This window comes from Dysidea avara, chromosome 3 (genome assembly GCF_963678975.1).
Source record: "Dysidea avara chromosome 3, odDysAvar1.4, whole genome shotgun sequence".
Lineage (NCBI taxonomy): Eukaryota > Metazoa > Porifera > Demospongiae > Dictyoceratida > Dysideidae > Dysidea > Dysidea avara.
This window is the reverse complement of record NC_089274.1, coordinates 22527692-22659482: the sequence shown is the minus strand read 5'-3', so window position 1 is coordinate 22659482 and position 131791 is coordinate 22527692. Positions and strand designations below refer to the sequence as shown.

At 37.9% G+C, this 131791-nt stretch overlaps 10 protein-coding genes and 4 long non-coding RNA genes across 23 annotated transcripts; 5 read left to right on the top strand and 9 right to left on the bottom strand.

Annotated features, from left to right (window-relative positions):
- Positions 1 to 331: 331 nt before the first annotated feature.
- Positions 332 to 2934, bottom strand: LOC136251833 (tyrosine-protein kinase Fgr-like). Its single transcript, XM_066044240.1, has 5 exons — positions 2767 to 2934; positions 2410 to 2538; positions 1219 to 1303; positions 1053 to 1155; positions 332 to 601 (listed from the first exon to the last, which is right to left on the bottom strand). Exons 1-5 carry the CDS (start codon positions 2850 to 2852, stop codon positions 552 to 554), a joined length of 453 nt encoding a protein of 150 aa, XP_065900312.1. The 5' UTR covers positions 2853 to 2934; the 3' UTR covers positions 332 to 551.
- A 2728-nt stretch (positions 2935 to 5662) lies between these two features.
- LOC136250285 (uncharacterized) lies at positions 5663 to 18665 on the bottom strand. Of its 4 annotated transcripts, XR_010698480.1 has the most exons (10): positions 18545 to 18665; positions 18371 to 18499; positions 18224 to 18314; positions 18075 to 18174; positions 16050 to 16144; positions 15254 to 15314; positions 9416 to 9514; positions 7633 to 7965; positions 6294 to 6382; positions 6010 to 6149 (listed from the first exon to the last, which is right to left on the bottom strand). XR_010698480.1 is itself a non-coding variant. In XM_066042469.1 (9 exons), exons 1-9 carry the CDS (start codon positions 18595 to 18597, stop codon positions 5776 to 5778), a joined length of 1335 nt encoding a protein of 444 aa, XP_065898541.1. In that variant the 5' UTR covers positions 18598 to 18665; the 3' UTR covers positions 5663 to 5775. The 4 variants fall into 4 exon arrangements, 3 of the variants coding, with proteins under 3 accessions (XP_065898541.1, XP_065898542.1, XP_065898543.1); XM_066042469.1 differs by lacking the exon at positions 6294 to 6382 and having other exon boundaries at positions 5663 to 6149; XM_066042470.1 differs by lacking the exons at positions 6294 to 6382; positions 9416 to 9514 and having other exon boundaries at positions 5663 to 6149.
- A 117-nt stretch (positions 18666 to 18782) lies between these two features.
- Positions 18783 to 20122, bottom strand: LOC136250287 (sperm axonemal maintenance protein CFAP97D1-like). Its single transcript, XM_066042472.1, has 8 exons — positions 19927 to 20122; positions 19786 to 19866; positions 19455 to 19573; positions 19353 to 19407; positions 19254 to 19307; positions 19059 to 19193; positions 18950 to 19009; positions 18783 to 18898 (listed from the first exon to the last, which is right to left on the bottom strand). Exons 1-8 carry the CDS (start codon positions 20017 to 20019, stop codon positions 18863 to 18865), a joined length of 633 nt encoding a protein of 210 aa, XP_065898544.1. The 5' UTR covers positions 20020 to 20122; the 3' UTR covers positions 18783 to 18862.
- A 5-nt stretch (positions 20123 to 20127) lies between these two features.
- LOC136250284 (uncharacterized) lies at positions 20128 to 29364 on the top strand. The gene is made up of 14 exons (XM_066042468.1): positions 20128 to 20279; positions 20448 to 20827; positions 21765 to 21930; positions 23269 to 23609; positions 23658 to 23799; positions 23870 to 24172; positions 24537 to 24934; positions 24983 to 25181; positions 25602 to 25927; positions 25974 to 26115; positions 26165 to 26399; positions 26637 to 26690; positions 26768 to 26827; positions 29073 to 29364. Exons 1-14 carry the CDS (start codon positions 20210 to 20212, stop codon positions 29308 to 29310), a joined length of 3054 nt encoding a protein of 1017 aa, XP_065898540.1. The 5' UTR covers positions 20128 to 20209; the 3' UTR covers positions 29311 to 29364.
- A 359-nt stretch (positions 29365 to 29723) lies between these two features.
- On the top strand, positions 29724 to 47747 carry LOC136248411 (uncharacterized). Its single transcript, XM_066040194.1, has 14 exons — positions 29724 to 29864; positions 35972 to 36354; positions 36407 to 36563; positions 36708 to 37036; positions 37085 to 37226; positions 37303 to 37515; positions 39505 to 39905; positions 39957 to 40155; positions 46053 to 46378; positions 46430 to 46571; positions 46618 to 46852; positions 46954 to 47019; positions 47074 to 47124; positions 47177 to 47747. The coding sequence occupies exons 1-14, from the start codon at positions 29792 to 29794 to the stop codon at positions 47436 to 47438; spliced, it is 2979 nt and encodes a 992-aa protein (XP_065896266.1). The 5' UTR covers positions 29724 to 29791; the 3' UTR covers positions 47439 to 47747.
- Positions 47748 to 50394: 2647 nt separating this feature from the next.
- LOC136249288 (uncharacterized) lies at positions 50395 to 52174 on the bottom strand. The gene is made up of 4 exons (XR_010698141.1): positions 52090 to 52174; positions 51904 to 52038; positions 51504 to 51852; positions 50395 to 50615 (listed from the first exon to the last, which is right to left on the bottom strand). It is a non-coding gene; the product is annotated as an uncharacterized lncRNA (long non-coding RNA).
- Positions 52175 to 52189: 15 nt separating this feature from the next.
- On the bottom strand, positions 52190 to 61286 carry LOC136248410 (uncharacterized). The gene is made up of 4 exons (XM_066040193.1): positions 61050 to 61286; positions 55184 to 55539; positions 54973 to 55132; positions 52190 to 52392 (listed from the first exon to the last, which is right to left on the bottom strand). The coding sequence occupies exons 2-4, from the start codon at positions 55211 to 55213 to the stop codon at positions 52190 to 52192; spliced, it is 393 nt and encodes a 130-aa protein (XP_065896265.1). The 5' UTR covers positions 55214 to 55539; positions 61050 to 61286.
- Positions 57169 to 59824, top strand: LOC136250283 (uncharacterized). The gene is made up of 3 exons (XR_010698479.1): positions 57169 to 57658; positions 58935 to 59006; positions 59521 to 59824. It is a non-coding gene; the product is annotated as an uncharacterized lncRNA (long non-coding RNA).
- Positions 61287 to 66561: 5275 nt separating the features above from the next.
- Positions 66562 to 69218, top strand: LOC136251832 (uncharacterized). Its single transcript, XR_010699217.1, has 3 exons — positions 66562 to 66685; positions 68575 to 68643; positions 69024 to 69218. It is a non-coding gene; the product is annotated as an uncharacterized lncRNA (long non-coding RNA).
- A 665-nt stretch (positions 69219 to 69883) lies between these two features.
- On the bottom strand, positions 69884 to 72995 carry LOC136250282 (uncharacterized). Its single transcript, XR_010698478.1, has 2 exons — positions 72498 to 72995; positions 69884 to 70204 (listed from the first exon to the last, which is right to left on the bottom strand). It is a non-coding gene; the product is annotated as an uncharacterized lncRNA (long non-coding RNA).
- A 651-nt stretch (positions 72996 to 73646) lies between these two features.
- Positions 73647 to 79215, bottom strand: LOC136250281 (uncharacterized). 2 transcript variants are annotated; one of them, XM_066042466.1, is made up of 7 exons: positions 79050 to 79215; positions 78642 to 78994; positions 78430 to 78589; positions 77819 to 78117; positions 77631 to 77772; positions 77103 to 77580; positions 73647 to 74000 (listed from the first exon to the last, which is right to left on the bottom strand). In XM_066042466.1, exons 1-7 carry the CDS (start codon positions 79108 to 79110, stop codon positions 73835 to 73837), a joined length of 1659 nt encoding a protein of 552 aa, XP_065898538.1. In that variant the 5' UTR covers positions 79111 to 79215; the 3' UTR covers positions 73647 to 73834. The 2 variants fall into 2 exon arrangements, with proteins under 2 accessions (XP_065898538.1, XP_065898539.1); XM_066042467.1 differs by having other exon boundaries at positions 78819 to 78994; positions 79050 to 79214.
- Positions 79216 to 81468: 2253 nt separating this feature from the next.
- On the bottom strand, positions 81469 to 92169 carry LOC136250278 (mucin-3B-like). Its single transcript, XM_066042462.1, has 7 exons — positions 90129 to 92169; positions 89714 to 90060; positions 89509 to 89665; positions 88830 to 89131; positions 88634 to 88775; positions 82650 to 83145; positions 81469 to 81730 (listed from the first exon to the last, which is right to left on the bottom strand). The coding sequence occupies exons 1-7, from the start codon at positions 90187 to 90189 to the stop codon at positions 81562 to 81564; spliced, it is 1674 nt and encodes a 557-aa protein (XP_065898534.1). The 5' UTR covers positions 90190 to 92169; the 3' UTR covers positions 81469 to 81561.
- A 137-nt stretch (positions 92170 to 92306) lies between these two features.
- LOC136250280 (LYR motif-containing protein 1-like) lies at positions 92307 to 100755 on the bottom strand. Of its 6 annotated transcripts, none has more exons than XR_010698474.1 (13): positions 99830 to 100386; positions 99360 to 99775; positions 98721 to 99168; positions 98543 to 98674; positions 98306 to 98492; positions 98154 to 98258; positions 97804 to 98098; positions 97652 to 97754; positions 97303 to 97602; positions 96366 to 97260; positions 94510 to 94570; positions 92502 to 92533; positions 92307 to 92455 (listed from the first exon to the last, which is right to left on the bottom strand). XR_010698474.1 is itself a non-coding variant. In XM_066042465.1 (5 exons), coding segments are annotated over exons 1-5 (351 nt in total). In that variant the 5' UTR covers positions 100603 to 100755; the 3' UTR covers positions 92307 to 92350. The 6 variants fall into 6 exon arrangements, 1 of the variants encoding a protein (XP_065898537.1); XR_010698475.1 differs by having other exon boundaries at positions 98543 to 98656; XR_010698473.1 differs by having other exon boundaries at positions 98154 to 98492.
- On the top strand, positions 100438 to 124728 carry LOC136250279 (TGF-beta-activated kinase 1 and MAP3K7-binding protein 1-like). Its single transcript, XM_066042463.1, has 3 exons — positions 100438 to 101479; positions 108815 to 109182; positions 124244 to 124728. Exons 1-3 carry the CDS (start codon positions 100820 to 100822, stop codon positions 124593 to 124595), a joined length of 1380 nt encoding a protein of 459 aa, XP_065898535.1. The 5' UTR covers positions 100438 to 100819; the 3' UTR covers positions 124596 to 124728.
- Positions 124729 to 131791: the final 7063 nt, after the last annotated feature.

The window sequence follows — 131791 nt, the reverse complement described above, 5'->3', positions numbered from 1 at the left end:
TACACAAAAATAGTATTGTTTAGGAGGGTAATAAGCTGATCTCAGTTTAATGCAGTGGATCATCATTGTTCTGTGTACACAATACGTACATGACAAGTCTGGTGAAGTTGTATATACCAACCGCAACTTATTAAATTCAGGGATTTTTACAAACAAAATACATTGCCCTGAAGCTATATGTGAAGTATGTTCTGAATACCCCCCCCCCCCCCCCCCCACACCCAGTGAACACCTTCGTTTTTCAGTTTGTATTGTAACTATTTGCCGAGGGTCACATGAAATACCAAGTAACTAAAGAGTAATTATTAGGTAGAATTTAGAGCGCATCCAACCTCCTCCGATAAGAATATTTTGGAAAGTGTGTGTGATAAATACAATTGAACTGAGAAGTAAAATAATACACAGTAGTTACTCTAACATTTATTTTTAGTGTTTGTCTGTAAGCTACCATGACAGTTTGATGACAAGTTATAAAGGATACATGTATAGTATTGTAGTCCTTTTTCAATCTTTGACTCATACCTACCGATTCTATGATGTGTGTACCAGGGTTAGAAGGTAGTGTGAAATAGGATGTTGGATGCCAGTGTAGTACGTATTCCTTTATTCAAAGCAAACATTTACAGTATCAAATTTATCACTCCATACCTCACACAACAACAACACACACACAACTTGCATCTTTAGCCGATACACATGAAAAATGGATTTGGATACAAAAGTATTTAGGAGAATACAATTATAACCTATGCAACGTATGCCCATGTACTATCTCCATGGTGTGTAATAAATATGTATACTCCATAAACAAGTTGAGTCAACTTGCTGAAGTCATAACAAATGGCCAACTTGTAACGTGCCATATAAAGACAGTTTGAGGAAATGTAAGTTAAACACTTGCCAATTGTTGAGCACCGAGAGTAAACTACAAATTTTGCAAGTACAAATTGCATAATTAGTGCTCAGCAAAAAATGTGGCACAATATATGCACATGCAATTGGTCATAATATAGTACATGCAATATTTGCTGCAGTATAAATCCAGCTCTTACTTTCATTGGTCACCTCATCTAATGATCCAGACAATGGTTTTAAGATGTGATCATATGATTCCACATAACTTCTCACTACATCTATAACTGAGTTATATCTACTCTACAGATGGAAAAGTCATTTGTCACACATCAATGACACTGTATAACTGTGTAGCTATAATACCTTCCCATCTATTCCATAGCTATGATCATCTTCATTGTGTGATATAACGACATGCTCTACATCATCAGCATTTGAATTAGCTCTCCTGTTATAGAACAACATGCATAGACTAAGCTTATTAAGCCTTTCATTGAAGGAGTTCACAGACATATAAGTATCTTAGTATATACCCTATAAGTAATATAGTTTCAATGTATAAGTTCAGTATAAAAGCAACTACAATTTCAAAACAGTTTATACAAGGCTGCCAAATACAGTAGTTCCATATAAATTCAAAAATCCCAGAAAGTACTTGCATGCATGTTTTCTGTACTAACCAATTCCAAATTAAAACTTGATAAAATATTTCTGAGATTGGCAATTAATACCAATATTATATTGAGTGCATAAAAGTCTGGCTATTGGTAGGTATCGATCCAGTGTATATACAAGATTCTTTTAATAAAAAAAATTCTCTCCAATAGAAAGAACCCTGGTACAAAATAACAACGTACATTTAAGTTGTGTCATCTGAGCTCCAATGAGGATGAAAATCACTATGGGGTTTGTCCACATGCTGACCATCATGCAGATCTTAATTTTATCATGTGCATTACATCTAACTAAGTTTTATAGCCTTAAAATGTATACAGAACAGTGATACTTTGAAACATTAAAAAAATGTACTGTTGGACTCACTGCATGCATGGTGCTTAGTGTAAAGTGCATAGTTACGTAGTTTGCTTGGGTTAGCAATTTTCAGCTATACAACAATTTTCTGATGGTTGTGTCACCATGCAACTCAAAAGTATAAGCCACTTCATAACAATACCATAATTGAAACCACATACAACTCCGCCTATTGTTGCATCATTGTGACACCTCCACTTGAGTTGTTCACCTTAAAGTTGTTAACTTAATCCTTTTACTTACTTGAGATAGCCACTTACCTATGGGTATACACCATTGTATTGAACATATTTGCTCATCACAAAGCATACAAAGATCACTGAAATCCAACAATAAACCATGAAGTTACTTTCATTACATATTTATAAACTTGTAGCTAGAAAGTAACTGCAGTTTCAAGACGGTCAGGTTGCTAACTAGATGGCTTCCTAATTCTATCATGCCATTCGTGTTGAATTCATAATCATTGAGAATCCATGCATGTTACCATAAGTTATAGTATTATTTTGACTATATACATACCTTACTGACAAATAGTAGTCCCTAGATGAGGATTCATTAGAAACGATAAAGTAACCAAATTCATCTTCAGTGCTCAGTTTTCTTAATATGACCTCCGCTTGACATTTGGACAGTAAAGGGAAGAACCATCTACAACACAGGGAACAACAAAGCTACTATATATAGGTATAGTTATATATTATTATAGCCATGATAAAAACCCTGCCATGCTCTACAAATGTATAGCTACTATAGCTATATCTTATGACAGCCCAAGTATATAGTCAGAGCTACATCATTCATGTGGCCGGTTATAGCTATCATAAATTATACATGCGTATATAGCTAAGCTACGTGTATGCCTGGTACTGAAGCTACCTTTGTTCTTTTAAATCATCGACTGATTTCTCTGACTGATCACTGATGCGGGCATCATTGGCAACCATTTGTATTGTTATTTCCATCCAGAAAAAAGTGATAACATTAATATTTTCTTCTGTCTGAACTGCATGTACAGCTAGATAGCTATATAGCGGTTTTTTACGAGCGGACGGATGTGGCTTTGGTTCAGAGTGAGGCCCGAAAGCGGAATTACGGAAACGGAAACGACCAGCGGAAAATCCGTGACTGATCATGGGATTATTGCAGATTACATAATTAAAAACCCCTTAGCAGAGTATAATATTAAAAGGCATATAATAACCAGGTAAAAATTAAGGTGAGATTACAAGGTTATAAATCTAGTCCTCTCTTAAACTGATTCAAGGCTGGTTGCATCATGCATGTGGATGAGATGACTGGCTATATCATCAGGTATCATATACACTTCAGAACTTATATTAATTGTAGGGGGGAAATGAGTGTAAGAGTTGATATATGGTTGCTGAATGCCTAGTTGGATTAAAGTATTTGTCAGGTCAGTATATCAATAAGATCGTGAATTATTTTAAGCATGGTGATGGCTTTTAGCTGCATGCATGGTCTCGGCAGTGGATTGGCCTGTTTAATCTTTGCAGTATTTCTGTAACACTTGAATGGTAGGAATATGTATGCATGTAAAAGTTGAAGAGGCGATCCAACATCTTTTATATGCTTTTACATCCTTACGCATACTATATGTACACAGTATATGAAGTGATGTGTACTGTTTTATGATTACAGCCAAGTAATATCTGCATGGTTGTTGAATTGGCTTGGGAAACAAGCTACATGCAGTTTTGATTTTTGATTGCTCAAGTATTTTTAGCATCTGTATTTCAATCATCTTAATGCTATACAAAGCATTTAGGTGCAAAATTCTACGGGTACCTTCATTGAGGTGATGCATGATCTTTATAGCCTTTATATTGGTGGATCAAGTTAACATCTGATTTGCACGCATGAGAAAGCTTTAAATTTGTAGCCATGGCGCATAACTGCTACATGAAAACCATTTTCAGTTTTCCATTTCCACTGTTTCCTGTTCTTCAAGGAACATTTACCTACATGTCACTCCATATAGGACTTAATTACATAATCTGTGCATTAATTAACAGTTTAGTTATAATTTTCTTCTAGAGTTTCTATTACAACTGCATGGGTGCTATATATAGTTTATTTGCATGTAGACTCTATATACTATATGAGTGTTCAATGTTTAGCTATAGATAACACGTAATATAAGGTTAAAATATCCAAAGGCCAGAAAGTAGCTGCTACTGATGTGTTAATTATCATATCTTCTTCACAGTAATGAAAATCACTGTCCTCATCATAGCAATGCCAGTATATAGTTACAAATTTTAGAGGACAAGTAGCAAAAAGTCATGCACCATCCACATACCAACAGCAATGCACACACCAGGATGACCAGTAAGATAATCATACAAATCTGCTGCAACCAACCAGCATGCATGCACTTTAGAATTCCCCAGCTCCTTCACAGACACAGTTCAAAATTGTGTGGGTGCATTAATTATTTCCTGCTTTCCTGTAATCAGTTTGGCTACAAAAATAAATACCCACGCAGTATGTGAATTAAATCTATACATCTTTCTGCACTGATGTGTAATTCCACATACAGAGCACATGTAAGATGTAAAAACATATGTTGTGAGAATATATACATATACGAGTCATTTGGGGTTGTATCATTGTTTACTATTATATAGCTGCATGGAATTTGGCTTAGCTATAGCTGGGCACACAAACCATTTCAAACGGAGTTTCCTGCATATAGAGGAAACACAAATACAGTAAAATTTGCTTTCTGGCTATATATGATACATGCATTTGTGAAAGAACAGCCATACAATTAACGCACAGCTTTGCCTGTATCATACATATTCACTGCAACTGAGTTTGAAATTGTCTACTGCTAGCACCAATATAGTGTATATAGATATTGTATATAGCTTGACTGTACACTATAAGATTAGCAGTCATCTTGATTGTTCAGTGTACAGTGAATGCTACACAACTGTTACATAGTAGCTAGACACTGAAAATACTAAACTATCAGATTTATTTTCACTATATATATGAATCAACAGTTATTCACAAGATAGATTACAATGTAATGGACACCCTCACTGGATTTGATGCTTTTAGTGCATATTTTCAACATTAAACTGTTAATTGTTAACATTAAACTGTTAATTCCCCCCTAAACTGTTAATTATTACTGTTGTCCCAAAGCGTATGTATAGATTTTCACAATTCAGAAAACACCATCGATGGTGTCAACGGAACATATAATATTATGTACGTTCCCCTCCATTACTGTTGTCCCAAAATGAATGTTCCAGTATGGCTGTGTAACATACAGGAGCATGTTAATGCATGTGGTGAAGTGATACGTTCAGATAATATGTATGGTCTTTAATATTACCACCTATGTAAGTTGAGCATTGATATTGAACCAACTGAAGAGATAACATATAGCGCAAAAGTTTAAAGGGGGTAAATTTGAACAGTTCACTTGAAGTTTGTCAAAAATTCCCCCCTTAAATTTTTGGTATTCTGTAACATAAATATTGAAGTGTTTCATCAGTGTCAAATTATTCAATCGTTAAACCAGATGAAAAAGTATTGGTGTGGATATATAACACCCCTCCCCCCACTGTCTACACTTGTGGCAATGGTATTGGACCAATTCAAAACAACTACACTATATACTAGTATACCTACATCAATAGTATTATAATTTTACCTACTCGGGAGTCAGTACCCACATAACTAAAGCACATACAGGTAGAAAAATAGTAGAATCTCAGAAAAAATGTCTTAAACAGTATATATTTCAGCATGAATATTACCTAATATTCATGCAATTTACATCAAAAATACAAAATCAATACAATGTAAACATTGAACAAAAATAAACAAACAAACATAATAGATTATTATTCAATCTTCATCCCAACATTCATCACAACCGCAGCATGAACAACAAACACTATCTTCACAGCAGTCCCAGTCCTCATCACAATCACAGTAAGGTAAAAATTTACTACTCTTTGCACATAGGTAGCAGCAAGTTATACAACAGCCACACCAGCAGCCACACACTCCAATGAAGAACAACAATAGGAAAATCAAACATATCTGTCGCAGCCATCCAGCTCCTCTGATACTATAAAACTCATCTCCTTTGTCCCATGCACTGTCACAATTCAGAAAACAGCATCGACGATGTCTATGATTCCACTGGAACATGTTTCTCCCACCACCACCACCACCACCACTAGTACTGCTGTCCCGAAATGAACCTTCCAGTTTGGCTGTGTAACATACAACCATTGTCAGTGTATGTATGTGGTGCAAATAGATGTAAACATCACACACACATTGTTTAACATCTACTGGTCAGTGCAGCTACACTTGTAGCAATGACTGAGGAATTACAGACAGTAACTATAGTTTACCATATTCCAATCCAATCCATACATGCTTACTTCATGTGGTTGTACAGATTAGTTGGAATTGGAAATGTGTTTACTCACTTAATAACCACCTGTAGATGACATAATACAATGGGATATTTAAATAAAATGCCACAGACAACACTACCAAACTAAAGAAGTTGAACCTAATATACATATTATACTGTAATACAATAATATGCTGATTACAGTATAGAGGAAAACTTCAGCAGGGATAAACTTCGGTGAATAGCCAGCTAAAATTGTATTTGGCAAAATAAACTCTTTTTTTCTTTAGCTATTAAAATGCTAATCTCAGGTGCTACGATTGAATGGAGGGTTGAACTTTGGTGATTTTGTATTATAGCAAATCGCCAAATTCGGCAAACTTTTATTCTATATGGTATATGACCTTGCAGTTTGAGATCACGGTTCATTTACCAATTTTTCTGATATAGTTTTGCTATCTGAGTGGTCCCGACTATGATATGAGTAAAATGTTTATACTTGTATTTAAAGATTCATCACAACACACATCGTAGATGATGACATACAATAAGCTACATTCTCAACATCAGGGTTGCATGTATTAGAATGATGATGAGCAGTTTGACTATACATATAAACCAAGTAACCAAAAGCTTATCCAGTCATTGTCATAGCATGCATTATATAAACCATCATCCCTCAGCAATTAATTCACAAGTATATGGCAGCCAGTCACACAACAGCCACACCAACAAGCAGGCATCACGATGAAGAAAAGCTAAAATATCTTAGTCATATAATGGCCATCCAGCTCGTCTGGTATTCTCATGCTCAAGGCATTGTCACCAGAAAACATTGTGGACAATTCCACTGAAACATATCATGTGTGCTCTCCTCCACCACCAATACTACTATGGTTATGTTACACAGTCAGAGTGTAAGGTTTTTTACTGCAAATCCGTCATACAAAGTGATACTACAATAAGATGGCACATATTTCTATTGTATCTACACCTGTAGTACTGGTATTGGATAATTTAAAAAGTTAACCAGTACACCAATCCATCTACGTGTTTGTACTCATGATATACTTTCACAGCTAAAACCCTGTTTAAAACATAAAACTACATTTACAGATTAACATATTACAATTCTGGATACCAAAGTTGGAAATGTATTGTATTCACATCTTGTAAATACTGAATAAGCACCACTCCCTAATTTAAGTTTACAATTAATAGATTTAAATAAGATATAAAAATATGAAAACCACTGAAAATAAATATACACATTTCAAAGAAAATTATGAAAAAGATATCTGTTCAGTCCTCACACTAAAAACAATAACAACAACCTTCATCTAAATCATACAAGACACACGCAGATTCATCACTGTAATAGCACCAGTCACATGTTACGCACTTATAGCAAATGTAACCACAAGTCACGAAAGTGCCGCACACAGTACCAAACAGCATAATGATGAGCAGTAATATAATAAACCAACAACATTGCCGTAACCATCCAGCATCTCTGATGCTATACCAGTTCTCTCCAGATTCACAGCCAATATACACAATTGCAATACAAACTGTTGCCCAATTCCATTTAAACGGACGAGGTCGCCTGCGGCGATCATTTGGGTCTTCCTCACTGAAGTAGCTTTCCCCAAATGAGTATTCCATAGCTGTGTATAGAGCATGTGTACTGTAACCTACCATGTTAGCACTAAAGGTGTCAATCTAGCATTGTTATATTGCTGGCAATTATTGATTGTACACTCATAGACATACTTGACTGTTTTATTACAGGATATGACTGCTCTATTAGAGTATCTTGATCTTGAATGGTGTAAGGTCTACATGCACCCTGTAACACAATAGTGGAATCCTTAGTTATTTTTCTGCTACATTTATTTGCACAGCTAATGCATTTCCTCTCAGTCACTCATTCAGTCACTTGATCATTCATTCTAAGTCTCTATCATATAAAAAGTGCGTTCATATGATCTGTAACAAATAATTAAAATTGATGGGGGCAGTGACGAGAGATCAAGGAATAAAATGACAATGGTTGGCAGCTACTTGAGTTACTACTGATCATAAGGCTGTTAGACCCAAGCACGTTTGCCTCTTTTAACTGGTGTCTTGTGATCAAGTTGGTGAACAAAAAATACCATAATGGGACTGGGACCCCCCATTATCTGAATATCTGTGTGCACCAGTTCAATCACAAGACCATGCAGATACTGTGAATGAAGTAGTTTGGATACCTGAAGCCCATTCATATTCTGTTCAATTACTCTAATAAAACAGACACATATTTCAAACAGTTGACAAAACACTTTAATAGAACAGTCACTTTAAGCACTCTAGGGGTTTGGTTAATGAAGACTCACATTATCAAGATCATACTGGACTACTCAAGGGAACTTTCTCAAGTGTCACACCCCCTAGCTAATTTGCTGATTTATGGCATCTTTTTGATGCATAACTCAGAACTTTACAGGACATACATGCATGCCTAGGTACTAAAGAGGCAAGTACATAATTTAATAAGCCACTGACTATATAGTTACAGGTATGGGACCCTTCTACTTGTATGTAAAATTTGAAAGTGTGCATTTGTAAGTATTAGATAAACAATTTACCAACAGTGAATGCATGTATGTGTATACTTTAAGTGTTATTTCATACTGAACCTAGGTACTCCATTACTTCATCAGGTTATTAAGTGCTTACTTGTACTGGGCTATTGTGTATGCACCATGACCCAGTTTATGGTGACTAACAGAACAACACAAGATCAAGGGCCAAGCATGATGCTTAATTTCAAGAGGAGCAGTTGTGTCAAAATTTTCACTATTTCTCTACAGTGGAACCTTCTTTATCTGAACACTTGTGTACCAGTTCAATCACAAAAGTGCTCAGAAAGTGAATTAATGAAGCCCATTCATTTACATACAGAGATGCATTCAAATACTCTAATAGAACATACACCTGTTGACAAAATACTCTAATAGAACAGTCATCACTACTGTTTGTATAATCACGGTTCTGCTGTACCAAATGTATGTGCTCTAAATTGAATCTACTAACCCAACAGTTAACTACAACAACAACTATGTACAAGTTAACCCGTATCACTAAATATCTCCTTCATGAGTGTTTTGTAGTGTAGTGTCCACATATGGACCTGAGAAATGTCCAGTTCAATGAATGGTTGTCCCAGTTGCCCTACAGTTGGTTCAATACAGTGCTTATGATGAGGAATTTGAATTCTCTATGACAGCTTTCTTTTACAGGTATTTATTGTTAGGCTAGAAGTTATTGAATGTTTTCTTCATCATACATAAAACACTGCATGTCACCGACGTAGTGGGTGCAATAAATAGCAACAGAAACATACAGCAGTACCTACATACGTGTATTATATGCTTCAAAATAGAGTTGCTAAACAGTACATACTGTATGTGACTAGATTTTACAACAAAAAATGATCCAAATCACACAATGGGTAACCATACCATTGAGTAGCTAAGTCTCAGCATTCCTCAACTACCTACACAAGGCTTTGTGTCTCCTGGATGGTGTGACAAGCCTCAACTAGCCTTAGTAAGGACCTAGCTTTATGGGTAGTGCAGGGATGGATTGCCTTCTACAGCTAGCTAGATGATTTCTGTGTTAATTTTGCTACATTATAGCTGCCAAAATGCCATTACAGCTGTACAACTTCATCTCTAGCATTCCATTTTGAAGCCTGGAAGGTGCCACTCCTCCACCCTCTTGTAAGCACACATGACACTACTATACTTTTCAAGAAAACAAGCAGACAATTTCCAGTATAGAGAATGCTCTGAAAGGTGAATAATATTTTATATTATGCTATATCCTTGGTGAGTTGTTTGAAAACATTTATCATGAAACTACTGAATAGTTTTCCAAAATTCAAATACACAGATTTTCATAAAAGCAGTTGTTAAAGTTTTCAAGTATCTTACACATAGTACAGCATGGACTGAAATAGTGACAGTCCCCTCCTATCCTCAAAGGTGTCAATATTAGAAAGATGTCCTATTTCAGGGGTCTAAATGTGTGTAAGGTGTCCATTTTGAGGGATGTCATTGGGATAACAGGGGTGGGGTACACACTAAGACACCCATTACAGTTATGTCATACAGTGTAAAGCTATACATTACATCCTCAGAAAAGTACACTCTGGTAAACTCCTTTATTACACCAACTAACTACAGCTACTTCTTCCCTTCTGAAGCCACTGCTTCCCTTCCGTACCCCTCTTGTTGCACACATTGCCATTAAAAATTTACAAATTTAATGTTAAATCGAACTGTGTATAAATTTCATATTTACAAATGAATTAAATAAAGGCATGCAGTTGTGCAGCCTAGTCATCGTCACTAAATTCCTCCATCCATTCACATGTACAGTGACAGCAGAAGATTGTTGCTGCACAACAGCCACACTGCCAACCACACGTGGCCACCAGCAGGAGCAAAATGAGGATTAGACAAAGTTGACGCAGACATCCTGCTCGTGAGATGCTGTACCACTCACGTCCCGAGTGGCAAGGATGACAGCACCAGTGGTAGCAGCTAGGGTCCTCGTACTCGTCAAAACTTTCTGCTAGATTCCCAACTGGGGTGTACATTCGAAACGACCGTTGCAATGTTGCTAAAGCAGAAGATGGAGTAATGGAAAGGAAGCAGCTTCAATATTGTATGATAATACAGCTGTATGCAAAGGGGTTATAAATGATTGCAATAAGTAACATGGATACTGCATCTCTATAAAAACATTTGAAATCCACTATCAATAACAGAATAGCAATGGGTCTTTGCCCACCAGTTTCGACATTACAGTCAGCCTATGAATGGCATGAGCAATCCAGCCTGTTTGAGAGCACTGTTCATAAACACATTACCAATAGGATCTGCTAGCCAATGCCAACTTTAATCGTAGCAGCCACGAACAGTATTGTACCACAGCATACAACACAATTATGTAGCAACCAGAATTAGAAATGCCATATCACTTTAAGCAATCATTTATCCCCAAAACAGTTTGGCTACTACATCAAGACACATGGTATTGTATCATACAACTAAGGGAAGTGCAATGGACAAGTGTGATATATGGAACTCTGGTTTTATATACCCATAAAAAGGCCATAACAAGTTATGTGATATACTCATTGTCGTGTCTACCACTTTTGAAAACCACATGAGGTTTGTTTATACATGAACTAGCTATCAATGCCAGGGAGCAAAATAAAAATGCCAATATAATCAAGATTTCTAACAAACAATTGACTACTCTAATAGAGCATTCAGCAAATGAGTTGAGAATACAAGAGACTTGACGGTACACTGTGCCATAGCTATATATGAGGGAAAATCCCTACTTTGGCATGTGATTATACAATTCATTCAATGCCGATGTAGGGATTTTCCCACATAGCAAAGTTATCAAACAGTATGGTACTACTGTTTAGTAGGGTTCCCCCCTAAAGTGATGGGTGCCACTTAAAATTAATACCATGTGTAAAAACTATCATAGAAATATCATACGTTACGACAATCACCCGAACAAGATAGTCTTGCATCAAAGAAGACAACACTTACAAGTGGCTGAATATAGAACTTTCTTTGAAAATCACCAAAACCAGCATTTTGGTCTGCCTGCCTGATTACAGTCACAAAGCTAGAGGTCAAACGAACCAGCACACAACCACCATTTTATGCCACAACAACAAATTTGCAGTGCCTTTTATGGTACCAACGAACGTCTGCCTTCTGTGCTTTGCCATTTCTTTCATCTTTAACTAAATAGTCTTCTTCTTTTTCAAGCCAGGAAACCATACCACAGCTTTAATTTCCATATCAACACGTTCCTTGAAGGAGCACATTTAGATGCCACAAAACTATTAGTGGTGCTTAACGCACTGTAGTATCCTTTGTAGTATCAGGTAGCAGCTAAGCTGGGTTTATAAACAATCGCAATAGGCCACACACCCTTAAACAATCAGAACATACCACCACACCTCTAATAATCAGGGCTGATGCCACACCCATAAATGGTCTAGCTCCGTATAAACAAAATATTGTAACACACCCCCAAGCTTACGCAGTACTGTAGCAAGATCGAGATACTCTAATACAGCAGTCACAACCACACGTGTATTTTATATGCTCTAGCAAGTAGTTACGAGGGAAAATCTTCTAGTTGGCATTGTAGCAATGTGGGAGAATTTCTACTTTGGCATAGAAAAGATGGTAAAAACATGCCAATTTAGGGATTTTCCCACATTGCTACAATGCCAAGTAGGGATTTTCCCTCAAAGCTACCATCATTTCTTGTTTCACAACTTTTTACACTGGGACTCTATACTTCATTTTAAAATTAACAATCTTTTATTACACTAGTACAACTATGTGTCTTGCATTCAGCACATGTGGACTACTACATTTAAAAAATATTTAAGGGGATATTGCTTTCTGTAGGAGTTTATAACCAATCACTCCAAAAGTAGCTATCCGCTTCCTTTTACAGTAGTACAGTCAAACCTCTCTAATCCGACACCTGCATAATCCAGAATCCTCTCTAATCCAACCATAATGTCATTTACTAACACTTCTGTATAGAAAACAACCTATGTAATCTGATACCTTTGTACTCTGTAATCCGACACAAAGTTTGATTCCCTAGACTTGAAAATACACTGTTTTCGACCTTGGTAATCCGACAGAGAATAATAGCGGCATTAAAACAATCATAAAAATAATTATTAAGCAACCAAAGTATTTAATTGGTTAACAATAATAGAAAAAAGCTGCAATACTTGCAAATTCTAAAATTAGTTCATCTTAAAAAACATTGTGTGATCCGTTATTTACTGCATAATCTTAGATATTGTACAATGTCGGATTACAGAGGTGACTTGATAATCCAACAACCTCCTTAAGGGTGCTCGCTGATATTTGAAGCCGTTTAAGTGCCAGCCCAGAAACCACATGCGGCTGTTGCATCATAATTGGCATTGCTATGCATACTTGTAGTATCAGAACATGAGGAAGAGCAGCATGTTTTTTACTTTAAAATCGTTGCTGAAGTGTTAACAAATGATTGTCTGATGGATCAAGAGTTACACTAGCGTGAATTAGTCTAAAAGTAAGTGTTATTATAAGGCGACAAGTACGAATGCATGTTTTGCTTGCAGCCAACATACGTTCGTGCCTTGTTTTCTTGAGTGATAGGGTATGCTGGTAGTTTGTATTGTAATTGTAGCTGCTTATGTAGGGGACTGTGTTACCAGCTGGGATCACAAGGCATTACAAGCTGGCATGCCTAGTGTTACCTAACGAGAAAACAGAGCTTCTTTGTGTTTTGACAGCATTTATGAATGTTATTTTGAAAAGTTGGTGATTGCGGTTAATAGGAGAATTTGTGTGGCTATTATATCAATAATGTTGGGCGCACGCAATCTTTGCACATGTTTACTAAAAATAAAACTAGTTTTTGAGTCATAGCCGTAAAAGCTTCAAATTTTGCACGGAGATAGGCAGATAAATTCTCTACAGGACTATGAAAAGATTTAGTCCGTAGCACTATGGCTTCACGAGTAATGGCAATGGGAATGTGAGGGTTTGGTTAGTGAAACACACTTTCAGCGCTTACTTATTATCAATGTAAGCTATGGATTAATACTTTTCATAGATATGTGAGTTTTAACCTTAAGTATATTTCCAGCACTCTAGTGGTAAAGATGAAGGACTAGTTTCGATTTAAGTGCTCTGGAAAGAATTTCATGTAGCTATAGAATGGTAAAGGCTAGCGAAATTCTGTTTGGTTTGTGTTGAAGAGAAGGGGAACCACTACCAATATAAGTACCATATGGATTCATTTTACACATTGTCTGGTTATAAGAGAGAGTACAAATCACGCATTGTATGGCTTCAAATATCCGCAAGCACCCTTAATCTAGCAAAATTTATGGCTCCCATAGAGCGTCGGATTAGAGAGGTTGACTGTATAAGCAGTACTGCAGCACATCAACAGGTCATCTAACAACGAATACCCAGGTCCATAGCATTGGCCATTATTGAGTTACACTCCTCTGAAGGCAACAGTCAGTTAATTGGTCAGTCAGTAGAAAATTCCACTGAAAAGGAAATTTAAAATTTCATAGAAACTTATCGGAAGTGTTTTAGGTTGCTCTGAAGGCCAATACTGCCAAGTTGTGAAGGAAAGTTGATGTTGGTATAGTTGACATTTTATAGTATAGTGTAGGAAAACAATGAAAAACTTTATGCATACACGTTGGACACGTTGCATCCCAGACATAAACAGAGGCACATACGATTTGGACACATCCATACCATATAGCAATACTGTGTAGCATGTTAATCAAGTACAACCATCCTTTTCTACTGGAGTACACATGCACAATACACAACAAGCAGTAACAACAAATCACACCTGTAATTCCTAACTTTCCAATTTTAATGCAGCTTAACATGTAACCTTCCAAATTTGAAATAAATTGGATAAAGCATGTACAAGTTATTTGAAAACAAAGTTAGAATTTGAAGGTATATGTCTCAAGGATAGTTTGGCAGATTGGGCTCAAGTATATACTTGTACTACGCTGAGGTAATTTTCACCACTAAAATGGCCTGTTTACATCCTGGAAAAACCAACACATTCTTTACACACTTGTCTATTGTCTGCCTTTCCTTGGGCACAAAACACAATACCATGTGTCACTTCCCAAAATTAGAGGAATTCAATAAAACTTCAACCATACCTCTTTCATGCAAATATCATTCTTACTAAATTATTTGTGACACAATAAACATACAAATCCCCCAATAGTATTCTTATATTATCATAGAACAAACACATAAGATGTATACAAGTGTGTGGTATGCAGATCTGGTGGTAAGTAAACATGCTCACCTTCCTGAGCTTTGTTAGGGTCTAATCTAGTTTTAATTTGAGGTAATGGTCGTTTATCAGTCTATAGCAGGGAGATATGCACTGACTAACAACACATGATTTTGAACTGTGCATGGCCTGTACATATGTGTGCATGTATATGTGTGCACACATGCACACAAACCACACACACACACAGCATACACATATGCCCATCCACACAAACATGCACACACACACACACACACACACACACACACAACACACACACACACACACACACACACACACACACACCCATGCATGCATTCACGCACACAACAATGAAATATAGAAAAGACATTTATAACATCTTCAAGAATTCTTCTCAACTGATGAAACAAGAATAATTGTATCATATTTTACAGATGACATGGACATTCATATTTTTTCCCAATTTTAATGAACATAGATAGTTAGTATTTTCATTATAGGGTAGGACCAGGTCCTCTGTGTGTGCAGGCAGGCAGGCAGGCAGGCAGGCAGGCAGGCAGGCAGGCAGGCAGGCAGGCAGGCAGGCAGGCAGGCAGGCAGGCAGGCAGGCAGGCAGGCAGGCAGGCAGGCAGGCAGGCAGGCAGGCAGGCAGGCAGGCAGGCAGGCAGGCAGGCAGGCAGGCAGGCAGGCATACACACACAAGCTCACGCATGCATATGTACTCTAGGCATGCACATTATTAATTCACGCATGCAATCACACATATACACCTACACTACACATACTACTCATGCTCACAAACATTGAACACCACACACAGGCACACGTACACACACTCACTCACTGGGTATTGTACAGCAGTGGTATAAGCGGGTGGTTCTTCCATTTGACTAGACTCTATGCTAGTAAGACTCATTAGCATCGGTCTAGTGCCAGAGCCTACATGCATATGCACAATTATACATGTAAAATTATATTAACAAAACCATAAATCAAATACCTGAACATTACCTTTGTACTGATATAGTTTATACATTATTATAGTTAATGGGTGATTAAGTTTAAGGCAGAAATATTTGCACAAGAGAAAGTGTGAAGTTAAAAATATGAAGAATGTGGTAGTAGTCCAGGATTTCCAGGTTCAAAAATAGAACATCTTATCAGAAACAATGGATATATATATATGTGCATGCTCAACATTGTATAGTAATCTCAATGTACTACAAATTAAAGCCAGCTTTCATGAGGAACCTCAAAAGCATCAAACATGTTGAAGTTGCCAGCATGTAACAGATACCCTAGATGAAAGCATCAAGTTGTTACTGCTATTACAGAACTGCATCAAGGAGACATACAAAAGATAAACAATATACCAGAGCCTGAAATTATGACTTTACAATGTCCTAATAAAATGTCAGAACAAATTCAAAAATGGTCAGACATATTTCTTCAAATTGGTCTGACATAATCAAAAATCTGCACAGATTGTACAGTGCTGTCATTTATGAAATGCAAAGTGTTAATAATAACTGTAACATACAAAAGATTTTGCTACATGCAATTGAAACTGATCAAAGTTGATCATGATATACTAGTCACACTGCTGTGACGTGATCTGAAGCCAGCAGCTACTCTACTATACCCTCTTCAATGTGCACAAATCTGTATAGCCACACAGAGTCAACCTGAAGACCAGCGGAGGCTGTATTTCATTTTCATATTTATGTACGAACACCCTATTGCAAGCCTTCTTCTATACATGTGGGACCCATCCTTTCAGACTACATCCTATGTACCTACGAGCACCACACTCAGTCAAATACAACTGCCCAATGGGACTGAGTCAAGAGGTAACGCCAAGATCTTATTCACAGTGACAGTTATTAGAATCACTTGAGAAATCCATGGATCAAAAAATCACATACGTTTCTGTCTGCCACAATCAAAACTCCTTGTGTCTTGTAAACATAAGCACGTCCATCACACTGGATTGGACAAAAGTATCCATACTTTGTGGACTTGTTGATGTAAAATGTACAAAGAGAAAGTGCTTTCCCTTGCTGAGATGGTAACAGGTGTTATTGTGTTATTTATGACCAGACCACCACAACAACAAACATGAACCACTTGGCAGCTGTATTGTATGACTGTACCCTCAGTCCCTTATAAGGATTCACAATACTTTAGGCTTAGTACTACTAACTGATACTTTTAAAACTTCAAAAGATATACATATATAGTAATGCTTAGTACAAAAACATCTACTATGATGACTACCTTATTATTATTATCAATTTTAGTCAAATGACAAGGGTTGCACAAAAGGCTGAGCCTGCAAACGTGCTCCCCAAAGGACAAAACAGTACAAGATACAAGGACAATACACAAATACAAAACAACAAATAAAACAGTACAATAGCAGATAAATACAAAGCAACATTTAGTTAAAAAGAAAGCACCGGGAGGGCAACCCTAAATGATATTTATAAGAAGGAACGTGGCGTACTGATATACCGATACATATTGTATTGGTAGCTGATACATAACAATATAGATGTATGTTCAACAGGGAAAATTGTGGGAAATTCCTAGAAAATATACTTTATCTATGAATAACATTCCCAGAAAAATCAAACTGCTGACACCACATACACGAAACTCAGCACTGGTTTATCGTAGCTAATCATCAGCAAGAGAGTATGTTGTCTCTCAATAACAGGGGTGAATTTTTTTTTTTTACTATTGTCAATTTGACTAAGAGTACATAGTAGATCAATGCTATGGCAATCACTTGGTCATTCAAATGACTCAAATAAAAGGACCCACACAATACAAACAGATCACCATTCAAGAGCACACAATGACTCACTTTCACTACTTATCTCCAGTGAGCCTGACAGTGGTTTTAGTGGAAAATCCTGTGACACCACATAATTCCGTACCACTTCAACAACAGATTGATATCGATTCTGCTGAGTTATCTTACAGGATAACATCACTATAAACTTGTACACAAACTTGTTCATCTATTCCGTAAGTTTGATCTTCTGCATTGTATGAAATAGTGATATGTTCCACATCGTTAGGTAGGGATTTACGCCCAGCTCTTCTGTACGACAGCGAGGGAGCAGTCAACATTTTACATACACAAATATAAAAGCATACCTCACTGACAAGCGATAGTCCTTGGAAGGTGGTATATTGGAAACGACAAATCTGCTAATGCGACCTCCAGTGCTTTCTTGGCTCAGTATCGTCTCCGCTTGTGATGCAGATATTAGCGAGAAGAACCATCTATTATTAATATATCCATTACGTGCTTAGTGAGTGACGAATCACCTTTGTTTCTCTACTAGACTTCCTTCACCCTTCTCCGCATCACTCAGGGACATTATATCAGCATTTCTGATTACTGCGCACCGCCGGATACTCTTGGACTTCCAAAATACCGGCTTCTAGTCAACAATTAAGGGGTGGGGCAGAATGTTCACTTGTAGACATGCCATCAGATACATGCTCGTACTGGTACCTCGCACTGTTCAACCATAGGTAGGGTGGTAGAAGACCAGCCAGCCAATGAATTTAATGTAGTTATTCATGTATTATTGATCTGATGCATGAAATTTGTATACAATGAAATAAGTGCAATTGCTGTAGCTACGTAACTTCAATTTCCTCTTGTTCATCTGATGCCTACAGAAAACAGCACTCAATTTTGCCAGCCATTTCAGCTAGCTGAAATACCTGTTTAGTTTCAGTGGTATCCATTTCAACTGGTGCAGTTGTAAGTTGAGGTGAATCAGTCTGACATTCAACAGAAATAGTAACAAACATGTATACAATTATCCCTTACAATGGCAGGTAATCGAACTCTCTTTTCAGATTCTTTGACTTTCTCAGGGGATGTCTTAGGTGAAACATTCGGCTTGATGACTGGGAACAAACCAATTCTTTTCTGAGCTCCTTCATGAAACTTATACTCATTCTCCTAAAGAAGTACAGAAAGTGTGAAACGTCACACGCTGTGCCAAGTCATTGTAATAATTACCCATTTGGCAGTGTCATAAAGTGGCTTGACTTTCTCCAAACGTTCGGCTATTTCCTACAGTAGAGGTATCACCACTGCAATTTACTGCTCACTAGTCACCTTATTTCTCTTCGAGATAAAGTCAAGTTCTCTCTGTCTCCTTGAATGGTTCAGGCTAAACAGGAACTATTACACTAGTAGGAGTTACACTGAAAGTCACACCTGTGGTGTCTATAACTGTTTCTGTGGTCCACACGTCCTGTGGTCGTCATGATGTGTTGCATGCGTCCAGCAAGTTCCTTGTTATGCTTTTGTATCAAGGCTAGCTTCTCTTCTTCAATCTGTAGACAAGAAACAGTTCAGTATTTTAACTGAGTACAGGGTCACACAAACTGACTAACAGCTTCCACCAACATCTGCATTGCATAGTTTTACACTTGCAGGAAATATGAAAAGTAATCACCATGCTCTAGCTACCCATAAACGACTGCATATGTGCTTATGCGCATGCCAAAAATTGGGCGTGTCCGAGTTTGCTTTGCGAAGGTCTAACCTGTCTTTGCTTCACTCTATTTCTGATGTGCTTGTACTCGTGGGGAGCCTTTGTATCCACTGTCGCTCGGACTTGCTTCAACTAGTGAGTATCAACAGGCTCACAGCATGCGGCTGTCAGCGCAACGTGTTGTTTCTTTACCTTCAACTTGTGTTGCTGTAGCGATTTCTCCTCCCACTTCTTCTGGAGGAGTCTGTTACAAGCGGGTAGCGTCGTACTGTTCTTACTCGCCATTATCACTTCGCTGTAATATTGTTAACACAATCTAACACCATTAGCAATAATAAACTACAATCAATATTAACCTCACGTTGCTAGGGAAACCATATGGGGAAACTAAATTCCATGAAACGTCACGATCAATTATCTCGTGACCTCTTAGGGCTGGGCTTAACTCGTCATAAAAGGAATCGCAGACGTGGGAATGGAAGCAAGGGAGATTTTGTTGACGATCTATGGTTTGGTAATGGTACTGGGACGGCTTGTATCTTCAGGTATAAAACCAGAATTGCAAGCCGGCCGTGCATGACAGCTTGTTTATATAGCAAGGCACACGTACACTAAGTCAAAGGCTGCTCATAGTATTGCCGTATTTAAATAAACCATGTGTGTATTGTTATATACTGTCAGACTATGTTACTGAGTTTAATACTACTTGTTAGAATGTACAGGTAACTATCCTCTTATGAGTGGGCTCCACTTCTCAGTGTTGGATTATCAGATAACATCTAATAGTCGTGACACTACCTGCTATATGCCTACTGATCAGTTTGGGGAGAACTCAGATTGTGAGGAGTTGAGGAGTTACGAAGGTCGTATCGGAGCTGACCACTATCGTGGCTGGTGTTCTGAACATAATTCTAGTGTTAGATCATATCTACAAGTGGATTTTGGGAGAGAAGTGGTCATACGGCAAGTTGAGACACAGGGATTGTTGATCAATACTCAAGCTAGGTACATTACCAGTTTCTGGCTAGCTTATAGCACCAGTGCAGCAGAAGTGTTTATCAATGTGACAGAAGTAAATTCAACCACTACTAAGGTAGGCTGAACATTACACGTCAGTACCATATAAGTTAAGTGAACTCTTAATGATCAATATTTTCAATATAATAGAAATGCTGAATCATGGATTTTCAGTATCTTAAGTACTCTGTAGTATTCAAGTACCATACCTCTACTGAGAGTCAATTAGAAATAGCTACTCATGAATACTAGCCAGTATATATGGCAGTGGCAGCGGAAGAGGGGGGCACAGGGGCCAAAGCCCCTTAAACTTTCGAAAAACAGGGGAGAGCCCCCACCCCCAACAAATGTGTTTTATGACATCATAAGACTTATCACATGATCAACACCGTATACACTTGTAAGCATGACTAATAGCTCAAGTATTAATGCTGAATTATAGCAATGCTTACTTGCTATATGTAGCATTACTGTGATTAAGATTATTGGCTAAAACTGCCTCCAGATTTAATATCATAGCACTTATTTTTTCAAAAAATGTTAGGGGGAGCATGCAAGTGCGCTTCATGCACTGTGCATGTATAGCTACAATAGCTATGCTCAGCCCCCCAACTTTTCATACCTTCCTCCACCACTGCTAGCTATACTTGTAGTACAGCTGTAATTCCCCCTTTCAACTTTTTCTCAAGTATAAGCAATAATACAATCACCATATAGTACTGCATGATGTTAGTGGTCCTAACTAGTATAATAATTATAATGTACGTTAAGTAAAGTAGCTACGCCAAACAAACTCTACAGTCTTCATGATGTTGTTTCATGGTGACAAATGCATCATGTGAGCTGTGCCATAGGTATTTCATGCACTTATACATAAAGTTAAGTGTGTCACATTTTAAGGATTTTGGTTCTCGGATTGGTGCTCAAGGAATACTTATGTGACCATTAGAATGTAAACCTTATTATTGTATATCCACTTGTACTGTTTTGCAGATACATATGTTAATTTGCAGGTATTTCCTGGCCAAGATGTGAACAACTATAGAGCATCTATGCTGCAAGATCTCCCATATTCTATTAGTGCTAGAATAGTGCGTCTCTACTCCATTGCTATGATTCCTCCACCACAAACTTGTACTAAGCTAGAGTTTCATGGCTGCGTTCCACAAAGAGCAGAAGGTTATAAGTGTACTAGTATATATAGAATAGTTTATTTATACACATTGAAATACACACAAATAGCCATATAGTGACTGTAATCACTTGCTGCATGTTTTCCTTTTTTTGTACTTGCGATGCTATAAATGGGACTTGTGTCTCCAAAGTGTACCATACCTCCAAGAGAATAGATTGTAGGTGTGCTTTGTATCTTGCTGGCTATATTACTAAAACTATGTGAATGGTTACTTTACTTGCTAATAATAAGTAGTGCTTCATTATCGTGCCCTGATGTCCATTCTTTTACTTTGTATTTTACATTTTTTTAAATAAGCTAGTAGCTAGGTATCATTATATTCTGAAACATAAGGCATTGATCATCACCTTATGTGCAAGTTTATTGGTTTGTATGGAATATGGTATAGAAATTAAATTTGCATATTAGCCTTATCAGGTGATGATCTCCCTTGCTTTTATTGTACCAGTAAACTAGTAGTTTTAAAACATCTTAGGCCAACAATTGTAAATTGTTTGTTTCCCGTCCTAGTCAGGCAAAATATACCATGCAGGCGGGCAGTTATTATTTATTATATTGTTAAAATCTATTATTTAATATCAAAGATATTAAAGGGAGCCCATTAACTCCTAATTGCCTTTTCTCTCAGATTTAGCAGAGATGTAACATTTGTTGTGATTTCACTGGGACTCATCAAGATTCAAATCTCATAGTTTAGATTCGAAGTGTTGCAGACCCCTCACTTTCTCTGAGCATGCAGCCACCAAATTTTAAAAGCTTTTATAGAGTTTGCTGGCTGGGTGTATCTGCTTGTGGTCATAATGCTAATTTAGCCATCAACTGCAACAGTATGAATTTTCCATATGTTCCACACACATTAATAACGTATTGTCAGATGAGTTAGACTCCTGCTCATCTATGTATCTTGTTCACCAATGGCTACTTGAAGAGATCTGCTGCTTGTAATCCGGCCTGAGGCTGGAATGGATTCAAACTATGTAATTATCCATGTTTTTTGGCACTAAACAACATCAGAAACTCACTACTTTTCCAATATAATACATCATGTGCTCACACTAGTACTTATAAACAAAAATCATATGACTATCAAATGCAATAATAAATTTGTATGCGGCTCTAAAATTACCATGCGGGTAGGTGACAGGAAACAAGGAATCTACAATTGGTGGCCTTAGGTTTAATAAGAGTGCTTCACTAAAGTGCTTGGATGTTTACTCTAATTGAAGATACCTGGACATTAATATAATTTTTGATCAAGGCTATTGCCATAACAATTGGTCTGCTGATATCATAGAATTGAATTTTGTCATTATATATTTCAGAGTGTCAGTCAGTCTACCAGTTAAGTTGTTGTGCTTATGGTGAGCCGGGAGACTTGATCAGTAATGTAGAAGTATCATCAGAAGAACGTACTGGTGACAAGCCCGGTGAAAAGGAGAATATTCTTACCTACAATGATGTCACTAAATACTGGTGTGCTGACAGATATGAACCTTTCCCAAATAATGCAACATTTTATTTTACTGAAGAAATTTTGTTAACATCAGTAGCATATCACGGATTTGATGGAGAGAATGCAGATGACTATGTCACACTATACTCTTGGGAATATTCAGTTGGTAATTCATCATTTAGGACATATGCTGATCTGAACAACATGACCGTAAGTATTAAGTAATTTTCTTGTGTGAGTTTCACCAAATATGGTTAGGAGTTCGTGAATAACAGAGAAGACAAGTTTCAGCAAACATTTTGGAACCCAATTCGTGTACAGACTTTAAGATTTGTCATTCACGACAAGAACATTCGACCGTGTATTGCATTTCAGTTCTTTGGCTGTAAACTTAGCGAAGGTATGAAAATAATAGTAGTGTAATGTTAATGCTTGTACAATCACTGTGCTTGTCTTTTCATTTTATGTAGTCATATCAAGACCACAAATTTCTAGTGTAGCTCCATCATCTACTACAGTCAGTTCATTTAGTGATGCCACCACAACTACTGATAGTGTTATGACATCCACCACCTCAACAAGTGCCCCTAATAGTACAACAAAAAGGACTACATCAGTCATTCCGACTATGTCATGTCCACCACTAGAACCTGCTACCGTCACTGTTGTCAGTACCATGGTAGTGATGTCATCTCTGCTGGTGTCATCTTCACCTGTAATGACTACATCATCATCAGTGATGGTGGAACCCTTTCCAACACCTTCATCACTAGGTGAATACATCACACATCCACATTATATGTTGTGTGACATATTATAGTAGTTTGGTAGAATCAATTTGTTGGTCGATACATAGTGAATACCACATAGCATGTTTACAATCATACCTATGCTGCAAAGCCTGAGGAAACAAGCAGTTAGTCCTTACAGAGAACTCTTCTTCAAGGACTTAAAGTTGTTGTAATTAAGTTGCATTTGTTCCTGCCAGTTATCTTCATGAATCAATTATATAGCACTACACTGATATGGTTTGGTAGCAAAATTAGTGTTTGTACAGTAGCTAGTTTTATTGTTGTAGCTTTGATAATATTGTTGTAATTGATATACCTGTGTGTATACTTCTTTGTTTCAATCCAGCCTCAAAATGTTACGGTGATGAAGAGGCACTGATATCAGGAACACGTTACTATGTTAGTGATGACCAGTTATCAGCTAGTGGATATGATCCACTACACTACACTTATGATAACATGAATGAGAGGGTACTACTGAGACCAGAGGAGTGTAGAATTGGTAACATGTACTCTAGTTTTCTGGGATGGTGTTCACAAATTGTGACTAATTTGGTGAACAATGCACCTTATATTCAGGTGGAGTTTGGTACTGACGTAGTTGTATCTGCTGGAGCTATACAAGGTATTGAGATTAATGGAGATGAAAGACAACCTCGATATGTCAGCAGATTTCGGCTAGCATACATGGATTTAGAATCAGAAGAATTCTGTGTTGTGAATGATGAGGATGGAAATCCAATGGTGAGTTCACAGTTGATTAGTGGAGTGCCATTGCAAATATTATTCTAGACAATTCAAGGCAATAATGGTGATGATTATCGTGATGATATAAAGTTCACCATACCAACTGAAATCAGAGGCAGAATATTTAGACTTTATCCACTAAATTGGACATCATCAGCTGTGGTAGATGGAACTAACACAATTGATACTGGTAGAGCTTGTCTGAAGTGGGAGTTGTTTGGTTGTGCTGAACTGGAGAGTGAAGGTAATGTGTATGGAGTTCATATGTAAGGGCATGTGTATGTATAGGCATGTACATAAGGTTATATACACGTGGTTAGAAGCTTGTTATCTCCTAGGTTATTAACGTATTATCAGGAGCACATCATCAGTGACCTTGCGACACATATGGATTCTTGTACTTTTGTTAATAGCTTCTCAATTTGGCATAAAATTACTTGTTAGACTTTAGATGCATTTAGCTGCCCTTTTGTGTAGTTGAATTAGCTATACACAACAAACACAAACAAATTGTGCAGTAGAGCCAACTTGCCAGACCAAAATTTTCACAATCTAACAATCTAATATAACAATCAGCTATTCTAATGTAAAGGTAACCATTGGAATCTAATAGTAATCTGTCTGATTCACCACACTCATTTTAATTATTAACACTGGTTCACAGAATTACATCACTGTCAACCTGATCAAGCAGAGGAGTTTAATGATATGATCACAAACATCACTAGTAATTCTAATGATGATGTGGTAAAGACGAGCTTTTTACGTTACAAGGATGATGATGATCATTGGTGTCCATCTGTTGAAGGAGTGGATCTTCCTTTGGTCATTAGTTTTAGTTTTGATAAGGAAGTGATCATCACATCAATGGTGATAGCAGGGAGGGAGACCAGAAATGCTGACTACTTTATAACATCATATTCTTTGTCTTATGCTACTAATGATGATTTGTGTAACCTAACTCAGTACAAGGATCTGTTTGGAAGATCAGTTAGTTTGTCTCCCTATATATAACACATTTGATACTTTTTTCCAGGTATTTCACAACAATCATGTACGGCCATTCTTTCATTCATTTTGGGAGCCCATTCGTGTCCGGCAATTTCAACTACTCATAGCAGACTGGCATATCACTCCATGTCTTTCAGTTGGACTGTTTGGCTGCAGGAACAGTGAAGGTATTGTTGTGTTATGTACAACCAGTCAGGTTAACTAATACATCCTTAGGTGATACCGATACCACTTCAGTGGAAACCCCATCTCCATCAGATGGTGTTTGTACTGCACCATCAAATAATGTATTATTGTCCTGTGTTGGTGTGGAGGAGGTTGTATCTAATAATGATAATAATGTCTCAACTGTCGTAATAATTGTGTTGTCGGTTTGTTTGCTATCCTTACTTGTGATTATTGCAACAATTTATCTGTGGAGAATAGCGAAAAAGAAATTTTCAAGGAAAAGGTAAGCTTGTTTTGTAATAACCATGTAGAGTCGTGTTTACTGTCACTGTGTGGGTGCATGTTCTTGTAGTGTACATAATTGTTGATTGCACCGGTATATATGTAAATGATGCTGCCTACATATGTGCCATATAACTATGTATATGTATTAAAATTGTTTCAGCTATATACGTACTGCTATGCTAAGAAGAGTTTTGGGAACAATAGCAAGCAACATATCTCTTATAATATTATGTAGGTATAAGACTGGTTCTCCATTGTCAATGATATCAGATAACCCCATGTATGAGAGGTAAGCACTCAGTAATTACCTCTAAATAGTCACATTTATAGCAATACTTCACTGAGATTTTGTATCCATGAATATAGGAACAGCAGTTTGCTGCTGAAAGTGCCAAATGACCAATATGATCAGATTCAATTTAATAGGTATATGCACTGTGTGTGTTGTATTTGGGTATGTAGTACGTGTTTGTCTGTCTGTTTGTGCATGTGTGTCAGTCTGTGTGTGTATGGGGCAGCACTACCTAGTGATTGGTGCACTTGATGGTTCAGTGCTTGTTACTGATGTTTCATTGAGCAAGATAACTGATTGCTTGTCATTCTCAGTATAACACCAGAGTAAAAGATTATTTTGCTAACTGTGAAAGATTTCACCTCAAAAGTACTTTAGTGCTAGAGCTTCCCATTAGTGAAATGCTATACCATCCACTGTCATCAAGGACCCTTATTATTATCAGCATGATTACCATTCTTATTTACTTAATGATTTGTGATTTGACTTGTAATTGATTACCTAGTTTTGTGTACTTGTCAAATGTTTTGTTTATCATGCTGACCATATTATTCTGGTTCTTTATGAATTTAATCGTGACATGGCAGATTAAAACACCAAATTTGGTACAGTGATTCCTTAAGATGTATAAAGTGATTTCAGAAGTGGTGGCACCATGAACTCACCCTGCACCCCTTTGTCTGAACAGCTAATTTTGACAGTCTGCGAAATTAAAACTTAGTGCATTTACTATTTTGAAAAACTTATTTTCCTAACCACTTTTCCAAAAGTTAATAGTTCCTGTTTGTGAATGAGTTGTCCATGACATCCCATAACAGTTTTATTAAAATATTATGTCTCCGTGTGAAAGATACATGGCCTAAACAAAACTATAAGTTTAGCAAAAATCAGTAAAATTTATTTAAACATGTCTATTCATGAAGGTTTTTCACAATAATAACTAGTTACTAATTTTCTGTCAAAAGTAATGTCCATGTTTCCACTACTCTAGCTGAGTACTGTACACAGAACACCAGTTTTCTAGATACTTGACCCCCTGAGGTTGTAAACGGGTTCAACCTCATGCATGCATAGCTAACTACAGCATTGTATAAACTATACATTTGCAATTTTGCACAGTTTTATTTGCTAATGAAATGTACATACATTAGCTAATTGCTAAAGAGATAACAGATAACAAATTCAGATGGTCTCTATCTGATTTTATCATCACTTTGAAGAATTTCAACAACAGAACAGCAATGTATGAACATTCATTAGTAAATAGAACTGTGCAAATGTATAGCTAGCTATAGCAAAATTCTGGCTGTAGTTATGTATGTATAAAGTTGAACCTGTTCACAACCTCAGGAGGTCAAGTATCCAGGAAATTGATGTTCTGTGTACAGTACTCAGCTAGTGTAGTGGAAACATGGACATCGACAAAAAATAAGTACTGTAAGCAAGGAAATTTTGACATAAGAAAAATTCGACGAATTGACGAATCGGTTTAATTTGTCAAATTTAAATTCATCAAATGCTTGTAAGCTCTTTTAAAAGTACAAATTTTATCTGCAATTTCTTGATTTTCGTCAATATTTAATTCGTCAAATCTGATGAAGTGTGGATTCGTTCTTTTCTTACATCAAAATTTCTTATTATTGTGAAAAACCTTCACGAATAGCCATGTTTAAATTTTACTGATTTTATTTTCGCTATACTTATAGTTTTGTTTAGGCCATGCATGTATCTTTCACACAGAGGCAATAAAACTATTATGGGATATCATGGACTACTCACTCACAAACAGGAACTATCAAACTTTGGGAATGTAGTTACGAAACCAAGTTATTCAAAATAGTAAATGCGATGAGTTTTAATTTTGCAGACTGACAAAATTAGCTGTTCGTACGAAGGGGTGCAGGGTGAGTTCATGGTGGCACCCCTTCTGAAATCACTTTACATATCCTAAGGAATCACTGTACCAGACTTGGTGCTTGAATCTACCGTGTCACGATTTTGGCAAAATTTTGCCGTAACAGACCCTGCTATATTTACTGGCTAAACGCCATAGCGTTTATTACCTTAGTTCCAAAAATCAATGCAGTGACTAATCAAATATGTAGAGCGAACTGTCAAAGGAACATGTTACTGTTGCAACACCACAATAGAACTAACTCCATAAGGTCAAAGTCTTATATCTACAATGTTATCACCATAATGTGACAGAGTTAATATCTATACAAAGAATAATAGTTAACTGTGTTGTGCATATGACCCTGAACTACTACATGTGATGTACATGCATGTATCTATAGATCTGTACATGCTTGTAAACATGTATGCACGATATGCATTTAAGTGCAGCAAACATATTGTGTGTTCATTGTTTTGTTTTAGTCAGCAAGAAAGACAAGCCAGTGTTCTTAAATGTAACGCACTCTACTCTAAGTTACAGCCAACTGGTGTTGATGACGAAGAAGAGAAATACCAAAAGCTGGAGCATCACAAAAGGGACTCTACATTAAGCATCAACCAATATGATAGAGTACAAGATTATGCTAAAGATGGACCTTTAGAATCCGATACAACCTATGAAGACTTACCTTATTTCGAAGTCAATTCAAAATCTAATTAAATGTATATATCACATAATATTGTTTTACAGTCTGTAAATGTGTTCATACCTAAACTAAGCAATATGGGCATGCTAGGATACTTCAATAGATAGCTGTTTTGATCATATGCATGTAGCTAGGGTATATTATTTCCCATAATGATTCACACAATCAAAACGACTTAGCAACCATCACTACTTCTGAATGGCAAATCCCAGTGAAAATCAGTGACCTTCACTGGAATTTGACTTTCATTGGGATTTGCCACCAAAAAAAAGTAGTAACGGTTTTACTTATGTAGCTATTTCAGTGGTGTTACTGTATATAGCTACATAAATGTTTAAACTATTATGATCATGAGTTAACACTCCCAAATTATGATAAATGTTCACGTGGTAGGTGACGTGATATATCCCATACATGTAAGAGCATGTGACCAGACCATTATCTATAAAGAGCTTGTATGTGTAGGAGAGTTGGGGGACGTCACAGTACAAGAGAATGATGTTATCAGTCGTCTTCGAGATCCTTTTACTAGTGCTAATGATTTCAAGACGATTGGAGATCTCAGCAGGTACGCATGGTCGTTTGCTGTAGATCAACACGCGCTACACGTGGGCTATGTCGGCCGAGGCCCGGGTGCCAACTGGGCTCTTGTACAGCTGTAGTAACCAGTTTGTAGGAAAATTCGCAACCTCACTTAGGGTTACACATACCGGTGTAGTTGACCTGACCGTTCTATTTATTACTGTGCAAGCTAGACCTCAAATGAATAGAGTATAAAAGCACACGTGTATAGTTATAAATTAAATAGCTAGCTAGTAGAGATTTACAATGTTCTATATTTGATGCATTAATTACAGATTCCGGAAGATTGTCGAATTGTTGAAGGGAAACATAGGAGTAGTGGTAGCTATTAGTAGCGATTTCCAACCAACCAATTTTTCACACATATTTTTGCTACTTAAATTACACCCCTTCAATAAATGTTTCACAATCTGCCATTCCAGTTACTAGTAGTCAGTACGTTGTGCGTCGTAATGTACTTTACTGGATTAAAATCCATGCGGTATTTATTGAAATATGTCAAATCAAAGTTTGAGAAATAAAAATCCCCATAGGAATCCCATACAAATAATTGCGTACATAATTCTAATTGGAAGAATACGGCACCGGTGATAGCCGAAGTTTCCGAGTGTTTCCGCGTGAATCTGTGGCAGATGAGGGCGAAGAAAGTGGTCCTGGGCAAACTGTATATGCTGATTTCGATTATGCCATGTGTTTTTTGATTGGAGGACGACTGACGTTGGATTGTGACGAAAATATGGCCCTTTTAAAGGTAAATGGCCATCTAACACTGTTCAGAATTCAGCATTACAGTCACCCTGGGCTTCAAAGCATCCCTCTACATTGATGCAAGTATAGTTTGAAGGTGAGCAGTTTGTTGTCTTGCGCGGAATTGCAATATAAGGTTCAAGGTTGAGCATAATCTTTTCAAAAGTGGAGACTGGCATGTGATACCAACCTTACATGGCTTCACACTTACCTAATGTTATACTCTGGTGTATTTACTGCTGTTTTGATCCATTTTATAGCAGCTTCAGTGATTGTAATTTTGTTCAGAAACTTTTCATAATTTCTCTTTGTAGTATATAGTGATGCCATTGCGTTATACAATAAGTATTATCCTTAGTGCTTACAATGTGATAAATAAAGCTAAACAGTGTCCAAACAAATCTATTTTAATAATAATATTGTAGTAGAGCTGCTAAGCACTTTCTTTGTGCACTTTGTGATAAAAGTATGAAACTTGGTATATAGTTTGCATGTACCATAAAGGTCACTTTAAGATCGGGAGCCATCTCAGATTTGACCTTTTGTGACCTCTAGAGGTCAATTAAGTATTAAACATGCCTAATTTCTACCTTTGACCATTTCTACAATGAATAAATATAAAGTGTTGGGTATCAAATGAAAGCTGAATATCCAAGGAGTAAAATGAGACTGGAATTATGTCTGTACTATATTCTATTACAAAGATATAAAGTTTTATGCATGCCCATGTATCTTAACTCAATGTGCAGATCTAAGCAAACTGGCTTGAAGGGAGTGGATGGATCAGTGCTCTAGTACAAGCAGACATTGCTAGTGCAGGTACAGTAGATTCCTTCATTAAAGTAAGCCATGTGACCAAGACAAGGCATGCACACCAAGTCACAGCCGCATGTATCCATGCGCTCTTGAAACTAGCATATGACAAATACATGTCTGAGTCAGGGATTAATTTGCCTCTTGATCATCAATGGTGCTTATCACAAGCACAGCAGAGTTTAATGTTCAGCTACTGGTTTAAAACATTGTCCCTGGAGATTCTTTTACTGCTGTACGTTAGGTCTATTCAGGAGGGAAATTTTCAGCTTTACATTGAATCCCTTGCAAAGATCTCTCCCTGGATGTTTGCACTAGATCACATTCATTACTCCAGGTGGCTACCTGTACATATTCGTGACATGATGGCACTTTCTGAAAAGCATCCAGATATTGTGGCAGAATTTCATACAGGAAAATTCGTCATCCACAAAACTAGCAACAAGTTTTCAGCAATGGCTATTGACCAATGCCATGAGCAAAATAATGCTACAGTCAAAGAGTCAGGAGGAGCAATTGGATTGACAACTGATCCCTTAGCTTTGAGGCGTTGGATGATGGCTGGACCTGAAGTTGCAAGAATTGTAGTAGAATTTGAGGAGTATGCGAACATAGCACAGGAAGATGGCAAACACTTATATCATGAACAGTATTGTAGTGTCCAGTGCACATTTCAGAAAGATGTAAATTCTTTAATTGCAATATTCGAAGTGTTTGGAAATCCATTTCTTGATAAAGGTCAAGATTTATTGGTCCTTGATACAAGAGATATTATGGATAATTCTGTTGGAAAAACAGTCCAGGGAATTGAAGTGATTGGTGAGGATCAGTACAGAAGGTTTATTAAAGAACGACTTGAGAAATGTGAAAAAACCCATCACAGAGCCAATCATCAAAAATAAGTTATCTTCATTCAGCAAACCAACAGTCATACATCATCCTACAAGACAGCAGAATCAAATCACAGCACTAAAGAATGACTGTAGTCTTTTTTCTAGACTCTATATATATCTTGTCAAATCAGAGATGGGGATTTGGATACATTCTTTGCCCATGAAAATCAGGCCACTCCACCATCATTGTCATTGGGAGGAAAAATTAGACCTAATGCAAAGTCAGATCTCCTCCATTGTCTTGAATTGTGTGAAAAACAGTTGTTACATGCACCTAACGTTGATGCCATAATTCTTGATGGTGCTGCTGTTGTTCACATGCTTCATCCTGGAACGGCAAGAACTTTTCAAGATTATGCAGACACAGTATTTGGTTCATATATATTGTCTCAGTTACAGAATGCCAATAGAGTTGACATTGTTTGGGATGTGTATATGGAAAATAGTTTGAAAGCGACAACGAGGGAGAAGAGAGGAAAAGGCATACGAAGAAGAGCTGCTTCTACTACAGTCCTTCCACCTAAATGGAAAGATTTCTTACACTTGGATGAAAATAAAACTAAACTTTTCAGGTTTCTTTCTCACCAGGCAATAAAGAGATGGTAGATGGTAAGAATATATATGCAACTGACAGAACCAATGTATTATGCTCACTGGTTGATGCTGATCTAGATAATGTGGTTCCCTGTTCCCAAGAAGAAGCAGACACATGTATATTCCTCCATGCATCTGATGCTGTAAATAAAGGATATAGAAAGTTATCTGTGAGGACTGTAGACACTGACATAGTAATACTAGCGATTTCTATGCTTAATGAGATAAACTTTGAGGAGTTGTGGCTGGCCTTTGGAACTGGACCTAATTTTAGGTATATACCTATCCATGAAGTAGTTGTTAACATGGATCCTAGAATTTGTGCTACTCTCCCAATGTTTCATGCATTTACAGGATGCGATACTGTCTCATCATTTTGTGGTAGGGGCAAGAAGACGGCTTGGAATACATGGAAAGTTTATCCTGAAGTCATCGAGGCTTTTGAAGAGTTTCCATTGATGCAAATTGAGATCAGTGATGTGGCAATGGAAACATTAGAATGATTTGTTGTGCTGCTATATGATTGTACAAATGATATCATGACTTTTAATGTTAATGATAGTAGGAAATACTTGTGCACACAGAAGACCAGAAGTCTTGAGAACCTGCCACCAACTTGCGAAGTACTCAAACAACATATTAAACGAGCCTATTTGCTGGGAAAGGGCCTTAACTCCTATGCAGGAACTTCCTGACCCTGCGAATTGGTTGTGGAGAAAGATTAGTACAGGCTGGGAACCTCTTTGGAGCACAATTTCAGAAGCATCCCTAGCATGCCATGAACTGATCCATTGCGGTTGCAAGAAAGGATGTACCAGACAGTGTAAGTGTGTCAAGGCTGCACTTAAGTGCACTGCTCTATGCTTCTGCCAGGGAGAATGTCACTATGATTTATAAATGTGAACTATTGTCTGTGAACTTTCTATTGTTTAATTGAAATTACCATTGTTGTACAAATTTACTATACATGTAATCAGGTAAATAATAGCATAAAATTACAATAGAATATGGTACAGACATAATTCTAGTCTCACTGTGCTTGAATATTCAGCTTTCATTTGACACCCAACACTTTATATTTATTTATTGAAAAAGTAGTCAAAAGGTAGAAATAAGGCATTTTTAATACTTAATTGACCTCTAGAAGTCACAAAAGGTCAAATCTGAGGTGGCTCCCGATCTTAAAATGACCTTTAGGATATATACAAGCTGTGTACCAAGTTTCATGCTTTTATCACAAAGTGCACAGACCTTCCTGTTTTTAAGACTTAGCAGCTCTACTATTGGTCTTACATTTTGTTATCTGATTGTCATGTTTCCAAAGTATTTGTTAATTGTGATTTGTGATGCCATTACTTACCATGTTATATAATATTACTGATTTATCTAGTTAGTTATCCTTGAAAATGCATTAGGTACCTGTGTATACTTAGTATTACACAATACACACAGTTTTATTTGTGAATCACTTGCTTTATTCATGTAATGCCCTGAGTGGTCAGTCTACAAAGAAGTGGTCACTCTTGAGAGGTTTTACCTAGCTCATATGTTGTTCTCCATAAAATAGTTATGTGGTGAAAATTTCATGTCATTATTAGTTTCCTATCTAGATTTATGAAACTTTGAATATTGTGTTTGGTGCCATGCGATATATGTAAAAGCATTGAAAATACTGTACACAAAAAATCATCACACTGTCAACTTCTTTTGCTTATATCTTTTGATAAGAACCACCAATTGGGGTGGCGTTGCATTAAAATGACCCTGAAAATAGCACAATATTTGTCATACCAATGAATGCATGGAATGTTAATTATTTAATTTAGTTGGAAATCTCTACTGTTAGGAGTTGATAGCCATTGGTATATTTACCGATATTAAAATGACACGGTGGTAAGCTCAAAACCCACTAAACTGAGGACTAGGAAACACAATTTGTGTTTATAAAAACTTAGGTATGCTGGACTTACACAACCAAGAACCCAACCATTATAAACAAGATCACTCATGCGGATGCTTTTTGAAGTGAACTCCCGTATATTTCATCTAGCTAAACACTAAAAAGGCGGTTACACTCTTGGTCAAATTCCTTCGAAATATCAAAGAATAGTTCACATATACGGTATTCCAGACTGTTTATTCTAATTAAACTAGTTAGTTTAGGGTGAATTCCCTGGTCTTGGCAACTGGTGTATCCCACAATACATTCCCTGTGTGTACATTACGCATTGGGTAAAACGATGAACAAGTGGCAGAATTCGTGAAAAGGTGGTAATATGCACTGCGATTAGAGCCATGAGAATAAGATGGAGTATTCCTTAGAGGTATGTGAGTAATAAACAGGCCATTTTTTGTGGGTAGCACCACATAGTGTTGCTGGTGTTTCGAAAGTACACAAACATCACTTGTGTTTTTGCACCATTTTATGCATTTTATGTGATTTTGGGGGCATGGCCTTTTCAATGGTAATATATTACTAATGTTCAAAACATTTTGACATGTGATTCTGGTGGGAGGTGGTAAAAATCTCAGTTGATGCCCTCTTGTATTATGAATAGGGAGTCAGGGGAAGAGAATGTCATCTGTATTGATTTCTACTAAATTAACAATCCTGTACAAAAATATCAATTTTGATATCTGAGCAGTCAGTCATGCTCAGGAAAACCTGAAAGATATTTATACACACTAGGATTGGCAACAACTACATATTAAGATTGGTAGGGGTGATGTAAACAGAATCAGGGGTTTAATGACTGGGTGTTCCATTCCTGGAAAATCAGCTGCTTTGATATGACCTAGTGCTAGCAGTGGGGCTGGAAGAATTAGATATGATGAGGTAATATGATCTAGTTGTTTTCATTGTTGGTGAATGGAAACTGACACAATGTCTTGTGTAGTCTGGATATATAACAGTTAGTTGCATGTTTAATATTACTGTGCAACAGAGACCGGGTACCTGCAACTGGTGGGTCATGTAGTACAACCGTTTATAATAATAAAACAATGCAAAGTTCATTTTTACTAATGGATGCATTTCCTGTTTTAGAATGTACAGGTAACTATCCTCTCATGAGTGGGCTACACTTCTCAGTGTTGGATTATCAGATAACATCTAATAGTAATGACTCCAATTGTTATCCTGGTAGCCTGTTTGAAGAGGACTCATCTTGTGAGGTACTGTGGAACTACGAGGCTCGTATAGGAGCTGACCACTATCGTGGATGGTGTTCTGAATATATCAACAGTGGAGATGATGAGCCTTACCTTCAGGTGGACTTTGGAAGAGAAGTAATCATCCGACAAGTTGAAACTCAAGGATTTTATATAAATGATGAGGCAAGATATGTCCAAGGCTTTTGGCTAGCATATGGTACAAGTACAACCATACCACTCACTGCTGTAACAGAAGTTAATTCAAACACTACTAAGGTTTGGATGCCTATACACTTCAAAGATATATAAATGTATATTTATTCTATAGATGTTTTCAGGCCAATTGAATAGTGACATTACAGCATCAATGTTTCAAGACCTCCCACATCCCATTAGTGCCAGAATTGTTCGGCTGTATTCAATGTCATTAGGAAGAACTTGTGTTAAACTAGAACTTCATGGCTGTGTGCCACAGAGAGAAGAGGGTAAATATGTCTAGTGTAGTTAATGTCTATAATACAGTACATGTCTATGTGTATGCTGTATTAGAGTATTTTTTATTTGTTAATAGAATAGGTTATTGTAATATGGACGTACTTGCAATTTATGTCCTATATCAAATACTTCAGAATGTCAGTCAGTGTACCAGTTAAGCTGTTGTACATTTGGTCTGCCTGGAGACTTGATCAGAAATGTTGTGGCAACATCCCAAGATCAATATGACCCTATAGAATACATTGTGCTCTACAATGAACTACCAAGATTCTGGTGTGCTGATAGAAATGATCCTTTCCCCATAAATGTGACGTTCTACTTCAATGAGGAAATTTTGCTGACATCAGTGACATATCATGCCCTTGACGGTCCAACTGCTGATGATTATGTTACTCTTTATTCTTGGGAGTATTCAGTTGGTAATTCATCATTTAGGACATATGCTGATCTGAACAACATGACTGTAAGTATTAAATAGTTTTAATGTGTGATTTTCACCAGATATGGTTAGGTGTTTGTGAATAACAGAGAGGACAAGTTTCAACAAACATTTTGGGATCCAATTCGTGTACAGACTTTAAGATTTGTCATTCTTGGTTCACACATTCGACCATGTATTGCATTTCAATTCTTTGGCTGCAAAGTCAGTGGAGGTATGTGTAACATCTGTTCAATGTCATGATAATGTTTACGCGTTGACTATATAATATTATGATACTCTTTTCATAGTAACTTTGAATTCAATACCTCAAGTATCTACCATCACCACCTCCACTACTAATATCATAACCAGTACATCAATCATTAACTATATACCTACTAGTAGTGTTGTATCATCAACAAACTCATCTGTTGATCACAGTATAACTACTGTACCATTGTCATCTTTGACAACACAAACTACATCTACACTAATGGCATCACCAACTCCTTCACCTCCAGGTAAACTTACGTCATATTGATAACTTAATTTCAAACAATCAACTTACATAATATCAAAATAGCAGTCACTACAATGACCTATACTGTGCTCTTATAATGCAAGTGTTTAGTCTGATACCTTAGATTAAAATGTAGGAAACTGCTATGGTGGTTTTTTAGTCATAACTACATCAAGGCAGTGGATTATAGGTCTATTTTTACAACAGCCAACACTAGCATCAAGGGTGTCAGAGTAGGTGCGACCAGTGAGGCCCAAGCCTCACCACTTTTTGACTGAAATAAAAACAAAGCTTTCAAACTTGATGAAGCCAAAATTAAAAGTAGTGAACATGCAATACTTATGGCAACAATTTACAGAAACAACACTGTTTTTTACCCAGAACAGCTTCATGTCACTCCGTCCGTATCAAGTGCCTCTACCATATATTTATCTTCAGCTTTGTTTCCCTTGTGACTACTATACTTTGGAAACATTCCTTGCAATTTATCTCTTAATAAACTCAAATAGTAAGGGTTTAAGATTTAAACAGTATTATGGAGGTGCTTTTCAGTGCCCAGTTTTATCCCCTAAATACTTGTCAGAAGCAGCTAGCTAGCACCTTGCATACAGTATTACAGCCCTAAATTGCCTCCAAATAGTATACAATTTTCTAATTTTCCTGGGCCAGGGAACATACCTTCAGATTCCCCTAGACTAGCTGCCTTTGGACTGAGGCTTACCACTTTTACCTTTACTCTGATGCCCCTGGAGCCTAGCATAAAAAGTAGATAGCGTGGAGGGACAGGAAAGATGAGTGTTGGGCGTCAATGTAATACATTACATATTATACTCTTTATTTCTGCAGCAATGTAATAAGTTACTTTGTTATAGCCAACCAGCTAGCAGCAGTTAAAATCTCTCTCATACTTCTATGTGGGCTGCTTCCTTATCTTTGGTTCAGCCCTATGGGTCATGCAGCCATGCCTATAACTGGCTGGACTGGACTCACACCTAACTATGATTATAGTTATTACTGTATAGTAGGAAACTTTTTAAAAAGTTCGGCGAATCTGCAATGAATTCAGTTGGAAAAAAAATCGAATCACATTTTGTCATGTGTTACTATACTACACATAGCATATGGCTAACAACGGCAAGAAATGTACTTTAATTGGTAGAATATTTTTGGCAAATTAAATACAATTTTGTCAATGTTTTATGCCATCAAAGTTTTCTGCTTTACAGTAGCTGTAATGCTATAATGCCTTATATGACAATATTACTGTGTATTATTACTTTATTACATAATTATTACTTTTCCGGTTACTATTTATTCAAAAGTAGCCTAAATTATATTTCCACACTAATGTCTTATATTACTTAGAAGCCCAAAAAGTAGTGGCTATTATATAACACATTGTTTTAGTGGGTGAAAGAAGTTGTGAAATCAAAGGTGGCGTCAAGAAATAGCTTCAATGGTAATAATGTTAATAATGCACAGCCATTATAACCATTATCACCATTTCTTTTGATTTCACAACTTTTATCACCCAGGTTTTTGAAGGCTGCATCCTTATTTCACAGCTTATCTGTATGGCCCCAAAGCCAACCATATCATAGGCTGGAGTTTAGTATGAAGGTCCCCGGTTCAAACTCTAGTAAACTTTTTGACATTTTTCATGCACATTTTAACCCCACAATGACTGTTCTGTTACAGTTTCTCGACCCCGCGATTTACAGTTGTTAAGTTTTTACTTTGTAACTCTGTAGCTACTACTGCTTTGTTTTCAAACCATCAAAAGGCACTGCTATGACGGATAGCCTTTGTAACCTGGCAGACAGTTATATATAAAGATGTAAAAATGGTGTGCTTTGGAGAAGGCACCATAGAGCTATGCAGATGTGAGAACAGTATTTTCTTTCTTTGTGTCAATCTATACATAGCGTGACATGTTGCTTTCTTGGCCACACAACACTACTGCGTGTCTTAGTTAAATATTTTATTTCAGCCTCAAGATGTTACGGTAATGGAGAGGCACTGATATCAGGAACACGTTACTATGTTAGTGATGACCAGTTATCAGCTAGTGGATATGATCCACTACACTACACTTATGATAACATGAATGAGAGGGTGCTACTGAGACCAGAGGAGGGTAGAGTTGCTAGTTACACGTACTCTGGTTTTCTGGGATGGTGTTCACAGATTGTGACTAATTTGGTGAACAATGCACCTTATATTCAGGTGGAGTTTGGTACCATTGTAGTCATATCTGCTGGAGCAATACAAGGTATTGAGATTAATGAAGATGAGAGACAACCCCGATATGTCAGCAGATTTCAGTTAGCATACATGGATTTAGAATCAGAAGAATTCTGTGTTGTGAATGATGAGAATGGAAATCCGATGGTGAGTCCATAAATGATTAGTGGAGTGCTGTTGTAAACATTATTCTTAAAGATATTTCAAGGCAATAATGGTGATGATTATCTTGACAATATAAAGTTCACCATACCAACTGAAAGTAGAGGCAAAATATTTAGACTTTATCCACTAAACTGGACATCATTAGCTGTGGTAGATGGAACTAACACAATAAATACTGGTAGAGTTTGTCTGAAATGGGAATTGTATGGTTGTGCTGAACTGGAGAGCGAAGGTAATGTGTATGGAGTTTATTTGTGAGGGCAAGTACATGATAAACTTTAATGTAATACAATGCAATCATTTGGTATATGCATCTCATTCTAAGGGCCTTATACTAAGAGCCCATAAGATTATAGCACACCTGAGGTTCTATTCATCTTCTTGATATGGCTTTTAATTGCTATTGGTTGAGCTATAATGTCAGTCTAGTGTGTAACCACTGGACTGACATTTTTTTTGTTTGACATGCACATTTGGATGACTTGTGACAACATTTTAGTACTGAATGGTACCATTTACCCTAAAAAATATAGTGGCTGCCACATTTGATATCAAATCTTTTTCATACTAGCCTATTTTTGGAAGGCCGCATGCACCCTTTTTTGCAGCTTGGCTGTTTTAGGATTATAGGTATCATTTCATATTGTATTTGTATAGCTAACTATGCTTGAAACATGTAAGAAAATTCAATTAGTCTGCATAAGCAGTTTAGCTGCTAGGCGTGACAACAGATTGCAGTGTGGGTGACTGCTCTATTAGAGTACGTTGATTGTGTGACATATATGTTTGGTGTTTATTTATTTTATAATTATAAACACTGTGCAAGTACTCTAATAGAGTGTACATTTTTTCTGAGCACTTCTAATACAACTTATGGATAGATCTATGTAAGCTAGAACTTTTATTTATAAGGTAGAAATTAAGTAAGGTGACCAACTGATAGTAGTGGTAGAGTGGTAAAAAGTTTAGGGGTTGGGGTCCATGGTTTGAACCCTGGATAAGCTTTTTTTGACATTATTGTGTGTGTGTGTTTTTTTTTTTTTTTTTTTTTTTTACTTCCTCAGTGACTCTTCTATTAGAGAATCTTAAACACATTTGTTTCTCCTGTTTGGTTTTTGCTTTATATCTCCTTAACTAATACTCTCAGAACTTTCTAGGTTTGCACTATTATAGTTAGTCTACTTATTGTACTGATTTCAAGTTATTCTGTCAAGCGGATTATTATTTTGCATTTTTTAAAAATCATACATAGCTCCCTTGTTCTTAATCTGATCTGTCAAACAGTACAGTAGTGCTGTATATTAGGGATCATGGAGATTTGGGTTTTCCTATCCAAAAAATTCACCCAAAAACCAACTTCACAACTCCATCCTGGCACCTTGGTGGTATTGGTTAGGTATAACCAAGCCCAAAAGTGCCTTCAGTATGATCCTAAAAGCTTCCAATAAATTATTACAATTTTTAAAATTATTCAATGGAATTTTCTACTGACTAACTGCCTGCCTGCCTGCCTGCCCGCCCGCCCGCCTGCCCGCCTGCCTGCCTGCTTTCAGGTAAGCGTAACTCGATAGCGGCTAAGGCTATGGGCTTGATTTTTTCACTGTTCAACATCGCTTCGTCCCGAGACATGCATTTTGGCATACTACAATACATACTATGCACGCATCATGGACTTACCTTTGTCCTCCTTTGTGTCTCATTTCTTTTTGCTGACAGCCAAAGGTGCTGATTCGCGGTAGCGTGATGTGTGACTTCCCTACAGTATGTTTGTAAACGGGAATCATCCGTATTTTCCATTGTGACTGGACTGATTGCAGAGACAATTCTAACACTGTCCTTCGCTTGTAACGCTGTGTAACGGCTGAACATAGCTGAAAGCGAAGTGTAATGGCCGCTGCACTTTCAAGGCAGTCATTGATAGTTGAGGGCGCACAAATCATCGTATTTTCGTGGTGGCTGGATTGTTGCAGAGGCACTTATTCTACTGTTTTTGATCTGTAGCACTGTGTAACGGGCCAAACATAGCTGAAAGCGAAGCATAATGGTCACTGCACTTTTGAAACAGGTTTTGATTGCTGGGGCGTGCTTTCATATGAAAACATTAATTCTGGTGCCATCCTTTCTTTTGATGCAGTATGTGTGGGTTCACCAGTCATAATAATGTTACAAAAAAGTAAACAAACAAGTTTAAGGAAAAATTAAAAATTTTAAGTTCGATTAGGGATCATAGATAAAAAGTAGGGAAACAAGGGAGGTCGCCTACACCTGCAGATATACTAGCGAACATTTAATCCCTAATTCAGTCTCTTGGTTTTGGGTATAGACTTGATTTGGGATTAAATGTTTGCTAGTATGTCTGCAGGTGTAGGTGATCTCCCTTGTTTCCCTACTTTTTTTTCTATGATCCCTAATCGAATTTTAAATTTTAAATTTTTCCTTAAACTTGTTAACATAAGACTGTAATTGTACTACATTATGCTCATACTGCCTTCCAAATTTGAAGTGAATCAACTAAAGCACGTGCAAGTGATTGCAATATTTTTAAAGTGTGAGAAAGAAAAAGAACACATTATACAATTATATACATAAAAAAAGATTAAGAAAATTATATCTCTGAATCAGTGATGGCTAGGCAGATTTAACTCAAATTTGAAATAGTAGGTGCCCTACTGCAAGGGAGTTCTCATAACAAAAATAGTTAATTTCCATATAGGATCGAGCTATGGATATGTGAAAACAGTGTTTTCTTGGTTCCTATAAAATACATATTTTGTTTGTTGCACATGTACTTGGCCGCATAACACACTATCATGTGTCTAGATATATTATTCACTATGTACCAACTATAATCCCCCAGAGTCAAAATTATTCAATTATGCCAGCATAATAAAAGCATAATAGACTGGAGTGCTATGCTGGCATATTAGGTGGATATTTCAAACTATGGAGCTTAATTCCATGAAATAGGTTGATACTCATAGAGCAGTCAGTAGATATGACTGGGGTTGTAAAAACAGCCCAAGGCATGTGAGTACATTAAATTTACCTATGTTTTTAAACTTGCGTGATTCGTTTGCTATAACCATGCAGGTTTCTCCCAAAATTGGTCTAATCCAGCCATCCAGTCCAGTGATAAGCATTAAATATTTAACTTCCCTTTTTGTATAATTGAATTAGCTCTAGACAACAAACAAAAATAGTGTATGGGATATCAGAGCAGGACCAAAATCTTCACAGCAAGATCAAGATGGACAATTAAACACTCTAATATAACAATCATCTATTCTAATGCATTAATCAGCCATTAAAGAGAATGATTGAAATTTCATAAAAATCTGAAAGTTCCAACATCAATCTCTTACTCCCAGTATATAGTGTATGACCTGTACATTCACTATGGCAGTTTATACACAGTTATCACCGGACCCCATGCACACTCTGCTATTAAGCTTGAGCCAATTATGCTTTGAAAAATAACCTATTATGCTTTTGAGCAGTGCTCAAAAATCCAGCCTATTATGCTCAAAATTATGCTCTCAAAATCAAGATTATGCTCGAGAGCAGACTGTTTTATTAGAGTACTAGCATTGGTACCTGCCCTACGTGCAGGACTAAACATTTTAATGCCACAAACAGACACCAAGCATTAAGCACCATGTAGCTATGTAGCATGCATTTTTTAAAAACTTTTAAAATATGAAGTTTATTTTGTCTGTGGTTTCAACAGGAATGTAGCTCAATTATTTAGTGAGATGTCCCTACCAGTGCCTTTAACATGTTGTAAAGAACAAATAAAAGCATTGGTACCTGCTTTACATGCAGGATAATTAATAATACATTGGGAACTGGGCCAAGCATAAATGTTATAGTGTGTGTATAGCATGCATGTTAGTGCATGATCCTTATGCCTTCTTTTAACTATGTATAGTGAAATAATGAACATGCAGTGTTAGTTAAACTATACATGCAAGCTAAGGCAATACCTACATGACAGGAGATGTACACATAGCACATTTTCAGTATGCTATGCACTAATGTTGTAGTGACACATGTTGCCATACAAACCCCACGTAGGTGTTTAAACATTATCATTAATTGTCCTATCATTAAGGTAATCTGTGATCCTTTAAGCAGATCTAGATCTAAAGTGAAAGGATGTAAACAGGGTTAGTGAAATAGTTGTGCGAGGTCAAGCAATTGCACACACAGTTCCTCATTGTAAACTATGTTATCTGCATGATGCCAGTAGTAATATCACTTTTCAGATGCACAGTAGTATACCTGCCCATGCAATCATGCAATTACGTTGTTTCTTTTCTACAGCAGTATAATGTCTTACAGCTGCAGATTAAGTGTGAAAGAAGCTTTTACCTAGAGACAGGACAAACACACTATGTTGGCAATTCACCTGCCCTACTACAAAAGTGCTATAAGAGTCCCTATGATGATTTTATGTGCCAGTGCTGAAAAACTGTGAGCATAAGAATATATGGATAAAAAAATTGTATGGAACAGACTGGTAGAACAAAAAGGTGCCTCAGAAATTCCCAAAAGTGAAAAAAAGCCTATAAAAGCATGTATTGATTTGCTATAACAATACTCACTTTTCCAGATGACCAGTGGATCACACCATAATAACAACCAAGCATTAAACATTAGTGCCATTCATGCCCTGCAACATGAATGGTGATATCGTTTTTAATACCACTATCTTGCATAGTATAGCAAAAGTACTCCAGAACTTCAGTAGCTAAACTACTGTAGTAATACAACACACAGGTGTGAACAATGTGGATGGTTCTTGTAGTACCTGTCATATTATGTAGGCTATACATGGAGCATCATTTGATAATGTCTTGACCACAAAAAAGACATTACTTTATTGGTACCTGCCCTACAATGTAGAAGTTGCCATATTGTAACAATACTACACTCCCTAATGTTCCCTTTACTACACTACAACCTGTACTATTGTCATCACCTCTATAACCTCCCTACATTTACAGCACTACTATACTGTATGATACTTTGAGCAAGCTAGCTACTACTGACTGTTATTACCTATTGTCATCACCTGTACAGCTACTACTAACTGTTATCAACCAATGTAGTGGAGGGCACCTGCATAATCTGGACACTTGGTAATGGTCCTAAAGTATCCCTTAACATGTAAACTGACCTGGAAAATCAGGAAACCTTTATAATCAGGACACATTTGGTCAGTCCCAAGGTGTCCTTACTACACAGGTTTCACTGTAGAGTGAGACAAAAATAGCATGAAAAGAACATAATAGAAAACCTGTTACCAAAAAGGCTGCCAAAACGAAGAAAAAAAAGTAGTAGCAAAAAAAGTTGAAGAAAAAAGTTGTAACCGAAAGGTTTGGAAAAGGGAAAAGAAATGAACAACTGGGAATTGAGCTCATGACCTCCCACTTTCAAGCTTCACGCTCTACCGCTTGCACAAAATTTCACCTGTGGCTACGTTGTTGTTTATAAAGGCATGCTTAAGTTGAATGGCAATAGGTGTTTACTTGCAGTTTGCATGCGGTTTACAGAAAGAATTCAGGTGAATTTTTGCTCTACACCCTTGCACTAAATGCGCTGTAAACCACGAACGACGGCAGCTAGAACCTCCATTTAAACGCTAGGTTATTCCTAGATGATGAGCGCTTTGTTTGGTGCCAAAACCGCTTTGACACGTGCAGCAACTGGCGAGAAGAATGCGTGAACTCAAATGGAATGCAGACAGACAGATAGACGGCTTTTCAGCTTTATATATATAGAAGATATCTGCATTTCCTGACTGCTGTATTAGAGTAAGTGACTGCTCTATTAGAGTATCTCGATCTTATTACCACAAAGTGTGAATAATCAGTCAAGAAATAGTAAAACTAATAGCACTGCAAGGTTTTTTGATATGAAATACAGTAATAATGTGCAGTGTGTTCATATTGTGCAGTATTTTTGGCACACGCATTGCATATTTTAATTAAAATTCTTGAAACTTGTCCTATTATGCTGGCATAATGCTTGATGCTTTTGCCAGCCTATTGTGCTCAAAATTATGCCAGCATAATTGGCGCAAGCCTATCTGCTATTTATCAATCCAATGTTAATACTAATTCACAGAATCACATCACTGTCAGCCTGATCAAGAAGAGGAGTTTAATGATATGATCACAAACATCACTAGTAATTCTAATGATGAACTGGTTGAGTCAAGCTTGTTACATAATGAGGATGATGATGATCATTGGTGTCCATCTGTTGAAGGAGTGGATCTTCCTTTGGTCATCAGTTTTAATTTTGATGAGGAAGTGATTATCACATCAATGGTGATAGTAGGGAGGGAGACCAGAAATGCTGACTACTTTATAACATCATATTCTTTGTCTTATACTACTAATGATGATTTGTGTAACCTAACTCAGTACAAGGATCTGCTAGGAAGATCAGTTAGTTTGTCTCTCTATAAAGTATTTGATACTTATGCTTTTTTTTCCCAGGTATTTCACAACAATCGTGTTCGGCCATTCTTTCATTCATTTTGGGAGCCCATTCGTGTCCGACAACTTCAACTACTCATAACAGACTGGCATATCACTCCATGTCTTTCAGTTGGACTGTTTGGCTGCAGGATCAGTGAAGGTATATGTATATTTCAATGCTATTACCCATCATTATTTCTATTTAGCTATTTCTGACTCTAGCTCAATGGATGGCACTCATTCCTCATTTGATGGTACATGTATTGCACCACCAAATAATGTATTGCTCACTTGTGTCAATGTGGATAAGAAAATAATTTCTGATGATGATGACAATACAGCAACAATTGTAGCAATAGTGTTACCAATTATCCTGACACTATTACTAGTGACCATTGTGACTGTGTTACTTTGGACGAGATTTAGAAGGAAAACTGAAAAGTATTGTAATGTCACTATATGTCACACACATCACTGCATTGTCAACTACAGTTGATATTTTATCTTTGCATAGGCAATCACATGTGTATCTCTTCATGCAGGCATCACTTTCAGATGTCTTCAGGTTCAATTCAATCAGAAAATCCAATGTATGAGCAGTATACAACGTATGTTCTCATGCACTAACTACCATATGAATAATCATACTGTGTTACACACAGATTTATTAAAGCAAATACAGCAAGTGGCCATTATGACAAGACTAAATTTGGGTGAGATAATCTTTGTGCTATATAATAGGTGATAACTTTCTTTCATTATTAGTGGGCTTGAAAGAACTGATCCATTGAAACCAGATAATTTCTATGCAAGAATATCCACAGCTGATGACAAGGATAGCTACAATAAACTGGAACATCAAAAAGATGAATCCAAACCTCATCACCACCCCAACGGTACATTTTATGAAGTGATAGAGAACCCAAGTCAAGATCAAGCAAGCCAACAACAAATACAAGACCATGTGCAAGAAGGACCACATGGAATTGCTGCAACTTATGAAGTACTCACCAGTTTGAACAATTAATTATACTATTGGCTACTAAATGCGTGTGGTTGCTGACCTCATGCATGACCGAAAAAGTTTGACATTCAATGATACAGTGTGACACAATGATACAGTGTGCTCAGTTAATGATTTGTAATTGCTCAAATATACTGACCAATTTACTGAATGAATCACGCAGTGTGGTTGCAGTGCATAAATGTATTAATATAGTCTTTATGGACTATAGGTCATTGAGTTTAACTTTATTTGTATTACAAACAAAGTGACCAATGTTTTCTAGTATGGTATATAGCAGTCAAATGCATTGCATTATATACAAAATGCCAAGAACTACTCGAAACATATAAACTACCTGCTCAATTGTTTCAACTTCTACAGTTTTAATAACAATAATCTTATGTATGAACAGTAAGTACATAAACACAAGGTGTGTTTTGCAGACACACAAGATGTGCATGAATGTTACCTATAATTCTGGCTGAAGCAATCCCAGGCTCCAGACAGTTGATATCACATAGAAATGAAATGTGCAGCTTCTTTCACCTTAAGTGTATCCATCTGTATAGCTCTTGGCCACAGTATTACATCGTCCAATGATGTCTATGTCTCTAACCTCATGCTCCTCAGTGGCACAAATCTTTTAAAAAATGCACTCATGAAAACAGGCTATATAGACATTTTAGTAAGCAACATATACAGTGGTACAGGTGTGGTACAAATGTTGTTACGTATACAGTGTATTGATGTGACTATAGTGAAGTGCATGTGTTGTGAACAAATGTCAAATTTCTATATATGCAGCATTTATTTGTGTCCACAAATACTAGAACAGCCCTAACTTGGCCTTATTTATAGCAATATTTATAGTTGTATCATTGTAGCATGTGTAAGACATGTTTCTCTTTTAGTAAAGTAGCAAACTTACTGTCCACACTCCACAGGTAGCTAAGGCACTTGATCACCAGATAAAAATATCTGTTCATGTTAATGCTGACTGCTGACAGACAACTTATAGACCTAAAAACGCACAGATTATTCTGATGCAGAAAGAATGTACCAGTGGGGCAAGGACAAAACTATTACTGACACAGTTGCTATTTCTTCGCATATATGGTTGTTGACTCCAACACTGAGACTAACCTCCTGTGATGGTTCATCATCATCATGGTGATAACACTTGACCTAATAGTAATATGATTAACTTGTAGTTTGTAAAATATATTCTGTATGATGAATACGATATGATAGTAAACAGCTAATGTTATTGCACAATTTTGTATTGAATTGTAATGATTAGTTCACATTGAGCTGATAAAGGTCTATTGTATATTGCTTACAATCACACATGTACAGTTAGTTATCTGTGAATATTGATAAAAAGTTTGGAGAAGCAGTTAGTTAGCATGTTAAAGCTGTGCTCATCATAAAGACTATCAAGAAATGATGGAACCATAATTGCTAACACATGCATGTCACATATAAATTGTATATACTGCCTATATATAGCTATCAGACAATGAGTTGAATAGTATAGGCAAGTAAACCCCTCTGTTGTAGATCATATGCATCTTAAATGATTTGATGTATTGGCTGAACAGTGGTATACCAGCTAGATACTGATTAAATTTACTGAAATAATTACTCATACATGCAATTTTTGGGATGTACACTTGGGGCCTCATAATTAAGTTTATGGGTATTCTCGCCCACATCCATAGGCATAGCAACCCGAGGGGGCAAGGGGGGCTGGAGCCCTCCTTGCAATTTTCTGGTTCTAAATGCAAAAAATCGAGATACTCTAATAGAGCAGTCAGTTACTCTAATAAAGCAGTCACAGGACTCAGAGAAGTTGTGTAGCAAACTATGAAGTTGTGAATAAGGATTTTTATGTGCTTTATCAGTGATACAAGCTATATTTAGTGGAGAGCAGCCATTCTTAGCAAGTGTCGACCTTTTTTTTTTTTTTTTTTTTTTTGCCAAACTAGAGCCCCCCTATCTAAAAATATCTTGCTATGCCTATGATGTCATCCTCCTCAGGTCTCTAAATTGCGAAGAAACCTTGTCAATCATTCTAACTAACAAAGATATACCTGTCTATTCTGGTCGAAATTTCTTGACCTCATTATGCAGGTGGCAGGTCATTTTGAACACAAATGAAACATCATATTTTAGGGATTGCTACAATGGGCAGTTTAGAGAATGAATACTTTGACTTGCATGGTTAAACAGGTTCCACAGTACTATGTGGATGTGTCCATACAAGAACAGACATATACAGAACTTCTCATTGTCTGTCCATAAAGGTCAATGTCATTTTCAGCTCCCACATGCATTAGAGGAAGGAGAGGTACTGCCATACTTTCTTGAAAAATGACCTTCTGTAATCAGTTACATCATATTAAGATCACACCAATGTTAATTGAAGCTGCATACATTTTTGTGAGCTTAATAATGTATGATCTTTGAAACAAATGACATGTGATTTATCAGCACAAGTAACATGCAGACTTTTTCTATGTTAGACTACATATATATTAACTTGCATAATTGCAGCTTGGCATTGTTGATCCATATAGTGTACAGTATATATCAACCCTATACTGTTGTGTCGTTCAATTAATACCATAGCCCCATGGTGGTTCAATGTTGTAGTGACTGATTGCATGTAAACAAAGCAGGGAACAAACAACTATATACAGAAGGTAAGCACACTATAATGGCAATGGTCATTAATGTTTAACAATATATTATATATTTTGCGGAATGTTATATGATTCTTTTGAAAAGTTGAATAAAAGATATTATATATTTACACATCATGTACAAAGCATTGGAACAAAGCATCGGAATTCAATACAATTTTGCACACAATTTCATTGACACATCATGTACAGAACTATGTATAGCATTGGAAATACAATTTTGCACACAATTCAAATTTACTATTAACCAAGAGTTCATATTATGAATTCTATACGGTCTATAAAAAAATACACAAATTGACATTTGGTTGGTTGCTGTATGTACACCTAATAATCTTCATGGGCGAGGATAGATCTCTTCATAATTATGGACATTGCTACTATTTACTTCCAAAATTGATCCATACATAGTATTGTTGATTCCATCACTGATGCTGAACTGTTGTGTCATGTCATTATCATATTCTTCCAGTTCAGTTGTCCCATAACTTGTCTGACAAGAATAATTCAGTGTTAATACACAAATACTGCAGAATGACATTTAATATTATACCATAGCATATGGCTTTAAAGTTTATGCTAGACACAATAATACAGATACAATCATTAGTTAATTTAAACATCTTAGGCCTTTATAAGCCTTCTGGTATACAGGCTCTGCCTTTACCAAGTACTTTAATCATAATAAAACAATCATAATCATACTATATAGCTACTAAACTGAGTAAACTTGTAATATATCTAGCTATATACATATTTCAAAATAAGAAAGTAATTACAAGTGAGTGAGAATGTACTGAATTGATCTTAGCAGCTGTTAGTTCAGGGTCTCAGACATATTATTGTAACACTATTGTATGAGAATAATTAACTTTATCACAGTAGTTGGTGGTAGCGCATACTATTTATTCACATTGCAGTGACTATTTTTCTGGTTAGCTGTACTGTTCCAGCATGCAATACTACTGGACAACATACTGCAGATCATGTACCTATAGAGTGTAAAGAGGTACGTACTCTTAAAGAGAAATCATTCAGTAAGCTCATATATAAGTAGTCATCACACCTTTTGAAATGAAAATTGAATTTATAAAACTATGATATGTTATATGAAAAACAGTAATAATGTACTGTTGAACTTTCAGCATCACCTATTAGTAGGCTAGCTGTTCGGTCTACCAGTCTATAATAACAACTGCATGTCATAATTTGACTTCCAAAAAGCACATATACCAAACTCATCATGCACATGGTATGCAGAGAACTTTAATTTTAATTATCATAGTAACTATACTTTGTCAAATTTGTAAATTTTTCCTATATGGTGGACTGATGCTTACACACACATTGTGTCAATCTAGTTGTTAATAACATCATTCACAGACACAGTTCTGGCTGTCCATAAAGGTCATTATCAGCTCCCACATTAGTATTACAAGCATGAGCAATAGTTCTACGTCTTCTTGGTATCAAACAATCTTTTGATTCCAAACTCTTCTTAGCTTGACGATGATGATGACGACACGCACACACACCCACTATCATACTAATACCTGTTATTAGTGACTGAACCCATAACCACCCCACCAATTGACAATACAAATGCTTGATAATTATCATCATCATGTTTACATGCCAGGTGGGGGTGGGACACACTATATTTGTAGTTGTCAGTACCTCCATTGGATTGTCAACCAGGCCTGCAGTAGGATTGACTGTGTGCTGCACAACTACATAATGAACGTTTAATACATGTAGTCAATGATGCAGCTATAACTTACTATCACTACCACTATATCCCTTCAGCAATAGATTCAAGCAAGGACGATTACTCCATGTATTGGGTTTAGTCCGTTAACTTTAATAGGAGGCCACATCCCAAAGTAATTTTTACCAACATCTGAAATAGTAAATACCTACAGAAATGATACACTGATACAGTCTACTTTATACCACACATCACATACTGTTGTTGATCCAAGGTCATTAGTATAGTCAACAAAATATCCATATGCTTCTTCTGAATGGGATAATGTAGAATTTGTTACAAATGTATTCAAAAACAGGCTATCTGAACCACGTATACCAATTTCCATTATTTGTACTACTGAAGGGGAAATGTAATGGTGATATTGGGGTGGTCCTCATCACTGGGTAAGCAAATGACTGTCCATTGTCAAAGTTAAACAGGTCCTTATTTGGTACCATTGATCCATCCATTGTGACCACAACACCATCATCCTCACTCAAATTCTTTTCTGCCTTGCACTCTATAGTCATTAATCATGTGAGATGACAACATCCAATATTACTATCATAACTAGCTACATAGTAATAATAACATCCAATATTACTATCATAACTAGCTACATAGTAATAATAACTATAATCAGGTTTATATTTGAATGCATGATGCCTTAAGTAGCCAGAATGAATGGAATAGAATGAAATGAGTTGGTAGCTGTAGTGCCTATTCACCCAAGGGGTGGCACAGGGGGCATGTGCCCCCCACCCCCACAAAAATTATACAAGATTGAGATACTCTGATAGAGCAGTCAGCCAAATACTCTAACAGAACAGTCACCACATGTAAGAATTCTCCACAGTTGCCAAGTATGAAAACTAGCATCTGCACATGTCCATTCTGGTCTTTGTGTGCGCCATTCTTTAGGTCCATAATAATTATAGTTGACTACTCATGAGACCATCACTTATCCCTATACTACCCTAGTGTGCAGTACGAATCAGTGTACAGTACAATTTAGATATTTTTGTGCAAAAACCACCCTACATCAAAACTTTTAGTCCCGAAACACATAAAATAGTTTTAGCTTCTGGCCAGGAGTTGTACCCCCCAGACCCCTGCTCCATATTCCTACTACCCCAAAACCCTGGATCTGCCCCTGCTATTTGATTGATTCAACTTGAACAGTAACTAGGCATAATTTTAGGCATAATAGGTGCGTGAAAGCATCAAGCATAATGCTAGCATAATAGTCAGAATAGTTGTCATACTGTAAGTAAAAATGCATGCCACAGAAAAAGGTTGACTTACACAATAGAACAATTGATGCCACTGATATGGCATTAAGTAGTTATCTGACACCACTGTTATTATAGTTTACAATGTAGCCAAATTCTTAATGCACGAGTACGTTTTACATTTAACCAGTTGTTCATAAGCCAAAGTTTATCATTATCCATTAGAAAGAAACAAAACATTGGAACTGTGGCAAAAGTTTTGAGCATAATTATGAGCATAATAGACAAAATATTTGAGCACTACAGCATAGCATAATAGGTAAAATTAAAAGCATAATAGGCTGGTGTCTAACAGTAACTATAAACTTGGTGTTTATACAGTGCAACAAATATTGGAGGAAAAAACATATGGGCAAGGACCTAATTCATGGTAACCTATGGACCCATACAGACAACTGGTATATTCTGCCAAAAGTAAAGAAATATAAAAACTCTATTTAATCACGTGCACCAGAGTCCACCACTGTTTAAATGTCACTATACAATGCACTAAGTAGTACCCCATCACCTGGTATAGAATTGCTATAAACTTTGCTAAAGTTTATCATAAGCCATAGTATATGCCCTGGATTATAAATATGGATTTAAGCTCAAGAAATGTCAACTATAAAAATGATAACCTTATAGGTGGCATTGCAGCTATGGGTTAATTGCAGCTGATAACACAGCCATCCTTCTCACTTACTTCCACTGTAAGTAGCTATAGACAAATTCATCATAGTTGATGTTAAATGAATATTATTTGGAAGATGGAAAGGTATCCCACACACAATAACTATATTCACCACAAGGTTAACCTTCCTGACTGATGTTATACATCATGTATCTGCCAAAATAAATTATGATGCCAGCTTGACCAAATTAACAAACTGACAAATGTGTATAGTTTCTTTGAGCATGTATACAGCATTGTCAACTTTCAAGAAAGATCATAAGTAACTCTAGTCACTAGCTCAGTAGCATTTCATTCCATTTCAGTCTATTTCATCCTTTGCAACAAATCAGGCACATGGAAAGGATCTATGCTATTTTAGAGACCTGAGGAATGACACAATATTCACCCCAAACTGTAGATGTGCAAAGTAACTCATTGGCAAGTTTCATAATTATATGAAAACAGTTTTTTAAGTTTTGGTGATAAGTTCTATTAAAAGTGGTGGAGAATTTAGAAATAAATTTTGAAACAGGAAAATAATTCATAAATAAATGAAAGTCTCCAATCCATACAAGACTTAATGGCATTCCCTATAGGTTTTGAAAATAGAGTATAATCAAATCCTTGGATGTGTGCAATATATACATAACCCATGCATATCAATATTAGCAGGAAAACTACCCAACGATCTAAGCTGTAACAGTTTGACAGCTGCTTGAAAACAGAGTAAAAACATTGAACACTTATAGGGAAGGGCGGATCCAGGATTTGGCAAGGGGTTGGGGGATAGTAGGTATATGGAGTAGGGGGACCCTGAGAAGTTGAAGCTATTATTTTCATATGTTTCAGGATGGATATTTCAGATGTAGAGCAGTTTTATCCACAAATATCACATGCAAAGGACCATGTACATTAATTTCATATGCAAAAACATTGCATGGAATAGCGCTGCAGATGCTAGTTTTCATACTTATAAGCTATGAAGGATTCTCAATAGTGTTGTGTGTGGTGACTGTTCTATTAGAGTATTTGACTGACTGTTCTATTAGAGTATCTTGATCTTGTATAATTTTGGGGGTGGGGAGCATATTAGATCCACCACTGGAAACTGTACTTCCCACGGCACCCAAATATATGTTCATGTATATATTACCATGTATTGGACATCCAATTATCTCAAGTTTTGTGCAAGCATGAAGAAAATTGCTCTGCTTGTATGGTCTTAGTCTGAAGTTTTGGCCATAAATTGGATAATATAACAGCTGTGTGTATGAGCCGGGGCTCATAATCTGCTCCTGTTCCAAAGGAAACACCTGTGAGAAAATGTGATACAATTGCTTAAACTTAATTTTTCCTCTACTTACAGCAGGTTGTGACATAGTAGAACTGGTCATGTTTTTTGGTACAGCTACGTAACGGAAGTGTTCATCGTTTCCAGCTATTTCAACTTGGTATTGTTCTATATATGCACTTGGTAACAGCCTGAGCTCAGTGCTAAACCCTTCAGTCACTACAGCATGAAATAACACATCTTGGCCAAACTCCACCTCCAGGTAAGGATCAAAAATGTCTCCTCCAAGTTGAGCAGAGCACCAGCCATCATCATCATATCTCACCTTAGAGGTGGGGTAGTTGCTTTGTTCACTATTAGCCCTCAATACAACACCCTCTATCCTTCACTTTCCCTCTTGGAGAGTAGTAGGAAAATGACAACAATCAACTAATGGTAAATGATCGAAGACAGATAGTATACAGAGCTCAGTATTGGTACAGTGATGATTTTAATATACCTTTTGTGTGACAGTATACATGCATATGGCATGCACAACAATGTGATGGCATATAAATTTGCTTTACAACACCTAACAATGCATCAAGATTATTACACTGTTCAGTGTACAAAATTAGAGGTGGTAAATATCTACTGTAGTTTAATTTTTTGCTGCTTACAAAGCCATGCATACCGGCTAGACCTTACACAAAAAATTAATAGTTAATGAGACTATCCAATAACTATAGTGCCGACATTATATATCCCATCCAAAAACAGCTTATAGCTGTAAAAAAAGTGCGCGTCCAAGTAAAGCAGAGTTAACTGCGACAAAAAGTAATGATATCATAATGCGGCCATGTGCGAGGTGTGCAAGTTGTAATATTAGCTAATCAGATAATACAATGTTATTGTTAAAGTGTTAATGAGAACTATGTGATGCTGCTAGTTTTGAAGTGTGTGAGCATCTTCATAAATGCCACATAAATTTAATTCTCAATAAAGCAATGTGTATAGATTCTCTGATAGTAATAAATAGTTTGAGTTTGGCCACCTTTCCTTTGTTCGTAGCATTGCTGTATACAGGAAAGGCGGCCAAACTCAAACTATTTATTACTATCAGAGAATCTATACACATTGCTTTATTGAGAATTAAATTTATGTGGCATTTATGAAGATGCTCACACACTTCAAAACTAGCAGCATCACATAGTTCTCATTAACACTTTAACAATAACATTGTATTATCTGATTAGCTAATATTACAACTTGCACACCTCGCACATGGCCGCATTATGATATCATTACTTTTTGTCGCAGTTAACTCTGCTTTACTTGGACGCGCACTTTTTTTACAGCTATAAGCTGTTTTTGGATGGGATTTCAATACTTTTTGTTAGAATAAGCAATGCACTGTTGATAACAGTAGGTGAGTCAGTAGTTTCCATGGTTTTGACAGAAACCCCAGATTACAGTGACAGAATATTAAAATATAACTGTAATTTTAGTGGCCAGGGCCGCCCACATTGGGGGTAACTGGGGTATTTTTCCCCCTACCACAGCCTGAAAGGGGCCACTTGAATACCTGTTTAAAGAAAGATCGATATACTCTAATAGAGCAGTCAGGATCTAGACCCTTCCTTGCCCCTGGGCCCCTCTTTAACTCTTTTCCCTGGGCCCTCTAATTTCTCTGGACGACCCTGTTAGTGGCATGCAACTGCAGTCAACTAACACCCATTTTAACTAGTAAACCCTTAACAACACTTTGCCTTTCATCTTGTACTGCATTGAAACGATCAAGATACTCTATTAGAGCAGTCACAAAACAGCTGTAACACAGCCATAGGCGGCGGAAGGGGGGGGGCTTAGCCCCCCCTCAGAATGATATCACACCGAAATTATCTTTCTTGGAGTGGGGCTGAAAACCGTGATAAAGATCGAGATACTCTAATAGAGCAGTCACTCTAATAAAGTATTCAGTGTGTAGCGAGCTATGTAAGGATTTTTATGTAGTTTATCAGCTAGAAATGGTAGCTGGTGAGGTGGAAGCTCTTGTCAGTTGGTTGCGACCTTTTTTTTTTTTTTTTGGTCTCACCTTACTAAACTATAGAAATAAGTCTGGGTCAGCCCAGCCCCCCTCATATCAACTACTTGCTCCACCGCTGAACACAGCAATCAATATTTAGCATAGTTACAACTTCTGCTTAGCATCGGATTGTATAGTTTAAATTACTAGCTACTTACAGACTTTACAATATAAAAATATGGCACTTGTAGAAATGTGACTGTTTTATTAGAGTATCTCGATCTACTTCAAGCATTGACTAATTCAAGTGAAGAAGCTACGCCCCTGCCAAGAGATCTTGTGAAATGAAATGAGAATAGTAAAGAAAAGGCAAGTATGTACAGAGACAATAGAGGGGCGCGTAATTATGTCCTGTTGTAAATAAACGCCTTTAAAATTTATATTACTACTAAATAAACGCACCAGAATAGGCTTGTGTGGCTGTTGTCTCCAAGGTTGTCTCATTATTTGTCTTTTCGTGTTGAAGGGATTTAGTCGCAATTGGTGAGTTTAACTATACATGTATTTGTGTTGTAAAACTTAATTGTAAAAAGGCGATTAGCACATATCATGATAAACATGTATTTGTCACAGTAGAGTCTCTCACGAAGTCACGATTATTATGAGACATTGGACCAGGGTAAAAAATTTACTGCTATATTTAGAGGTTGTAGCGTTTGTATATCTTAGTATCTTAATAAATAATCCCCCATGATCACTAATCACTAATAGTACAGTGAAAACTGGTCATTATTCAGGCCGTAGGGACAAAATTTTCTAACCTTGCCTTTTAAAGAGGTGGCTGCATTATGCGGCCTTAAAAAAAGGTAAGAAGCATGCTGTTCTAACTGGCTATAGAGATGGATTTAGTGTATGACAGCGTATGAGACAGTGAGTGCTGGCAGCAAGGGGGCAGCCAATCTGTTAGAGCACCAAAAGCACTGCTTCAGACATAGGCAGTTGACTGTCAGCCCCAAGTGTAAAAAGTTTCACTGTTGGTCCTTATAAGCTCCTGATGAAGAAAGTGATGAAGTCATTATCCATAGGATATATTTTTCAGAGTATCCATTTCAGTTCTACAATATAGTAGCCAAGCATAAGATGAACATAACACAGCATTCCAGTAGTTTAGTGGTGACCACAACACTGCCTGAGTTAAACTGTGGTGAGATTTGAGACTACCAGAAGCCCTGGAATGTCTTCAACACATGAAATACCAAATATCTAATGCCTGGCTTTCATCCACAGTGGACCTGTCTTGGTGGCCACTTGTACAGAAGGGAAACAGCTAGTTGCCACACCCCTTAATTATCAATTTGTAAAATCGTTAGCAAAATTGTGTGTGCGAGCAAGTGCGATGTGGCAGTGCCGTGTATATGGTTGCTGCCTAGCAGTGACACATCACGAGTATTGAAGTCACAATGCGTTACTGTATCATCCATCTAAATACAATCTCTGAATGTGTCATTTTGTGTAGAGAGCAATCTTCCACAAGAAGTGACCTGCAGGTTTCAGTGTATATTGTTAACCATTAATATTGTTCACAATATTGTGAACTATATGTACAGTGAAACCTCACTTAGTGGCCACCTCTTTAATAAGACCACCTCATTATATTGGCCACCTCTAGTAGGTCCCAAATATAGCTAAGCATTACTTATGACCTCATTAATAAGGCCACCTTGTTATTCAGGCCAAATTTTTTGGTCCCACAGCCTGCCATATTAATGAGGTTTCATTGTACTTATGTGAATTTTTATTTTTTGTAACTTTTCTTCAGGTTTACTGATGGGCACTATGAAGCATTGTTGACTGGTACGTGTATAATGTGGTGACTTGAAATGCTAAAACAGTACGTAGCGTGTCTTGTATGTACATGTAATGTGTTGTAATGTGTCCACACATCCACACATCTTAGAAATAAATGTAATTGTATTCTCTATAAATAGTCAGTTCCATTGTGCCACTGGGTCATAAGTTGGTTGAGTATGGATCATCCAGGGCACTTGAGTCACATTTTGTCCTGGCCAAGTGGATCTCATCCACTGACAGAATATACAGGATCAGATCACGTGTATAAATTACGGTGGAACTTGTTTATTGCCACCTTCACTCATTCAGCAGGTAACAGTGTATAAATTCTCAATTGGAATTGGCTTTTCAAGAGTGGTTGTCTTTCTATACTAGTGGCCATTAAGATAGGTTGTACTGATAGAGTGTACATACTAGAGATGCAACAATATCCTCCACTTAGTGTCGTTTGATAGTGATGCAATGGAGACTATGTATTATTGCATTTAAATACTATACTATTATATTGCAACTCTAGCACGTATTTATAACAGGAATGTTTGTTAACCGTTTAGACATACTGGAGCCACACCCACTCATCTGGATTCTACAAATGGAGTCATACCAACTTGTTGTCATCATACTCACTCGTTACTCCCATTGTGTTTGGATGAATATACATGCCGTCATGTGAGACTTGCTACCATGGCGGGCCACTGGAAAACATTTGCATAGCAGTTATATTACAGTCATTATTGTACAATTCTTACATTATTGTTGTGAAAAGTGTTTGGTATTCATGTGTCTCCTCTGTATGTTGTAATTACATGTGTAATTTTGTGTGGGGGTGCTATAAAATGCAATAATGCATGGTGACAATTGTATTAGGCGATTTTGCACACTTCCTTTTAAGCTAGCTACATGTGCTAATTACTCACAGCTTGTGTCAACAACTGGTAACCGCAGTTGTACTCTTGTGTCATTCTTTAAGCCGCGCCCTTAGAGGACAAATTATGTGGGGGCGACTAATTTCAAAACGAAGGATGGTATGCAGCACCATAGATTAGCTATATCTATGGACTATAATCTATGGCAGCACACTTCTTGGTGGCTATATGTACTGATTAACTACATAGAGCGCCAGTTCATCAATACCCAGAGACCGCAGTTGTGCTCTGCGTCATTCTTTAAATTCCGAGTAAAATTCTTAGAGAGCAAATGACGTGGGGGCGACTAAATTCAAATTTCAAACTAGCCATTCTCGAAAACAAATGTTTCAATCTGAACGAAACTTTCAGAACAGTTTAAAGACACATTGCCCTACATGCCAAGCGAGTATTGCGGAAAACAACAATCTGGGATTTGTATTTGGCCTCTAGGTCGACTGAGGACGACTGAAACTTCGTTTGGTGCTGAAATCACGACTGTAGGGTAATCATGTATGGTGAAATCGATGATGTGAATCTTGAGGTGATTGAGTGAATACTGAAGCGATAACAGGGCGATCAATGTTCGGAATGCACAAAGGAACGCAAGGCATACACCTGCGGTTGCGTCTAACCGCATGCGATAAAAATAAAAATAAAAATAAAAATGAAACGTCCCCTTTCATGTCGGCAATCTCGATCACGAAACAATCGGCATGGATTTGCTTCACTGCTTGTGTGGTAGTTACTAGTGACACGATGAGTTCAACTCCAGAGTTTCAGAGGGATAGCGTAAGTGACGGGTGGATTACAGGAAGGCCAAATTTGAGAACGTTCGTTCTTGTAAAATCCTCACGTAGTGGTCGCGTCATTTATTGTCTGCGGCGCGCGTTTCTGCTTTACTGGCCGCGCGACTCACTACCGTGAGTCTTGATATGTTCTATACGCGTATTTTGTACCGTACACGTATGGTATGTACCATACGCGTATGGTACATACCATACGCGTACGGTATAGGCATATGCGTATGGTACGTACCATATGCGTATTATGCCTTTTCTCAGTGTCTTCTAGCCTTGCCATCACCTAGCTACAATGGGCTATCTTTACAAGCATTTCTTAACAACTTGACAAATGAACTTTGTAAGTGTTATCAGTTGTGCAACATGGCCCCTCACTGTCTTTGCATCTTTATCTACTATATATACACTCTTCTTCTTTTGAGGATCCAATTTCCTGTTTGCGTACTTTTCTTGTTTGTACATACTGTAAGTAGTACCACCACTCACATTCATCACACTGGACCTACAGCACAAATTAACGTGGATGTTGTTAACTTTAAAGAGTATAGCTATACATTCAGATAAGAGTAGCTAAACACATTGTCCCATCCACAGAAAGTAGTGAGTGGTTACAACACATGCACTTAACAATTAAACAATGCCAGATAATATATATATATATATATACATATACATTCGTTACTGAAATATTCATTAGAACTCATAAACTCACCATAAAATCTCTGCCATGTTATGTTTTCCTCAGTAGGCAATGTGCATGCCTCATTCAATAGCAAAGATTCAGCTTAAAAAGAATTTGTTGCACATGCAATTAATTATGCTAATAATGCTACGCTACAGCTAGATTTACATTAATTTGCAAACTGGAATATTGCTTTCTCTACAGTAAAATCTCTTTGCTACCTCCCTCGATGTTATTGTATCAGAATTCTCCAGATCTTCCTCTGTTTGAGCAATCATTACATTGTACTTCTCGAGCTCATCTGATTAAAATTGTCTGCTCAACACTCCTTTAGTGCATGCCATCAGGCATAAATATCCATTTTTAAGTGGAAGCTATAGTGTACTAACAAATTAAAGCTAAACAATAGATTATGTATCAACAATAGAATAAAATATTTAATGAAATAATATACATATATGTGACTGTAAAAAATTGGCTATATTTTCCAATGGATACAAATTAATTAATATGGCTGCTATCACATATGTTGTTCTATAATTGTAGGGAAGTGTAGGCTCTTGGGCAAATCTTTTATAAGTAGAACAGACCACTGTATATAATATTATTCATCAATAATTGAAAGCACACAATAACAACTATAACTCTTACAACTACAGCACACAATATTAATATTACAAGTATGCATAATGAATTATTACATCATGGCACATCATTACATTACATCATAAACTCTATTACAGGTATGAAGGAGGAGTAGCATTATGTAATAATGGCCTGATTTTTGAATTTTCATTATATCAATTAAACAATGCATGGATCATGAATCCAATAGGAAGTAATATATGTGTAGCAATTGCAGCCACAATGTACTGCGTGCATGGAAGAAGAAATAAAAATTAAAATTTACAATGCGTTTTCAGTGTATGTGGTTGCTATGCAACAGCTAGATAATTAACTTGACTATTCTAAAGAACATACATTACTATAGTATACAGCTTGTGTACTTTCAAAGTAATATATAGCATTTCCACTGTGGAGAAAAAAAGCACTTGTGCATTCAGGAGTGGAAGGGTAGAATGTGACAGCTTTATTATCAAAGTCAACCACTCATCATAGTATTATTGTGAAATATTACATCATCTGCAGTTTCACAATTGGTGTAACATTCCTGGAATGTCAACAATCTACAAACAGTACACAACACTATTAGTCAGTCAGCAACTTACTGCATGCTTTCCAATCCGAAACATTGTTTCAAAATGTATAATAAACCTATATCACCAAGCCTGGAGTTTGATTGTGGGTTTAATTTCACTCAGCTGAAGCTACCTTAAGATATGTATGGGCCCCCACTGATCATCTTTTTCATCTCTCTACTGTTCACTGGATTAATCTAATGGAAATTCTATGAGTTAATGTTAATCAAGAGTTTTACTCTTGGTTGATGCAAATTGGTTACTTTATTGATACAAACATACTGGCTTTCATAGGCGTAGGAAGCATCTTCAAGTTGGGGGGGCCATGAGCTATATAAAGTACTGGGGGTCACAGTAATTGTATATTGTTATACTTATTGAGATGGACTGCATGCTGTTGATTGAGGATCAGTCAGCTGCGAAGCAGCTGCAGTCTAGGGGGGTCTGGGGGCATGCCCCCCCCAGGAAAATTTTGAAATTTATATGCACATGGATAGGATCTGGAGCAATTTTCAGTCAAACAAATTAGACTTATTTGTATATGTATTCAACTCAGTTATAGGGGGTCTAAGGCCATGTGCCCCCGGGATGTACATGTCTTTTGGAAATTTACTTGCATATGACTGAATTTTTCATAGTCTTTGTAGTAACATGGTTAATCGTTTTACTGTACCTCATGCAGACAGTTAAAAATAATTTTTTTTCAGTGATAGTTTCATTTACTATTGTTAAACATTTCCAAAATATTTTCTTCTTTTATCATTAGCTGATATAAATGTCTTAGCAATGTCTTTCTCATCAACACTATCTGTACGCTCTTTATGTATAAATGTAATGAATGTGTGGTTTAATCTAGATTGAGACATCGTGCTACGCAAGAAGGTCTTCAATCGTCTCAGTGCAGAAAAACTTCTCTCTGCAGTTGAAGTTGTCACAGGTAGAGTGTAGAAGATTTTTAAAAGCTTTATTACTTCTGAGAACATTACTTTCCCAGGTTCATTGATGATATCACAGATAGTTCTTACATTGGTCACTTTTTTTATTGGCACCTTACTGTTAGTATTATGTGTTGTAATCAAATCAGGCAACATTGTCAGTTGAATTTTCAATCGAGATAAATCAAGGTCACTGTTGTATATATCAAATTCTTCTGGTAATTCTAAAGCACAAAATTTGCCATTTGCAGAGTCTAGTAAGGTTTTCTCTAAGACTGACATTACAGGTAATCCTCGTTTTTGTTGAAATCTTCGCTTAAGTTCATTAACAAGCAGATCTAATATTTCAAAATACTGTTGCTTGAAATAGCTTTTAGGGTCAGAAAACAGTACAGGAGCTTCTCCATCATCAATCCGATGAGGGGGTCTTCTATATCTGGGTAAAACAGGGTCAGAAGTTAATTCTTTAGCCTCTTCTACTGTTTTAGAGTAAAAGTCAACAAAAGTACTATCAGACCTTAGCCTTGTCAAATATTTTACAGCTAACTCAGTAGCATTGACAGCTTCTTGGATAGTGGTGTCCTTACCTTGTAATGTTAAAGAGAGCTGTTCTGTTCCTGAAAAAATTAAATGAGCTAGTTTCAGTCCAAAAAAAGGTACTAAATTTATCCATCTGAGCAAGGTAACCTCCAGCTTTTCGACCATAGTCATCATGAGTTTCAGCATTTATCTGTTCTAAAGCAGCTAATAAGTTGGAATAATTACTTAAAACAGCAGATATAGCTGCAGTACGAACAGTCCATCGTGTAGGACATAATGGTTTCAATGAAACAGAACAAGCTCCAAGCTCTTTTTGTACATCCGAAAAAAGTGTTGATCTTTTTGGAGAGAATCTGATTAGCTGGGATATCTCCATAACTAAATCTAGAGCATCCCTAACTACAACACATTTCCTACCTACTGTTTGCAAACACAAATTTGTGCAGTGTGCAAAGCAATGTAGGTATAAAACTGCTGGAACATCCTTTTCAATTCTAGCAGCAACACCATTTAAGTGACCACTCATGTTGCTGGCACCATCATATGCTTGGCCACGACACTGAGCAATTGGTAAAACATGCTTACCCAAACAACTTTTCAGCTCCCTAGTGATTGTTTCAGCATCAGTTTTTGGGAGTTTAATCAATTCGATTGGGTCTTCATATATACAAAAATCATCATCTACCCATCTGATGCATACAGTTAACTGCTCTTTGTTACTGACATCCGTAGCTTCATCGGCAATGATTGAAAACCAGTGCACTTTTCTAATGTCTGCTATAATGTTTGTTAGCACACTATCAGCTATCAATTTGATTTGATCATTCACTATATCAGGTGACATATACTTGCGTTCTCTGATCCAATTGTTTAATTCACTGCAATCATTGCTTCTGAGGTTCAATAATTGAACAAGATTGCTCTGAATTTCATCATGCCCCCTAATTGCAAGGCCTTGCCTCAATAAGAACTTCAGTGATGATAGCTGCTTAATTAGCATTTGTCGATGGTTCCTCTGTGAAACCATAATTTGCTCATTGTTGAGGGTGTCAACACCCTTTTGGTTTATCAGCTGAATTTTTAAAATAGATTCTTTGTGCAAATCAGACTGAGAATGTTGTGAAAATCTTTCAAGAGCCTTCTTCCAGTTATTAAAACCGTTACTAACAAAAGCATCATCTCCTTTTTTAGCAAAGCACAATAGATTGCTTTCTGCACAGTATCGACACAAAACACAAAATGCTTTGCATTTGGTGGTGCATAATGTCAACCATGAGTAGGTAGAATACCAGTTGGGTGAAAAGTTACGACAGCGCTTCCCTTGTTGCTGCTGAAACTTGTTAAGCACAGATGGATTAGTGGGTTGAAATGGAGTTAATGACAGCTCACAACATTTAGCTGAGCATTTTTCCACAGAAGTAGGCATGCTGTTCATTTGAACATCTCTGCTGGTGGTGGTGCAGCTGCTGGTGGTAGTGGTGATGGTGCTGCTGCTGGTGGTAGTGGTGGTGGTGCCGCTGGTGGTGGTGCTGCTGGTGGTGGTGCTGCTGGTGGTGGTGCTGCTGCTGGTGGTAGTGGTGGTGCTGCTGGTGGTGGTAGTAGTGGTGGTGCTGCTACTTTGCTGAGCAGTAAATTGATCAGCAATGTTTCTATCACTAGGAATGGAACTCTTCCCCCTGACACTTGATGAAGGCTCATTATTTGTGCTGCCACTGGAACGTTTGCTAGCAAAACAAAGTGTTCCCTGCTTAAATTTTTTGGCAGCTGGTGGCTTGATAGAGCACACCTGTTTATATAATTTAATAATAATAAGCCATCAGATATACACCAAACAGTTACCTCTTGCTCTTCTAGGTGCTCTTCTGTTGATTCCATCACAAATTCCATAAATTTACTCACTATTTATAGCAATTCCAAATAATGCATAAAATAATTTTAGGGGTGCTTGTTGCCACGTAACGAAAATGAGACGAGGCCATTGCAGAATAAGGCAACCAAGGAAACTCGTGAGTGCTAGTTATGTACGCATATTTCGATTATATTGTATTGCTAACCAGCTAGTCCCTTCATATTGATAGTGAAAATTTGTTTCTTTTTCAACCATGGTCTTGTATTTCAACTTCCCAATTGTTGGGGGGCCATGGCCCCCCTGGCCCCCCCGCTTCCTACGCCTATGCAGTTTTAACAGTGTAGGTTTGCATCATGCAGTAAAGCAAATTATATCTTAATTACAGTAAAGCAAAATACATCTCAGCTCTAGAGAATAGAATAGCTAATCAGACCAAAATATGATTGCTCTATAGAGGTATATACCTAGCTAGCTCGATCTTGACTGAATTACAGAAACTGCTAAGAGCCGGACTAGCCGGGCCCCTTCCCCAAAAAGAAATGAAAGCAGAGTGCCATCCGGCATAGTCAATAGGTACGACAATGTAAAAACCTTCTGCTTGATATTATATACAAAGCAGGTTAGCTATAGCCTATACTCAGGGCTATCGTTTTGTTCACCCACGTTGAGTCCATAAGCGCCTCAGGCGCTTTTATAAAAATAATTAATCAGAGATTACAGTGCGCCTATGAAGATCGATATTACGAGACACACAGGCACAAGCTTGGACACAAGAGAGAAGATATACTCAACTCTCAGGATGTGAGGTATGTTACTTTTTTTTGTACGAAACGTGTACTGCACGGTACTTTACCCTGGGTGCATTATTTGAATGCTGTGACAGGAATTAAAGTCATAGTTTAACTTGCACAATATGCCTTGGCTTACAGGTGTGGTCAACTTAGAGGTTTGGGTAAAAGAAGTGTTGTAATGTCTATGAGTTTGGCACAATAGAGCAGGCAATGATTCTTAAGGTCATCAATGGCACGTACACACTTTAATGTTATCATGCTAGCTATATACATACACCGCACTCTGGGTGATTCCAATTGATGTGCCACAAGATGAGTATTTGGAGATACAAAGTAGTTAGAGGATAAATTACCTGCAGTATTCTAACTTTTGCGTGTGTCTTTGTGGAGGGTGCTAAACCATAAATGGTAGTTGGAAGTCTTCCAATTGCCCTAAGCAGCCTCCGTGGTATGTGAAGCCTTTTTCTCTTTGTCATTAAGTTGAGTAGTATCTGGTACAGTTCAAACCTCATGCACTCTTGTATTCGTACACTACTCAGCTTATATTAGTGTGTAGTAGAAAGGAATGTGATGAACAGCAGCCATTTGTGTTTCTAATTACAAGCATGCATATGTATTTACAAATTAATGTGACTAAAAGCATGTAGTATGTATATCATAATTATAATCTATGCTAAAAGTTGCATTTGGAATTTATTGAATTGGTTATAAGTTCTTTAGTGATAGACAGGTTAGCTGAATGTTGTATTTTTGTTGTTGCAGTTTTGTTACAATAGAGTTTAAACACATGGGCTATAAATGCTGCATGCTTTGAGGATATCGTGAGTGGGTGTTACAGTTAAAGCAGTGCTACATGTGGGTACGGAAAATACAGCATAAGGGGACATGTCAAGAGATGAGGCAAAATCGAGCGCTGTATTTGCCTCGAGACACACTCAAGTGCTGTATTTTTTGTACATACAAGCATATGTGGTACTTTAAATTATACTTGTACTTCCTGTTCTTGCTTGGAGCGTATGCCCTAATCGTTTCAATTTTTGGTGATCAGCAATGTAAACAGCGGTGTTCATGTGTGCATGTATACGTACGTACAGTATACCCTCTAATGTGCTGAGAACATTATTATTATTATTATAGGCTTTACAGCACAACATACAAGGGACTACGAACTAAGTCCACATACAGTGCAGTATGTATGAAAGTAAATGTGTTGAGGGTCTGGCAGAAATTACTTTTGCCAGCCTTCAGTAAATTAACAAACTAGTCTGAAGACAAGAAAATAATGATTTGATTAGTTACATACTCAACTTGAACGATACACTTTTTGTTCTTCATTCAGGTCGTCAAACATGAACCTCATGTTCCAAAAGAAAATTACTTTTAATGCTGAAATAAATACTGCAAGTGCTCAGATATTGTTTAGAATGTTGGTATTGAAATTAAGGTCACAAGATCCATGTTAGCCAGCTCATGTGATACATTTGTTACCTGAAAATAACATCACGAAGGCTGTGGAGTTTGATTTGTGAAATTTTAATGTACTTTGACATGAGTACTTCTATATGACATGTTGATCATTATTGTTACTTGTAAAAATAGTGAAATTCCTTCTCCCTAGTGGATCTATAAGGAGTATTATCCTCAGTGGTGTCACCATTGTACGGAACTGTCTTCACGTACATACTGCAAAATTAATTAGTTTATAGTATTCTGTTTTATTTCATCAAAATTAGGATTTTACCATCAATTACTATTGACAGTTTCAAACACATTATCTGTTTTGTGTCTCAAGTGTTTGGTTGTACAGTATGGCTGTTTGTAACAGCATGTGTTTGCTAATGAAAAATGGCTTTGCCAGTTATGATGCAGTTACATTATTGTATGTGTACATATATTGTTCGCAGTATGATGTTAGCTGACCTTCACTCTGGTAAACTACACAGATTCATCGTGAAGTTGATGTGAGTGATAGGGTGAGTACAGGGTCATAGTACAGGTCATTATAATGGTGTGAATATAGTTAGTGAGTGGGCAATATTACACTCCATTCCCAGTTTAGTAACACTCAGTAAGTCTGACTATCGCCAAAACATTACAAAGGGCAACTTGCACAGTGAAATCTCTCACCCTAATTTTATGAATACCACACACTAGATCAATTAAAGCTCAAAAAATGTCAGGATGGTTAGCTTACAAAGTCTTATTAGGAAACAATGTCGATTATGCATGTGTTCAGGTTTCACTGTATCAGGAGCTCATGATCATAAGCGCCACAAGGCACATATGATATTCACACATTATTATAAACATGCTGCCATGTGACCACTACTCTATTATACACTCTACTCCATAGCCTATACATGACCACTGGATGAAGTGACACAGCCGTGAGCAGTAATGATGCTAGCAGACAGACGGCTCCTCCTCCCAAGAGTACATTTATGAAATTGTATTTAGGTACACTTTACTGAGGGATGAAGTTTAGTTGTTTTAGTTACATCATTTCTTTATACAATTATTGTGAGATACATTATTATTTTGATGGTTACACGATTGTTGTTCTTAATTCCTTTCTGGTCCGGCTTACACAGAAGATGTTACCTACACATGGACATAACTTATATCATAGACCATAGGGTATGGAGTAAGCACTAAACTAAACTGAGTTACTTGCAAAGTGTTAAAGATGATTTCAAGTGTATGAAGGTTCTTGCTAATGGACACCATGTACTGTGTGTGGTACATGAAGCTGGGCTCAAAAACTTTATAGGGAAAACAAAAAAGCTACAACTCGAAAGGACCAGTTGCAGTACAAAGAAAGCTGGATTATCAGTAGATAACATGCATATCCTGTAAGCGGTATATTATGTACAGACCTTATGGTGATCATCAAGACACTTCCTGTGTAGATCTAGAGAAATATTTAATGGGAATTGTAAGCATTATTATATAACATGAAGTGTGAGCTGCTTCATTTGTAACTTCTGCATAATTATAGACTTGATCACAGTAACCTGTTCATAAATTAGGTTGACTCATTGAGGTCCAGTAGTTATAGTCTGTGTATGTGTCATATGGTAGTGTCTGCTATTGACACCTGGCAACTTGAAGTTAACCAGTCCCTTGACTTATCACATGCAATAATAACTTTTAATAGTAACAAATAAAACTGATAACACAACCACATGACAACTAACTAATAGATACTATATATACAAGTGGTAACCATTAATGATGTCATACAAAACCTAATAACTACAACATGATTAAGTAATAAAAGTCTTGAGTTCAGTACAGGTCACATGTTACACAAGACCTAATGTGGACACAACTACTGTACACTATCATATCACATAAATATCGCACACACACACACAAAGCAAAGTCTTTGGCTACTGTGCTAACACAGTCATCCCTACCTGGTGACTCAGAGCAGGGACATCTGTGGAAGTTTCAGTATGCAATTATTACAAACGAAAGACGTCATCCCTGGTTCCAAGTAGATGGTATTATGGTTGTAAGTACAAAATCCATCTGCAATGATGAAATAAATAATATTATGTATCTAGATATCTACAATGCTTAGCTTCCAATAGGCACATTTTATTATGGGGATCTGGTGGTGAATAATCCCTGTGTGGAAACTATATTGGGAGTTGTGTTTTCAGGGGTATGATTGTATTGGTAGAGGCTTGTAAAGGGACATTCTAAAACTGTACACTATCAAGAGACTGAATGTTCAGTGCCCTTTATACGGAGGTCCTTTTAGAGAGGTTCCACTGTAGTTGCTTATACTTCATAACACCTCACTTAGAAGCCATGTGTTTAATAAGACTACTTTGATATAGTGGCCACCTCCGAACATAGCTACCGTATGCAAGGAAATTTTGATGTAAGAAAAATTTGACGAATTCACACTTCAGCAGATTTGACGAATAAAATATTGACGAAAATCAAGAAATTGTAGACAAAACCTGTACTTTTAAAGGTGCTTATAAACATATGAATTTGTCGATTCATCAAATTTTTCTGACATCAAAATTTCCTTGCATACGTTAATGTGTATGGGACATACTGCTCCATTGCTGAGGCCATAATATATCCCTAGCCACATGGCCCTATTAGTGAGGTTCATTCAATGCATGCCAACTGTATTTAATTAAGGTAACACCCAGCACATTTTTAGCCAGCATTTCTTTAATACTTCTTTCAAAAGTAATAATTGTTTATGGTGCTACAGTACCATATATAGCATTACCATATATAGCATTACAACATACAGATAGTTTACATAAGTTAGTGCAAAAACATTAGGGAATGGAATTATTATAATCAGCTCCTAGCATATTTTAATCTTGGAGGATAGTAGACAATAAGTGACCTGCTGAGCAAAAAATTGACTTGTCTGCATTTTCTTGAATTTCTGACTTTTTTAGTTGGAAAACCAATGGGCTGTTAGTTTCAGCATTATCCGGTAAGTAATTTCGGAGTTGTAGCAATAGACATCAAGAAGGGCAAAACAATCGACTTGTACAGAAATTTACAGGCACTTTGTTTAATCGATCACAAGTCTTGAGTACAATAGGCGAGTTGGGACTTGTGTCATTCTATTCACCATGAACTGGGGCATTCATCAAGGTACAGTTGTATACATCAACGCTATTAAGCAAGAAGCTTAGAAACAGCAATGATAAAGTTATGTTATACCGCAACGTAATCAAATGTACATAACTCATGCTTGTTTCATGGGAGAAAAAAACAACAAATTATTCTTACTCTCAGTGACTGCTGCTCATCATATTGCTTTCTATTACACAATAATATAAGCTGAGTAGTGTACGAATGCAAGTGTGTATGAGGTTTGAACTGTACCAGATACTACCCAACTCAATGGCAAAGAAAAAAAGTGCTGTGGCCACACACACCACAGAGACTGCTTAGGGAAATTGGAAGACTTCCAACAACTATTTACCTCCTTAAAAGACTAGCGCAAATGTTAGAATGCTGCAGGTAATTTATCCTGACTACTTTGTATTAGGGTTAAGACAATAACTTTTGGATACTGCTTTACCGCACCAAAGCTTCGTTACCATGGATACTAACAAGTTAAACCAGTTGCACAAGTATAGTCAGTCCTTGTGGGAGCTGCCATTTACATATTTTTTGGTTAGTTATACAGTGAAACCCCTGTGTATTAATACCGAACAAAAGTGTCCAGATTATCAAGGTGTCCTGATTTTCCAAGTCAGATTGCATGCAAACGGACATTTTGAGACCATTACCATGCATCCAGGTTATACAGGTGTACTCATTTTCAAGTGTTCTGATTAACAGGTTCCACTGTATGTTTAAACAATGGTTGTACTGGAGCTATAATGAAGTGTACGAGTTTGTACTACAGTGTACAGTACCCCTAATAACCATCAGCTGTGTGCATTAATTGTTGACATGACATTTGTAACAAAGCTTTGGTAACATTTTCAAGAGTTTCGGAGGATTTATCTGTACATTCGTTCCAACCCTACATTGTATCTCCAAAAACTCATCTTGCAGCACATCAATTGGAATCACCAATATGTGACATATGTACATATAAAATTAAAGTGATGACCTTAAGAATCATTGCCTGCTCTATTATGCCAAACTCAGACATTACAACACTTCCCTTAGCCAAGCCTCTAAGTTGATCACACCTGTATAAGCCAAGGCAGATTGTGCAAGTTAAACCATGACTACAAAGGGTCTGTCACAGTATAGAGTATATTTAAATAATGCCCCCAGGGTAAATTACCGTGTAGTACACGTTTCGTACAAAAAAGAAACGTACCTCACATCCTGAAAGTTGAATACATCTTCTCTTTTGTGTCCAAGCTTGTGTCTGTGTGTCTCGTATTTATCGATCTTTATAGGCGCACATTAATATCTGATTATTTTTATAAAAGCACCTGAGGCGCTTATGGACTCAACATGGGTGAACAAAACGATAAGATGGTACGATTTTCCGTACCATACGCGTATACGCATATGGTATGTACCATACGCCTATGGTACAAAATACGCATATGTATAGAACGTATACACTTGATAACTGAGTGGTTATGGTTTACTTATGTCTTTACAAACGTTGCTTGTGACTGTGGTGAACAATATTCCAATAGTTCAAAGGTGAAGTGTTCCCAGTCCGTTCATCAGCTGAGCACAGAGTAGTGTACCACAACACACCATAGGTGTATAGCAGTGTTTCGTTTTATGGCCACAGCAATGTAAACGAGTATATAAACGTACTACACAATCAGTAGCTCAATGGCACGTCACCGTCACGTGACAAAAGGTCACCAAAATGGATTTTACTAACCATTGATGTACTTTGAATCCAGTTGTCAAGATTCTGACTGCTATACAGGCTCTCTGGTTTCTTGGAGTTCCCATACTGACAACCATTAGCTATATATAATATGATGTATATTATGAGTGTTTTAAATGTAGAGGCCATATGTGTGACTGGCCCATAAGACTGTCTACAGATTTTCAGCTTTCTTGCAGCTATAGCTAGGTTCCTCCCTAATTGGGATAGCAATTCATAATATTAAAACAAGTTGGTAGTCGATTGCTTTATTAGAGTGTTTCAAAAGTAGCAGTCAAGAACTACAAGGCATGCACTGGTAAGTGTTGCTGGTGATTAGCAATAATGTGTATACACACATATTGCTGAACTACTGAAACCAACCTAGATCCACTACTACATGCCAAACATAAATGATCACTCAGGAGGAAAATTTATTTTTGAGGTTTTGGAGAATAACAGTATCCTCGCCCAAATATTGCATGCATATGAAGTGGTTCCCTGCTCCAGCAGAAAAAAAGCTGTCTTGGTACTTAGAAAAGCTCGATTCACTTCTCAATAATTTGTTACACTGCAACCAACATCAAAACAATCTATATCAATTAACCATGCAAATCAAAAGAAATGTTAGCATTGTGGAAGGCCAACGTTGAAATCTTTTTTTTAAAAAAAGGTCTACATGAAGCACTACAGAGAAATTTGATTGCACTATGCAACCAATTGCATGTTTAATACACAGATTGGTATATCTTTTGTCTGAATGTTGTTACTCATGGGTTGTAAGGGTGTTGTGTAGATGTGTTAGATTACAGTAGTGGTCATTATGGACGAGGTTGGGAATAGATCACATCATAATCATCATCATTATCGTTGACAGACTGGCCATTTCTTGGCATAGATGATCCATACGCTTTATTGTCAAGACCATTGTTGTCTTGTGGCAGTTCCTCATATACATCATCATCATCATCATCATTCTCAGCTGTCCTGATAAGAAAATAAAAATAATTATTATACAAAATATTTACCATGAATACATGTTGCAGTTACTAATCTGATTGACTTGTGTCATGCAGAGTTAAAACTGGGGACCCGGATTTGACCCAGATGTGACCTGGATTAATAAAACCATGCAAGGGATGTGCAAATAGATACATTCTAGATGTTCCACTAATATTTCAAGTAAAGTGAATGGGTAACTATATACTAACTAACAGGTATAGGTTTTATAATAATGATCAGTCAGTTGGCATGGTTCCACATAGTCACTAAGCTTATTAGACAGTAACACATGTTCCCTATAAGTGAACACACCTTACTGATAAATTAAAATCATTACTCGGCATATACCTACAGACAATATCATACAATTCCAATAAGTGGGCATAGCTCATGAAAGCTGGTTTGTTGTAATTAGTGGGAGTGGCTCCACATTAGCCTTTCAGACAGCAGATTTGTGCATACCTACAGACCAAATACGGCACTGGAAATTGGTGCTACTATCTTGTAATCCTTTTGGATCCACCAATTATGCCAGCATAATTTTGTAAGTTAAAAGGATCTAGAATAATATTTTTACTTGCATTAAAACATCGTTAGTGTTGTATAAAAGGTTGAGTAAAGTAATTTATTCTTGAAATCCTTTTGTCCGTTGGGGATATACCAATAGACAAATTTTATAATAATGAAAAAAATCAACCATTGCCCCTAGCAACCTAACTTTTACATTATTTGTAAGTGTCAATGTCTAAAGTCACCTCTACAAATTTTAAAAGGATAGCATACATAAGTCATGAGATATCACATTTTGAAGTTGTAATTTCCCATACATTGTCATTGAGAGGGGCAACAGTTGCCCCTTCTGGGCAATCACATAAATCATGGGATTCAAAAACATCATCTTATGACCTATATACACTATCCATTTAAAAATTGGAAAGATAATTGTGACATTCACACCTACAAATTATGTAAAAAATTGAGATATAACTTTTTGAATGTTTTTTGCACATGTTGAAATCCCTCAATTAAGTGATTGCTCAGAAGGGGCAACTGTTGCCCCCTCACATGGATATCTATGGAAAAACTACAAACTTCAAGCTGTCATATCTGAAACATATATGCTATCCTTTTAAAATTTGGAGAAGTTACTTTAGATATTGTCACCTACATGTTATGCAAAATTTAGGTTGCTAGGGGTAACAGTTATTATGATACATTAAAAAGCCTTACTGTGAAATTTGTCTATTACACTGGCACAATGAAACATTTCCATGAATTTTAGTTCTAGTTAAAGCACCACCATGCGTGTGTATGGAAAATACAGTATGAGGGGGCGTGTTGAGAGGCTAATACAGCACGAGGCAAAGCCAAGTGCTGTATTTGCCTCGAGACACCCCTGAGTGCTGTATTTTTCATACACACAAGCATAGGTGGTGCTTTAACTGTTATATTGTACTTCCTGGTCGTCTGGCTCAGAGCGATTTTCTCTAGTACTCAAACCGCTGCGATTTTCGGTGATCAGGATATCAGTAAGTGTTTAACTAATCTATTTCTAGTCGTAGAATGAACTAATAGGATTAGTTTGGCTAGTTTTAGTGATTTACAAAGTCACGCATGTGATCAATCGTGCTGTCTTAGTGGAGTTGTGTTTAAAAAGCTTCGTGATCAGACGATCAGTAAGTGTTTATACAATCTATTCCTAGCTGTAGAACAAACTCATAGGATTAGTTTGGCTGGTTTTAGCGATTTACAGTGTGTTGTTTATGTAATATTCCTTAAATAAATTCTCCGCATAACTGTACTGTATTTTCCCAAGTGTGCTGTATTTGCCCAATTAGCTGCATAACTGTACTGTATGACCCATACAGTACAGTTATGCAGTTGATTAGTACTGTATGGACAATATGATACATGGCATCGCTTTGATCCTCCCACGCAAAGTACAATATCATGTAATAAAACATTGTTAGTGTCATATAACCATGCACACAAGGTTGAGTAAAGCAATGATTTACCCTAACACTAATATTACAGTCACCCAGGCCACTGTATTAGAGTATCTCTTTCTTTACATTTTTGTGCTTGTTTAACTACTGAGGCAGTTGTTTCTTGAAGTGTTATTGAAATTACACAATTGGCTACTTTATTATAGCACCACTCCCACTTAGTCTCATACAGCCACACCACTTTCCCCTGCACTTTGGATGAAGAATTGCTTATGATTGCTTAGGTCTTTCGTACAATCAGAACTGCTCAAAATAGCTTCACCATCAACTAACAATAAATTATATTATGGATAATGCTGCACTAGATGACTACTGAGAAAATACATGTAAGACCCTTTTTCCACATTCAAGCAATGATTTTGGGAATAACAAATGCTCCCAGGTAAAGTTTTGACAGTGTAATTCTAGTCACCGTTATGAGGAGTATACATAATATAGCACTTGCTATGGTTGAAAGGAGAGCTCTGAAAGCCAAGATATATAATCAGTGCGTTGGATTGATACCGAAGTGTTAAGCTTCAATGGGTTAAAGTTTTCTTTGAAATCATGAGATGCTTGATGATGTATGTCCGACCTGCCATGAGTGACATGCCATAACAGTGCTATACGTAGCTACAACATGCTTAAATTCTTGTAGGGATTTCTGAGGTTTGAACTTTCAAAAGGCTACTTTCACAAAGGGATACCATTTTATCCTGTAATTTTTTAACAGACAATCATTCAATCTCTTCAAGTAAATGGATTCTAACAATTATTCTTGGGAGTTTGGGCCTTCTTTGTGCAAAATTTCCAGCTGATGAATGATTAGTGTATGGAGTTAGAAAGATGTGGTGTTATTGTTATGTGGGACATTTAAAAACAAAAACACATGTATATATTATAGAGAGATGTTTTCTCATGACCGCTGTTACTGTAACGACACACGTTTAAGTGCTATGTTGTACCTGTTCAGTATTACATGAAGCAAATAACAAATAGTAAAACTAAGGTCAAATCCCCATATAGCCACTAACACAATTATAAAGAGCAACCATGCACCCTTTTCAGTAAGTGTTCACTAAATACATTAAGTTTTACTTACTGAAATTCTGGCCGACCATAAAGGTCATTCTCTGCTCCAACACTAGTAGTGTGTATAACACTTCCATAATTTTTCGTTGGTATCAAAGGATCTGTTGATCCCATGTCGTTCTTATTTCTACGATCATGACGACACAAAATCACACCCACCACTACAATAATAGTTGTCACTAGTATACCCACCACCACCACAGCAATTGACACAAATATTGCAGTATCATCATCATCATCATCACTATCACACGAATGATGGCTGGTCTGTGTTGGAGTGTGGGTAAGGAGGCTTGTCTGTACTGAAGTCTGAGTGGAGAGGCTGGTGTGTGTTGAAGTCTGATTGGAGAGGTCGATGTGTGTTGAAGTGGAGGTGGGGCTAGGGATTGCAGTGCTACTCATAGTCATAAATATTGTCTTGGTCATTGTCACTGTTTCCACTGTGTTGTCAACCAAGCCTGCAGTAGGGTTGATTAGGTGCTCTACGACTACAAGAACAACATGTTACGCGCAATTAAGTAATACAAGTATCACATACCATCACTACCACTACATCCCTCCACCAACAGATTTAAGCAAGGACGACTACTCCATTTGTTAGCAATGAATTTTAGCATACTAGTTTTGATCGGAGGCCATAGCCCATAGAAATGTTTATCAACATCTGACACAGTGAAAACCTATTATAAAATATAACAGCCTGGTTAGTTTAAGACAAAAACTTACTGTTGTTCCAAGATCATTGACGTAGTCAACAAAATGACCATCTTGTAAATAGGATAATGTATAGCTTGTTACAAATGCATCAGAAAATGGAAAAGTGTTATCAAAGCCATGTATACCAAATTCCATTATTAACACTACTGAAGGAAATGTGATGGTGATATTGGGGTGGTCCTCACCACTGGGTAAGCAAAATGACTGTCCATCATCAAAGTCAAACAGGTCCTCGTGACGTACCACTGATCCATCCATTGTGACCACAACACCATCATCCTCACCCAAGTTCCTTTCTACCTTGCACTCTGTAAGCATTAAAATGACTAACCTCATTACCTAATAAGATGTGTTTATTATGCAAAGCCTATTAGTGCCAATAGTTACAATGCCATATGCCAGTGTACATCAGTTAAATAAACAAAGCAATATATTTGACATAGTTAAGTGTAGTAAATAGCAAATTAAGTAGTACTTGAATGTAGTAAAATTGATCCATCTCTACTTTGCAGATAAGCTGCCATAAATAAGCATCCTTGTACCTATACAACCCACACTGTTGAGATGGGTATATATCCGGTGCTTATATCGATGTGTCTCTATTCTAGTGTATACTTTACCACTTGATGGACATCCAACTATCTCTAGCTTTGTGCAGGCGTAGTCATAATTGTTCCACTTGTATGGGATTAGTCTAAATGTTTGACCATAGATTGGATATGTCAAAAGCTGTGTGTAAGACTTAAGACTAGTAATTCTCTCCTGGTCCAAAGGATACACCTGTAAGAAAATAATGTAACTCTTTCTAACAATGCATTCCTCAGCTACATACTGCAGGTGGTGGCACAGTGGAGTTTGTCATGTTATTTGATACGGCTACGTATCGGAAGTGTTCATCTTTTCCAGCTATTTCTATTTGGTATTGCTCCAAAAATACATTTGATAAAAATTCTATGCTAAACCCTTTAGTCACCACTGCATGAAATAACACATCTTGGCCAAACTCCACCTCCAGGTAAGGATAAAAAATGTCTCCTCCAAGTTCAGCAGAGCACCAGCCATCATCATCATATCTCACTTCAGAGGCGAGGTAGTTGCTTTGTTCACTATTAGCCCTTAGTACAACGCCAACTATTCTTCGCTTTCCCTCCAGGAGAGTAGTAGGCGAATAACAACGATCGGCAGCTAAATGAACAAAGACGCACAATGACATAATTATCGCAGTACTACCGCCTTTCACCTTCACAAACACTGTTGACGAACAGTACTCCAACAATCCAACAGTGAAGTATCCCGTTCATTCCTTTAGTCTAGGCACAGCCCTAACAGTGGCTTAGAGAGCGGCACTGAACTGATCTCGTGAACACATGTCAAAACTGCATACTATAAACCACTTAGTTAATTATGTCAAAGTTGGGGAATTATTTTTTTAGAAGAGCTATAATAATATATTTAACTACAAAAGTTAATAATATTTGTATGGGGGAGAGTATGTATAGTTACAATACTGAAAAATCAAAAATCACTGCTACCATATAAGTCAAATTTAAGGTTTCTCAGAACAAATCCTTGACCTTCTTGACACCTTATCAACACCTGTCAACAGTTCCTATAACATTGTAGAGGTGTACATATGATCAAAAGTGAACTAGCAGCAATGATTTTGTACAGGCAACTACTGTGTAGATTGTGTGAACTTTTGCTATGCATAATTTGGGTAGAAAGTTATAGCTGTACCTTAGAAAAACGGTGATGAAAACGCATGCACAAGCTAACACCTGTTCCCATATACAGTGCATGTAGTGGTAAAGGCAACGACACTGCTGTGCATGGATTTCCAAATAAACTAAGATGAAGCTACACCCAATGGCAAATAAGTGCATGAACTTATACAATAAACAAGACAGCTTCAGGATGTTATCAGTCTACCCCAGCATGTAGCTAAATGCAAAGACTATAGCAGTCTAGCAACATTCAGTAACTAAGTATAGATTGTTTGATCTGTGCCGGTGGCCCAGTGCATCATACTCTCTTCAGAGGTCTCAGTGAGCAGTTATAAAATCAGGAGATTACGAGCCGCCAAAGGTGGCTCATAAGCTCCTGAAAAATATAGGTCATGCATGCATGCATGCAATCAAAAGCAATGGATATGGACAAAGACTTAATAATAGCAAGGAAGGTAATGCAGTTTTTATCTCACTGATTTTGGTATAGGCTGGAAATTGTAAGATTAGAAACATTTGCAGTTTTCTTTTGAAAACTGAGTAGTTAATCAGTTGGGTAAGTTTGATATAGCTATAGCTACTGCATGCGTATTAGCTAGTAAACGGTGCATATTCTAAGGCTGTTAGGGGGGGGGGGAGCTTCCACCCCATAAAAATGTGAGCAATAACTACACTATGTATTAAGCTTCAGTAAGCTTGTTTCTTATAGTGGCACACCAAACTGTCAAATTTCCATCATGCACATTTAATCTCAGGCAGTTTATAGGGTTAAAAATGCATACACAATCTTAAAATGCTCTCCTGAAGATTTAGTATCAGGTGGTCTAAACTCCTAAGGTACATTATCAAAAATTGATGGGAGGTTTTTTTACATTAGCACAATTAATTTTGCCTTCAAAATAGCATGCACACGCACAACCAGAAGAAATACCATCAGATTTAATTGTGATTTTACAAACTTGTTTTGGAGAATGACCTTACAACCATAAAAATGCTATAATATTTAATCTCAGGTAGCCCATTATTCTTGGAAGATATTCACCCAAGACTGCTAGTGTAAAATTTGTCTCTGTATTCAGCACATCAACATACTATATTAGAATTGTGTTTATGAGCACTACTCATGCATAAAACACTACCAACCATAAGATCTGCATGCTTTACCCGATCACAAAAATCAACACTCATGACACAGAGTAACTAATCTGGCAACTATTTCAACTGCTTATATGGTTGTGAACTAGTAGCTAGCTACAGTATCGTAGCTTAAATTTTCACCCAATCACCCTGATTCTCCCCAAAATACTGTTAGTGAACCTATACATATTACTTCACAACTTGGCTTCTTTATTAATTATAGGTTGTTTGTCATTAAGCACAAGCATATATGCTCCATACAATTTTTGCTCCATGTATGATACCAGCCATCATATAGCCTATAAATTCTGTAGTGCACATCATTATGAACCACATGTACTGATGTGCTAGCAAGAGCTACATTTGTTTTCAATGCACATGCTAATCAGTAACCAGATTTATTAACCACATAGCTAGTTATAGATTTGTCTAAATATACCACCAGTGTTTCGTTGCTGCACATAATATTTCTTTCATGATGAGATGCAGCTGTCATTTCAAAAGAAATCACATGCAATAAGCAACCAATGCAAAAGGATGCAAATCTATCAGACAAGCTGCTGCATACTGTGTATATACCAGGTGATACCTTCAACCCTGACGACTTGTGGAGATTTAACAATCCTCCACATCTTTGAGTTTGCAGACAACTGCATTAACTTTGTTTATGGTTTCAGGGGTACATGCTGAAGTTGGTTTCCATGTAGCAGTGGTATGACCACTGCTACACTAGCAGCATGGCACTCCACCTTTACTCTGTCCGTTCCTGAATTATGTGACATCACATCCATGCAGCTATCAATACTTCCATTATAGTAATACAATGTATATTCTAGCACATGTTGGTTGGGTACATAACAAGCACACAATACATATATCAGGAAGTACATATTAGGGGACAGCATAGGAATAGACAGTTTCATTATTTTTAGTAGTTGGCTTGATAGTTTCTCCATATTGTGGGTTAATTGCACTCTCCATTTCCCCATGTTGCTTTGTTATTTCTTCATAAATTTGTACCTGTGAGTTGTCATCTTTCCTGTCTTCATTAGGACTCGCCCTACAGCAAGATATGTGTAATAACTTTCATAATCCAATAACGTATGATACCATCTAAGTTCAAAGCGGAAAAGTGTGCTTTATCAATATTCCATATTGTGCTTAAGTGTGCTATATTTTCCATCAAAGTGTACTTATTTTCTTTTTCATGGCAATAAAGCACACTTTGTGTGAATGTGAAGCACGACCCACAGGAATGACCACACTAACAAAGTTGTCAACAACGTTACCATAGCAATTAAACAAATTAATGGCTACACCCACAAATGTTTGTAATTCCACTACAATAGTTATGCCATTCAGTCTTATATTGTTCACTAAACTGTCCATCATTGTAAGTTAGATTCAGTGGCTGTTTGACATTGACGCCTTCAACTTTGTTGCATTGATGGCCACACTCATGAACAACGATCAGATAGCTGTACAAACTGTCCATTACTTACGTACACCATTCCTTGGCCATTCTCCTCGTCCTCCTGTCCCACTACTAAGTGAATTCTGGGTATGATGGATCACAAATCGTGTGATAACTCAGCATTAATGGCTACAAATTAACCTTCTGAGGCTAATCACGAGTGTGCACTAGTTTGTTGTGATAAACTGTATAAATGGTTAATTGCAACTCCGAATTCGTACATTAAAGTTAAAGCACCTCGTATGCTCGTGCATTATGGAAAACATAGCACTGAGGTGTAGTCTTGAGCCAAATATAGTATAAAAATGGCCAATGATTTGGATGTTGTCTATGGATTCCTTACAGTCTAGTTATAATTCATTAGAAGCCATGCAAACAATTGAGTGATGCAATAATCATGCAATATTACATAATACCATATAAGGCCAGAAATATAAAAGCAGACATCATTCATAGAAAAATTATAAATGCAGCATAATAAATGTGTCTTAAGAAAATCACTTACTGAGATCCTGGCTCTCTTCCATAGAGATCATTAGAAACCTCCACAACAATACTTCCACTATCGGCACTCTTATATGCTGCAATAATAGGACTCTTTGATCTGACAGATGATACTTTCTGCTGCTGGTAATGGCAAAGAATCACTCCCACAATGACAAGAATCACTGCTACCAGCAAACCAACTACCACTATCACAACAGTAACATATATTGGTGTGTTGTCTTTCTCCTTTGATGAACAAGAACTTGAAGCAGAACTGGTTTGCATGGGAGAGGGGTTCATTGTTGAAGACGAATTCTGCATTGTTAATGGGGAGGAGCTTACATTAGCAGTAACAGTCACCAGAACAGTACTGGCTACTGTTTGTGTAATTGTGACCAATTGTGTAGCCATATGTGTAGTTGTAACCAGTTCTGTTGTGGTCAGTGTCACCGATACATCATCTACTAGTCCAGCATTAGCCGTTGTGTTATCTATTGCAACACTGTGATCCACCACTACAACAAAGATTTGATGTATACTTACAGTTATCAACACACAATATGTACTATGTAATATACAGTATTCAAACTCTTGTACGGGAGCTGCATGGTGCTCAGAATACGATATACACTCTAATAGGGCAACGCATTTACACTTGGTTACACTATCTATAACAGTCAAGGGAGTTTTTCCTGAAACCTTGCAACAAGAGTTCATAATATTTGTACGGGGCTTGCTTGCAACCATACCACTCTTTGCATACAATATAATATTAGTAATCTAATTAGTAATTTGATTGTCAATGATTATACTAATTAGATTGTTAATATGCAAAGAGTGGTATATCTTTTTATAGGTGGGAAGGAAGGAGAAAGGTTTTTAAAAGTATAACCATACCACTGTTTGCATGTACAGTACCGCCCAGAACTAATGTTACAATCCCTCGCGAGTGCTCAAATCCAGGCCACGACTCAACACGACGCATGACTGGAATACAGTATGTATGGAGGCACGTGGTTACTGGAGCAGCCACCCGAGGGAGCTCGTGTGTCATGTGTACGAAATCACGTGGTTACTAGAACAGCCACCCGAAGGAGCTCGTGTGTCATGGCTACACATGGTGAGTTATGTAGTTAGCACACATGCCAAAGAAATCGCAAGTTGAAAATTGGCTAAACGAGTGTCAACTGTTCCCGAGCGTAATGTTACCTCTGGACAGTACTGTTTGATGGTATGCTAACAAAAACTCCAATCACTTGATTAGTTTCTTAGATTACCAAATGTTCAATGAATTGCTAGTGTTTCAGTTGAGATAGGATAAACTATCAACATTTAAATAATAGTCACTTACTGTTCATAGTAATTAGGAATTTAAATTAGAGTAGGGACAATGCAGTACCGTTGCAATAAAAATTACTGAAACAAGCTACATATGTACTACCCTGATTTAGCTTGTTTCAGTAATTTTTATTGCAGCGGTACTACATTGTCCCTACTCTAGTTGAAACTTCCTAATTCTTTCTTTTACTTGTTTGTGAACTTTTTAAAATGCTAGCTACCGTCACATATGTAAACCAATAACTACAATTCTCATATTCATGAGTGAGATCATGATCTGCAGCAATCATGAATCTAATAATTATATACATTAAAGCACAAGGGCTGTCAACTTACATTCCAGCTGCACCTACTATACTGATACATACCAATGGCACCAAGATCTGGTATATATTATAGCTGTCGACTTATTTGCCAGACTAACTCACCTAGAACAATAGTCAGATACACTTTGTACATACCATTTCACAAGCAAGTCCATTTCCTGGTTGATTGATTGATGTGGCAGGTGACATCTCGTCTACAACGGAGAACACCTCACTGAACTGTACCTGCACGTGTATTCCAATATGTTGGTACAATAACACCGTGAAATGTGCATGCCCGGAGATCAAAGCCATACTGTGCTATAGCCACTATAGTACAGTATATGGAAGGATAAAAGTAAGACAATATCACAACTATTTGCACGTATTGTATGGCTATCAATATGCCAAAGGTTTCTTCTTAAGTGAATCCGAAGCATTTCTGTGAAAGAAGTAGGGTCTTTTCCATTACGCTTGCCTGAATGCATCAGGTAGGCAGGCAGTAGAAAATTACATTAGATTTTTTTGTAACTCTGTAGCAACTTGACAAAAATGTTTCAAGTCAATATGAAAGCACTTTTGAGATAGATCTTACCCAACCAATACTGTCATGTCGTCATGAGGGGAGATTGAGGCAGGTTTTTGAGTGATATTCTATCATGGGCCACACCCACACCTTCGTTGTCCCTACTATATAATACTATTGTACTGTACGATGATAATATCTCATACAAGAGGTATGAGATATTAAAGAGATATATGTACCATTAACCCATTAATGGTGGTAGCCGCCATACGGTGGCATGGCATTATAAATCACGAATGAAAATAAAATCTAGCTTCGCTATAAACTGATGTGCTAGTGCTAAAGTGGACACACCCATAGGGGTCCCGTTTCTGGGATAACAGGATCCTTCCCGGACTAGTGCGCATTTGTTATGTAATAGCATAAAGTGTAACCTTTCATAATAGGCAAATTAAATCTTTCCTTGAGTTGAAAACAAGTTGTTAATAATAAAGTGTTACACATCGATGGAGACAGGTAAAGTCAGCAATCGGTTGATTTATCCCAGACATGGCATGGTGGTCACAGGTGCAGATACGCATGCGCAACAGCAAAAATGGAACAAATCACGAAGAAACCAGCTGTGGAATGGATCGCACTGTAAGTAAACGGTATAGAATAGTTCTTTGGAGTGTAAGGCACCTTTGTAGATAGTTAGTTAGGATTCCGTTGTTTGTTTGGGGTTTGGGCTGGTTTTTACCAATGTTTAGACTTTGCTGAGTAATAACTTCATTGCAGTTAGTAAAAACAACACAATTGAGTTCCCTATTTCACAGCGAGGATTTAGATGTATGATTACTAAGTAGTTCTGTGTATGGTAAGGGTAATATGATGCAATTTGGTGATTCAACTAGTAATCGCCAGGAATTCAGCTGGCAATGGGTTAATTAATTAAAGAGATGTATTTATCAGGGGAGTATGCGGGGGGTTTCAGGAATTCCTTTAAAGTTTACACACACTTAACTACTGAAACATTGAGAATGAGACATCAGATTTCCAGAATCCAGAATCCAGAATCTGGAGCAGGACACATTTTAAATCTTTATCTTAGTTAAGTAATAGTTTTTCACATGATAGCAACACTTATAGCGTTGTTCTGACCAACAATGTTGATGCAATATAAACTACTCCTAATGTAATAGTCACTTAGCTGTAGTGGAAACCCCTTTTCAAAATTCCTACGTACGTTTATGACCTTCTTCAGTTGATCCAGTCTTCCCAAAATAAAACAAGACATTGCATTTAGAAACTCCATCATGTTTACTGTGACTGTCTGATAGTTTTTACAATGTTTATCAAGACAATACTTGAAAAGTTTGTACTATCCTTAAATACTAGTCATTTTCACAGTTTAACACTCGTTATTTAAATAAACACAAGAATCAGCCATACAATATGTTGTATCAAAAATTGACATGGAAGCAGCTATGATCACAAATGAATAAAAAATAAATTTAAAAAACACCTATTCATACAAGTACAATACAAGGTTCAATTACCTAGGGATTGCAGATACAAAAAGTAGTGAAACAAGGAAAGTTGCCTACACTTGCAGATATGCTTTGTTTTCAGCTATGTTCAGCCCGTTACATAGTATTGAAACAAAGAACGATATTCTGTAATCAATCTAAAAGTACAAATTCTGTTACAAACATATAGGGAAGCCATCACACACTACCGCAAATCGACACCTTGCACTATGAGAAGAAATGGGACACAAAGAAGGAATAATACTAGTATATTAAAAATTATAAATTTAAAATGAAGTAGGGATCCAAGCGGTAAAAAGTTGTGAAACAAGAGATGAACGATAGTAGCTATTACAGCATAGCTCGGTGGGAAATTCCTACTTTGGCATGGTATAGCAATTATTTTGTGTCCAATGCCAAAATAGGGATTTCCCACCGAGCTATGCTGTAATAACTACTATCATTCATCTCTTGTTTCACTACTTTTTACCACTTGGATCCCTACTTCATTTTTAATTTTTAATATACAAATTTTTTCTTAAAGCGTACAGCTAGCTATAAACATGTGACTGTTCTATTAGGGTGACTGCTGTATTAGAGTATCTCGAGTCAGTCTGCAAAGATGTGCACTTGCCCAAATTGGGCATGGTCATCGTGACTTCGATCAATTATTAGTCAGCCTTCCAACTTGAAGGTGTGTGGTTACTGACTAGCTATTCCATCACCTAGCATAAAAGGGGTGCGTCATCATGGATTCAATCGATAGATTCATAATGCGTAGAATAAAGAATGGACGTGATTATTATTTGATCTTGTGACCTATCGCAAAGATACAGGTAGCTATCTAGTACCAGTACCTCCTGTACAGTAGCATAGCACAGTCTAAGCCTCTTAAATAATCTTGTGGCGTCTATTATGCTGCTTAAAAAAAGTGTTGAAGCGGAAAATTAATGCCTCGATATGGTTTCGTTGTATGCATGAAGAAGACAAGCAGCCAGACAAGGCGCAAAGGACCTACACTCGTCGGAACCCCAAAAGGCACATCCCACTGGTGAGTTTGTTATTGTGGCATAAAATGGTGGCCATGCGCTGCTTCGTTTGGCCTCCAGCCTTGCGACTGTGGTCAGTGAGTGAGGCAGTGAGGCTAAAATTCGAGTTTTAGCGATTTTTAAAAGTTTTATATCTGGCCACCTGTAAGTGTTTTGTTGCATTTGATGCTGTTTTATGTATTATATGGACTAGTACTATTCCATAAAGGTGATTTTGGTCACGTAAAATGTCTCTAGGGTAATTTTAAAGGCGGAATTTTGGGTGGCAAGCGAAAGTTTCACTGCAATCCCTACTTAAACGGTACTACAGTACTGTTTGATAAGAGAGAGCATCTAAATAAATAATAGCATCTAACTCCAGTATGGGCCATCAAAAATGACAGCCACAAGTCCACAGGCTTCCCTTGAATTAACAGGAAAGGTGTTAATATACTTTGGCTTGCATACACTAACTTTCAAGTGACTAGTCAAAGTCACCACCTCCTGAAGTGTTAATTCACTCAATCAACACTTATATCGAACTTACTAGAATATCCAGAAAGACTTGTGGCCAGAATATCCAGAAAGACTTGTGGCCAGAGGAGGTTGGACGCGCTTTAAGCACTATTTAAATATATTGCTCTTAATTGCATTCTTTTGTTTGGTGTTTCACGTGACCCTCAATAGTCGCAATACTAAACTAAAAAACAATGGGGTTCACTGGGATTCGTTAGATATTCAGATTGTCCTTCACGTAAACTTCAAGGCAATGTACTTTGTTTTCTAAAAGCACTCTAGATTTTGGGATGAATTAATAAATTGCAATTTGATGCATACAACTTCACCAGACTTATCACATACGTTTTCTATAATGAAACAACGATCCTTCACTGAGTTATACTGAGATCGCTGTATTACCCTCCTCAATGAAACAGATTTTGAGTAATTTGTTTTATTGGCGCTTTAAACTCTGGCTTCTTTACCAGCTTAATCAGTGGGGTTGACTGGGGTTTATTACGCTGTTAGATTTAGGCTTTCAAATGCACTATAGTTTTAATAAAATTGTCTTGAAATGAAGATTTTCCAATGAAAATGTACAGCTCACATGAACATGTCCAACCTCCTCTGGCATAGTACATGCCTGCATTCATTATATAATAGGAACACAAACTACTACCTCTATACATAACAGGAAATAGCTCATAGCCTTATCGTGATAAATACTGGTAACTGACACATGCAGGAAGCACATGATGTAGTATATTACTATGAAACACATTTAGCCACAAATTCGTTACCATTATCTGCACCACAGCCTAGCAGCAACAGACTCAGACAAGGTTCACCGTTCCAACCATTAATGGTAAACTTAATACTGGTAGTATTGATAGGAGGCCAGAGTCCGAAGAAATGTTGATCGTGATCTGCAACATTAAACATCTGCAAAAAGAGCAAACATCAACATGCATCAATATTCAATAACCATGTTTATACCGTTACTCCAGTTTGACGAATGTATTCGGTAAAGTTACCATCATTTTCATATGACAAAGAGAATCTTGTCACATGGTGGTCGCTAAAAATAAATCTATCATTTCCATGTATACCAATCTCTGTTAGCAGCACCGATGTGCGGAACCTGATGGTAATGGTAGGTTTACCCTGGTTGGTGGGTGCACAATAGAATACTTCAGTGTCGTCAAAGTTGAAGAGGCTACCATGAGACATTTGTGAACTGCCTATCATAACACTGTTCACTCCTGGAGTAGCGGTTAACCGACTCTCTGTGTGACACTCTGTAATACAATAATGCCAAAATATCAAATTATAGTCTATACAAACACCTGTGCCATTGTGACTGTGCCCTTGCTCAAATTAATACATATTTAAGTAGCTACATTGCAGAAAACAGATTTGCTGATAAGGGTTTATATATTAATGTGTTAATAGTCTGATTCAAGTGTTTGGCAACACCACAAACCATACATACAATATCTTATTATAAAAAAACTAAGGAGGTCATTGTTTGGCACCTACTATACATTAAATCACACACAGACACACTATATGAACATGTGATATAACAACCAAATTGGGAAAACTGTTGAATGATAAGTTGATTATATCACAGGTCAAACATAACCTCAACATAACATAATTAATCACATGCTACCTAGCAGAGGACATCCATAAACCTCCAGCTTAGTACAAGCATTATCTTCATTGTTCCACTCATATGGGTTGATCCTTAACAAGTGACCAACAAATGATCTGGGCAGAGTCTCCTTATGTTTTGAATCACTAACAATTCTCTCACCAAGTGGGAACACCTACATGTGCAGACATGAGATGCCATTGACATTTTTTTTTTAACTCACAGCAGGATTTTGGTAAGTGGAGTTTGTTGGGGTAGCTATGTGTTGAAAATGTCTACCTTGTCCTGCGATTTCAATTTGGTAGCGTTCTGTAAAGACAGTTGTGAATAATGTTATGGAGAATCCTTGAGTTGCCACTGAATCAAATATGACATCTTGATCACCAAAGTCAACCTCTAGGAAAGGATCATCAAAGACGTTTTCTCCTTGCTGGCCAGAACACCACCCACCACCACTAATTCTTGCCTCTGTAGCTGGATAACCACTTCTGTAATTTCTAGTTCTGAATACAACACCATCAAACCGTCGCCTTCCTTCCAAAAGAGGCTTGGGAGCTATGCAACTAAAATCTATAGAAAAGTTAAAATAACTATATGTTTGATCGAGTTTTAATACAGACGTGACTGAAGCAACTTACCTTGACATACGACACTGGTTAACCAAGATACCAACAGCAGATGAAGTAGCTGGAAATACATCTTGTATAGCCTACGACTCTATGAAAAGATTGCGCGCTGGGGATTTTTATGCATACTCTCACGCGAGACATAATGCAGTCATACTGTACACATCTTAATTTCCGGATTGACCCGATCCATTACGTCTTCACGCCTGTCTGTTTCCTTTATAACGTAACACTTAAGAGAACTCACCACCTTAGAAAGTTGGAAGTTATTATTATATATTATTATTTATTGTTAATCAGCAGGACCCTCCAGGGGTATAATGCTGATGTGCAATTACAGTTAATTTGGAAGAACTATCAAGAACATAGCCAGGAGCCTGGAGGGGAGTAGAAATTTGAAGCAGAGTATTTATTAGTCTAGCCATAGATTATCTATGGTTTAGCGTGGCCAGACCTCAGCACGGCGCTTATCGATAGCATGATAAGCGCCGTGCCGAGAAAAAGTGGTAGTATTTATGCACCTACCAACTAGTCTGGCGGCGCCCGCCCCATCTCACTACATGCGAAGGGCGGACGCCGCCAAACTACCTATTAACTCGGGATTCGACATCTACACTTGCCCCACCCCTGGGGCTACCCGGGGGTGGGGCATGACATTGTTAAGTGCATTATAGGGAAAGTAAGTTGTCAAATCCCCTAAGTACAGCCATTTAACAAGAAAATGTGATACACAATTGGCATGCTCTATGGAAACCCTATCATTTTAACTGTATGCATGTATATTACCAGAGCAATAGTGTCGCTACCTACTGCCTGCTTAACTTATCAGAGCTGCACGTTTGCTACCAGAACCCAAAAGTACACACTTGCACGATGACCACAGCGGCATTGTGAATTTCACTACTACAGTGAAACCTCACTTAGTGGCCACCTCACTATAGTGGCCAGGTCCAGCAAGTCCAAATACATTTTCCATTATTATTACATGTATTTAATTTTTATTAATAGGGCCACCTCATTATTAAGGCCAGTGGCCACATACTACAGGACCAAACTGGTAAAACTAATACAATGTTCTCTCAGTAGAGAGGCCAGCTGACCAGGCAGTGAAGGTATTACTGCAAAAGTTGCTCCTCTTAAGTGCATATTTTCACTACTGAAAAGCTGTACCTATTATTCCAGCAGTATACTTTCCAACCATTATGTCATGCTGGTACAGTGTAGCTATATTCCTACCTTTCTCTGTGATAAAATCTACACAGTGATCAATTGTAAATATGTGGTGGCTGGTTTGTTGAAAGCTTCGTAATATATTTGTTGAAAACCTCAATAATAAGACCAGTTTGTTTTATGGCCGCATTAATGAGGGTTTCGGTAATAGGGCCACCTCAGTAATAGGGCCACTTATCATGGGTCCCATAGGTGGCCCTATTAATGAGGTTTCACTGTAATTTCCGCCCCGTACAGTACTCACTTTTTTTTTGTGTAGCAACGTTCACTACTAATTTTGTAGTGGCTCTGTAGTGACCTTCACTACAAAATTAGTAATGAACGTCACTACACAAAAGTAGTGAGTATTGTGGTTGATGATGAACGTGTGTAGTATACTGTGTAACTTCATCAAGCACCACAGGCACCTTTGTTTAGTAATGATTATCATGTTATGCACAATTTCTCATGCATAAATGGATTCATAAAAAGTACACGAACTATGTATAACTTTTAATATAGTAAAACCACATACAGATCTCTATTTGGACTCAACAGATCTCTATTTGGACTTAACAGATCTATAAGTCAGGAATGTATAAGTACTGTGTTTGCTCCAGTAGAAATGAATACTGTATTTTATAGACATGCATGGTAAAGGCAGCTAGTCAGCTACTATTATGTCCTAGCAAGCCATTGAGATTATTGTGTAGCAGTAATCTCAGCATACCCTCTTTTAAGCTTTTCTACTTGTCCAATGTGATATGCTTTGACATGCTCCATCGTTCTAGAACAACATGTGGACTTATTCGGCTCTTGCTTCTTTTGTTTTTTTCAGCAACCTCTATTCTTGTATTTTAACTAGTTGAATTATACCATTGATCAGTAAATCATACAAGTACCCACATGGGTAATGAGCTTGAAAAGGAGTGGAGCAAATAAATTTTTGCAACACCTTTTCCATTAAGCAAAGGGCATACATTGAAACTTGATAGTGACAGTTATACAATGATGATGTGATGGTACTATTTATTTTGTGAATGCATGTACACTGGTTTGGACTGTTCACTCCTGCGAGACTGAACCTTCTTCCTCTTGCTGGCAGGCACAAACGCTGGAGCAACATGTACCTATGCACAATTCCTCAGTAACCAACACAACAGACACAGCACTTACTGGTCGTGGGTAGGGGTTCCTGTAGTGGATAGCTGAGGGAGAACACACAATGAGTCATCTTTTAGGTTGCAACACAAGAAATGGCAAGTGTCAGGAAGAAAAGTTTGGCAATGTGAAGTGTGCTGAAGCAAGCACTTAATGAGAGGCAGTAGTACACCAACAATGGATAGCTTCACAAGTCACTAGGTACAGTTATGTTACTAATACATCACTCAGTTTCACTGAGACTGCAGGTATAGGTTGAGACATGAATGAAGTGCTTGTATAGAAAGTCCTGAGGTGTGCTTTTATTCTGGTGTTATATTGAAAATATAGTTCAGTTAAAACTTGTGTATTATCTAAATTCTGTCTCAATCATGCTAAAGCCAGGGCTAATTTTTGATATACTACAACCAAATCATACATACTGAGTGTATATAGTACTTACAACTGGTCCCATATAAACTCCTAAGTCATCTGGAGGTATACAGCATTACAAAAGAAGTAAATGCCAGGCTTTGAATAAACCTTGGGATCTATGAAATATACAACACCAAGATGTATGACATTTGTTCATGACAAAATCACCAGCAGGTACAGGCATGTACAATAATACATTTGCTACTAAAAAACTATTTTAAAAGAACTTGTTGCCATGTACCACCACGCCTACCTCAGATAGTTTACTGAGTGTATACAGCAACACACTGCCACCATGATGGCCATGATGGTGCTAGAAGAAGCCCAAATCACGTAAATTTTGTTGCACCAAATGGCATAAATCGATCCAGTATAACATATTTACCCATACAATATGCATTAGGTGTTCTGGGCCATGTAAAAAATGGCATAATAACCCATGACACGTATAGATACCACAGATTCTGGACCAGATTTGGAAAGTGCATGAAATAGCAAGTATATAGTAGAAGGAAAATCAGAGGAAATTAAGGCACATCTGCCATGTCATGATCATTTAGGTTGAAATCACTTTCCGGAGAATTGAATGATCTTTTAGAAGGGTGAACGCTCCAATGGCATACCGATATCTCGATACTCATTAATCCTCACTACGATAATGTCACAAATGAAACAAAAGTTTGAATTAACTGCATAGGTTATATTTTAGTTTATAAAATTCACAAGTTGCCATGATTAAGCAAAATGAGATCTGCTAGCTACATCTTCATAGCTATGAGAATGTTATGAAATTGATTCCAATGAATACTGTTATGTGGATTCTGGTGTTGTACATAAATTCCAGCTCATATTTCATTTAGTATCTGGGATAAAAAGTTGTTTGACAGAAATAAATGTCTAGGCCATACTATAAGTTGTCAATTATTGGCATCATTTCTTCAAGTGATTATAATTCTTCACTGCAATGATGTATGAACATTCTGGTTTGAAGTATTCAATAGAGAAAACCTTAGTCTCTTAGCGCATTTTAATTAGCTCACATGAGTGAACATTGTGTTATAAGTTAAATTGCAGCAAAGCCTATTGTGTACCAATTATCGGCACCCCCATACTCCAGTGATTGACCAATTATCGGTAGATTGTGCAAATTCATCTCTCTGGTGCCTTGTTGGTTCTTTGTGAATTTTTTTTGCGGGACATACGATCCTTGGTAACTCCATTTCACAGAAGTTATACAAAGATCATTTGAGAGAGTCAGGTTAGATGCAAAAGCATACTGGTTTCCAATACAAAATTAATTTTTGTGCAACTTCTTGGTTAGCCAGCATAGCTTGTAAAGCGTTTAAATGAAAACAATTGTAAGAAATGTTTTAGAAGGCACAACAGCCCAGTGTTACTGGGTAGTTTCTATATACTCTGTAGTCTATATACCTTACAGATTCCGATGCCGATAATTTCCAGGCGACTTATGCTCAGTAATTCAAGGCAATGCGGGTTATGGCATGGATTAGGTTTGGGCCTGTTTTTATTCTTTCAACAATAGATGGTGGCACTGGGTTGATTTCCAAACTTTTCCACCATTTACCATTCTGCATTAGCTAGAACAAACCTAGTTCAACACGAGCATTAGCTTCATCCAAACATTTTTGTATGTCATCCTCATCTGTTATCTGTGGAAATAACATGCCTTATCACACCAAAATATACAAATAATCATGACACTATGAATAGGTACCCATGAAGTAACTGCTGATTAGTCTCGCGTGGCCAGACCGCTTTTCCTCCCACAGCGCTTATCGATTAGAAATTATAAGCGCCTGCTCGAAAAAAGGTCTGGTCTGGTTAGAATTGCTGAGTCGTTCTTGACACCTCCAGAGTGGCGGAGGTGTTGAATGGCCACATCATCTCTAAGCGCCTCTACATCGCTTTTTCACTATGGAGAGTATGGATCTTGGTATGGATGCTTCACCTGAACCTTCACCAGAGCAACATGAAATTCATCCTCGAACTCGTCTGAGTTTTCAGGATGCATTGTCATGTACATTGACGACTATGGACCTTGCTCTGTTAAAGCCGAAACAGGTATAAAAGTGTCGTTCTTTGTTCCTCGCATTGTTCAATGTTTTCTGTTAATGTAAAGGAGGAAGCTATTCGAGCATTTGTTAAAGGCAAAGATGTGTTTGGTATTTTTCCAACTGGGTATGGCAAATCAGTGATTTATGCTATTCTACCATTACTGTTTGATTTTATGGTTGGTAAGTTTCTTGAAGTTTTTGTGCAATGTGTCTAAATATGTTGTTTAATGTTAACGAAGGTTGTGCTGGTAGCATTGTTGTTGTCATTACACCATTAATTGCTTTGATGGTGGACCAAAAGAACTTTGCATCTACTGGAGTTTCAGTAGAATTTGTTGGGAAAGCACAAGGTGATAACACTGCTGTAAAGAGAGTACTTTAAGGGGAAGTACAATTAGTGTATATAAGCCCAGAGAATATCTTAAACAATCGAAGGTTTCGTGATATGTTGCAGATAAGCAACTACCAGCAGAGACTAGTGGCACGAAGCTCATTGTGTTCAGATGTGGTAAGAACAAGGTGTGATTGACTCTTAATATCAATTTTTTATGTGCAGGGGTGAAAAATTTCGGAAAGCTTTCTTCAAAATAGGATCTCTAAGAAGCTTGGTGCCTAAATCTGTCAATGTAATGGCACTTACTGCTACAGCCACTGAGCAGTCTGTTGCCACAGTGAAGAGGCAGCTGGCCACCATTATGGTTGGCTTTAATTTGGATAGATCAAACATTAAACACATTGTAAAGCCATCTATAACTCTAGAAGAGTTCACAACTACCATTGCCAGTGAACTTATCTCTAGTCGTGTAAACACACCAAAGACTGTGATTTTTTGCCAATCGCTCATAGAATGTGTTGAAGTATTTTCCATGGTAAAAGTCAAACTTGGCCATGAGATATCTGAACCTCCAGGATTTGAACACATTGTTGAACTGAGACTTTTGACATCGTTTACAGCAGTATCAAGTAATGAACATAAGGAATCGATTATCGATGAATTCAGTAAGATGGATTCCATTCTCAGGGTGGTAATTGCCAGCAGTGCATTTGGGATGGGAGTTAACATTCCAGACATTTCCCGAGTAATTAATTGGGGACTACCACCGACACTGGAGGATCTGGTGCAACAAACAGGGAGAGCCGGAAGAAATGGAATTCCAGCTGATGCTATACTTTAGGATTATGCAGCAAACACTGGTTATTGTCGTAGGTATTTATTATTTAAATTTTTTTTTGTTTAGCAAAGACAAGCAGTGTATAACTGGCTGTCGATTTTATGACCTTTGTAGTTCTTTATGTGGATGTCAACAGTGTAATAATTTGTGAAACATAACTTACATGGCATTAAATAACAAAATTTCAAGTTTCAATATTTTACTTTTAACCCACTCACTGATTTTCTCCCACTTTAGGGATGTGAGAAATGGTTGTTTATTATACATCTTTATTCTATGTCCCACTTGTTTGCTGAACACCTTTTCATCAATGAGAACAGCAGTCATCTTTTCCAAATCTTTTGTAAAGGAAGGGTAAGATGAGAAGGGTTTTGCAACCGCTATACCATTTTCAGCTTCAAATATTTTACAAATTTGTGATACCACCCCTAATGACGACTTGGCTGCCCTGTCTACAGAAGAATCTTTTGTATTGGATCCCATATTATGTAACATGGACTTCAGAGTCCCATTCAAGTGTTCCATATGGAGGTCACACAAAATATTACACCACCCAGTCCTTCCACTGGTGTTTACAGTGTGATTCCACTTTAACTCGGTGGCCTTACGTTCAGACAGGTACAAAGTCTGTGCCAAAAGCAAGAATGCTTCTTTTGCATAGTTATAGCGACCTGCATAGTTATAGCGACCTTGTTGTTGAAACACAGGTAGCAGCAGCTTCCAGTACAGGACAATCCTGTCACCATCCCCCTCTCTCACTGCATCGTGAAAGCCATGCCATACAAGGCACATTGTAAGCAGATCAGTAACATAGTTAAACCTGCTGTCATTTACAGGTGAAGGCTGTGTTCCATCAGATGGCATGATATTGACAAAATAGCTTACAATCTACCCAGCAACTGCATTGCAGTCTTCAATTGTATTTCTAGCTGTCTCTAGCTGCTTGGCTGCTGTTGCTTTATGGGCGCACATGACAACAGTAAGAAAATCTTCAGTAGGTTTCATGTTGTTCTTCGGATTAGCCCCAACAGCAGTTTGGTTAACCAAGTGCTTGAGCTGGTTTAGTGTACCTCTCTCATGTGATTTATTACTAAAAAACCTCCCCCAAATCACCTAAATGGTAAAAGTATAAAATGACTGGTAGTACAGACATACCTGCACCAGGCATATCCTAGCATGCCAATTGGCTATGGTAGGTACAAATCCTGCGAGTCTTTCTAATCGCTTCTTCTCTGGCTCTCTTAGCACTGCCGTTCCCCGAGCTCTAGCAACTGTAAGCTGGTCACGAAAAAATAGCAATTGGTACAACCGAGAGCTGTCATAGGTATGTTCACGTCCATTCACATTAATCGTAGTAACAGATTCCTCCACTGGTACGTACTTGTTAAAACTTTTCATAATTTGAGACATGTCAACAATGTATGCTTCATTCTTGAACTCCACACCTAACGGGACCTATAAATATATGCTCATTATTAGCAATAACATTAATAGCAATACTTACCACTACAGACTTTGCAGCCATTTCTTTCTGATGTTTTGAAGGAATATGCCAAGTAACTTTCTTCATCTGGTTACTAAATCTCTTCACATTCTGCACTAAAACCCTGTAAAAATCATAGCAAGAATACATCAAAATATAAGTATATTATTTACCTTGATATTAATACTTTAAACTCCTCTAAAATTTTTGAAATATCACTTCTGGTCAATAAAAACAGCTCAGGTGAAATCACTGCTGAAGCCAGTTTATCAGATAGGGAGGATCCATCCACACAATTTTTCACAGCATATGAATGAAAAATGTGAAGAGATTTGGTCTGTCTATCTTCCCTTTGATGGCTTGGACGAAAGTTTTTGTCAAGATTATCCCCAACTAGGACAAATCCTCAACAATTCAATGCTGCTGACTCTTGACCTTTCTGTGTTGTACTGATGGTTTGATTTGCATCTATGCACAGCAAGGAAAAATCCCAAAGCTATAAATTTGTAAGAAAAAATCAAACCTGCTGTTACAGTGGCTGTTGTAGTATCAGCTCTCACTAAACCTTGAGCAATAACTTCAGGTGCCACAGAAGGTTCACTATTGATGGGTGGTTCAGAAGTGCTCACTGTACAAAACAAACTACCATGAGTATAGTCAATGAAAATTGGTAACCTTCAGATGTTATGACATCACTTTCATCAGTTTCCATGGGCTCCCAATTGGGTGAGTCCAGTGATGTATTACTGTAGCAACTCTCCACATCTGAATAATCATCGTCTTCATGATTGTCTTCACCTGCGACGTCATCATCATCAATCTCCAGAGGGAGGATAGGCATTAAACCTATGTCAAATCTTAGCTATCAAATAAAATTCGTTTATATGTATTCTTATAACACTTTAAATGAACCTCAAAATGCTCCTTCAAATCATCTTCCCAAAGAAATACATCTGCATTGTAATTCTTAACTACACCATCAATTATTGGCTGCAGCATTGATGCTGACATGCACAGCATAAATGGCTGTAAGTAGTTGTAGATCTAAAAGAATAAAACAAGCACTGAAATAATTCAATTCATGAATTACCTGCTTCTTAGCAGATTGTCCATATTAGAGTGTGGACATCACAGTCTGCACTAGGGACATGAATTTGCAGCGTTTCTTCAGTAACATGCATATAACCAATGCAAGAAACCTCTGGTCAGCCTTTGGAAGAAAGCCACTAAGCAGCATAAAAAGTGTTGGCACAGCTGCTTGCAATTCAGTACAAATGTCACTCCAGTTAAATTCCTGAATCTTCTTAGGTGATGGATTATGCAAGATAGAGTTGTATCGTTCAGAGCATATATATTCCATTTCATGTCGGACTTGGAAGTGTAACAGAATCAAGTATACGCTCTGATAAGCATTCTGCTTGGGTAAACCCATTGGCAGCTGCTGTGTAGTTTCGTCTTCCCAATGACATAATGGGCCTCTTCCTGTTTGGTGTCAGTTCAAACGTTTTTTCCTTTCCACATGGATAATCCACTACCAACTATAACAAAACACATTAGGACAACACATGTGTGAGGAAAGGGCCACTGTGATAATGTTAATAAAGGATAAACACAGTTACTAAGAACATGCCTATTACTTTATAATTGGCACAACAAATCATATAACAGATAAGTAAAACTACTTTCACATGTGTGCATGCACACATGTATTCTTGAGATTTCCCCATACCTTAGCAGACGGTGTACCAAGTTTACCATTTGCATCCTTATCTGCAGCTACCAAAGAACCATCTGTTGCTGCTTCCACTGTTCCTTCTGAAGATGGTAGTGGAACATTGTTGAAACTATTGGATGGCTGAAATGCAACATGAAGTTGAGTAAAAGCAGTCAAATTAACAGTTGGCTGAGCACCATCAATTGGTTGTGATTGATTGATGCCAAATGGTAAAACAGTTCATCCAGTCATATTAAATATCAGTTATAGACATCTGTGCAACTCACATGCTAGGCAGAACTTTTGAAGAGTGGATTCTGCTTTAAACATAACAGTAGTCAATTCTTGCTGAAGCCTGTCTATTGACTTCAAAAGCCTTTGGCAAAATATGCAAAGGCATGCATCATTTTTGAAAATAGAAGATGGAATTCCTGTGTGTTATTACTCTGATAATGACCCGAACAGCCTGAAGAAACATGTCTTACCTCTGCTCAAAAGCAACCAGTTTAACATCCTCTGTTCTTTCTCAGAGTTGCCTCCAAATAACTTTTTTAACTTTTCCGCGTTCGAGGGACAATTTGGAGGCTTTAAGCAGAATGCACATCATAGCTTGCTGGCCATCCCCAGTGAAAAACGATGTAGAGGCGCTTAGAGATGACATGGCCATTCAACACCTCTGCCACCCTGGAGGTGTCAAGAACGACTCAGCAATTCTAACCAGACTAGACCCCTTTTTGAGCAGGCGCTTATAATTTCTAATCGATAAACGCCGTGGGAGAAAAAGCGGTCTGACTAACTGCTGATATCATGTATGCTGCCCTAAACCGCATCGTGGTCTGGGGCGAGACTGTGCTGACACCACATAGTAAGTGACATGTGATATCAGCCATACAAACACGGTGCACTATGGCAACATAGATAACCTTCACTGGTATAGCTACCATTGAGGCAAGCAAGATAGTTGCCTTAGTAATACAATGAGCTTGAATAAACAGAATTTGGTACATGCTAAAAATATCTATGATGGCAACATTTCATAATCACTCACATGCTTATTAAGGCTAAACAACCTCCTAGCTTCATTTTTGATGTAAAGTCTTTCTGTTTCGGAGTTGGCGGCGTTGACACTTTCCCAAGTCCGTGATATTCGTATAATCTGACCGTATAAACGCAAAACTTCCTGGCGCAGCCTTGTCATCCTACGGAATAATCAGAAATTTATCTCGGTCATTACTTACGCTGTCTTGTCGCCGTACATTTGAATCAACCGGTGTGGTCTACAATATAGTTGTGGTGGAAAGAAGGGCTGTCCCCTTTTGAATTAAAAGGAAGCTAGAGGCGTGTCGTCGTGAGTGAGAATCTCACGGAGAGATCAGGCAAGTTCAAGCCCTCGTTCAAGTCGTACTGTGATGTTTCAAAAAGTTACAAAGAAATCATTGCATTGATTTACTGTGACTGGGACCTAGTGGACAGTTATGATGGCTACTGATGCGGTTTATACAACTGGCTACAGCAGTTATCCATCTGATCGCCAACCAGTTCATTGGCAAAGTGTAAGGACAAATTGGCCAGATACAAATTTGCCTGAAGGTTTACAATTAAATGATTATTCTAAATCAAGCCCACCATCACTTAATGCATCAGTACCACAAAGTAGTCAACATACTGCAGGTTCTATGGAAAGTCAGCAATTTACAGAAACTGAGGTTCCAAGGTCAAGGTCTAGATTGGGCTTGACTGCAAGAACACCTCCAATGTCTTTAGGCAATGGCCACATACCAGATAAAAGAAACATTAGTGTGGCTACTTTACATAATGAGCGCTATGTACTAGATGCAGCATCCATTAAGGAACATGAGAATGAAGATGATTTCTTAATTCACCCTAATCCATATAATCTATGTCTTTGTGTGTTTGATGGCCATGATGGACAAAATGCAGTAAGATTTACAAGCAAATATTTAAAAACAAGAGTGTTTGACACACGTAGTTGGGTTGAGATTTCAAAAACAGACCAGCAGAATGTGATGGAATCGGCGCTAGTGGAATTCATCAGGGTTACTGATGCAGATTTTTTTAAAGATATTAATCATTACATTGCTGAAAAAAGACGGATTCAATTACAAATTCCACCAGTAAGTGTTGCATAATGTATAATTGTGCTTTTATTTGTAAGGATGGTAAATAGACTTATTAAATTCTGACAGACCCATACAATGAAACTGCTAGCTAGAAACAATAAAACAGCATAGCCAAACTAGCCTCACACATATTCCTTTTCCATCATCTTTCCCATGGCCATACTGAGCACCTTATACTGGTTGCCTCAATATTGTACCAAATGACAGCGAATGTTCTATAAATGTGTAAATTGATAGATCCACATCAGAACGGAAAAAATTGTATATCTACATGTACCGTAAACCAATTCATTGAATTTTGAATAGACACCCATTCACTCTTAATAGCTGAAGGTGCTTTTAGTTGTTTAATGTAGTAATTGGTTGTATACAGTATCTGACCAGAAGTCTTACTTATCATCTACATGACTCCATGTACATGTTGTATCCATGAACTCTTATACTTGTTTATGGGATTTATGGAGATGCTTAGTTTGAAAGTGGGTGTGATGCACTGCATGTTGCACTGCATGTTTAAGTTGTAGACATCATTCCCACATGTGGGGTATGGTAGAGTGTGTTGACATCATTCCCATGTGTGGGGTATGGTAGAGTGTGTTGTGACTTGACCATGGGTGTGGCATGGTTGGTGGCAACACATCCCTAATCATGATATGATGGTGCTGGATTCTTGGTTGAGGAATTTGAGAGCAAAATGATGAAAATAAGCCTAAAACATTGATGAAAAATGCCGTTCTCTACATGCTATTGCTTTAAATGATTTTAAATGGTTAATAGGTGTTAAAAGCATCGATCCAAGGTAGGACATTTCAATTTAGTGAGCTAACTAACATATGGCACAGGTGGCTATACGTACATTTTTGTTATAATCAGACAGTGTTTATACTGTTCATCTGGAGTGCATATCACAAATTGATCAAATTTGTACATTAGACCATTTAATACACTGTTGAGGTATCCAGTTTAAATCTTACATCTGGCAGAGATGTTTGACAACATGCAAGTAACCTCTTAATATGTAGTTGCAGTAGAGATGTTCAGCATTAATTAGAAAACACTATGGAAGCCTAAGCATGGAAAATTTTTATGAAAGTGTACAAAATGATGTTTGGAGTTATATAGTATCAAGGTTAAACAACCCCTTCGTGCAACTTGAAATGTTTCTGATAGATTGCTACAAATATGCCTTCAGACAAGCATAACTAAAAAGGGCTAAAGCTGTGGACTTGATTTTTTGTTGTTGCTATAAGACGTTGCTTCAGCCCAACTGTTATCTCTACCCCTGGTAGCATTCATCTTGGGCAGTCTATTAGCATTCTCAATATTAGCTCAATAAAATTGATGTTAGGGATGGGCGATATCGTCAAAAACAAATATTGATTATTTTTTTTGGCACGTTATCTCGATAACTACTAATATTGCTACTATGTCTACGATTGCTACGATAACTACTATGTCTCTTGAATAGCTCATAACTAGTGCATATCAACTGAACTGCCTGTTTCAAATTCCAAGAATACTGATTTATTTCATAGTAGCTATAGTATTGTATGCCTGAGCTGTATCCATGATGTTTTATCTGTACAAGATGTTGCCAAGGTAACAGCAACTATAACACATTGTGCTTGTTACAGTGTATCTTGATATCATTTTTGCATATCAATATCAGTAAAATATTGAATTTCTCGATATTACTCACCCCTAATTGATGTGCATTCTGCGTTCCAGATCTGACCATGTAAGACATGTGAACTGATAAATTCTCTGTTGGAATTTTTTAACTTTCCTTTTAAACTCACTTCAGGTGTATGGTATTGTGAAGTAGATGTCCTTTTGGTTAACCTTGGCTAGTCATTTGATTTTCCTGGCTACAATATGCCTTTCATATTGTGGATTATCTTGTGAATGTTGTCCCTCTTCCACATATCTTTCTAGAATAGAATTCTCTATGGCTATTGTTTATGCAAGAGCACTGTGATCTCTTATCAGGGATTGTGCAGAGTTATGTTTTAGTCAAGAAGTCTCATGGTGTTCATAACCTACGGTACTGCTCAAATGCAACGTTGTCTTGTGAGAGTGCGAGCAATTAAAAAAAACTTGCTAATTAAAGGGTGTGGCAGCTGTTTCGCTCATGAGTGTTCATCCTGTTTTGTTTGGGATAAATACTTGTGAACGAAACAGCTGCCACGCCTTTTAATTAGCAAGTTTTTAATTGCTGGTACTCTCACGAGATGACGTTGAATTTGAGCGGTACTGTACCTGTCCTGGTTTATTCTGCAGGTGATGTGCCAGCCTTCCAGCTAGTGGTTTGGCTGGGATTTGGTGGAACTGTAAGAGGGAGGGGGGAGGGGATTACTTATCACCATCTCCACAGAATGAACTTGCTCCTAAAACAATGTGGTGAGTTGTACTGCTCAGAGAACAATGGTGACTTGTACTGGTTCTACCCTATGGGAATATGTTGGACCTAAGCAACATCCAAATATGAAAAAATCAAGCCCATAGCAATTAGACATCTCTTAAATACATTTTTTTTAATCATTCAAGATGCGTAAGTTTACACTATCTTAAGAGTTTATCAGAGGAGGGCGGACACGCTATGTAACTTTAATTGCATGGTTCCATCTGGTATTTCACGTGAGCCTCAATAGACCCAATACAAATCTAGCAAATGGTGGGGTTGAATGGAGTTTACTGGTTAATCGAATTGGGTTTAGTGTAAGTTTTAAGATGGTATGTTTGGTTTTTTTAAAACCCTGTGGTTTATGGCGATATTTACAATGTCATGTATATCGTGATTACCTCAGCCCTATGTATGCCATATGGAGCAGCAATAAACATTGTGTGGTAACTCCTGTCGTAAGCTTAGTGTTCTTCAGCACGTTATAAACGAACCATTTGTATAATATATTTTAGCAGCGCTTAAATCATGTCTGCCCTCCTCTGAGAATTTATGAACAGGCTTCAAGAAGGAAATGATCAGTAGTAAATTACATTGAATATTGTTTAAGGTTTCATAGAATTAATTGCAAGTGTTTCAAGCCTTTGAATTCCATAAGTTGATATTTAGGCTTTGGGTGTTTTAAAAAAAACTGAATTAATTTTGCATGCAATGGTGTAATATAAGCTGAATGCTACCCTTTTGCTGTACTAGTATTATCATACAGTTCAGTAGTACTACAGGAGTGGATCCAAGAGCTGGCAAGGGGAGGGGTACAAATAGGCTAAGTTGTAGGTGATTGGGGAGAGCCTGTTAGTTGCTGCATTTTTGAGTCAGCAAATAATCACCTCTTTAGTGTCTCACTGTTGATTTTTGCCATTTTGGCCTTTGCAAGATGGGTTATGAAGTCTTAAAAGCTGTTTAAAAGGCTCTGAATGTCTTAAACAACAACAACATGATAATTATTTTTAGAGGTGCTTAGTATGCACGAAGGTGCTAGGTGACAATTTCACAGTTAACGACTAGTTTGATTTGGTTTCAGGTGAATTTGTAATAAAAGCTAGAATAGAAGTTTCTTATTCACGAAGAGACTCCACCACAAGTCTCTTAGTACTAAGGGACTCGTGGCTAACCACATTAGTTAGTTACCCACACCAAGAATTTATTGTTAACCACTGAAATCATGGCTTGATTTGTTGTCAACAAAACAATAGCCAAACCAGCATGTTCTTCACCCTATTCCAGTGCGGGAGGGTTAACTGGAGTGCCAAGGCAGGTATGGGTGTCTCACTTTCCTAGAAAATGGGCTGTGTTGCCGCGTGACATGCCTGAAACCACACGACAAGCCAGCACCATTATACCGGCAATAATTTTTCTAGCTGTCTTTTTCCACTTTCACTTTCATTTCTCTTACTCAAACTGATGCAATTCTTATTGATAGCAGTATGTATCACCAATAAAAGTGCCGTTTCAGTGACTAAGCATTGAGAGGAAAGTAAATTAGCCTTCCCATGCAGCGTTGTACATGACACCGTCACTAGCAATAGCGCGAGGCATATACAATGTCTTTTTCATTGCTGGTAGACCATTTTCTAAAACAGTAAGACACTCCAAACTAGCATCTTCAAAGTATAAACATCGTCGGAGTCTGTGTTAGAATGATGCAGTAAAAACCTTGACTCCACCTCAGTTTTCATTGCATCATTTTAACACCTCCTCCTCAGACGTTTATACTTCGAAGATGCTAGTTTGGAGTGTCTTACTATAACATAAAGTTTAGTATTTTAATCAGAAGCATGGCTGGCTCCACAGGTGAGGGGAGGGGGAATTTACCCCAAATGCCCCCATCCTGGATCTGCCATTGTACTGTATAGTAGGGATCATGGAGGTTTAGGTTTTTTCATCCAAGAAACAACCTCCAAAACAGCTTGACAGTATTGGTTAAGCACATACAGTGTAAAGCCTTCAAAGTGACCACAAACCTTTCCAACAAGTTTCTGTGGAATTCTAAGAATTTTCTATTTAACAGAATTTTCTTCTGATTAACTGATGCCTTTAGTCAAGCTTAACTCAACTATGGACAACACTACAGGCTTGATTTCTTTACTCTTCGACGTCACTCCTGAGATGTGCCTTTTCACCAACCACAGCAGCTACAGTGCATGCATCATGGGCTTCCTTTGTGTCCTATTTCTTTCTCCACTGCCTTGAAGGAAGCTATTGATTTGTGGTAACATGTGGTGGCTTCAGTACAAGCTGGCTGTTACGAGAATTGTCCATAATTTCTGTAGTGAGTGGATTGATTGCAGAAGCCCTGTCTCATATTTTTGTTTGTTTGTAATGCTTAACGAAAAAAATGCCTGAAAAAGAAGTGGAATAGCTGTTTGCTTCCGATTAATTAATAGTCGAGCGTGCATTTATTTGTAACAATTTCCGTAGTAGCTGGATTGATTCCAGGGACGCTTCTTGCACTTTGTAATGCTGTATGGAAATGAAGCAAAATGTCAGCAATTGCTTTCCAGTAATTGATAATCGGGGCACATGTTAAATTTGACCGGCACCATTCTTTCCTTTGATGCTGTATGTATGTTCACCAATGAAGAGATTTTATATTTGAGTAGGGATCACTGAGCTCAAAATAACAGTCTGTCATCTGTCATTTTCCGACCCAAAAGTCACAATGACCGACCAAATTAAAAATGGTCTGACATTATGTCCTACCAAGTATTTAAAAAAAAACATTGTGTATATAAACTGGTTACTATTACGTACGTACCAGTGGCTGACCATGTTGCATGTTGGTCTGTCATTTTGACAGACCAAGTAAGACACCTTATATTGAGCACTGATGTCAACAAGGATTGTAACTGCTGCCATGCATGGATAGGCTGAAGCGTGTATGGTTTGTGATAGCATGCTGTAGTGAATAACAGACACGCTAGAGGAGCTTGAAAACTAGCCAACTATTAAATAGGTAGTTTATGGATGTACATCGAGGAGCTGGCTCATTATCAGTGCAGCTACAATTGAGTTTGTATAGTGCTGGTATGGCTGATGGAGGCGCTCAAATCACTCAACAACTCAACAGTACAGCCACTAGTTAAATCATTGACATTCATCACTTTGAAGTAGTGACAATAACCACATCATGTGACACTAGGTCTCTAAATGTCATTTAGAAACCTTACCTCTAGTGTTGTTTTAGTTACTACTAAAACTAAAAGTACTTTTAGTAAGGCAAATATGTATTAGTGTATTAGTTAACTAAAACTATAACTAACAGTAAATCCATATTATAACTAAAACTAAATCTATAACTAAAAAAACAACAGAATAATTTACTAAATCTAAAACTAAAAAGAATTAAGAAAAATAACTAAAACTATAACTAAAACCAAAAGATTTTCTTATGCACAACTAAAACTATAACTAAAACTAAAACAACAGAGACAATATAACCATAACTAAATCTATAACTAAAATGAATTAAGAAGGATTACTATAACTAAAACTCTTTACTAAAACAACACTGTGTTGCTCAGACTACTGCACGTATAAGTTCACATATGTACTATATAGGTGAAACGAAGCACAGAATGAAACTGTACTGCTGTATACAGCATCCAAACATCAATATATGCTATAGTTTGTGACCTGATGGTGGTTTAGTTAGCTATATCTAAAACTAAAAGTACTTTTAGTAGGACAAATATGTATTAGTAAACTAAAACTATAACTAAAAGTATATCCGTGTTATAACTAAAACTAAATCTATAACCAAAATACAACAGAACATTTTACCAAAACTAAATCTAAAACTAAAAAGAACTGGAAAAGATTACTAAAACTATAACTAAAACTAAAACATTTTTAGAAATGTTACTATAACTATAACTAAAAGATTTTCCCATTTTTAACTAAAACTATAACTATAAAATAATGCAGAGAATATAACCATAACTAAATCAATAACTAAAAGGAATTAAGAAAAATTACTATAACTAAAACTAAAAGTTCTTACTAAAACAATACTACTCACCTCAGGTCTCTAAGTGTAGTAATAACCTCGTCATCATAGTAAAGCAACAAACTGTCTTCTCCAAGTCCACAAGTTAACTCTGGCTCAGCTTTACATACACATCACCCACAGTTGATCCAGTTAGAGCAGAGGAGATACAGTCAAATCAGTCTGATAATTCTGAGAATGCCTGGAATGTATTAATGAAAAATGGAGGTAGTATATCAAAAACATATCCCTCCCAGAGGGAGTATACTTTTGATGCTCCCTCCTAGTAGTGATTAGGAATGCATTAACAAGAAACGGACTCCCTCCTAGGGAGTATATTTTTGATATACTACCTTCGTTTCTCATTAATGCATTCCTGTAGCAGTGCTATATGGAATTTATACACATTGTCTTTCCCTTTGAAGTCAGTATAGTTGCTGTACAAATCGATTATCTTACTGTCTAGAGCTATAATTCCAAAATTACTCACCACAGAAGGCTGAAACTTTGGTGATCCATTTCATTCCTTGGATAATGCAGATAATGCTAAGAAGAAAGAAATTCGGAAGTTGTGTGAACAAGTCGGGTTTTTGCTAGACGGTCACATACACTGTATTGTGCAAACAATTTTCTTTTCAAGTAGGGACAATGATGCACACACCATATTTATGTACCCATATAAATGTACTTGACAGCAAAAGTACATTGATTTCACATTCGACTGCCATCTCTTGATGTTAAATATATCATGTGGGCAGGTAAATGTGGATTGTATGATCTTAATAAGTGCTTAAGTACTAATTTTCTAACCAAATAGAGATATTCTTTAGGTTTGCAAGAAGATTTATTATGATGATGTTATTATAAATGTTGTATTTTATAGGGCATGAAGTCTTACCAAGCACAAATGACATTTCCAACTCAAGTTGCTCGTTTGCAGGAATTAGAAAAACACATTTCTGGAGGATGTACTGCTGTTGTAGCAATCTTAACAGAGAAGAGGTTATATGTGGCTAATCTTGGAGACTCAAGGGCTATTCTGGCATGTCAAGCAAGTAGTGGTGCTCTTAATGTCAAACAACTTAGTGAAGATCATGGTGTTGAAAATGAGCAGGAGATACAGCGACTTGCTGCCATTGGATTAGATCCAGAGCAGCTAAAGAGGACAGGTAGACTGGGTACCCAGGAGAACACTAGGAGTATTGGAGACTACTCAATAAAGGGAGGTTACAAAGATGTGGATGTGATCTGGTAAGGAATCTGCATAAATACAAGTTATTTATTGTAAGTGCATGTAGTGTTACACCTTGCATTTTCTACTGACTGACTGATGACCCTCAAACAAGCGTAACAGCTAAGGCTAAAGGCTGGATTTTTCACTGTCACGTGTCATTTTTTCAGTCAGATAGGTGCCTTTTGTATTTACAATGCATGCCTTGTGGACTTACTTTGTGTCTTTTCGCTGATAGCACAAAAACACATCTTTGGTCAAAGTTATGTTGAGCAGTGAACAAATCAAGTCCATAGTGTTAACCATAGCCGAGTTATGCTTAGTATCAGTTACAATAGTAGAAAATCCAGTTAAATAGAAATTTTTAAAAATTCCATATAAACTGGTTTGGGATCACTTTGAAGGCATTTTTGGCTCTGGTTATACTTAACCAGTACTGCCATACTGTTTTGAAGGAAAAGTGAGGCTGTTTTTTGGGTGATATTGAAGGGCAAGAAAATCCAAAATTCCATGATCCCTACTATACAGTACTACCATACTGTATGATGAAAAGTTCCTTACACATGTTATTTACAAAATACTTTGTAATGCTTGTTTGCGGGCGTAACCTGAAATTACAGAACTGAGGAAGAGTTAGTTTTACAATCTAGTTCTACCCTGACACTATTGTATTAGGATGACTGCTTATCTCGATCTCTCTGTTTGCAACAACTGGGTTGTGGGTTTAACTATCCTACACAATAAATTCCTGAGAGGAGTGCTGACAATGTGTCTATATTCTATGTATGTGCCTGTAAGGAAAGTGTTGCTACAAAATTAGTGCATAGATAGGGTTTTCTTACTTGAAGAAGGTGATGATGAGAAGATGGGGGTGACTGGTAAAGGCAAGGTGCAAAAGGCACATGCCATGAGTGAGTTTATTTTGTTGCCAAAATGGAAATCGTAGCCCTTCAACTTTGGTCTGGTTGACTGGCAAAGGTAGGCAGACCAAACTTTAAGAATCAATATCAGTGATTTTGTAAATATTAGTGCTTGATTCAACATTAGATACTTAAAGATTCTTCCATTACTGTATTATTTTTTGTTGCGTATAATATTTCTGTGTATGATCAATGTTTTGGGGGTCTACCATAAAAGCAGAAAATTTGACGGGAGCAATATTTGGCGAATTGAACAACTTGTCTATTTGATGTTTTTTTTTTAAATTTGATGGTCCCTCTTGCTCACAGGGGCCCACACTAATCATGCACAGACTGTATTAAAAATTTCAGATGACTCGTTAAAGCCCATGTAATAGTCATGGCAGCTCAAGTGATAACTTCGAGTATTATAGCTGCATCCAAGGCAGAGACCATGAGTGATGTAGCTACAGTAGCTATCTGGCATGGGATGCATCAGCAGGAGTAGGAGAATGTGCCTCTCGAGTGCCTCTGGCCTGCATACGAAAAATCTCTGGCTGCAGCTGTGAGACCAGGTTGGACCATGCTTAGTAGCTAGAAATAGGATATCTTTCAATGTTGGCTAGATCTTGTTCAGAATAAGCTTCTTCATGTTTTCGATCTCTTTAGCTAGCCGGATTTAAATTTGACAATTTCAGTGAAAATTTGCCAACTTTAATTAATTTCCTGTCTAATTTCTGCTCATACAGTGGGATCAAAGGAATAAAAGTAGTGAAACAAGGGAATAGCTAAAAGGTAGTGAAACAGGAGAGGTTATCTCTATACCTGCAGATATACTAATGAACATTTACTCCTTCCTTATTTTAAAACCTTCACCCAACCCAACCGCTATCACAATATCCCTTATAGGTCTGTAGCTGCGTACTTGTACTCATTATTGTAGGTATTACAACCAGCACGCAAACAATATCCTAACTATAGCACTGAAGGTCTGGAATAGTGACGGTATAACTATTCTAGACCTGCAGTGCTATAGGTCTGTAGCTGCGTACTTGCACTCGAGAGGCACATTCTCCTACTCCTGCTGATGCATCCCATGCCAGATAGCTACTGTAGCTACATCACTCATGGTCTCTGCCTTGGATGCAGCTATAATACTCGAAGTTATCACTTGAGCTGCCATGACTATTGCTTGGGCTTTAACGAGTCATTTGAAATTTTTAATACAGTCTGTGCATGATTAGTGTGGGCCCCTGTGAGCAAGAGGGACCATCAAATTTAAAAAAAACATCATATAGACAAGTTGTTCAATTCGCCAAGTATTGCTCCCGTCAAATTTTCTGCTTTTATGGTAGACCCCCAAAACACTGCTGGTAAATATCATTACTTACAGCCAATTATCACACTCAAGATGCTGCAAATAGCACAATACACATAAATCCCAAATACACATAAATCCAAAATACCATAACGTATAGATTACACACATACCAAATCCCCCTGCCAGCATATACATCTATCTATACAGCCTACGTAATTCAACCAGGATACAGTTAAATTCCTAACTTCCTTGCCACCAACAGCCTTTGTTCCAAGGAGTCCTCGATATAACCGTCTTGCATTTTCGGACTTCCATCGCCCATGCTCATGAAAAGCCTATCCGGCATCCCTGCATTTGCTGCTGTTGTGACTCCTCCTGATCTCAGGCTGTGGAGGCTAAACTCTTTCATAGGAAAACCTAGCTCCTGCAGCTTTTCATTCAACAGCTCTGCCATTCTAGTGTGGGACAACCCGCCAATAGCTCAAAGCTTTGCCACTAACTGGCACGAAACAGTTTCCAGCTGCTGCCAGATTGAATGTCTCCCTTCTGCATATAAGCCTCCAGCATGGCTACTGGGTAAGTATCTAAACTAGACCTTGCTATTAGAACCTCATCTCCCCGTCTCAACTGGTCCGTCTTGTTTCATGGGATTCTCAAGGTCAAGAACTCATCCCCAATCGTGAGGTCACAAACACTGATATTGGCTAGTTCATTGAATCTGAGAAAACCTACAAAGGACAGGAGACAAGCTGCACCAAGCCTTAAGCTAGCTAGTGTATTCTTCTTAGCATCTTGCGCTATGGCATCCAGCATCTGTGCTGTGAATGGTGACTTCTTTATCACCGGCTTGGCCAACTCTCTCTTAAGCTAATAAGGCCCCCTAGGGTTGCATGGACTAATGGGGAATCTGTAGGGGATGGAACTCCTGCTATTAAGTATGCCACTGCCCATGCCAGCGTATAAACCACTTCTTCTACTACTGATTTTGAGCACTTGGTCTCGGCCAGATACCGCAATTACAATGCTACATGCCCTTGTTGGCAGAGAAAACTGGTAATTTATGTTTTGACGCCCATTCTCTCCAACTATGGTATGTACCAGCATACTTCTTAGTTGTTGAAGTAGCTTTGCATCGCAACACTGTTGCTAGTAGATATGCAGCTAGCCTTTTAAGCTCAGGATCCTCTAAGCCCTCCAAAGTGGTCCACATTTCTGTAACAAACATGTCTACAAAAAGAAAAAGAGTACAAGCTACATACGTGAGATACCAACATGTCTGTGAATCGAGTTGCATTCTATTATCATTGCCCTTCATAATTGACAAAAAGCACATTCCAGTGCTAACAGACTGGTCACTTAAGCCTAGTACACACTTAGCCACTATGAAAACATTCCAGTACTAACAGACTTCACTTAATCCTAGTACACTCTTAGTCACAATATCAATCTCCCAGTACTATTAGACTAGTCACTTATTCCTATATAGTGCACACTTAACCACAATAAAAACATTCCAGGCTGTTCACTTAATCCTAGTACACACTTAGCCGCAACAAAACATTCCATTATTAACATACCAGTTAACCACAACAAAAACATTCTGGAATTAGCCATAGCTAATACCTACTTATACACTTAGTTAGCTTGTGACAAAATCAAATTGAACCACTAATAGATCACACACTGGGAAAGTATAATCTGATTTTCCAGGCATGATTGGCCATTGTCCTTTGCTAATCACTCTACAGGTCCTAACAAACTTATCTACATTGCTCCCATCTGGATAAATCATAGGCCAAAATGGGGCTGATAACCAGTATGGCACAATCAAGGTTCCTTTGGCCTGCGTACTGTGCATGGCAAATCACCCTTGGGACAAGGTATGGAGAGGGCAGACCCAGTTAATGTCTTACCCCCAGTCAGAAGTAAAAACATCTTCTGCTTCTCTACTAGGACACCAATACCTGGAGTTGAATTGTGGAAACTTTGTATTCTAGTGGTCTGCAAATCTATCTATCGTATGTGGCCCCCACGCCTGATTAATCTCCTGAAATATCAAAGCTGCAGAGCCCAGTTGTCCCTATCCTGGACACAACTTAAGTAATCAGTTTGCTGGTTCTGTGTACGTGGGATCCCCTCTTGGGTCAATGCGAATCAGGTTCCGTGATGCAGGGGCAAAAATTGCAAGGGCTTCTTCTTGTAAGGGTGGGTTCTTACTCCCTACATCCAGTATTCTAACAACATTCTGATAATCCAAAAACCATCATATCCTTTCATTTTGAAGCTTGCAATGGGTATTACAGATTCCAGTACCATCCACACAGCTCTTACTTCCTTTCATGTAGAGCTTCTTGCTCTCTCATCTGCTGACCATGCGCCATGAGCAACATAGCACCCATGTTCCACTGAGAACCCCCCCCCATAGCCTGTATCACTCACGTTGGAGTAAACCACTCTCAATGCTGAGGGACTGTGCAGCCATTGATACCATCAATTTGTTCCAACCAAAAGTGCAATTCCACTAATGCTTCTGTGCTTAGAGTGAGAGCCTGACACCAGTGTAATAACTCAAGAACAAGTACAACAAAAGATCACACTTACAACTCAAGCACATGGACGACAGAGGGAGGTCACGTGTGGATCACCAGATACAAGATTACGCATACATCAATAACATAATTAATCCTATTATACACCTCCCCCTTCAAACTAAAGTATGAGCAGTACTTACAATTTGAGTATGTGTGCAACAATGTTAAAAGTTTCCTGATACTCCATAATAGTCTGGAGGTCTAATAACTCGTCCACTTCTAGTCACTATGCGATGGGTTTGGAGTGAATTTCCATTGTCTTGAGAATGTGAAACTGGCTCAGTATTATGAGTGGTCTGATTGTCTTGGGTCGGGACTGGATTCTCATAGTGTGTAAATAAAGGAGGTGACCAGTTCTCACAAGGGGAGGAATTGTCAGCTTCACCAGTTAACATTGGTCTTACTCGGTTCACATGTACTATGCGCTTTGTGGATCCCATCTGTAATTCTAATGTGAGAGGTCCTTTGATACTGATGATGTTCCATGGACCAGTCCAGTGGGGATCCAGCTTTCCTCTTGTTGGATTATCTAGGAACACTCTTTGTCCTACAGCGAATGTCACTTTCTTCTGTCCAGCGTAGTTGCTCTGCTGTGCCTCTGCAGATTTGGTTGTATCGGCCTCAACCATTTCCCACATCTCCATGAGCTTCCGCTGAAGGTGACAGCTGTAATCACCTGGATCAGGGAATACTGAGGTGGGTGGTAAGGGTAACTGGAGCAGGGGAGGATTTCGTCCAAATAACACTTCATAAGGTGACGGTCTTGTTGTTGAATGCTGAGAGGTTCGGTATGCAAAGAGAAGAAGCTGCAAATGGTCTTCCCAGTTGAGTTGCCTCTCCATCAGTGTTCTCAATAAGTTAAGCAAGGAGCGATTCATCCTCTCAACTAGTCCATCTCCCATCGGATGGTAGGGTGTTGTACGGGATTTCTCTACCCCAAATGCCTTGCATAACTCAGACAGGGTGTGGCTCTTAAAGTTTCTTCCCTGGTCCGAGTGTAATCTTTGAGGAGGTCCAACCATGGTGAAAACTTGATCTCGAAGTGCTGTTACAATGGTAGCTGCTTTTTGATCAGGTAGTGCAATTGCAAAGGGCCACTTGGAGAAATAATCTTGTGCCACAAGCAAATACTGATTCCCTCTACTTGACATGGGGACTTTGAGGATATCCACCGCTACCAATTCCCAGGGTCTGCTGGTCACAATCGGTTGTAGGGGAGCTGGTGGTCTTGCTGGGGCCTTCACCATCTGACAAGTTATACAGTTGGTGCAATATATTAATAGTGGCTTGCATCTTTGACAATTCCAACCCAATAAGTGAAGTCTAATAGTCTGGCTAGGGTCTTGTCAGTTCCTTGATGGCCAGCAGCATCGTGAGCCATGTGAAGGAATTTCTTGTGGAGAGTGGCAGGAGCCACAATAAACAACTTTTCCTCTGCAGCTGAGTGATGTCTCATCTTGCGGTAGAGGACTGAATCTTGGAGAAACAATTGTTGCCACAATTGAAGGTACTGACGAAGAGGGAACTTTCTCCAGTTGCCAGAAACTTGTGGTGGTTGGTTGGCCTCCAGTTGGCTGATTAATTGGGACAAACCCGGATCTGATCTCTGGGCCTGGGAAATGGCAAAATGGTCTAAAGAGCTTTCTACAGTCACAACTTGTAGGGGATGCCTTGACAGTGCATCTGCATGTGGGTTGTCTGCACCAGGTCGGTGTACTATAGAAAATTGAAAGGCACGCAACTCTAGTGACCATCGTTTCAACCGCTGAGAGCGTGATTTGCTTGCCTTCTTAGTGGTTTCCAGCCATTCAAGAGGTTTGTGATCAGTCTCCAGTAAAAAAATGTGCTCCAATTAGATAATGACGAAATTTGTGGACAGCCCAAACAATGGCCAAGCATTCTTTCTCGGTTGTTGAGTAATTCCCTTCAGCCTTGTTGAGGGTGCGGCTGGCATACTCAACAACAGTGCCTCATTGAGTGGACAAGATTGCTCCTAGGCCAATCTCAGAAGCATCTGTGGCTAGCACAAACTGGTCATCTCTTTTTGGGTAGTCTAGCAATGGCTGTGTCAGTAAGGCTTGCTTCAAGGCTACTAATGCAGCCTGTTGCTCAGATTCCCAAACAAACTGGGTAGTCTTGCTTGTCAAGGAGGTCAAGGAGGTCAATGGGTGAGCTACATCAGCAAAGTGGGGAATGAATCTCCTGAAAAAATTCACCAGGCCAAGAAAAGATCTCACATCCTTGCTGCAGGAAGGTGTTGGCCAATCTCGTATAACCTTTGTCTTCTCTGGGGAGGGTGTCACACCTGCAGAAGAGTACTCAAAACCCAAATGTATAGCTTTTGCATTGCCAAAAAAAACACTTTGATCCACGGAGTGTGAAACCTGTTGCCTTCAATTTCTGCAACACTCGGCAAAGATCACTGATGTGTGAAGTCATGTCATCTGAAAACACTATGAGGTCGTCAACATAATTGTCAACACAATCCTTACATGTTTTTAGAGTGTGATCCAAGGCTCTCTGACATGTCTGTGTGGCCCCAGTCAGCCCATATGGCATAACAGTGAACTCCCAGAGACCATAGCCTGGTCCAGGACAAAAGGCTGTCTTCTCAATTGATTGTTTGTCCACTGGGAATTGCTAGTAGGCACTCCGCAGGTCCAATTTGGAGAACACTTTCTTCCCGGCCAGTCGTTGTTGAGGGCCCTCTGGTCGTGGCACTGGATAGGAGTCCTTCTTAGTCACCTGGTTGAGTTTTACAAAATCCACACATATTCTTACCTCCCCAGAGCTCTTAGGCACATATACAGCTGGGGCACACCATGGGCTTGTGCTCGGGCGAATAATGCCTTCCTTGGCCATGTCTTCTAGCTGGGCGTGTACCCATTCTGTATAGTGAAAGGGGATCTGTCGAGGTGGAACTTTGATTGGTGTTGCCTCTCCAGTATCTATGACATGCCTTGTCACATTGTTTGTCCCAGCTGTTTGGAGAATAGCTCCTTAAATTCTTGTATGACTGCTTCCAGTTCAGGGTGAACATCTGTAGGCATCTCAAACTGAATACAATTCTTATCAGCGCACTTTACAGGAATGGCCTGGGGACAGTCATCATCAATGGTAACTGCACCACATGATTTCAGCTCTGTCAGTTCTAATGGCAGTGCATGATGTGGAGAATCTGCTCTGTGGAATGTACTGGATTTGAAGTTGAGCACAAATCCATGTTCTCTCAGAAAATCACATCCCAGTATGGCTGGTACAGACAGGTGATCAACAACAATGAAGGAATGTTCAGTATAAAATGGTCCCAGAGTTACAGTTACATTAGTTATGCCACAGGGTGTGATGTTCCTCCCATCAGCATTCACTAATTTGGTGCGGGAAATTGGCTTGATGTTTGGTGGTGACAAGTGATCTTTGCTGAGGACTGAGCATGATGCTCCTGAATCTAACAGTATAGTAAGTGGGTTTCTGTTCAAGTGTCCATGTGTAAAAACAGTGTAATTGTTGTGTGCAAGTGCAGGAACGTGTACAACGGGTTGAGCATTATGTAAATCTAGGTAGTGCCCCCTGCTCGATGGTTCAGGACACCCCCCCTGCCATTTCCCTGACTCCAACAATTCTGATAGCTATGTCCCCTTTTTCCACAATTATAGCAGATCAGCTCACTCCTTGAACGACAGTTGTTGGCTATGTGGCCCACCTTTCCACACTTAAAACAACGTTTGGTGCAGGGGCTTGCCTTGTTGACACTTAATGCTGCCAACTGCTCTGTCATCACTTTCAGGGTTTCCTCCATTTTGTCTAGTTGGCTTGACTCTTCAGCTTCTTTCACATGGCTTACAGGGTGAGTTGTGTTTGTGTCTGCCCTCTGATATATCAGGATGACTTCTCTAGCCTTAGCAATTGTCTGTGCATATGTTCCCTTGGGTAACAACTTCAACTGAAGAGCGACTTTCTCAGGTAGGACGCTCATTAAATGGAATCTCAGCTCTGAGTCACGGATCTCTGCAGGAAGTCCAGGGGATGATCGATCTAACAGCGTTTCTATATCTCAAGCAAGTTCATCTAGGCTTTCGATTCCTTCTCGAAGACGTCTGTGTGTTAGCTGCTCGCGGGCTGTGAGACGATCTTCATCAGTGTCAGGATTGAGTCTGCTGATTATGGCCTTCTTGAGAGCTTCATACGATGCGTTGTCAGCCTCTCCCAAAGACTCGTAAATGGCCCAAGCATGTCCCCTGAGTAACGTAGGCAGTCTCACTAGTTTCTTGGCCGTGTCCCACTCATTGGCTGCGGCGCACACATTGAATCACCTGAACCATGACTTAGCGTTTCCATCTTCCAAAGGCTCTGGTAAACAGATCATAGTTCCTGTTGCCATTGTCCCGGGTTTCAACCACTACAACAAAAGATCACACTTACAACTCAAGCACATGGACGACAGAAGGAGGTCACGTGTGGATCACCAGATACAAGATTACGCATACATCAATAACATAATTAATCCTATTACACCAGTATTGCCGGTTGTTCAATAAGAAGTACATGCTCCTGCGTCATCAGTCAACTGACAGGGCCTACTGCCAGGAACATAGCAATTATCTTGCCTATAATACTAGCCAACTGACAGGCCTTCACATGGTTTGCTGACACCACTTGGCCCAACTGTGACTTCAGGGCAGCAATCTTTCCCTCCGGGACAGATATTACCCCTTACTCCAGGTCCAGATCAAATCCAAGCCATGAGGTCTGTTGGGATGGTGTAAAAGCATAACAAGCTGATGCTAGGCCAAATGGTAACACTGCAAATACATAATACTGAGTTATTCCGTGTATTTCCCAGCTGAAACCCAGATAATGCCTTTGAGGCTATATATATATATATATATTTATGTGGTGGTAGCCACTTTTGAGATCAAAGGAAAACACATAATCATTTTTCTGGAACATTAGCATTGTCGTCCTCATGTCCTCTTATTTAAATGTGTCCAACCAAAGGAACTGATTCAAGTATTGCAAGTTCAGTACCAGCTGTAATTTCCCAGTGCTATTCGTTACTACAAACAGAGGACTTCAACTACGTGGGGACTCAAAAACCCTTGCTATGCAACTAGCTCCTGTATAGCTCTTTGTTGTCCAATGCAGATTGCTGGTTAGGCCTACTATATTAGGTATTGCCTGAAGGGGAAGCTTGTACCCCTCTGAGATACAGCTGCTGATCCATGGTGCTGGGTCCAATGTTTCCTCCCAAAAATTCAGGCACTTTCTAGGCCTACCCTGGACATCGCCTACTTGCTGTTGGGACTCCCCTTGCTCTACCCCCCAAAACACTGTTATCGGTTGGCAATTAGGCCCTATGTCTGAATGGCTCTGGTCTCCGAGTTGGGTTACCTGTTCCTCATGGTTACCCCTTGAATTACTACTGTGTCCCTGATGGGTTTATTGGGTATCTCCCTGTAAATTTTTGTTTTCCCCTGGTCACCATGGCCTGATACTTTCTTATACCTAGCAGCCCTGTTATCCCCTGCTCTCCCTATAGCATCACCTGATGTAGGAGAAAGTGTATTAGAATTGCCTCTTACTGTACGATCAACTGATTCATGCACACTAGGGATACTAAAACAACCTGACTGCATGCAGTGTCACACTGTGACTCATCAACACTACCCTGGCCCTCTGTGCAGTGATAGGAAGAATTATTCCTTTTGGTGGGGTTGTCAACACTAGAAGCCTCATAAGTAACCTGGCAGTCCTTATTACTTTGAGACTTATCAACACTAACACCCTGGCATGCCATCATACTGAGAGACTTATCAACATTAACATACCCAACAATTCTGTCATTATGTGACAAGAAAATAGTACCCTTACACATAGCATCAACACATACATTAGTATCATTCACCAAATGTGATGAAATGGTACTGCCCTTACACATAGGATTACCACATACAACAGTATTGACACATGCATCATTGATCAAAGGATACTGTGGCCTTCCCAACCTAGGGCAATTTGTCCTATAGTGGCCGAACTGGTAACAGTTGAAACATGGGCCAGGTAGCCTATTGCTCACAAACTGCTGCCTTGAAGGGGATGGTTGAAACGTTAGTGGTGGCGGCGGCGCTGGTGGTGGTGGCCCTGGCTGGAGCCACTGTGGACCATAATGCTGGTAGCTAGGTGGTGGCTGCAGAGGTTGGGACTTCTTCTGCCTCTCTGGTAGGGTCTCTCTCATCACGTGTTACTTCATGATCCACGTCTTTATCAGCTGGCTTGATCTTTTTAGTGTCCTCTTCGCTGTCCCCTGGCCCCCCCAGCCCTGTAAGCTGCTACTGCCCTCCAGCTATTCTTAAATTGATCTGCTATGCAGATATGCTTCTGTTACTCAGCCAGTGTCTCGATACCTTCATGAAGCTCGTTGAGAGCCTCCTGGGCCACTTTGGCATCTTTCTCTGTTGGGGTGCTGATCTTCTTGATCTTCTTCACCATCGACTCAATTCTGTCCCCGACTTCAGCATTAAACAGGTACTGCTTCTCCAGTGGGCGGTCTTGCTTCGCCCATTTAAGAGCTCACTCCTTTGTGTCCTCTTGGGAGGCCACCACATCCTCCTTGAGCTTCTTAAACTTCTCATCCAGGTCTCTCTGGGTGTCTTTCTGCTGGTGTGCAATGGTTGAGACCGTTCTGATTAGTGCATCTAGCTTCTACTCTGTTGCCTCATAGAAGTAGCCTGTCTACAAGAAAACGCAGCTTGGAATTGATGATCTTCACACATCATGCCTTTTATACCAGTTGCCAATTACGTACGTGATAGCACATGCATATCCATCAAAACCGAAAGGAGGCTATTTTCAACCTAATTCACTATGTTCAGCTGGCGTAAAATACACATTCCTATGGTTATAGACTGCAGTATAGGAATTAAATATCCATTAGTATATCTGCAGGTATACCGTATAGCTCCAAATTTTCGTGGTCTCAAATTTTCGTGATTTTCGTGAATTTGCATGTGATCACGAAAATATTATTCACGAAATTTTAATTTTTACAATAGCTATTAGAGAGTCAGTGTTCAAACGGAAGTGATGTCTCTTTACAAGTATTTTAAGCCAAAGTCTTCAAATTCATCTGCCACCTCGTATTCCAATGCTGTGGCCGCAGTCCTGCCCAGTCCGGATGGACCACTGTCGAAGCTTGTGCCATCGTCTACAATTCAGGCAGCAAATAACGCGGTGCAAAAGTTTGTTAGTGATGATTCTCGCTGCCATCCATCAGGCATTGGAAAGCGAGGGAGTTATGCCTTTTATACTGACAAAGAGAGAGCTGCCATTGGTAATTATGCCGTCCAACACGGCACAGCGACAGCTATCAAGCATTTTGCCACAAAGCATCCAGAGTTAAAGTGGAGTACAGTAAATGACTGGAAAAAGGAGATCATCAGAACTACTGAATCGCACAGAAAAGAAACTAACGAGATAATTTCCATTGACGAACTTGAAAAAAGAAGAGGGGTAGGCCAGCAATGTTAAGTGACAAGCTAAGCAAGGATTTACGTTTATATATCTGGACCATAAGAGAAGCTGGAGGGGTTGTCAACACCTCCATTGTAATAGCTGCAGGAACTGGAATAGTGCAGCATCGAGAGCCGATGTCATTAGAATGCAATGGTGGTCACATCGCCTTGAAGAAAAGTTGAGCAAATTATTTCTTGGGGAAAATGAACTTTGTTAAGCGGAAGGCAACAACAAAGTCCAAGTTGGTTGTGAAGAATTTTGAAGAAGTAAGATACCAGTTCCTGCTTGACATCAAGGCAGTTGTGGAAATGGCAGAGATACCTTATGATCTAATAATAAACTGGGACCGGACAGGGATTAAATACATCCCAGTGTCAGAATGGACGATGGAGAAGGAGGGATCAAAAAGGGTAGAGATTGCTGGCATTAACGATAAGAGGCAGATAACTGCAGTTTTTGCTGGGAGTTTAACAGGAGATTTTCTTCCTGTTCAACTTGTTTACAAAGGAACAACAACGAAGTGCCTTCCTTCTGTCTCATTTCCACCGAAATGGCACATCACAGCAACACACAACCACTGGTGCAACGAGGATACAATGGTGGAATATATCAGCAAAATCATTTTTCCTTATTTACAAGAAAAGAAGACAACTTTGAAACTCCCACCAACCTACCCTTCATTGGTTATCTTCGATGAATTCAGTGGTCAAGTTACCGATAGGGTGCTGTCATTACTAAAAGCCAATAACATCTTTTATGTAATTGTGCCACCCAACTGTACGGATACGTTGCAGCCTCTAGATGTCAGCGTTAATAAACCAGCTAAGGACTTCCTTCGTGCAAAGTTTAATGAATGGTATGCTGCCAAAATAACTGAGCAGCTCGGAAGTGGCCCTTTGAGCAGACGACTACAACCTGTGGATCTCAGGTTAAGCATTGTGAAACCTGTAGGAGCAAGATGGATGATTGAGTTGTACGATTACCTCAAGTCTAGACCTGAGATTGTTGTCAATGGCTTTAGGCATGTTGGAATTTTAGACATTCTTAACAAGTAGCTTTGTATATTATTAAAACATCACATAAATGTATGGTTACAACAGTAATAGTACAATAATTAATATTATTTGTAGTACATATTTAACTTAAGGAAATGGTGTTAAATCAAGATTTTCAAAACACTGGATTAAATGAGATCGTATCAGTGATTGTGTGTATTCACTAGGATTTATTCCATGTAGAAGTGAGGTAGCAGTAGCAATAGCAAAGGCACCACAATCTGTGGTCCCAGCTTGCTTTGGCATTTTACCATGGATGCTGGTATTGATATCTGAACCACAAATATTTTCAACCAGCTGCCTTACTTGAGAATCAACTGTGTTGAATATGGAATCATAAATTAAAATCTTCCCAGCCTCACACTGTAGATTAGAAAATGTTATCCAGTGATTACCATGGACATGCAGAATTTGAACCAATGGTGTACGAATGTCAAGTTTGAATTTAGTTTGTAGCAATGTTAACTGTAAGCCTGTAATGTCTGGAAATTTCTCCTTCAAAATAATCTGAGCAAAACTTATGTGCTTGTCGTTTAACTGTCGTCCATTGGACACGGCATTTCTATCTTCTAAAGACAGTCGGATTTTGTGATGCAGCCAAACATCTTCATTATTATGGTCACATCTCGATGTACTTTCCTCCTCTTCAACTTTAATTTTTTTGGCTGGATTTCCTGGGAGATCTTCCCCATCTTTTAAGGCTTCCTTTGGTGTGTCTTGTGCAGTAGTAGCTTTTATATTATTTGGTTTTTGCTCACATAGCTGCAACATTTTCTTTGCTTTAGAGACAAGACAGTTGCTACCCTGAAACACCAATACACACGGTATCTCCAACCCACCTTGGTTTAAATCTCGAGAATAGCATCTGCTTCCAGTAACTCTACAAGAGATTGCTCCTCCCATCTGCAAAAACACTGAGCATGAAGAGCTTATTGTTATTGGCAGATGTCCAACAGTTCCAACATCTCTTTTGGTTACTTTCACACAGAATGGGTCGTGTGAGTTTCCATCTTCTGGCGAGCATGGCAGAGTTTCACCAAGAAAAGGTGTCCATACTTCTTGATATACATGGTAACCTCGAATTTTCGAATTATACTCGTATGTTACCACTGCAAGGCTAGCATCATCCATCCTCGTATAGCTATAGCACTGATTGATATGTTCAGTATCTCACACACTTATTGAAAATGGCACTGAAATGGATTCTGGTGTCGTGATCGTCCCGTGGTGATTCGTGACCTACACGCATGTAGCTATGGCATAGCAGCCAGCTGTCTGTATAATGGTTACTTAAATCATATTCATAGCACAATTGCTGATAACTCCCTCACAGAATCTTACCAGCAACCTTTGAGTAGCACCCACAAGAATTATTCGTTCACGAAATGTTGCTGCATTCACGAAAATTTTATCACGAAATTTTATATTTGTCAAATTATATTCCATCGCTCACGAAAATTTAAGACCACGAAAATTTAAGACCACGAAAATTTGGAGCTATACGGTAGGTAACCTCTCTTGTTTCACTACTTTTTAGCTATTCCCTTGTTTCACTACTTTTTTTATCCTTTGATCCAGGCCTAATCCAACTTAAAATTCTACTTGTATAAATGATGTTCATATGGTAGTAGTGTTGTGTGGGTGTATTACTGTTTGTGATATAAATAATAATAATATTTTCTTCTTTTAATCTTATATCATAGCCATGCTACTTGTGAACCAGGACTTGCAGTACCTCATGTCATGTCAGTTCCAGTTGGTGATCCATTCTTCAAATACCTCATCCTGATGTCTGATGGAGTATACAAGACAGTAGAAGCAGTAGCAGGATTATCTAGTAATACTGGAAATGACATATTGGTTGGTATAATTGATCAGCATGTAGAAAGGAATGGATTTAACAACAATAGTACAGCCATGGAAATTCTGAAAAAAATTCGTCACATTCAGCATGACTTGTTTCAGAAATCAGCTTGTCAAGATCCTCATTCTGAAATCGCAATAGCCAATCGGAAAAGAGATGACATGACCTTGTTAATTTACAAGTTTCACTGAAAATATATGTATCTTTAAATTTTTAACATCCTTTATTAATACCATGATAGTTACTATAAAAAAGGTATGATCTTAGTACCAACACATCATACTTGTGTATTTTTGATTACCAAGATTTGAAATCAGAAACTAATTTGGGAGCAAAAATACTGCATGCTGCAAAGTGGTGAAGTCCATTTCTACAGAAGGGAATGTCAATGGGTACTTGTAAAATGTAATTCTTGGATGTTTTTATTCTATAATCACACATTGGCAAGTCCTCACTTAACTACCTGTATATGAGAGTCCTCTGCAGCCAGACTGTCCTGTACACGCAGAGAAACTTCTGAAGCACTTTTCCCAACATAGTTCGCTTGGTGGTCTTATACTGTACATAAATGCATCCATAAATGTGGTTACATAAGAACCATGTTGGAAATAAATATAATGGCTGAGTGAGAAAAAAAACATCTCTCATAACTGTGGCCTTTAAAACTATCACACTCAGATACTGCAGTTTATGCATTTTGGTGATGTTTATTTATGCCAGTGGCTAAAAAAACTATTTTTTACAACTACCTATAACCTGAGACTGGGGGGTACACATATAGTGTATGAAGTAAGTGCTTTTTGTGCTGTACATTGCCATGTTCAAACAGTTAAAGTAAGGAGGGCTTGTGTGAAAAAGAGGAAAACTAGGGATTTTTGACTAACTATATATAGTGGAGTCTGGGGCATACTCTCAGAATTTTTGAAATGTAAGTGCATGTACCAAGGTTGAATCTGGAAGCAATTTTAGAGAAATGATTGAGATCTGGAAATGATGTAAGAAAATAGCAAGCTGAAGGGTCAAAATTTAAATAAGAACTATATGTATAGTTATGTACATGCATGCAAGCCTTGTTTTAAGGCAATTACATTAATATTGAAAGAAAATTAAGATTAGGCCGTGCAAAGTTAATTATATGTTTCTGGTCCTACCTATTCCCCAAAATTGACCAGGCTTTTTTTTTTTTTTGATGTGGTACATTTACTACACTACATTTGACATATGTAGCAATACATGAAATTAGCAGGCTATAGGGGAAAACAAAGTTGATGTATAAAGTTAGTGCATCTTTGTAATAAAAAGTGTTTAGAAGACACGAAAACTTTTCAAATGTTATAAATTATTGTATGGTGATTGTGCAATTCATTCAGCAAAAAAATGACCAGGAAGGGAACCAGAAACATATAATCAACTTTTCATGGCCTTATAAGGCAATTTTTAATCAAAAAGTAGACCATGAAATGGAAAATTATTGAAAAGACTATCTCAAGATTGGATCTTGAGGTACTTCCCTGTAGTAAATTGTAAAAGAGTCAAGATGTACAACACTTAACTTTGAGTTTGTACTTTTCTGTAGTGCATTTTACAACTAGCTTTTTGGCCACAACTAGCCCCCCTTTTAGCCCCTGGTTTATGCTAAATCTTTATTGTGGTGCATTAATCGTAATAAGTATTTGCCTTCCTGATGTGGAGAATTGTAAAACTGTTATCAGTGCTGTGCTACATGCATATGTATGTTGCATGGTCTACATGCATCCCAGGAGCAAAGCAATCAAATGATTTTGATTATACATGCAATAATAATTATTACAAGTGTGGATGTGTCTGAATAAACATTGAAAAACCAAATTGGTGATGTCACCGATGTGGCATTATGTTAACATGGTCATGTATAATTATGTGTAAAGTACTTTCAAAAAACACTTGCCATGCTGCATAATGAGTTTCTCTGCACTAGTAAATTTGTGTAGCTATAATAGCTAGCTAATTAGCTATGCCGGAGCATAAAATGATGCAGTCACATTGTTCACTGAATTGCAGAAATTGAATTTAATTTAGCTATACATTATAATCACCATGCTACACAACATTTTCGTATAAATTAGTTATAGGTCAGTTTCAAGTTTTGCCAAAGTTGAGCAGTTACCTAATGTTTAATTTTTTGTGGATTTGCAAACAATCCCAAAATGTACTAGGAGGACTCCCTTGAAATATTTTGGCTATACGGTACAACTTCTCCTTCCCGGCTATATATAAACCCACAATCAGTATGTTATCATGAAGCAGGTCAGTGTTTCCAGATGATTTGCTCTAAACGTTCATGTGAAAAATAAACCATGGTCACCCTCCAAAAACGCATGTACCATTACCAAGCCCACCGGCACATTATGGATCTCTGGGTTAGTCAGCACTGAAGAGCAGAGATGTAGCCACACCCAGGCTTAAGCCCTGCTAATTGAAGAATTAGCCCGGGTAACTGATGTGATCATACAGACATCAATACTCTTCGTGTTAATGATGAAATATTTACTTCTCCTGCAGACAAAGCAAAGGCACTAAACCAACAATTTTAATCTGTTTTTACACACAAAAATGCTCATATTCCTACTTTACGCTCCAACCAGTTTCCCAAAATCCAAGATATCAATTTCTCTACTCATGGTATTGAATGTATATTGGAAAAACTGGATCCCAGTAAATCTGCTGGTCCAGATACTATCCCTACACGTATTCTCAAATTATGTGCTGCAGAAATCTCCCCAATATTACAAATTATATTCACCCAATCATTTAACGAAGGGGTCCTTCCTAGTGACTGGCTCCAAGCTAATATCGTACCTGTTTATAAGAAAGGGGATCGATCCATGCCAGTAAATTATAGATCCATCTCACTGACATCTGTATGTTCTAGGTGATGGAACACATAATTTACCACTCTATAATGTCACACCTAGAGAAGAATAACATACTTAACTCTTTCCAACATGGATTCAGATCAGGACACTCATGCACCACCCAGCTGCTTACCATTATCAAAGAATTAGCTAATAGTATAGATAGCCACAAACAAGTTGATGTACTCTTCTTAGATTTCGCTAAGGCTTCGACACTGTACCCCACCAATGCCTGCTTAAGAAATTGCAATATTATGGAATTGACGACAGGATACATTGCTGGATTTCTGAATGGCTGACAAAACGAACACAAAGAGTACTGGTGAATGGTAACGAATCTGATTTTGTTTCAGTTATTTCTGGTGTCCCACAAGGTACTGTATTAGGGCCCCTTATGTTCTTACTATATATAAACGATATTAACAGTAACATCTTGTCATCTATTCGACTTTTTGCGGATGATTGTGTTGTCTACCGAACAATTAGTAATGAAGATGATGTGGTTCTGTTGCAGAAAGATATTGATGAAATTTCTAGATGGGCACAGAGGTGGCAGATGAAGTTTAATATCAACAAATGTGTCTTACTGAGATTTACGAGACGTCATCTACCTCTCATAAATAACTATACTTTAAACAACCAGACCATCAAATCCAGTAACACATACAAGTATTTAGGGATACTTCTAGACAATTCACTCTCATGGGCACCTCACATTAATAACATTACAAACAAAGCCACCAGGATGTTGAATTTTATAAAAAGAAATCTAAGTAAATGTAACAGTAAGGTAAAATCAGACGCTTACACAACACTTGTGCGACCAATTCTTGAATATGCCACTCAAGTTTGGGATCCACATCAACAGACTATTTACAAACTTGAAATGGTTCAGAGGCGAGCAGCAAGGTGGGTGTAGTCAGATTACAGTTTTCAGAGTAGTGTAGCAACAATGCTAGACAATCTTAATTGGACCATACTGGAACAGAGACGTAAAGCATCTAGATTATCTTTATTTCACAGAATTACTCACCAGCAAGAGCCAGCATTACAAATACCCAATTACTTTCTTCCACAATCCACCAGCACAAGACAATACCACCCACTCAGACTCATACTGCCAGCAGCCAACACCACCAAATGCCAAATGAATTATTTTTACATAACTATTAAAGAATGGAACAATCTACCCTCCTTATGCTATCACAAAGACTTTGTAACAAATGCACACACTCTAGCTAGTTATCTGTAAATATCCCCAAACCATTTTTATTTTTTTTTTTCATTGGATGTAATCAGCATTTTGCTGCCTTCCAATTATCATAATTATAATCATCCGGCATAATCATAACTGAAGATGAAGCCCTAGCGAATTACAGGAAGTAGCTATAGTCTAGTGAGTTGACTTAAGCATCTATACAGCTAAATCATATTCATAGTATATAATTGTACAATTAAGTTAATGAACTAAATACTTACCACAGTCAGTCCCTTTACTAATCCCGTGGTGCAACGCTATACACAAGCTTGAAATTACCCACAATCAAATCTATAAATTAAACAGTCCGTAATCACGTGAGTTACTAGTTCTGTTCTGTACCATATGCGTATGGTACATACCATATGTAGGGTCCGCAACGTGAAATTTCGACCTCCGAGAATCAGCTACCAAACCACCCACAAATGCTAGGTTAGGTACCACTTAGAAAATGCCAGATTAGTGTTATTTTTCATTAACGTCTTGTCGTGAAAATCGGCGAATATGCTTACAAATTACGAGATTTTTTGCTATATCTTCAAGTAAATGTCTTATAAAGCTATAATATGCACTCTCAACCTTTCTTACTAACTGTACTCTAAACTAAAACCATCAGTGGCTGCATTGTCTGGAGCGATTTCCAGCCGCAGCATCGCGAAAATGAAATTTCGGACTCGAAAAAAGTTTCGATGCCACTGAAGCACACAGTAGCGATGCCAAAGTAACCCTCCCAGGTCAAACTGGTCTGGCATGGGTCCAACTACTACCACACCAAATATCATGGAATTCCAAAATTGTTTGCCATCTGGCTGAGCTCGACGGCTGTCAAAAATTCGTCAAAAATGCCGATTTTATTCACTGACGGGAACCTTTGCTAGCCAGATGTGCTAGTTTACTTCTCAAAAGCTTACTAGACCCATAGCCAGTAGCTTTCAATCATAGGGTTGGTCTGGCAGCTCTTCTAGCGACCTCAAAAACCGCCAAAGCCGATATCCACGAATTTTGCAGATATCGACCAATTTACAGTGCGTTAAAGAAATTTTGCACATCAAACGTGATGCTTTGCCTCTCTAAAGTCATGCTGCATCCTTGTTTAGTTATATTCGTCCATAGGGTGGCACTGGCGGCTCTCTTATCGAGGCCAAAATCCATCAAAATGCCCATCTCACCATTTGTCATCAGTTTTAGGAAGTTTTACAAGTCAAACATGCTGGTTTGCCTCTCTAAATCTTTACTGGACATTTCAATCACCTTCGTGTGTGTAGGCACCTTTCTTCAGTTTCTTGAAAATGTCAGAGCACGCCACTTGGGCGCAACCATCAACACCACTTACTGCTTATTTTGTTTCATTGATTCCACGAAAATCCAGCAGAAATATTACATAACCCAACTGAAGTTAGTCTAGCTTTAAATATCCACCCTTCGGAACTCTACACGAATGGAAATTTCGATTGTGGTTTTTGATAATCGGAATTTTCATTTCGGTAATCATTTGTATAAACCTGTAGAGTACAATATTTAGAGTTAGACTAACTCTATTTTCGCTCTATTACATTTCTGCTGGTTTTCCTGTCATTTTTGCTTGGAACCAATGAAACAAAATGAGCATTAACTGGTATTGGTGGTTGCGCCAAATTGGCGTGCTCTGACATTTTCAAGAGACTGAAGAAAGGTGCCTACACACACGAAGGTGATTGAATGGTCCAGCAAGGATGCAGAGGTAAACCAGCATGTTTGACTTGTAAAACTTCCTAAAACTGATGACAACTGGTGAGATGGGCATTTTGATGGATTTTGGCCTCGATAAGAGAGCCGCCAGTGCCACCCTATGGACGAATATAACTAAACAAGGATGCAGCATGACTTTAGAGAGGCAAAGCATCACGTTTGATGTGCAAAATTTCTTTAACGCATTGTAAATTGGTCGATATCGGCAAAATTCGTGTATATCGGAATTTGGTGGTTTTTGAGGTCGTTAGAAGAGCTGCCAGACCAACCCTATGATTGAAAGCTACTGGCTATGGGTCTAGTAAGCTTTTGAGAAGTAAACTAGCACATCTGGCTAGCAAAGGTTCCCGTCAGTGAATAAAATCGGCATTTTTGACGAATTTTTGACATCCGTCGAACTCAGCCAGATGGCAAACAATTTTGGAATTCCATGATATTTGGTGTGGTAGTAGTTGGACCCATGCCAGACCAGTTTGACCTGGGAGGGTTACTTTGGCATCGCTACTGTGTGCTTCAGTGGCATCGAAACTTTTTTCGAGTCCGAAATTTCATTTTCGCGATGCTGCGGCTGGAAATCGCTCCAGACAATGTAGCCACTGATGGTTTTAGTTTAGAGTACAGTTAGTAAGAAAGGTTGAGAGTGCATATTATAGCTTTAAAAGACATTTACTTGAAGATATAGCAAAAAATCTCGTAATTTGTAAGCATATTCGCCGATTTGCACGACAAGACGTTAATGAAAAATAACACCAATCTGGCGTTTTCTAAGTGGTACCTAGCCTAGCATTTGTGGGTGGTTTGGTAGTCGATTCTCGGAGGTCGAAATTTCACGTTGCGGACCCTAACTTTGGTTAAAATCGATTCAGTAGATCGAAAGTTATAAACGAAAAAGCAAAGTATTCACGAAGTTACCCCCGCCTACCTTACCGAAGTCTTCGTTTTCTATATCCTCCTCGTCGGTGCTGTCTTGAGGTTCCGGGCTTGCGGGGGTTCCAGTTATACGGAGGCGTGACGTCTGCTCAGTCTGGGTTAGTGGTGTGCGATATCAGGATTTTTATTTCAATATGATATCGATACGATATTAGGGTAAATATCGAAATTTTGATACGATTTTCGATTGTGTGGGTGGTGTAATTGCGTGAGCGGCTGATATTTATAAATATGCTTGAAATACAATTTACACACAAAACTATTGCACAAAACTAATAATAACTGGTAGACAAGTCTTTAAAGTGGTTAGATAGAACAAAACCAACCTTCATTTCTAGCATGATTGAGCAATCACACACTAAATGCTGTAGATTTATCAAAATATTCTTTGATAATTATCGAAAAATATTACCATTTCGATATTTATCGAAATCTGCTAAAGCAGTATCGAAAATCGATACGATAACTATATCGACAAAATTATCGCGAAATCGATATTTTTCGATATATCGCACATCACTAGTCTGGGTGGGTTGGATCGTCTCGGCTGGATTGCTTTTCCGTCAGCTAGATCTCA

What these genes read in the sequence shown, in the direction of transcription:
- LOC136251833 (XM_066044240.1), bottom strand. Translation starts at nt 2,852, where the DNA reads ATGGAAATAACAATACAAATGGTTGCCAATGATGCCCGCATCAGTGAT. An exon ending in GATGATTTAAAAGAACAAAG is followed by an intron (nt 2,539 to 2,766) that starts GTAGCTTCAGTA and finishes CCTGTGTTGTAG; the next exon opens with ATGGTTCTTCCCTTTACTGT. An exon ending in GCTATGGAATAGATGGGAAG is followed by an intron (nt 1,156 to 1,218) that starts GTATTATAGCTA and finishes TTCCATCTGTAG; the next exon opens with AGTAGATATAACTCAGTTAT.
- LOC136250285 (XM_066042469.1), bottom strand. Translation starts at nt 18,597, where the DNA reads ATGTCCCTGAGTGATGCGGAGAAGGGTGAAGGAAGTCTAGTAGAGAAA. An exon ending in ACTGGAGATAAGTAGTGAAA is followed by an intron (nt 16,145 to 18,074) that starts GTGAGTCATTGT and finishes ATATGCATGTAG; the next exon opens with GCTCTGGCACTAGACCGATG. An exon ending in GGAGATATTTAGTGATACGG is followed by an intron (nt 7,966 to 9,415) that starts GTTAACTTGTAC and finishes CTCTATACACAG; the next exon opens with CTATGGAATACTCATTTGGG.
- LOC136250287 (XM_066042472.1), bottom strand. Translation starts at nt 20,019, where the DNA reads ATGGCGAGTAAGAACAGTACGACGCTACCCGCTTGTAACAGACTCCTC. An exon ending in AACAGTTATAGACACCACAG is followed by an intron (nt 19,408 to 19,454) that starts GTGTGACTTTCA and finishes GTTCCTGTTTAG; the next exon opens with CCTGAACCATTCAAGGAGAC. An exon ending in ATACCACTGAAACTAAACAG is followed by an intron (nt 18,899 to 18,949) that starts GTATTTCAGCTA and finishes TGTTTTCTGTAG; the next exon opens with GCATCAGATGAACAAGAGGA.
- LOC136250284 (XM_066042468.1), top strand. Translation starts at nt 20,210, where the DNA reads ATGGAAGCAAGGGAGATTTTGTTGACGATCTATGGTTTGGTAATGGTA. An exon ending in ATGAGGATGGAAATCCAATG is followed by an intron (nt 24,935 to 24,982) that starts GTGAGTTCACAG and finishes ATATTATTCTAG; the next exon opens with ACAATTCAAGGCAATAATGG. An exon ending in GATAACCCCATGTATGAGAG is followed by an intron (nt 26,691 to 26,767) that starts GTAAGCACTCAG and finishes CCATGAATATAG; the next exon opens with GAACAGCAGTTTGCTGCTGA.
- LOC136248411 (XM_066040194.1), top strand. Translation starts at nt 29,792, where the DNA reads ATGATGTTATCAGTCGTCTTCGAGATCCTTTTACTAGTGCTAATGATT. An exon ending in ACGATTGGAGATCTCAGCAG is followed by an intron (nt 29,865 to 35,971) that starts GTACGCATGGTC and finishes TTCCTGTTTTAG; the next exon opens with AATGTACAGGTAACTATCCT. An exon ending in CTGATCTGAACAACATGACT is followed by an intron (nt 37,037 to 37,084) that starts GTAAGTATTAAA and finishes AGATATGGTTAG; the next exon opens with GTGTTTGTGAATAACAGAGA.
- LOC136248410 (XM_066040193.1), bottom strand. Translation starts at nt 55,213, where the DNA reads ATGACCAGTTCTACTATGTCACAACCTGCT. An exon ending in CTACTATGTCACAACCTGCT is followed by an intron (nt 55,133 to 55,183) that starts GTAAGTAGAGGA and finishes ATTTTCTCACAG; the next exon opens with GTGTTTCCTTTGGAACAGGA. An exon ending in AATTGGATGTCCAATACATG is followed by an intron (nt 52,393 to 54,972) that starts GTAATATATACA and finishes TAATGACTATAG; the next exon opens with AGTGCAAGGCAGAAAAGAAT.
- LOC136250281 (XM_066042466.1), bottom strand. Translation starts at nt 79,110, where the DNA reads ATGAACGGGATACTTCACTGTTGGATTGTTGGAGTACTGTTCGTCAAC. An exon ending in CGTCAACAGTGTTTGTGAAG is followed by an intron (nt 78,995 to 79,049) that starts GTGAAAGGCGGT and finishes TTGTTCATTTAG; the next exon opens with CTGCCGATCGTTGTTATTCG. An exon ending in TATGGTCGGCCAGAATTTCA is followed by an intron (nt 74,001 to 77,102) that starts GTAAGTAAAACT and finishes TTTTCTTATCAG; the next exon opens with GACAGCTGAGAATGATGATG.
- LOC136250278 (XM_066042462.1), bottom strand. Translation starts at nt 90,189, where the DNA reads ATGTATTTCCAGCTACTTCATCTGCTGTTGGTATCTTGGTTAACCAGT. An exon ending in TTATGGATGTCCTCTGCTAG is followed by an intron (nt 89,132 to 89,508) that starts GTAGCATGTGAT and finishes ATTGTATTACAG; the next exon opens with AGTGTCACACAGAGAGTCGG. An exon ending in GGAAGAGAGCCAGGATCTCA is followed by an intron (nt 81,731 to 82,649) that starts GTAAGTGATTTT and finishes ATCTTGCTGTAG; the next exon opens with GGCGAGTCCTAATGAAGACA.
- LOC136250280 (XM_066042465.1), bottom strand. An exon ending in TGTTTAGCCTTAATAAGCAT is followed by an intron (nt 94,571 to 100,392) that starts GTGAGTGATTAT and finishes TTATTTCCACAG; the next exon opens with ATAACAGATGAGGATGACAT. An exon ending in TAATGCTCGTGTTGAACTAG is followed by an intron (nt 92,534 to 94,509) that starts GTTTGTTCTAGC and finishes GTTCTCCCTCAG; the next exon opens with CTATCCACTACAGGAACCCC.
- LOC136250279 (XM_066042463.1), top strand. Translation starts at nt 100,820, where the DNA reads ATGATGGCTACTGATGCGGTTTATACAACTGGCTACAGCAGTTATCCA. An exon ending in TTCAATTACAAATTCCACCA is followed by an intron (nt 101,480 to 108,814) that starts GTAAGTGTTGCA and finishes TGTATTTTATAG; the next exon opens with GGCATGAAGTCTTACCAAGC. An exon ending in AAAGATGTGGATGTGATCTG is followed by an intron (nt 109,183 to 124,243) that starts GTAAGGAATCTG and finishes CTTATATCATAG; the next exon opens with CCATGCTACTTGTGAACCAG.